Source organism: Protopterus annectens, chromosome 1.part1 (genome assembly GCF_019279795.1).
Source record: "Protopterus annectens isolate FY-2018-M chromosome 1.part1, PAN1.0, whole genome shotgun sequence".
Classification (NCBI taxonomy): Eukaryota; Metazoa; Chordata; order Ceratodontiformes; family Protopteridae; genus Protopterus; species Protopterus annectens.
In genome coordinates this window covers 394,915,237-395,059,415 of record NC_056726.1, presented here as the reverse complement: position 1 = coordinate 395,059,415, position 144,179 = coordinate 394,915,237, and positions in this window count along the sequence as shown.

Sequence of the window (144,179 nt, the reverse complement as noted above, 5' to 3'; positions counted from 1 at the left end):
ATGGCAAGACAGTTTGAAAAAAGCAATGGAGAAACAAACTGTTTTGCTATGCTAAATGGGTTTAACATAGTGAGACAGCTTTAAAAAAAGCAACGGAGAATCTCCGTTGCTTTTTTTAAAGCTGTCTCGGTATGTTAAACCCATTTAACATAGCGAGACAGTTTTGATAAAAAGCAACGGAGAAAGCAAGATCTCAGTTGCTTTTTACAAACTGTCTCTCTATGTTAAAGCTGTCTCGCTATGTTAAACTCATTTAACAAAGTGAAACAGTGTGAAAAAAGAGTTATAGTAATGGAAAAAGTCTGGGCGACCAGACCTTTTTCCATTACTATAACTCGGATTTACAACGTGCATGCTGACCAATCAGCGTGCACGTTTTTGAATATTAATGGGGGGCAGTTGTATAATGTATTTTAATTTCAGGACTGATACTCAGTGTCAGGTGGTATCACTTGGAGGATCTTTAGGGTGCTGAGGAAACATTTAATGTCAGTAACAGTCTGACCATGAGAAGATGTGGTACAAGTCAAACTGACCTGTGTCAAACAGGAAATGGTTAACAACAGTTTGTAGCAAATGCCCTGAATATTATTATTCAACCAGCAACGTCTGTGTTACTTCCACTGTTCCACAGAAGATAATAACCACATAGTAGTGGTTTCTAAAACTTTGCAGTTAGACTGCCGAATGGAGTGTTTGAGTAACTTGTTAGGTATTTATTAATATTCACTTCAGAACTATGTGTGACACCATCTTTCAGGATTATCACTTGGGGGAGAAACCACTAGATGGTGAAGTAGAAACTTAGAGGGGGGGGGTCTCTATCAGTAGTTGCTTTAATCATTTGCTTGAGTGGGTGTTCAGGTACACCATAATATGGAAGTCAAATAACACAAAACATTTTTATTAAACTGTGTCCAGTTTAGAAATGCAAAGGTGCACAGTAATTCATTAGTTTTAATCGTTAGGCATAAAAGCTGTGCTTTTATGCTACTGATCACTGAATACAGAACACAATACATGATTAAAAATAAAGACTGTTTATAACATATATGTATATGTATATATATAAATATATATATATATATATATATATATATATATATATATATATAGAGAGAGAGAGAATGAGAGAGGTACACACACACACACACACACACACACACACACACACACACACACACACACGCACACACACGCACACACACGCACACACACACACACACACACACACACACACACACACACACACACACACACACACACACACACACCCACATATATACACACACAGTGCCAGACAGAGACACACAGACACGCGTGTGTGCACTCCTGTGGAATAGTTTGGAGCCTCACCATTTCACCTATCAGCAAATGTTACCAGTCAGTATGATACTGATCTTTATTTAGTTTTGCTTACCTTTTCTTTGACTTCTTGTACAACTGCCATTTCAAATTTGCCATTTTCATTACAAATGTCATTTCTGAACAGATAAAGTGACTACAGAAAGAGATGTGTTCATGAACTTCATACCTCCTGGGTTATGACTGTTACACACTGGTGCTGCATACCAAAGCCCTTTACAGTTCACCAAGACAGCTACACAACAGGTGTACATGTATGGGGTCTTCCCTAATTTTGCAGCCGCTGTGGTCTATGCATGGAACATGTATGCAAATACTCTCCACAGCCTGATCCATGTTTCAGAGATACTACCGACCACTGTGGATGAATATGTGGTACATGAAAAAAGTGCAAGATGTTCTCTAAAGTACAAAACATCTCTAAATATGTTTTTAGTTAGAAGAGTTTGGTTTGACTGCTAATAGCTTAACAGATACACAAATGTAAGGCTGGTTCTATTTTGTATATGATGCAAAAGTCCTAATTAAAAAAAAATCAGTGCTTCAAATTGCAAGGGTAGCTGAAGAGATACTCACCCAGGTTAAAATTTCCTGCTTTTACATATTTGATATGTTCAATGTCCAGTGGCTACTCTTAGGCTATTATGTTAACTAAGACAGAATATAAGCTGCATGGATTAGTCTAGTGTCTGAGTACAATCAGGAGTGGCCTTAGGTCAACTGGTGCCCTATGCAAAAGGGCTCCAGGGCACCCCCCCACCACACCACCCAGTGCCCCCATCCTAGTCTACCTACACCAAACAAATACTGGAAAAGCGCCCTTGCTAGAGTGGCGCCCTACACGGCTGCCTAGTTGGCCTATGCCTAAGGCCGGCTATGAGTACAATCTAACAAGATACTTTAGGCACAATATCAAATAAATGAACCCCACTATACCTTGGTGTAAGCTTCATAACTGTTTACATATCTTTGTGAAATTGAGTTTTGTTGAACTTATAAAAGATAAAAAGCAATTAAAATATCTAATATGTAAAGAAGGAAGAGGCAATTACACTTCTGTGACTGGCCAGATAAGTGCCATGCACATCATTAGTACTATTTTCAGCACCTCTATAAATGAAATTATTTTACATTTGCTTCACTAATTCTATATTATCTATGTAATCACGATGTGTTTCTAATAATATAATACACTGATAACTAGATTATTTCCAAACTTTATTTTAACCTGAAAATGTTATTGGTTTTGAATATTCTGGACAGAAATCAGATAACTTTCCTTTTCGCTTGTCTTTCACTTCATGACTTTGAAATCTATGTAGCCAGACTCCATTCAGGTCATAGAATTAAAATAACTGCTCACTTCACTAATTATTTCCCAACACATATAGCACTGTTTAAAATAGCACAGACTATAAAGGAAAAGGTTAACGCTGAGATAGTTCACAAATGTTGCATCATATCCTTAAAATAGATTTCTAGTACCTTGCTAGCTGAGCACATCACAGTTGGATGTCTTTCAGACTGTTAAAGGTTTTGAGCCACATTGCAAGTCTGCTTTATGCAGTTCTGTTAATTAACTCATTGATTCACATACTAGTTGTAAGCAAATTAAAGGTCTAGTTATATGGCAAGGGTTACGAGTGCTGTGCAGAAAGAGGAAATAGTGCTGCTTAAAATGGTGTTACTTTATGTATACATCTGCACAAATATGGAAAGTAATGTATTTATATGAAAGTGCAAAGAAAGTAAGGTAGTACAGCGAGTAGAATCTCACATTAAATACCCTAATAAAGCATAACTACTGGCAAAGACAGCACAGAAGGCTACTTCCTTCAGGAAAAGCAATACAAGCAATGAATCAGAGCTCCCTATAGTTCTGTCACTCATGTTGCTAAATGACTGACTGCTTTTATTTGTGCTTTCTTCAGGTATATGGAATTCATCTAGCCCAAGTACAGATTTGCTGTATCCAGGACTCTTTGTAAGCTTCTGAACCCCCCATGTTTTTCTGTGTTGGAGGGAAGCCTTCTAGCTTATCAGTGGGAGTGGTAAGCATTAGGTAGCCTATCTACCTAAAGAGGAGTGGTTCCTGGCCCAGCAATTTTAGCTATTGGCCATTTGAGCAGTTTTTCTCCATCTCTTTCAACTTTCTGGTTTAAAAGCCGCACTTGCACTTGTTTCCCACCTTTCCTGTAACTAGCCTAGTCCAGATCCAGAGTTGCTCTATCCAGTACTGTTGGTAAGCTTCTGAGCCCCACAAGGCTTTCTGTGCTGGAAGAAAGCCTTTTAGCTTATCAGTGGGAGTGGTAAGCACTAGGTAGCCTGTCTACCATGAGAGGAGAGGTTCTTGGCCCAGAAATTGTAGTTTATTGACCATTTGGACAGTTTGTCCATCTCTTTCAACTTTCTGGTTTAAAAGACCACATCTGCACTTGTTTCCCATCTTTCCTGTAACTAATCTACTGGGTAGCACTAGAAAGCCTTAAACTGATACACACCTTCTAGCTTAGAAGAAAGATTTTGGAGTGATTAAGTATCAGTTTTCTGTACTTTCTTGCTGTACTTAACTGTTTTCTGCCTAAACACAGATTTTCCAGCATTTATTGTGATTTAAACGCTTGTTTTTTCACATATTGTACTTATTTGACTGCCTGCGCTTTTAAAAAGTCATTTTTTGTTTAAATAATTCATTTAACTGTTGTAGGCTACACACTAAAGTGTGATAGCCTTTTCTGATCATTTGTAGTCGTTTAAAGCTGTTTTAAGTGTATTTTTTACTGTTTTTGCCTTATCTTTTCAAAAAAAAAAAGTCCTTGTTTCCCACCTTTCTAAGCTAGTATAGTCCAGTTTTCAGGCTAGTGCTGAATTCAGGGCTTTGGTACTAGTTTCTGAGTTGCCCATACCTTACTTGAATAGAAGGAAGTTTCTCTATTCACCTGTGAGAGAGAAAAGCTTTGAGCAGCCTATCTGTCCCTGGAGGAGTGGTTCCAGCCCAGAAGTTAGTAGTTTATTGGTCATTTTGGGCTAATTTCTATCTCTTTCATTTCCCTACTATAAAAACCATGTTTGCATGGTTTTGCACATCAGGCAACACCGGTTAGGTTCATAGTTTGGTACTAGGCTATCGGCCCTAGGGCCTATACAAGCCTAGCCATAACAATTCCCTGGCTATTTCTTCTCACACCATTTACTTCCCTGGACCCCTGTCTAGCAGGGCGACTGACATGATCCCCAGGGTGAATTTCCTTTCACCCATCCAATCGTCAAGGTTTCTTTTGAAGAGGGCAAAGGAGGCGCTCTGCTTGATATGTATGGGCAGTCTATTCCAGAGTCTGGGGAGTCTCTGGGTCAGGAACCTATCCCTCCAGCATGTTTTGTTTATTGTGATGACAAGGTTTAGATCCCTGGAGTGTGTGGCTCTGAGGGATTGGGATTTCTTTAAGTGTAACATGTCCAACAGCTCTGGGTTTGACATGGCCTTGTATGTTAAGCAGAGATCACCTCTGAGTAGACAATATGTGACAGAGTATAGCTGGAGTTTTTTAAGGCGGTCAGCATAGGACATCTGCTTTAGGCCTGTGATTATTTTAGTGAGGTATTTCTGTGGCCTTTCCAATTGTTGCAGATGTCTTGAGAGGAACATACCAAATGGGGCGTTGTATTCTATAATGGGTCTAATGAGGGATGAGTACAGTGGGACAATGACTTCCTTTTTTCTGGATGAAAAGCCCTTAGTGATGAGGTGTGCCACATAGAAGGATTCCCTGACTGTTGTGGCGATGTGGTTATTGAAGGTGAGACCACTGTCCACCTGTGTCTCTAAGTCTCTTATCACAGTTTCTGTGTTTAGTGTACTGCCACCTATGTGGTAATTAACGGGTACATGTTTTTTCCCAAAGGGGATAACTATACATAGCTACGGTTAAATTATTCCCAGCTCCACTAAGTCTCCTCTTCAGTTTTTCCCTTGAAACTAGTCTAACTCTCAACCTAAGCAGTCAAAAAGCATCCTACAGCCCTGCACTTGCTCAGACCTAATAGCAAGCACTAATATACCCTGACACTTGATTGCCCAGCAGGGCAAGGCTCTTTATTCACCCCTCACAAACCAAGCGACTAAGCAGCTCACCCTACTATTCAGGCATGACCAAAGGGCAATTTCAGGTGTACTCTCCAGTCCATATCTGGGTATTCTGAGGCAATGTTACAACTGCCTCATGTATACAGACAACCCTCTCAAAACAAAACACTAACATATGCGAGAGATGCAATTATACAGCCAAACTGGAGGCTAAGCTTGTCTCCACCCAAGACTGGAACACACAGTCAAGAGGAGAAGGTTAACACTTGCACCACACCTCCAGCCACACATAGATCTACTAAAACAGCACTGACAAAAAATACACATAAATACACAAAATCATACTTGGAGGCTCTAAATAAAAACCTGCAAAAGCATCACAGACCTCCAAAGCAGACACCCAAACAACCTGCACCTCCCGTCACAAACCAGACAACACATAAAACACAAAATCAATGTGCCACACAATCACAGCCCTTAAGGCGAAATAACATACCTAACACACTAGTAATAGGTGACTCTATAGTCAGGCACACTGACATTCCACTCACTAGGCTGGACAAGTAGAAGGTTACTGTTTGCTGCCTGTCGGGAGGCAGAATCCGCCACATAACACAAGCACTCAGGTCACTCCAGAACAAGTACAAATATGACTGTCATTGTTCATGTTGGTGAGAATGACCTGAGGCATACCTCCCTGGACTACATGAAAAGAGACATGGAAGAGCTCTCTGATCATGTAGTCCAGGCTGGTATGATCCTAACCCTGAGTAGCATCCTGCCCTCACCAAGAATGATACCGCAGTATAAAGAAAAAAGGATCAATTTCAACAATTGGCTAAGCTTCTGGTGTTATTCAAAGGGGATCCAGTGTCTGTCAGCCTGGGACGACATGCTCGACAAGACGTGTTGCTTCGCAAGAGATGGCTTGCACCTGTCACCCCTAGGCTTTTGAATACTGGGCAAGGCTCTTGCTGCCCCCATAATGCCTTTTTAGGGAAGGCTCAAAAGTCAAACCCACCTCCGTAAACAGCACAATTAACAAAAAACTGAGGGTTATGCTACTCAACGTCAGGAGTTTAAATCTCAAAATGCACACACTCAAAGCACTCCTCAGTATGGAGAACGTTGACATCTGTGCAGTAACTGAAACCTGGTTCAAGGCTCCAGACAGCACCCCAGCACTACCAGGCTACTACTCAAACCACACGTTTTGGCCACAGAACACGGACCAAAACAGAAAAGGAGGGGGTGTATCCATATTCATCAAGAATACCTACACCTCCAGGTAAGTGGCACAGCATGATACCTCTGAGATCATCCATGTGCAACTAACATCGAGCAAATCTGCAATGAAAATTGTGGCCTGCTACAGATCACCCTCCACAACCCAGGACCACCACTCCACCTTTCTGGAGACACTGGAAAACATGAAGTTCCTACCGAACACCCTGATATTGGGCGATTTCAATTACCCTACCATTAACTGGGAGAACTACTCAAGTACAAACTCCCAGGCCCAGCCCTTCCTGGAATTCATCATCTCAAATGCCCTGGATCAGCTGGTAAACTCCCCTACCAGAGGTGAAAGCATATTGGACCTGGTCATCACCAACAGAGGCAACAGGTGTTCCACACCGGAGGTCATCCTGTCACTAGTTAGATTAGACCATAAACTAATCACTCTGGATATCCACACCCCACCACCACCCCCAGCTAAGGAAACCACAGTAGAAAAATTTTCTAAAGCAAACTTCACCTTACTTAAGACAGAGGTGGTAAGTTTCACAGCCCCCATGCTAAAGGATAATGCTTCCCAAGATGCAGAAACCTTTACAAATGCACTCTATGAGCACCTACAAGGATGCATGGATCATGCCATCCCTAGCAAAACCAAGACTCACTCCTTTAAAAGAAAGAAACCAGTTTGGTGGACCCCTGTCATAAACAGGCTATACTATTGAAGGAGGAAACTAGTTCAGAAAAAAAGCAAATCCCAAGAAGGAAAGATATCCCTGATCAGTATCTGTAAGAAACTAAGGTCCCTCATAAAATCATCCAAGGCTAACTTCGAAAGAAAAATACCCAAGGATTCAAAAGATAACCACAAAGCCTTCTTTAGCTATGTTAAGAATCTAAGTGGCAACCCGCAGATATCCACTGAACTACTGCAAAATAGCACAAAATATACTGAACCTACTGATATTGCCAACATCCTGGCAGATAGATTCAGTGCAAACTTCACCCCCCTCACCCCCAAAAGGGCCCACAACAATACCAGAAAAGTGTAGTGTCCTGGAAATCACATATACACAGGTGAAAACAGCCCTTTCAAAAGCCAAAAACACAGCGTCAATGGGGCCAGATGGTGTCCCAGGCTGGGTCTTGCATGAACTACAGAATGAACTAACCCCCCCACCTAAACATGCTGTTCAACCTCAGCCTCTCCACAGGCTACATGCCCATAGAATGGTGCACAGCAACGGTTATTTCTCTCCACAATGGAGGGGCTACAACTGACCCTGGGAACTATCGCCCCATAAGCCTGACTAGCCTGGTCTGCAAGGCTATGGAGCGCATCATCATGGAACTCATTAACAAAGACATTGGGAACCTCCAAACCCTTGACCCGACCCATTTTTGCTTTATTAAGAGCAGATCATGCCTACTAAACCTGATTGACTTCTTCAAGGCAGTCACCAAGTCCATAGACGAGGGAAAGGTGGTTCACACAGCCTACCTTGACCTCACCAAGGCTTTTGACATCATTCCACACTCAGGTATTACAGAAAAACTCACCAGCCTGAACATAAACCCCTATGTCATGAGATGGGTTGCCAACTGGCTTACAGACAGAACTCACAGTAAGAATAGCAGGCTCCAGGTCCGACTCTAAACCAGTCACAAGTGGTGTCCCTCAAGGCTTGGTCCTGGGACCCCTACTGTTCGGCATATACTTCTCAGAAGTACAGACAAACACAGGAGGACTATATCTAACCAAGTTCACCGATGACTGCAAACTGGGAGCCATAACTGACTCTTCGGCTGACATGGACATCCACCAAAAGGGCCTTACTGAGATGGACACTTGGTGTCAATGTCAAGGCCTCAAGCTAAATGCCAAAAAATGCATAGTCATCCCATTTGGGAAAAACAAAACACCCACGAATTACCACATAGGTGGAAGCCCCCTTAATACAGAAGAGGTAATAAGAGATCTGGAGACCCAGGTAGATAGTAATCTCTCCTTTGACAATCATATTGCCAAAGTAGTTAGGAAATCCTTCTATGTGGCCCATCTAATTACTAAAGGGTTCACATCTAGAAATAAAGAGGTTATAGTGCCCCTTTACTCGTCACTCATCAGACCCATCATAGAGTGCAATGCCCCATTTGGGATGTACCTCACAAGACACTTCCAACAGCTGAAAAGACCACAAAAAGACCTCACCAAGAAGATTACTGGCCTCAAACATATGTCTTATGCAGCCCAACTGAAAAAACTCTGGCTGTACTCAGTGGCATATCGCTTAATCAGAGGTGATCACTGCCTGACTTACAAAGCCATGTCCAACTCGGAATTGATGGACATGCTCCACCTAAAGAAATCCAAGTCACTGCGAGCCACGCGCTCTAGTGAGCTAAACCTCACCACAACAATAAATAGAACATGCTGGAGGGATAGATTCCTGTCACAGAGACTCCCCATGCTTTGGAACAAAATTCCAAACTACATTAGGCAGAGCCCCTCACTAACACTCTTCAAGAGAAACCTTAACGAGTGGATGGGTAACAGAAAATACACACCTGGGATCACTTCATTGGCTCTGCTTGACAGAGGATCAGTTAATCAATGGGATGGTGAAAGCTGACACACTCTGGCTAGGCTTATAAATGCCCTCAGGCTACCTATGAACCTACCTATGAACCTATGAACCTATACTTTGTTTATGGCTGGTATTCATAGTCTGGGGCTTCATAAATGAGTTATGGTTATCTGCAAATAGCAGCACTTCACAGATATGCAAATAAGGTTATGAAAAGGCATTTGTGATGAATAAAGAAAAGTGAAGTACAGTAGAGAGTTGATTATCTGAACTAATTGGGACCAAGGGTAGTTTGGATAATCAAACTGTTCGGATAATCAAATGTATAATTGAACTGGATAAAAAACTTCTAAAATATTGTTTTTTTCTGCATGCAGGAATACACTTTTCAACCACTCAGTGATTTCAGTGGACAATAAAGAATATTTTGCACACAAGAACTTGTTTCAAGCTCAAACAAACATGCTCAAGCGATTACGTATAATGTTTGCATATTCAGACTTTATGATTTTTCCTACCCAAAAGCTTTGGTAGGCTGGTTCAGATAATTGACGTTTTGGATAATCAACATTCAGATAATCAACTCTCTACTGTAATTTTTTAAAATAAAACTTGCCTTTTTGCTAAAGAGTAAGTTGTTAATCCACTTTTTGCAAAAGAGTTAGTTGCTTAAAGTTCGGCATTATCAACTTGTGAATTACTTCGCAAAATCTTGAGAGTTGGTGGTTTTTTGTTTCACATATTGTGAGTGAATGTAGCTGAGACAAATCATGTTTAAAACATTTTAGGAAAGCTGCAAACTGCATAGCACTTTAAATGGATTTTTTGAAAGAAAAGGAGTTTATGATTTTTTTATATAGGGGTATCCTTTTGTGGACACCCTGATGGCATCATTAAAGAATAGAAAGGGAGTGATAAGAAAGAGTTTAAAGAGAGAGAGAGAAAACAGAGGGGAACACACAAGGGAAACTTTAAGAGGGTTTGTGTTAGAAGAGATGGGAGAGAATGGGCACCGTGTTTTTGTCTGGGAATAGACCCCTACTCATTTTTTTCAAATTTTTTATGAGAGGGTAATGTGGGTGGGAAATAGGGAAGAACATGAAGGAGAAAGTATAAGAGAAGGACTGAGGAAGAGCCAGCTGGAATACCAATTCCCAGGTCCTCAGACACTTCCACTGCCAGATGGTGTTGCAGTGGGGGAACCAAATGTTGAGAAGGTAGGGGTCTGTGTTGGTCTGGTGGTCAGCACCGACTGAGGAAACGTGTCTTCTATACAGTGAAGAGAAGCTTTGACTGGCTGAATTTCCCTCTCCACTACCTCTACCAGTACATCCTCCACAAGCTCCAAAGCCCCTTTTCTGTGAGTCTTGCCAGGCTGCCATATGCTGGAGTACTTGCAGGACTGGCACTTCCACTCCAATCCTGCAAGGATGTCCCAGAATGGACACAGGGTGACCTGCCCCTAGTCTGGGAGGTATGTGCCCGGTCTGCTCCTGAGGGATTTGAAACTGTAATAAAAAAGGAAAATAAATCTGAGAGAAACAAAACAAAAAAGCAGAATGAAATGGGTAAGCAAAATAAAATAATTAGAGAAAAAAGGGTATGGGGAAAGACAAAACAGAAAAAGCACAATAAATCCACTCAGTATGGTTTTATGCCACTTCATACACTATAAATCTCTGTTGGAGTAAAGCTTGTGTACAGAAAGTGCTTATTCATATAATGGGGGCAGTGATTTGGGATGTGCTTTTTATTTGGGAAGAATGATATGAGTACTGCTTATGCATACTTTAGATGAATTCTAATGGCAAGGGCTTTTGAATTTTGAAGGGATGTGTGTATCTTTCAAGTTAAGTACTTGCAATATATCTGAAATACAGCACTAAAAATACTCTGTAATTAGAAAAGTAATCAGGTTAGAAATCAAGATGAAACATTGGTTTGAACTGTAATGTCTTTAGCTGCATCTTCGGCAAACCTATAACAATATTTCCTTAATACAGAAAATAGTTGTAAAAAGAGTGGTTCTTTCTCTTTTATTTTTACATTGCTATAGTGATTTAAATCCCTTATTGAATGCATTGTATACATACAACAAACTAGTAAGACAAAAATATTCTCTGGGACACTTGTTATACTTACCAGAAGATCCCACCTTTCTATTCTTCTCTCTTGCTGCTGGGGATTATAGCTAATTCCTTCCTCAGCTATGACTCAAAGAGAGAAGGCAATTCTTGTTTATCTGCATTTGCCTTTCTTATACATATAAATATGTCTTTATTCCTGTCTATTCAATAACTCAATTTTGTCTTCTTTATTTTCTCTTCCCTATGCATGGTTGTATAAATTAGTGCAATACTGTGCCAATATTCCCTATCATTCAAGAGGAAAATTTGGGCAGGACTGTCCTGAGATCAGCAGCCTGATCCCGAGTCCCGCCCTGCCGGTTTAAATCCTGAGCAGCCTCCGCTTTGTTTTTTTTTTTGATTGGCCCGTATACCGGCATATGGGCCAATCAAAACATCGCAAAACAGAGCTACTTCTGTGTAATGCGGAACTGCGATGTTTTGCATTAAACAGAAGTAGGTCTGTGTTTATTTATTTTTGATGTTCTGCATTAAAGACGTGGAAGACCTTTTTTTTTTTTTTTTAAGTCCCTACGTGGCCAGTCGGAAATCTGGCTACCCTGCGTACACAGATCTGTCTTTGTAAATACCTGTATTTATGCAAACTTAACCTTTTTTGAATATGACTCAGTTAAGAAACCAAAAACATTATTTTACTTACTATAGAACTCTGGCCTTCTCATTACAGTGTGGTCTACTCACTAAGCCAGTTGGTCAGCCCTACACTTTTATTTATTTTTACTTATTTTATTTTATTTTGCATTTGTTTACCGGGGTAGTCTGACTGGACACAGGTCCATTTTCAGTGGAGGCCAAGGGAGAAAAGCTCCAAAATACAATACAGTGTAATCAATTTTTTGTTGTGTCTTTCAGCTTTCCCTGGTTAGGGGTCGCCACAGCGGAACTCCGGTCCGCTAATGATTGGCAGTAGATTTTTACATGCCGAGTTGCCAGCTCTGACACACAACCTTCAATGAAGGTATGCCCATTCATGCATGTCTCCACACAGAAGACGCTCTAGCTGAGAATTGAACAGGACAGAGTCTTACTTTGAGGTGACCACGCTACCACAGCACCAAGCTCAAAAATACAATATAGTGTAATCCAATACAATACATGAGAACATATATGTAAGTATACATTAAAGTCAAGGTTAAGAAGATCTAAAAGTAGTAATTTATAAAATGATTAAGCAAACATTGAAAAATCACTTTTTAAAGAATCTAAATATGATGTTTTTTTGTTTTTTTTTTGCATGAAATGACAGTTAAGGCATCAGTCTAGTGATAATGCTCTTATTGCCAGTATTTAGCATAGTAAATACGGCAGGTAAAAGAAAAAGAAAAAAAGACTTTCCATGGGAAAAAACTGGTGACCTTTAGCAGAACCTTGGCAACAGTGTAATGATAGAGATTAACCTGGGGCATAACAGGAGCAAAGCCTGTTGTTTAAATAGTGGATTTTCAGGAGTTTTTTTTAAATTGAGTAGAGGAGTTAGCAGAGGTAATTTGGCTTGGTAGTGAATTCCAGATTCTGGCTATAGTGCAGGCAAAGAGAGATTCACCAGCATCACTTATATGTTTGATGACATTTATTAGGTTCTGGTTGTTAGATCATAAGAATCTATTGGTAATTGGTATAGAATTGAATTAGATGCTGGAGTGCTGGGATATTATCAGGAAGGTAATAGAGCTTGTGTACTATTGAGAGTTGATTTAGTAACAGTAGATGAATCTCGCTTTTGTTCTACATTTTGGTTCGGAGTGCCTCTCTCTGCCCGGCACCGACTTCTACAAAGCCTGCATGGAGAAGAAGCGAGGACATCTCTAACCCCCAATCCCCCTCTGCCTTTACCTCAGATCTAGTTTACGCTGCTGCATTACATCATGGCTGGCTCAGCTCTCAGCTTTTTAGATAAGATTTTAACTACTTTTTCCCAGTTTAAGAAAATGAAGAACTTGTTTATTTTTTGATAGTTAGTATATGGTGTGTGCATAGAGCAGAATTCTCGTGAGGCGATCTTTCAACAACTTCCACTGACTCACGAAATTTTTTAATATGAAACAATACAAATCACACTGTGGTTGGTTACAGACTTACCACAACCGATCAAGCGAGGAAGACCCATTTGTGCTACCCGGCACCGTCAGCGGGCCACCTTCCCTACTTCCTGATGGGGTGGGGGCATCTTGGGGGGAATGACAGAATGTGAAAATGGAAGGGACAGGGCTGCAAATGCAGTCTGCCTGTACCAGGTTGGTTCAGTGTTTTGGCGTTTTTTTACTTCCTCCCACTTTTTCCTCCTTCCTCCAGGCCCCATTCAGACAGATACAACATGTCCGTCCGTAGGCCAACCCAAGCAAGCAAAGGCGGCAGACCAGCACCAACTATGCAGAGAGGCCACAGCATGAATTTGGCAATGGGCAGGAGTCCGGTCGCTTAGCGCATCACAGAACGCAGGGCGGGTCATACATCAGCACGTGTCACAGAGCCGACACAGTGAGCAAGGAGCCTCACTATTGCCTCCTTCAAGTCCAGCTCAAACAGTCAGTTCTTGAAAAATGGGCGTCACAAAATAGGGCCAGCCTACCTGCGATCCTCCACGAAGCCCAAATGCAGGAGCTACCCCCCCTACTTCGCTCCAGGGAAGTGAGTAGGCTCCACGGTGGTTACTGATGGGCCCCCTGATTGCCCATCTCTAGAATCTCTCCATCTAGCAGCTTGGCTGCTCCGCTTCCTTTCTAGCCCAGTCGGGTTCCACCACATCAGCGGTTCAAGATCCTGTTAGAGCTCCGTTAAAAAGGTTTTTTAGAGTTCTTGACTGAACTATTTCATGAAGGAGCTTTCCCGGCTGTTAAAGAATACAAGTTAGCTGACATTTCTAACTATCATGTAGGTGTGGTATAACTTCTTTTTGAGGTAACTCAAGCCAGTTGAGCTGCTTTAGGGATAGACAGTGATGGGACCTATATGAGGCTTCAGTGGCAAGCTTGGCAATCTTGTTATAACAAGATTCCATTTTGTTTAGATCAGACTGGTGGAGATTAGTCAAGATAGGGGAGGCATATAGAAGCATGGATAGGAGATGAGTCCTAGTGATAGTGGCTTTGGTCTGTCTAGAGATAAACTGTTTGTTCCTATAGGGGAGTCCCAGTTTTTTGTTCACTTCTTTAATGGTTTGCGCAATGTGGATGTCAAATTTCAGGTTGTTGTATATTTTTACAACTAGCAATTTAGTGTGTGTGTGTGGTTGGAGTGATTTGAATATTGTCTTTGGAGTATATGGTAAAATTATTGTTTAGAGGAGGAGATCTACCAGGGTTGGAAAGTAGTTTGTTTTTTTAGGATTAAGAATTAGTTTGATGTTAGTGAACCATGTTTCGGCAAGAGTAAAACTATTTTGGGTTAGGGTCTGCAGTTCATTTAAGGTGGAGCTGGCACATATACGGGTGGCATAATCTGTGTATTGTACTACTGAGGCAGTGGGTGAGGAAGCTGTGATTTTGTTGGTAAACAGTGAGAACAGCAATGGGCCGGGGATGGACCCCTGAGGGACTCCTAACGATACTGATAACAGGGGGGACAATTGATCTTGCCATAGAACTGCCTGCTGGCAGCCTGATAGGTAGCTGCTGAACCATGATATAGAGGAGGAGCTTATGTTTAGGGTAGATAATATTTCAAGAAGCATAGTGTGGTTTACCATGTCAAAGGCTTTTGATAAGTCTAAGAATATGGAAGATATGAATAGACCCTTGTTTCTATAGTGGTTAACAATGTTGGTAAATGTTAGTAGTTAGTGCTGTGGTGGTACTTTGGGAAGGTCTAAAGCCGTGTTGGGAGTTGGAAAGTAAGTTATTTTTTAGGAGGTGCTGCATTAGTTGTGAGTGAACATCTTTTTCTAATATTTTGGATAAAGAGATAGAATTGTGATTGGGTGATAACTGGTGAGCTCTAAGGAGTTACCTCTTTTCTGCAGAGGAATAACATGGGCTGATTTCCATAAGGTAGGTACCTTGTATTCAGCTAAAGACCTGTTTATGAGAATAGAGACTGGATAGACTATAGCCTCAGCCAATATCTGAAGGAAATCTGCTGGTAGGTTATCAGCTGCTAGTGTGGTTGGTTTGAGTTTCTTATGGAATTTTGAAATAATCTTAGTGGATACAGGATGCAGGGAAAAACAGGGGGTATTGTTTTGAGTACTGGGGTGGGTTGGGGAAGCTATTGGTATGAGGTTGCTAGTACTAATTTGGGCATTAGCAAGGATTTGGACCGTTTCAGTAAAGAACCTGTTAAATGGAGAGGGGATGTTATCATGGTTGTTTGGTAGCACAGGGGTTGGATTAGTGGATTTACCAGGGTGCAGTAAACCATTTATTGTGGCCCAGAATGTTTGCAGGTTGTGAGAATATTTTCCTGCATGCTTTTATAGTAGTTAGTTTTGTCAAGTTTAATTTGTTTTTTAGCTTTGTTACAGAGTTCTAGATATTTTTGTCTCAAAGTAGTAGTTTTGTTTTTGTGAAATTGAATCTATGCCTTGTCCCTTTCTTTCATCATATTTTTTGGTATCTTTTGTTAGCCATGGGGCATAGTTAGTTTTTATTCTGATCGTTCGGGAGGGAGCATGATGATTTAAGATTTTTAGGAATGTTGAATTAAAGTACTGCATGGCTTCATCTAGGGTTAGTTTATTAGGGGAGTCCAGTTACAGGATTTTAGTTCATTGATGAAGTCAGTAGCTATAAAGGTCCTTTTATTATGTACTACTCAGAGGTTGGGCTGGTTGATGTATTGGGATATGTTCCTAATTAGGTAGGTTGGTTGATGGTCCCTTAGACTATCAGGAAGACAGACAGATTGCTGTGTGAGAGTGGGGTCAGTTATCAGAATCCAGTCTAAGATGGACTGGCATTTGGATGATTTGTCAGTTCTAGTGGGGGTAGTTATAATTTGGGTAAACCCATGGAGGTTAATGTGGGTAGAGGGGTTGTGGCTGGAGCAGTTTAGCCAGTCAACATTAAAGTCACCCAATAGTATGGTTTTTGTGGATGGGGGTTTGAGATTCAGTTTAGTAGGATTTCCATTATTGTAGTGTTATTGCCTGGTGGGATATAGCCACCTGCATTAATTATATGTTTGTTGGAGTTTAGTTTTAATTTGCCTAGGATTAGTTCAACATCTTTGACTTTTTGGGCATTACACTCAAGTTGTTCTATGGTGAGATGTTTTTTGAATAATATAGCTACACCATCTCCCTTTATTTCTAATTTACCTCTATGTAAGGTACTGTAGCCAGGGGGTGTAATCTCATTATTGTGATGTTCTGGTTTAAGCCATGTTTCAGTTAGCACAATGGTATATGGCTTTTATAGAGCTATTAGGGCATGGAGATCTTGAATTTTGTTGAGTATACTTCTTATATTTATGTTTAGAAAGACGATAGATGAGGTAGGTCTGTGGTATAGGGGGTTTAGCTGATTTGTGTTTGTGTTGGTTGATGTATTGGGTCCTGGACTAGGGTGAATGTCACCACAGCAGGTGATTTTTTGGAGTAGATGTAGATAGATTTTGTTAGTTTATGATTCATTTTCACTTGCTTTTGAGGAGGGTGAGGGTTGATTTTGACCATCAGCTTATAGTAAAAGTAAGAGAAGGATTGAAAGGAGGTAAGGTCACATGGTGATATTGGGAAGTTTTTTTAATTTTATGGAATTGGCTATGGTGTTTGCCATGGGGTGGTGTGCTGATTTGAAGTTAGGTGTGGTAAGAGGAGAGGATGGAAAGTAGTAGTAAAGTGAAGATGGTTAAAGGGTTGTTGTGGGCAATAATTCACATTCAGTTACAGAAAGAGTGGGATGAGTAAAAGGAAACTGTTTAAAACTGTTAAGGTTGGGTGTTTTAAAAGGGGTGTAGCATTCGGGGTGTGGTGAAAGGTGTTGCTATTGGTACTGATAGGTATGATATGATAGGCTAATTAGCAATCCGCGAATTGGTGGTGGGTGTGGTCTATAGCTATAAGTTTAATTGCCTCATTGGCCCTCTTCAAAAGGAACCTTGATGATTGGATGAGAGATAGGAAATTCACCCCGGGGATCATGTCAGTCACTCTGATAGACAGGGGCCCAGAGAAGTAAATATTGTTGGAAGAACTATCCAGGGAATTGTTATGGCTAGGCTTGAATAGACCTTAGGGCCAATAGCCTAGTACCAACCTATGAACCTATGAACCTATATGGGGTGGGTGGGAATAGGGGTAGGGTAAGGGAGTGGAGTGAGCATAGCGAATGGAGCGGGCAGAACCAGTAAGGCGAGGCACAGGAGTGCACAAGAGACTATCAGTAGGTAAGAGAACGAAGCCTACTTTTCCAATGTGGTAGCCTGTATAGTAATAAGTTGGGGAAAAACTGCTAGAAAAGTTGGGTAAACTGCTTATGTAGAGTAGTTACAGAATTTGGACAGTTTCAGCATATATCATATATTAAGGAGCAGCTGTATGGTTAGGTAGGGTGAGATGAGGTAAGTAGTAACCTCTAGAGAAGAAAGGGCAGCAGAATTAGTAAGTAAACAGATGTGGGGGGAGATGCTTGCAGCTTATAAGTAATGCAGAGTTTGACCACAGCTAAAGTCAATCTGCAGCAATTGAAAAAATATTGTCTCAAGCTTAGATACAAAAACAATGGATAAGCACATACCTGCACTAGTTTCAGTGCTTTAGCTTTTGTTTAGTTTTTCTTGCAGGGTCCGATGTTTTCCCAGGCAACTTCTTTTATCTACTTAATATTATGGTGGGGGTGTTTGTTAGAGAGTTTGGTCCCAAGTGGTCTGGAAGAGGGAAAGAAATAGTGAAGATCTGTGGCGTATGCATTCACGCTAGGACAAATAGACTTAATAGGAAGTAACAGCATATAATGGCGATAGTTATATAACAGACACAGTAAAAATGAGTTCATAAACAATTAGGTACATTAATACAGCAGCTACTTAGGAACTTAAATGGACCTAGCATATTCTATTAGTGAACGTTGATATCACTGTATTCTTAAGATAGCTGCAGAAAAAACTGTGGCACTAATTAGTTATGCAGGCCAAGCAGCTTCGTATTTTGTGTTATTTGAACATCAGTTAGTCATACAACTGCCCTACTCACATTTAGCGGTGTCCTTAATGAAATCAATTCAGTGCTAGAACGTGTATGCACATTCCAGACATTAGCTAGCTAGTGGTCTTTTTCATCAGATTAATACATTTTTGAATGATAAAAATCAATAATATTTAAAGTTAAGTCACCACAGCTCACCACGCTATTTAATAGTATAGCTGAGATTTCTGTCCACACACTGTATATTCTGCTTGATGCTAAGCAATGCAGAATCAACTACTACACTTCTGATGAACAATCAATATTCTTTTTTAAAAATTAAGCAACAACAACCCACAACGTTGTTTAAGAGTAGTGCTGTGATTACTGCTCACATCCTATGCATTCTAACTGGACCTAAGCAATTCAGAATCAAAAAGGCACCTCACTGTTAGATAGTTCTGTTTAACTTGTGAACCAGAGATCTACTTGTGGCATATGCTTATGTATGGGATAACCAGCGAGATGGTTTAGCAGTTAAAAAAGCACTTCTGCAAGTCTTCATACCTGTGATAGCATTAGTGGCCAGACTGGGTTATACCTGTCAGGGTTGATAGGTGGTTAGCCAACTCCTGCCAGATATCAGTTTTTTTTTCATGGTACTATTTTTTGTGCATCCCTTGATCTTCTCTGGGTACAAGTCATGCATAAAGTAAAGAATGATTATGGTCTCTTTATCAGACCAGCTTGTAGTGTGGCCTTGTCCCTTCACAGGTGTTGCTATCGTTTGTAGGGCCAGAACTAGAGTGATGAAAGTATGGTCAGGGCTATATTAAGTAGGATTAGAAGCACTCCCTGTTGGGTGTGACATCACCTTAACCATCCCTTTCCGCTATCATGGTCATTATGACAGCTGTTGATACTATTGGCAAGTTTGGTGTAACTAAATCTATTTTGTCAAAGGAAAACACTTACCTTTACCTTTCATGTGTCATAAAAATGTTAATATATGATTAATAAGTTGCACTGATGGTGTGTATTGGTAAAAGTTATTTGCTTTTTACCCTAACAGCAGTATGTGTCATGTAAAATAGCAGAATTTTTTTTTTATTTTTATGTATGTGATCTTTCAGTTTTATGAATTTATGATTTGTTTAAGTTGCTAGGGTGTGACACGCAATGTTGGATGGGCAAGGATTAAGTTTCATATTGCTGCAAACCTGACTTTCAGATGACTCAATTTTGTTTGTTTTTTTAACCATCTGATTTTGGCTACTTTAGAGCACTTCACGTGTTTCCACAGAAAGCTTGGGATAGTTGTGGAGTGCTGCAGATTTCAGAAATGTCTGCAGCATACCCATGTCATTTTGAAATAACTTCATGCAACTTTGGACATACATTCACATTTGTCAAAATGCCAGAATTTGCCAAAATACCTCAGCACAGGTTTGCATATTAATACAATCCATGGAGATGCATATAAATGAACCTAATTTGCATATACTTTATGTAAATGACCCTGAATTTTCACCAAGTTGAGCATCACCGTATTAATTCATTAATAGCCAAGATTATTATTTTATAGAAAAAAAATATTTCAATGAGCTTAGATGTATGTTATGCATGTTATGATAGCATTGGCTGACTAGTAAATTTATGTCATTTTGAAGTTACATTTCATAACAGCAGCAGTTATAGAAAATGATATTACAGAAGTGTAATTTACTGATTATGTAAACATGGGTATAAATGGAGTAATTTACTACAGAGGTTTTATTGTGCTAAGGACATGAACAAGCATGTACAATGAATCAGATGTTTTGGTAGTAAAAAGGAGAAAAAATGGTAGCATTAGCAGTACGTGACAACATCACAGGATAAGGCAAGGATGCTTTTTTGGTGAAAAAAACCCCCCGGCGGTCACATGGGTTTCCTCTGGGTTCTCCGGTTTCCTCCCACATTCCGAAGACATGTAGTAGGTGAATTGGTCACTCTAAATTGGTCATAGGTGTGTGTGTGTGTGTGTGTGTGTGTGTGTGTGTGTGTGTGTGTGTGTGTGTGTGTGTGTGTGTGTGTGTGTGTGTGTGTGTGTGCGCGAGTGCGCACAAGCGAATGGTACGAATGAACTACAGTGGCAGGGCTAGCCATCCGGTGGTGTAAACCTTGGCTTGAGATGATTGTCACTGCTGAAGTGACACCCCGACCCCATGTGCAAAATGGGAAAAGGGGTTGAGGATGGATGGATGGATGGAACTGTAGTTAATGTATATTACACTTTGGCATGGATATAAATTGGATATAAATTGAGATTTTTACTAGGTAGACATGTTGATTTCTGTTAAGTAACAATTACTGTAGGTAGCAGGAACAGCTGGCCTGTGTTTTGTACTTTAAGAGGTGATTATATCCAAATATTGCTGCCTCGTATCCTAACTGTGACCCCTCCCTTTTTTCTTTTCTTTTTTTTTTTTTTTACAAGTGGTAGTGATGGCGAATAAGAGATCAAAACACAGAAATAATAACTTCAGATGTGAGGAAAAGCTTGTCCTGTATAAAGGGGTGCCCAGGTAAGCTGAGAGGAACAAGGCCTGGAGGAAAGTAGTTGTTAAAATGAATGCAGTAGAGACAGAAACTTCACATTGGCACAGTGCAAGAAAAGGGCAAATAAGGTAGCACATGTTAAAAGCAAGACCAGGCAGAATTCAATTTCCTGTAGCACTACGGGGGCCTCCGAATCTTACTCAGTTAATGTCAGATGATGAAGAACTTCTGTCCATCCATAGGGATGACGATGACAGAGAAGATGCTGCAACAGGAATAATTAAAAGTTGTGTAGACATTGGTGCATCACTAATGTCTGCAGCAGTGGCAGCACTTAACTGTTTATGAAGGCTGGTTTAAAAATAGTATCACACAGTTATATATAGAGAATTGAATGCTGATGAGGAATGATGTAATTCAACACATTACAATTCATTATCATTAGGTGAGCCTTGTACATCAGCAATGATGGAAATGAAGGCAGTATGCATGGTTATTGTCCCACTCACCCCCCCCCCACAAATCAGATGTTTTGGTAGTAAAAAGGAGAAAAAATGGTAGCATCAGCAGTACATGACAACAGCACAGGATAAGGCAAGGATGCTTTTTTGGTGAAAAAAAAAACATACTTTACTGCATGCTGTTGCATTGCTAATATTATTAATGTTTTCTAGTAATTTTGTTACAGGGTCAGCATCAGAAACAAACAGTTCAACTATACCAATAAATTTGGATGATGTCAGCAGCAGAATTAGTGTTACTGCTGATGCTGAAAACATAATTATATTTATGAAAGAAGTGGCAGGCACTCCCCAAGTTTATTGGCAGGTTGTCTCACCACACAACGTGCTAGTAACTCTGCAGAAAGTGACAGTGCAAGGCAAAGTCAAGTTCAACTTAACATATCATTCACAGCTGTAGCAGAGGAGCACCCTGCACCTCTACCCTAGTATCTCCTAACCCAGAGTGATACCCCTGCACCTCTACATGAGTATCTCCTAACTCAGGGGAACACCCCTGCACCTCTGCACCAGTATCTCCTAACCCAGAGGATCACCCCTGCACCTCTACACCAGTATCTCCTAAACCAGAGGAACAATCATGTCATGCACCTCTACACCAGTATCTCCTAACCCAGAGGAACACTTTGAAGGTGATTGAAGACATTCAGAGGTAACAGTGCCCCCAGTGACACCTTTACAAAGGGCACCCAGTAGCAGAAAATTCTTACAGCTACCCCAGAAAACATGTAAAGCATTGGCTGCCCAGCAGGAAATGTGCTGTGACACTGTCCAAGCTCAGAACACTGCCACAGAGAATCAGCTGAAAATGATCAGAACTCCCCAGGGTATTCATGATTATTTCTAGCAGTTCTTCAAAATGGCAGACAGTTGGGATAATGCCATGGTCACACTAATGCACAGTATGCCAGAACACCAAGCATCGGATGCCACCTCATTCATATTTTACTTAGGAGATACCAGAGTCATGCTGGAGTCAGTCTTGCCAGAGGCAGTGGAAAGACTACTGTCAGGACACATGGGGGAGATCACATGATAACTATTGCTGCTTCTCAAGACAGTAATTTCAGTAGTCAAAGTGAACAATCTCAACACATTTCACACAGGCCATGTCAACTCTTATCTACACCTTGTAGAACCTCACATTCCAGATCACGATCATGATCACACAGTAGTGTCAGGTGAATGACAGGATCACCTGCATCAAATAGGTCACAACATCATGGTAACTCAACTTAAAGGTCTCATGGTAGCCTCTTCTCCTAATCAGTTGCGCCATCACCTAGTCTAGCAATAGGAAAGGTGTATGACTCATTACATATTAACCTACTGTGAGTTAGCGTAATTGACACAGCCTTCTGTTTACTTGAAATGGGAGGTTGTGTGGAGGATGTTGCATATATATATATATATATATATATATATATATATATATATATATATATATATATCAAATTAACTGGAACCCCCACCTAAAAATCCTTCCCCTTGACAACACAGCCAGCCACTTTAATGAAACCTTTCTGAATCTACTTAATAGCCTTGCCCTCTCAGAACCAAGAGGGTCAAATCCAACATCTGTCCTTGGCTATCAAAAGAAACCAAACAAACCATGCTTCTAAGAGACAAAAAGTGGAAATAATTCTATAAAAATAAACTGCCCAATACCCTATTATAATTTAAACAACTCTGCAATACCATAAAGAAATTAATAACTAGAGATCGCAAATCATACTACACCAAGCTCCCATCTGAGCACTCCACCAATCCAAGAACATTCTGGAATACCATCTCATCTCTACTCCAACCTGGTAACAAAGATAACCCTTGCCCTAACCCCAACTTCTCCAACCTAAAAATAGCCATGTCATTTAACACCTTCTTCGTGGACTGTATGTCCAAATTAACCGCCACCTTTCCACACCCCCCTCCAAACTCTCTCTCCCAGCCCCCTCTCTCCCTTCTGACAACACACAACAATCACCTATCTTCAACCTCAACCCCATCACCACAAGCTTAGAAAAAAACTCCTCCTCCAGCTAAAACCATGCTGTATTGCACCAGACAATTTACCCCCACTCTTCTTCAAACTATCTGCCAACAGGATAGCCCTGCCAATCTCCATTCTGATAAATAGATGTATCCCAGAATCCCATGTCCTTTCTTTTTAGAAACATGCATTCATCATTCCACTCCACAAAGGTGGTAAATACTATGACACCACCAATTTCAGGCCCATTGCTGTCCTCATCTCACTCTTAAAAATCCTAGAGAAATGTATTCATGCTCAATTGAAGTCATATCTAGCACACAATAACCTCCTTACCCCCACACAACATGGTTTCCATCCTGGCCACAACACTATCACTGCCCTTCTGTCCTTCCTTGAATGCATCAACCATGCTTGCAACTCTGGCAAACCAGTATCTACCCTCTTCCTTGACCTATCCATAGCTTTTGACACCGTCTCCCACCCCATACTCCTATCTCAACTCTCCTCTCTCAACCTATCTCCATCTCCATTATCCTGGTTCCCTAGCTACCTCTCCAAAAGACAGCAAGCTGTAAAATGGAAATTTTTTACCTCTGCCTTCTTACCCACCCTGACCGGTGTTCACCAAGGATCTGTTCTAGGCCCCCTTCTCTTTAACATATTCATCAACAACTATCACCACTCTATCCCAAATGTCTCTCTAATTCAGTATGCAGATGATTCTACAATCATCTGCACTGCTGACTCCCCCTCTGACCTACTACTAAAAACCCAGTCAGTGTTTACTAAAACAGAAACCTGGATGTGCAGCAACCAACTCACCGTAAACACAGCCAAAACTAAACTAATGATCTTTACTCCCTCCAGAAGCGCCTCCATTGACAATGCCTCCTTCACTATACTAAGCCAGAATAACACCCTCATTGAAATTGTATATCATAAAAGCTGCTTGGTGTCATCATTGATGAGCAGCTAAAATTTGACATCCATATTCAAACCGCCATAAAAAAAATCCATAAAAAATTAGGTCTCCTGTACTGACATAATTGCTACCTCACCCCCTTCACCAGAAAGACCCTAGCCTCATCCTACCTTTTCTCCTCTCTCTTATATGGTGCCCCCCTACTCACAAACCTCCAACTCAGATTACAATCCAGACTGGAATCCTGCTACAATAAAATAAGCAAATTCACCACAAACTCCAAAAGTTCTTACCATCACTGCCTCTCCCTCCAAGCACTACAATGGCTAGAGCTATCTAACTACCTAAACCTTCTAAAACTCACCACAGCCCACAAACTGATCTTCAGGCCATCCAGCTGTCCCACTCTCTCCAACACCTTTACTTCATATATTCCAAACTTCTCACTACGATCCGAAAACCAAAACCTCCTACAAGTCTACAAACCTTCCCAGCCACCAGGCCACTTTCTGCTTTCATACTCCCTAGCCAAACTATGGAACTCACCCTCCTCCCTTTGAAATACTCCAAAACTAACCAACTTCAAATCCCTCCTTACACTCCTACCTGTACTCTAAATGGATTTATCTTTGCTCTTTCCCTACCTGAACCCATTAGCCTCTCCCTATTGACACCATCTTTCAACTCCTCAGTTCTGCTTATAACCTCCATCCTACCATTCTCCTAACACACATACCTCTACAATTACTGCTCGACTGCGTTTCTACCCGCATTTGATTACCTGCTATTTTACATTTATGAAAATAGTGTTATTCTTGTCTGGAAATAATTCAGCTAGTGAATTCCCTGTGTGCTTGAATCATTTCCTTACAAAGTTATCTGCTCACTTTCTCTACAACCAATCTGCACCAGAATTATCCCTTCATATGTAATTAATTATACCTTCAGCATGGACTATATCCCATACCTGAAAGGTATCACTAATATTCATTCTGCAACCTTAGCATCTTATTAATGCACACATCCTACCTTTGTAAATGTTTTATCAAGTTCTACTCTGCTTACTGAATGTATATCTGCTTACAGAATGTATATCTGCTATCCCCACAGATACTCTTTATACAAATGTTGTTTATTTCTTCATATTTGTTAATTGTACTTTCAGCAGCTGTTATTTGTCTGCTTGATATGCATGTTTATTATTGTTTAAAATGTGTTATTGTTAATGGAGCTTTTCTCCCGGGTCTCCATTGAAAATGGACTCTACTTGGCCCAGTGGACTTTGTAGGTCATCAAACTGAAATAAATAAATAAAGTATACATACATACATATATATATATATATATATATATATATATATATATATATATATATATATATATATATATATATATATATATATATATATACATTTCATCCCTGTAAAACTAGTATGTGTACCATCAATAAATGTCTGGCAAAAACAATGCTACATGGATTAGCATTCCTACAGGTGGCAGGTACCTAGAGAATCAAAATAGTAATGAAAAAACATTTTCAGGTGAAATATATCCTATGCAAATGACACATCGAAATGAGCATCCTGCCATGTAAACTTACAGTGCTGCCACTGAACCCTTCCCACTGCACAAATGATGATAGTTTCTGAGATTAGAATTTATTGTGTATGACACCACAACATTAATCTGATGTGCAGTACAACAGAATAAAGTAAGAAGAAATGGCATATATAAATTGATTTTAATTAATTATTTATTTATTTCCATTTGTTAACTGGGAATGTCTGACTTGGTTGAAAAGGCCCATTTTCAGCTGTGGCCCAGGGAGGAAAGCTCCACAACTTAATTCACCAGAATTTACAAGATACAGTCTTGCCTTGTACAATATTATGCAGTAGTCAGAAAATGTAACTTACAGAAGAGAAGAAAAAACTAGTAATATGAATAGTAATTAATAATGTATACAGTGTACAGTATGTTAAAGAAACACCAAGAATGTGCAGTTGGAGTGGGAGGTAGAGAAGAGCTGCAAGGAGCAAGGAAGCTAGAAGAAATAGACACAGGTAGGTAGACAGAGGATAATGAAAGAGAAAAGGGGTATATAGGCGAGTTACTATGAAAGGAGCAAAATAGTTAGCCTGGTTTATGAGAGCACATCCATGTGTTATAAAGGTATTCCTTAAGTAGTAATTTGAATTTGGAAGTATTATTTGTGCTAAGCATTATATACATTTGCAATGCATTACCTCATGAAGTAGTTAACTGTTGTCAGTATTCCTTATTTTTGTATAGTTAAGTAATCATTAAAGCAGAAGTTATTCATTAAAGCAGACAAAAATTAATTATTTTCTATCTGATGGCTTTTGACATCACTAAATGGGAACCAATGAGCACTCAGGCATGTCAACAATATGGGTATTATTCAAAGAGATAATAAAAAAATATTTTAAGATGAGAGAGAATGTCAAATAAACAGTGACAGCAGACACTGCACCACACAGCATAGCCCACAGTTCTCACTGTATGCTTCAATTATATTCTATGTGGGTTTTTTTTGACAATAAAGGAAACACTAAACTGAACATCATGGTCCATGGTTCTGGAATAGATGCTGCCTCTTTACCATGCATTAGCCTGTTACATGGTGAGAGTGGTATGTCAGGTGAAGGAAGTCGGTATAGCTGGGGAGGTAGGTTGGGTAGGTCAACAGAAAAGACAAACAAGATGCATACAGGGGTGGTGTATGACACTTGTGGGGGGGTTACACAATTGACGGGGATGGATGTTTGGATATCCAGAGCCCATGAGACCACAGATGGCAACAGTGGAACTGATATCCCCACCCATGGGCAGTTGCCACTGTTCCTTCACTGCCCAGGACGGGGCTGTGCTGGGGGCTGTGTAGGCCGGGCAACAGGCATGCCCGTAAGTTGTGCCACCTGTGCCTCCAGCTGGCGTAGGGGCCCAAGAACAGAGTCCTGGATCTCCCTACGCACCACAGTCCGGACACTACGGTGGGTGATTGGTGGTTCTCCTCCGGCCACACTTGCAGAGGGGGGACGAGCCCCATCCCCTGCAGCGCTTCCACCCGCAGGTGGTACAGGGCCACCAGAGGAGGGTCCTGACTGGGCACTAGTGCCAGGTGCACTCGCCAGCTGAGGTGGGAGAGGTGGGTCCGCTGGAACCCGCCTTCCCTGTCGTCCTATGTTTTGAATTATGTCATGACAGTTTGGGTTAGTAACATATAATACCATTCACAATTAGTTGTAACAGCATGCATTAGTATTCCCATTAACCAAACACCCAGATATTCACACCATTGAACAGCGAGCATAACACATGCATAATTTGAACAGCAATACACAGTCCAACAACATGCAGGGTTGATTGATGGCAACAGGCCATCAGGTTTGGATGTATGAACAGGGCAGATGCATCAATGGACATGCAAATATTTATGACCCAACAGGACAAATGTCCAGGGTGTTAATTGTGATTGCACATACCATTTTCACGTGGAATGGGTTATATGTGGTTATAGGGTGGGGTGAAGAAAATAATATTAACACCTTCGAATACCAATACATATGCTGTACATTTCTAATAGCTGCACATATATACACATATATACACACTACTGTTCTAACTACAGTTTCCTATATGATAACTGCTTCAATTTGGTGATAGGACTGTTACTGCTACATCAATATACATTTTATTGTTCTTCATACACGTTCATATCTGGCTTTGTTCAGCTACATCATCCTGCTACATTTGCTTTATATAGCTATAGACAACTGTGGATGTTTGGTATGTCAGACAATCATACTATCTGCATATTGCATATTGCAGACTGAGAGCAACATATCCAGATGTTGGGATACACATTCCAGCTGCAGCAACACTTTGAACAGATTTTGCTGTTTGGTTTTGCTTCTCACATGCATTTCATTCTGTACTGACTGCAGTATACTTTATTCAGGGGTTATTACTACTTTATTGGTGGATTCATAACACTTTCTCACACTCTCTCACTTGTTTTCATTTTACTATTCAGGATGGTACTTACTTCTAGGCTTTATTGACATGTTTTACCTGTAGTTATTACAATCCTTTCCAGCAGTCTCACTTCTGTCATGTTTCAGTATTTCAACAGGGGTATATTTCACACATGTGATTTGCTCATCTTCTGCAGCTGTACTTTTCAGCCTGCTGCAGGTTGTGTACTATTATATTACAGGTGGGGCATCTTTATTTCAGACTTTATTTCAGACATTTTCATTTTTCTGTTTGGATTACAGACTGCAACACACTTTTGTAATCAAGCAATACTTGCAAATACTCTTACACTGTTACTTGCACATTCTATTACTTAGTGACTACACTGCACTCTTTTGCTAACTGTCATACTTTTATATTTCTTTACAGTTACTGGGAGAGGATTACTGACCTGCCTGGTGGCGCAACCGCACCAGCCTATCGCCATAGGCTCTGTGGTTCGCAGAACGGACACCTGCAGCTGTAATATAAATGAAGTAATATTGGAATACACATCTCCATAATATCAGCTAGTTTAATTTCTTACATACATAATTACATGTAACTTACTCAGTAGTGGGGCGTTGGGCATTTGCCGGGCCTCCTGGATCCAAAGGATCAATTGGTCCTGCTTGCGTCTCTTCAGGTCTGCATGGTGGTGACAAACCTGCTCACCAGTCCTTGGAATCCCTGTGGCACTGGTGAGATCATGAGCCAACCAGTCCCACGCCTCAGCCCTATATGCTCCCCACAGGACCTGGCCCTGCATGAGTTGGGCCTCATGATTGTGGACTAGGAGCCAGACCATGTATCTGGACTCCTCAACGCTCCACCTCTGTGCTCGAAAGCAACTACCCTCACCTACTCCTGTCATTCTGGCTGCAAGTCAGTTCTACAATCGTTTATGCTGTGTATTCCCACCTATGGGGCTTATATATGCCGTTTTTCCCACACATATCTGTGATTGGCCATTTTGGAATTGTATCAACTTCACAAAACCTGCTTTGTAATGCTCCACTTTGTATTCATTCCTATATATTTGCTATTACTGCATTTATAGGTACTGCTGTCATGGCTTAGTGGTTCAGTACCTTGACTGTGGTGCATAGTATCCTGGGTTCGAACCTGGCCACTGCTTTTTTATGACTGTCTAGACAGGCTGAGGGGTGTGGCTGTGTAAAGGCAGTTTTGATACGGCTTGCTCAACGTTGCCCATCGGTTAGCTTGTTGTCGCGGTGCGCAGCTCCACGCAAACGGGGTACGCTGGTTTATGCCTCATTTGGCTATCAGCACGCATATTATGCTCAGCTCAGCTAGGGGCACACAGTTTCAGTGTGTTAAACCACTGCTCACTTACGGGCACTCATTTTGCACCTGTTAAACCACTGCTCACCTACGGGCAGATGCACTCACCTTGTTAAACTGTAGCTCAGCTATAGGCACATCTGGCATCTTTTATTATTTTGTTATCTCACATTTCTTCAAAATAAATGGACTATTTCATTACATTTTACATAAACTATGATTTTATATGTCTACATGTTTGTCAGGGACTTGTTTCCTGCTTATTTTACTAGAAATAAAAATTGGTGTGGTGGGGGCTCGAACAATGAATGACTGCTCTTCAGCCGACGTCCCTACCACTACGCTGTTGCTTCTTGGCTTACTTTGCTTATTTAGTTCTTATATGCTTTTCCACTGACTGCTAACTGTGGCTAAGCTACAGGCACGCCCACGCAAACGAGCACACTCACGGGCAAACATCTTTATGATTTGAAAAAAATATATAACATGTTCATTTATATATTTTATGTTCATAGTCTGTGGGGGCATGTGTTGTGTTGTGTTTATTCACATTTCCATGGCCTCTGTCGTGGGTGTTTACTTTGGGCAATTTTACTCTTCTGGGGGCATGTCCGCTTGCAGGGCTCGGCCTACGGATACGCCCCCTACTGTCTTCCACGGACCGTGTTAGCCTTCGGTGTGATTCAGCATGCCCTCATGCATATGTCACACCGTTTAACTGCAGCCTCCGTGTAAGCCATGTATCTCTTACACGGAGGCTTCGTGAATCCTGCCCAATGTCTTATTAGAAAATGTATAAAAATGAAAGCATTTCCTGTTTCTAGTTAGACAAACTCTGTAATAGCATGTTTTGTCTCCTTGCTGCAAGATTAAAGTGCCTTAACCTGAACCTACCGTGTTTTGATCATTTTTAAAGTATATTTTTTCCTTTGACAATATACATTTCATCCCTGTAAAACTAGTATGTGTACCATCAATAAATGTCTGGCAAAAACAATGCTACATGGATTAGCATTCCTACAGGTGGCAGGTACCTAGAGAATCAAAATAGTAATGAAAAAACATTTTCAGGTGAAATATATCCTATGCAAATGACACATCGAAATGAGCATCCTGCCATGTAAACTTACAGTGCTGCCACTGAACCCTTCCCACTGCACAAATGATGATAGTTTCTGAGATTAGAATTTATTGTGTATGACACCACAACATTAATCTGATGTGCAGTACAACAGAATAAAGTAAGAAGAAATGGCATATATAAATTGATTTTAATTAATTATTTATTTATTTCCATTTGTTAACTGGGAATGTCTGACTTGGTTGAAAAGGCCCATTTTCAGCTGTGGCCCAGGGAGGAAAGCTCCACAACTTAATTCAACAGAATTTACAAGATACAGTCTTGCCTTGTACAATATTATACAGTAGTCAGAAAATGTAACTTACAGAAGAGAAGAAAAAACTAGTACTATGAATAGTAATTAATAACGTATACAGTGTACAGTATATTAAAGAAACACCAAGAATGTGCAGTTGGAGTGGGAGGTAGAGAAGAGCTGCAAGGAGCAAGGAAACTAGAAGAAATAGACACAGGTAGGTAGACAGAGGATAATGAAAGAGAAAAGGGGTATATAGGCAAGTTACTTGGAAAAGAGCAAAATAGTTAGCCTGGTTTACAAGAGCACATCCATGTGTTATAAAGGTATTCCTTAAGTAGTAATTTCAATTTGGAAGTATTATTTGTGCTAAGCATTATATACATTTGCAATGCATTACCTCATGAAGTAGTTAACTGTTGTCAGTATTCCTTATTTTTGTATAGTTAAGTAATCATTAAAGCAGAAGTTATTCATTAATTATTTTCTATCTGATGGCTTTTGACATCACTAAAGGGGAACCAATGAGCACTCAGGCATGTCAACAATATGAGTATTATTCAAAGAGATAATAAAAAAATATTTTAAGATGAGAGAGAATGTCAGATAAACAGTGACAGCAGACACTGCACCACACAGCATAGCCCACAGTTCTCACTGTATGCTTCAATTATATTCTATGTGGTTTTTTTTTACAATAAAGGAAACACTAAACTGAATATCATGGTCCATGGTTCTGGAATAGATGCTGCCTCTTTACCGTGCATTAGCCTGTTACATGGGGAACTTACTATTGCTGTTGGCTGATCACCATTAGTCATAGTGGGACTAGAACAAGAAGCTGTAGTGATAGCTTGTCTCACTTCAACACCAGGCATGATCATGTCATATAGAATGCAATATGCTGTAAACATCCTGCACACAGTAGCTGGGTCATACTGAATGGCACTCCCAGACTAATCCAGGCAACTGAAATGGTACGTAAGGAGGCCAAAGACCCTTTTAATGACAATATGGATCTGGGACAGGGATGTGTTAAATGTTTGCTCTGCAGCTTCACTTGGATTTCACTCTGGAGTCATGAGCCATCGCTCTATTGGATATCCAGCACCATTTAAAAAAAGAGAGAGAAAAAAGGGACAGACAAAACAGAAAACAAAAACATTAATACTCAGCAGCTGACTTTAACATGAATAACTACTTAAATATAATATAAAAAATATTTTTCCACTTACCAACAACATGACCACTGGGCATCCTACCATGCAGGAAGAGGTAATATAGAGAGGTAGTGTGTCAGATGTGGGAATCATGTGCACTGCCAGTACCCTGGGAAGAGATTTGATGATGCACCCTCATACATCACACACTACCTGGCAATTGATGGCATGGTAACCCTTCCTTTTGCAGTGCCACTCCCCCTGAAGACCAAGAGGGGGCCCTAATTACAACATGTATGCAATTTATCGCACTGAGTACCTCAAGAGGAAATATGCCAGACCATAAAAGGCACTGTAGGCTTCTGCAAGTAATAAATATTTTTAGTGACCATGAAACACTCACTAAGAGTGCCAATGGTCATATTTTGTAGAATTTCATGTTTGCTAATTTAATTCAGTTTTCTGTGAGTATACATGCACGGTTCTTGTAGTAACAGAAATTGCTTATGAATATTAACAGATATGCACCAAACCCAGTCCTCAGGAAGAATGTGAGAAAGGGCCTGTCAGCACCTGGACTAAAAATTAGAATTCTACATGCTGGTCAGCTAGTTTATTTTGATGAGCATTTATAACTTCTGTTAAAGAAGCAAGATCTGCTCTGAGAACACAAATCAGAGTAATTCAAACAAGAAAGTGAAAGCAAAAACAGGTTCTAGACACGCTGCAAAATGCCTGTGACTCACACTACTGCCATTCTGTTTATACAGAAGCAAAAAAAATCCTTAACTCTAGCAAGACAAATATAAATGTGACTTTAAGTGGATTCTGAGAAACAAACTTCACATGGTTTTACTGCGGCAGGTCCATTGAGATATATTTCACCACTTAATTTTTCTGTTCAGTCTCAGCCTTACTACAGGATATGTACCCAAAGAGTGGCGTACAGCAACAGTGATCCCTCTCCACAAAGGTGGTGCCTCAACGGATCCTGGAAACTATTGCCCCATAAGCCTGACTAGCTTGGTCTGCAAAGCTATGGAAAGGATCATCATGGACCTCATAAATAAAGATATTGGGGACCTACAGACACTGGATCCTACCCAGTTTGGCTTTGTTAAGGGCAGATCCTGCCTCTTAAACCTGGTTGATTTCTTTGAAACAGTCACTAAGGCCATTGAGGGAAGATGGTCCACACAGCCTACTTGGACCTCAAACCTTTGATACAATACCCCCACTCGGCATTATAGATAAGCTCACCAGCTTAAATATAAACCCCTATGTCACTAGATGGGTTGCAAACTGGCTCAAGGACAGAACCCACATGGTTAGAATTGCTGGAGCCATGTCAGACTCCAAACCAGTTACAAGTGACGTCCCACAAGGCTCAGTCCTGGGACCTCTCTTGTTCGGTATATATTTCTCGGAGGTACAGGCCAACAAGGAAGGACTGTGGCTGACCAAGTTTGCCGATGACTGCAAACTGGGCTCCATAATCGACACTCCAGCCGACACAAGCATCCTCCAAAAGGGCCTCATAGAAACAGACAACTGGTGCCAGAGCCATGGCCTCAAGCTAAACGCCAAAAGTGTATAGTCATCCCCTTTGGCAAAAACAAAGTGCCCACAAATTACCACATAGGTGGTAATCCATTAAGTACAGAAGAAGTAATTAGGGACCTGGGGACCCAAGTTGATAGCAATCTCTCATTTGACAAACACGTGGCCAAAGTGGTTAGAAAAACATTTTATATAGCCCACCTAATCATGAAGGGATTCACATCTAGATCAGGGAGGTCATCGTGCCTCTTTACTCATCCCTCATCAGGCCCATAATTGAGTACAATGCCCCTTTGGCATGTACCTTACCAGACACCTGCAGCAACTGGAAAGACCCCAAAAGTACCTCACCAAGACGATCAAAGGGCTCAAACAGATGCCATATGCTGCCGGTTAAAGAAACTCCAGCTCTACTCAGTGGCATACGCCTGCTCAGAGGCGATCTGTGCCTGACGTATAAAGCCATGTCCAACCCGGAATTAATGGACATGCTGCATCTCAGAAAATCCAAATCCCATCGAAGCCACGCCTCGAGACTTGAACCTCAGCACTGAAATAAATAGGACATGCTGGAGGGACAGATTCATAACCCAGAGGCTCCCTTCACTCTGGAATAAAATCCCAGTCCAGGTTAGGCAGAGTCCCTCACTGACTCTCTTCAAGAGGAATCTTGATGAGTGGATGGGAGATCGTAGGTTTACCCTGGGTATCACTTCTGTGTCACTGTTAGACAGAGGCACAGTATACTAACCTCGAAAAAGGGCATAGCAAAATTATTTTAAAATGGGTGGCGAAAGCCAAACACACTCTGGCTAGGCTTATAAATGCCCTACAGCAGATAGCCTAGTATGAACCTATGAACCTATGAACCTATGATGTATTAAAGCATTAAAATATTCAAGAGTACCAAGATAATAATGTAATAAGTGAGACACAGTGACCGCCGTAATTAATTTATTAATTCATACATACTTTTTTGTTGGCTGTCTTAGTCCGACTAGGCTAATGGCCTCTTTTCAGGGGAGATCTGAGGTGGTGTGTAACTAACTAGAGGAAATTTGGCAGAGACACTGGGGAACTTCTATTCTATTTGATAAGTGCCATGGGATCCTTGACATCCCCATGAGCTACTACCAACTCAGGCAGATGGGGCTTCAGTTTAACATGCTATCCAAAGTGCAGCAGAACCAGGAGTGCAGAACCCCACTTATATTACATTGCAGTGCAGTACTGCAAAAAAACAAATCAATCCAAGCCCCTGGTGCATGTATATAACCTAGAGTCTTCTGCACTAAAAGAGACTACCCACTGAGCTACTGAGACTGAACATCAACATGCTGGCTTTCATGCCCCCTCTCAGGAAACAGCACCAAAATACAAAAACTGTACCAAGCAAATGCAACAACATAAACTGCCTTGTACTTTTATTTCTGGTTTGCTAAAATAGCGCTCATAAAAGCAATTTATATCTGAATGTTATTTTTGTGTAGCACCATATCACAAGGACTTTGAACAAAGCCACAAATAATGGAGGGGCGGGGGATAAAATTGAGAACAATTTTTATATATCACTATAATTCACATAAAAAGTTAATAGAATAAGTTTTGCATCAATATGCATTTTTTTATCAATAAAAAATATAAAACTCTAATGAAGTACACACCTATGAACCTGTAGAAAATTCACCCCAGAGATCACTCCAGTGGCTTTTCTTGACAGAAGCACTGGGAACTAAGGTCAGGTGGCATGATGCCAGGGTAATCCTATAGGCTAGGCTTGTAAAGGCCCCTGGGCCATTAGCCTAGTATACACCTATGAACGTATGACTGAGTTTACTGACTGACTGCAATAGTTAGTGATTTACCAGAAAATCAAAAATATTATGAGGTACAGAAGAAACATTTTAAAATCAGAAACATTTTTCAAAAAACAGACCCTGGGATTCAATAAACTCCATACAAGAACAGCACTATTCTTGCATGAAGAGGTTCATATCCATATAGCACAGCACTGTGTCATGTATATTTATGAAGGTGTGCTACTGTAAGCCTACATGGACACGAGACATGAATGAGTGCAGGGGGAGGTGTACCCACAGTGTTCGCATAGTTAACAGTACCCCTGCACTCAGAAAGTGCCATTACAGCACTTTGAAAGCCAACAACAGTGTCTGCGGACACAAATGGAAAGAATAACAGTGTCTGCGGACACTGAAACATAGGAAACAGACAGGCACATACCTTCACAGTATCCATACCTTTCAACTGTACAGATTATTGCAGAATGTCCAGATTTTTGTCTCATATCTTTGGTGTGTTTCTCCTAAAATCTGTAGTTTACTTACAATTCAAAAACTAAAATCCATTTTATTTTTTTTCCATCCCAAGTAAAGTTTAAGCGTAGCTGAGTGGGAGTATGCATCACACAGCTGTGCTTAGCATAGCTTAAATATCCCAAGGAGCAAAATAGAAATAAACAGGTAAAGCTATCAAGGTAAGATAGCATAGTGGTTAGAAGTTCTGCTTTTCATGCAGGCCTTCACAGTTTGAGCCTCAATGAAATCTGTTCACTTTCACATGGGAAAGCCGCATTAAAATGATTTTGTTTTATTAAATGAGGTAGTAAAAGATATTTGTCAACCAGGGTAGTGTAGCAGGTCTAAAAGTGAGGTGTCAGTCTAGAAAAGATGTGAAACCCCCATATAAACACAAGTACCCCATACCATACCTCTCAACTGTACAAATTTTCGCAGAATGTCCAGATTTTTGCCTTATATTTTTGATCCACTGTTCATAAAATTGTGGCTTTCTGGCAAATTAGTGTCAAATCATTAAAGACTGAAGTTAGAAAATAATGACAGACATTTGAGTTTTAGACTTCATACTCTTCTGAAAATTCATGCTAATGCAAAACCTGTTATTCTATTATCTTTCTAAGTTTGTAAGAGCTATATTTCAAAATAGTCCTTATTTGTACCACCACTTTTTTATGGCTTTGTCCAGATTTCTTACTCTAAGAGGTTGAGAGGTATACCCCATACAGTATAGTCACATAAGAATATAATGTAATGAAAGCACATAGGGGATGTTATGGAAGATAAACATAAAATTATAATATGTCAGTAATGATGGATCAATCCCACAATCCTGATGTTTTGTTGTTTTTCTTTCAGCTTTTCCTGGTTAGGGGTCGCCACAGCAGAACTCCGGTCTGCTAATGATTGGCAGTAGATTTTCAATGATGGCAAAGTGTGGGAATGTGGCCCTGTTTAAACCTCGCAGGTGAGACTACAGCCATAACCAGCTGTAGCTCATCTTTGCAGGCACTATGGCTGGTGTAGGAGAGGGATCGCATTTTCAGGCACAGCGCTGGGGTATTCAGGAGTCTAGGGTCATGACTGGACTCCTAGTGAAAGACCATGAGGAGAGTCTGCTGCAGGGCCTGTTCCAGGGCTCACAATAGAAAGCGAATGCCTGAGAATGTCGCACACATGATCTCACCAGTGCTACTGGCATCCCTCAAACTGGGTCAGCAGGTCCAGCACCATTTTGCTGACCTCAAGCATAGGAAGAGGGAGCTCTTGGACCAATGGACCCAAGACACATGGGCACGGAATGTCCCAGAACTGTGTAAGTATCAATTAGCGTTTACCAAAGTCCAGCCTGTGTATGTTATTGCTAGGTATGCATAAATGTTTCTTTATCTCCTATACAGCTGCAGATGAAAGGGCTGTGAACATAGATGCCCATGACAGCAGGTTGCTACGGCTGCACTGGGAGACTGGTGAGTACACATCTAGCTTGCAGTATACAGGGCAAAAAAATAGGAAGGAGTAGAATGTCAACTGCCAGTGGGTTAAAATGTGTACTGTGTGTAATGAATAAATAACAGTGATGTACAGGATATCTATAAATAAAAGAGTCAGTACCCTTCAATACAACTACAATCCCCAGACTGTTGTGCTTATTTTGGTATGTAGTGGTATGAATCTAAATGTGTACAGGTTCTGTATAGCAACTATGGCTCTGACAACATGAATTAATTGAGGCTCAACTGATAAAGAGTGTGTAGCTGTAAAACAGATCAACTATATGAAGTGTTCCATGCACCAAGATCTGATCCCTGAATAGTAATGTGCAAAATATTATACTGTATCCCGTACAACACTGCTTTGTGTTAACCATTGCTTTCCAGATTGTAATATGTCAAAGTATTAATACACAGTACAAGAACTATCTGCCATGCATGAATGTCAGAATTACAAGGTCAAATTGTTCAACCAAGAGAGTATTAGGCAGAAAACAGTCAAACAAAATACAACAGTTCCTCAATACCTCATTGTGATGAAACACATCCTTGTTGTACTTTTTTGTACAAGCAGGCATGGTTCGAATCTCAGGAGTGGTAGTAATTTGTATGCATAATTTCACCCAAGAATATGTGAATATGTGTAGAAACAGTCAGGTAGTGTTAACAGAAATTTCCTCCCCAGGTCTGCCAGGTAAGGAAATGTTTCTATTATCTGTAAGAAGGCTGTACTAATACACTGTGTACAACACTTCCACTGTCCAACCCCAAGCCTGCAAATGACAGCAAGATAAGTACATAAACCAAGCATTTTATTCCAACAAATGTCCATGAAGTATCACGCTGTCACAGCTAGTGGTCACCGCTGCCAATACCGAGGGTAACAAATAGAAATCCAGGTGGAGTATGGCAGTAGCACACACACACACACACACACACACACACACACACACACACACACACACACACACACACACACACACACACACACACAGCATGAGTGCAGGGCACCCCTGTCACTGTCACATATGTAACCTTGGATATGTGAATATGTGTAGAAACAGTCAGGTAGTGTTAACAGATATTTCCTCCACAGGTTTGCCAGGTAAGGAAATTTATGTATTAGCTTTAAGAAGGCTTTAGTAATACACTTTGCACAAACATTCTACTGGCCAACCCCAGGCCACAGGTAGATGTAAAGTGAGGTCATACCTGGAGAGTAATGAGTAGAGTAATGACCAATACAGTTATGAACAATTGAAGCCTAAACAGTTTTTAATTAATAGCTGTCTCTCTCCCCTACCTATCTGCACCAATAATTCATACGCATAATCAATGGGTATGTTTTTCTCCAAACCTACTGTTGGGACATGTGTCCTCTTGTTCTACAAATATTGAATTGTTTGATTATTAATGTTCCCTGTTCAAATACTATTATTGGTGTCCTGTTGCTATCAATGTAACTTGCATGCCATTAAAGTGCCTACTGTGGTTCCATATATGCATGTGTTTTGTTTGCTATGCAACTGTTTCAAATCTGTTTTATGGGGTCAGTTGGAACACCTATGCATGCTGTTATAACTAATCTTGAAATGTGTTGTTCATGACTAACCAACATATTTTCTAAAACCCCAACACCATAGCATGTCCAGGAAGGCAGATCCCAGCGGATCTGCCTGTCCCACCTCATCTAGCTGTGGCACCAGACCCCAGCATGCCTGGGACACAACCTGGGACCTCCTTGTCCTCTGGTTCTACACCACCTTTGAATGGAACTGCCTCACAGATGGGGCCCATCCCTCCGGGAGCGGGCGTGGACAGGTAACCATCACCTGTAGCCAGATCCGAGGTTTTGTGCATAACACCATCCAAAAGGAGTTTGGTGGATAGCTGCACCAGATTGAGGGCCTCCTGATGCATTTTGAGGGTCAGCCTGCCCCTCCTGTCCACCCCTCTGTACAGCCGCATGCCTCAGCACAGCCACCTTTGGGGCAGTAAAGGTGCAGTGGTGACTGCCCATGGGTGCGAACCTCAGTCCCACTGTATCCATTTGGGGGCTCAATGGTGTCTGATTACCAACCACCCTCCCTGTCGAAGGTGCTTACCCCATGTGTCATATACCTCCCCTTTCTGCTGTCTTGTCTGTCTTCCTACCTAAATTAGCTCCTCAAATATACCTACTATCCTTCCTCAATGCCCCACTCTCACCTTAAAAAAAAGGGCATCTGTTCCCCAAAAACAAAATATGCTCCATACATAGCTGTCCATTTCACCCACATGTCCACTGGACACATGTAATCTGGTCTAATTGGCTTGATAACATTACTGTTGTCCTCACCCCTCTCTTAGGGGTTTGACTATCCAAATTCACCTCCAAATTCTGTAGAAATTCACAGCTGTTGCTGTAGAATAAATGGACAGCTATGGACCTTTCTTACACCCATCCTACACATCCCTAGCTACTTTTTATACTGTACTTACCTCTGTGTGCCCCTTTTTTCACTTCTTTCTTATCACCCCTTTTTCTTTTCTTTTAAAGAAATTAGCATGGTGGTAAGTGGGAATAAGCGGTGCTAAGTGAAGCTAAATCTGATTACCATAGCTTGGCATTGCTTAGCATCGCACAAACCCATGCAAACCCACTTACAACTGCTTAAAAGTGTCTTAATCACTCTGAATCCAGCAGACCTTGTTCTGCCCAAAAACAAAATAGTCAGCCCTGCCAAATCTCAAACCCAGGAAGCTGTGTTCTACAATTACAGCAACATACCACTACACCACCTGCACTTTGAGAATGTATCATACTTTAACAAACATATCATGCATTCTGGTCATTTAATATTAATGAAAAAAAAAACATCAGTCCCAAGTCTTAAACACATGACTCTTTACACTATATTCAGAGCAATGTACTACTACACCACCTGAGCTGTAGGAATTAATGTTGCTTTTTCAAACATATCATGCAAAAGAGGCATACAACATTAGGGAGAAAGCTCTGTGGAATCATCCATGTGCTGTATATAGACATATACACACATAAATAACTATATATAGATGTATTGAAGCATATATATGAAAAAGTAGATACATAATATAGATTTGCATATATAACTATATAAAGGGAGGAAAAAATATATACACACACATATAAATAAATAAATAAATATATATATATATATATATATATATATATATATATATATATACATTATATGTATGTATATAACATGCAGTACAGTCATACCTCAGAACCATCCCTCTCAACCCCTTAGGTGCAAGAAACTGGTACAAAGGCTGTAAAATGTGGGGGACACATATAGGGACATATTTCAAATATCGCTGTTAGAAACGAAGACATTTGCTACAGCAACAGGGTGCATTTCAGCCGAGAATTACTGAAGGATATGAGGATGGAAACTCAAATGTTATGTCATTATTTACTGACATAAATACTTGGATCATCACAGTGGTTTACCAGACAAATACAAATAAATGATGGAACACAACAAATGTATGGGACAAACATCTGCACATTCTGTGAAAGTCCTGGCAGTGGAGAGGTATGCTCAGAACCCCTTAGTGCAATGAATCTGGACTAAGCCTGACAAAGTGGGGAACAAAGGCATAAAAATAGGGACATATCCAAGATACACGTGTAGATAAGCTGAGAAAGTTGATGTAGTAACACTGTATGTCCTAACATATATTGCCTGAAATATCACAAGTCTGGGAATCAATTGCTTTTCATTAGTTAGTGACCTGAATCCCCACATCATACCATTGATGTGTCAGGAATACACAACAATTATGGGGACCAGACCTAAGACATCGTCCAGACAACTGGACATCCTACGAGTATGTTGACATAACACAACATTAGGGAAACTACACTGAGCTACCAAGCAACGTCCAAACTACAATAAGACTGACATAACACTACCCAAATCCAGCTCTGGGGCTGTACACATGCATTTGCAAATATAACAGGCACTACAGGGATGTAACACTATTGGAAAACAAACACCGGTGTGAAAGTGTAAACCCACAACCAGTTGCACCACAGTCACAGTGACATTCCAGTAAGCAAACTGAACACTACAGTATAATGACTGTGTGAGCAACAATATCCCTTTTGCTACTCACACATTACCCTTACATATACTATCCCAAGTCACAGTGTAGTGGGAATCTTGAGGTGTTGTGGGACATGTCATGGTCTGCCTGTACAAACATATGCAGGTGATAGGGAACCAGAAACTGGAGCAGCATGCACAGATAGAAGGGGCCCATGATACTGATATGGAACCCCCTCCCTACACAGCCCAAATAACATGTACACACTTCACTGCTACACAATCCTGACAGTCTGTTAATGGCCAGACATGCACAGACTTCTTAAATGTACAGTTTCCCACAGAATGTTTAGGCACAGGACTCATATCTATGGCCGCTTCCTTGTTACATGTCTGGGGGTCTACAACATCACTGGGATGGTAGCGGGAATGAAGTCAATAAATAATGATAATACATACCTCTGAACCTCTTAGTGCATGACATTTGGACAAAACCTGACATAATTGAGGCACAGAGGCCCAAACACAGAGGTATATTGGACATACTGCTGTTATAAATTTAGACAGTTTCTGGTGTTACCGGTTTGTTGTAACATATCTTTTCTGAGAGATATGAATTCAGTAACACCGATGGATGTTAGCATTTACTGACTGCATTCCCCAGAGTATTCTACTGATTAGCCAAGGACAACAACTGTCTGAGAAACAGACTAAACATATGAGCCACGCATCTGAACAGTGTCTAGGCCTCTGGACAGTGCAGAGGTATGACCGCAGTCATGTAACAGAATGAAAATCCCCTGACAGCTGCCAAACATGTCACTCAGCACCTTGTGAAGCACAGTAAGACCAACAGCACACTCCCCCACGTCAGCTCTGGGCAATTACGCATGTATATTCAAATATAGCATGCACTACAGGGATGGAATTGTAGTGAAAAGCAGATAGTGGTACAAAAATGTCCACCCAAAAACATATGCACCACAGTCATAGCAACATACCAGCACCCAAAATAAACTCTAGAGTAGAACAACTATCTGACCAAACTGATTGCCAGTCACAAACTTCACCCACATATACTGGTCAAAATCATAGTGTATTGGGAATCCTGAGGTGTTACAGGACATTTCACAGTCTGCCCCTACAAGCATACAGACCTGATAAGACTGCCAGCAGCCATAGCAGCATGCACAGTCAGATAGGTAAAGGATGTATGGCACTCACATCTGCTACTCTCCCTACCCAGCCCAACAAACATCTACATACAACACTGTTACACAATCTTGGCAGTCTGGTCACAATGGCCAGATATACATAACTGTCATATGTACATATTTCCACAGACGTTCCAGAGTCTGGAACCATAATCCTGTCCACTGCTGCATACCACAGCCAGGAGTCTGCTAGTTCACTGGGATGATAACTGGAGTGCAGTCTGTAATTAATGATATACCATACCTCTGCACCTCATAGTGCAGGACATCTGGACAATACATGACACATTTGGGGGCCAGGGGGCCAGAAAGAGGGACATATCACATATAATGGTGTTACATACTGAAATAGTAGCTGGTGTTTAATGTGTTCTTGTAACATAACATCCCTGAAGGATATGATGTCTGTAATACCAATGGATGTCAACAGTTAGTGACTACAATCTTCACATTATCCTATCAACCCCACAAAAACAGATGTTGTTGAAGTAACAGACCAAACATAACAGGCAAACCTCTGGCTAGTCTGTCGACAACATGCCAATTGAGAGATATGTCAGAAGCATATCACTGTCAGATGTCAAGTCATGGCTTTACTCAGTAAATGCATGTCCAAATGAACCCTATTAATCTAGCAACCCTCCATGTGTTTAACAGCTCTAATGCAAAAAAAAAAAAATCTATATACAGCTGTCTATGATATGCTGAATAATTCATGCATATTGTTCATTATTGATTGTTACTTGATATCTATAACTGTATATGTTCCACATTACTGTATGATTATGAGATGATTATAGCTGTTATTCAGATATTGAATATTTCTTGAATGCAAGCTTTTGGGAGCTTTTGATCATTCTGTATAATTATGACATGATTATAACCATTTAGTTATAGAATATTTCTTGAATGCAAGGATTTTTTTTGGAGCTTTTCTCCCCGGACCTCTGCTGAAAATGGATCTGTATCCAGTTGGACTTTCCTGGTCAACAAATATAAAGTAAAATAAAATAAAATAATGACATACAATCTGTACCTAATTCTGGAGCTTTGTCCCCAATGTTGTTGGGCTATCTACACATGTCCTGTCTTTTGAGGTATTTCAACCTACTGTCTGTGAAGCTGTAGCCCCCACACCTCCATAATGTCCCCTGCACAGTCAAGGAAAAAGGGCAAGGCCCACATGAAGGATGTCCCATTTGTTGGAACTAGTAGCAGTGTCCAAGCCCACACCACAATACTATGTGGGCACCTACATAGCTGTATGGCCTCAGCAGTATCTGACAGGACAACATCAACCCCACAAGGTAGACTTAATGCCTGTGGTGGACAGCAGCAATACACAACTACCATCATAGGTGGAAATAATTGCAGGATGAGCCAACAAGAAACAGGTTCCTCACTGGAAGCCATGTCACCTTGTTCTGCACAATAAAATAAGGTCACAGATGATGTACCCTAAGGCTGTCTTTGAGTGCAAACTGGATACATCCACCAAGACCAATCACCAGACCTTTCAGACAAATGTCTGCAATTCCAGAGGCAACACACATATCTGCTCTGTAGTGGTGGTCAATAACGCCACATACACATATGCCATAGATATAGGCAACCGGTTGCAGACACATGAAGTATAACATCACCCCCCTGTCCCTCATAGGTACACATGTGCATGTACAGCACCACCCCCTCCCCTCATGATCAGGAAGCAGGTCTGTAATGCCCTCTCAAAGCAATACATAGAGGTCTCCATAGGCATGATACCATTACTGGCTGCATCCTACATAAACACAGGCATGTGCTCTCAGACCCATTCTGCAGTGTAGTCAACCACAGCATGAGCTGTGTCATCCCATCTGTACAGAGGACAGACAGAAAGTTGATAGAAAACAAATTATGCATTATCTTGAATGTTCTGAAGGGTATAATTCTGAAACTGAAATGTATGCCATTATGTCATGACAGCAGTCCTCAAAGACACAGCCGAGAACCTCAATACTCTCCATTTAATATAATACTATAATATTAATATCCAATAACCAAAACCAAAACCAAGTCCATACTAGTTCTTAGTATTATCCATACCCAAAAAGAACAACCTAGCAAGGGTTAAAAGAACTATGTATGTTGCCAAACTCTAAGCTATAATAATAAATAAGACTCTAAAGTATTCCTGTGTATGTAAATGAATAATAATAGTAGTATTCTGCTAGTGAATGGTAGTTTATAATAGTATATAGTAGTTTTGAAATTGTTTTTTTTTTGTTTCTTTTTTTTCATCCTAAACTCTATTCTATTTTTTGTAATTTTTTGTCATTGTAACTCTGTTCTTTTTTTTTCTCCCTTTCCTGATTGAAAATTGAATCAATCTCCACTATCCTCTATCCAAATAAATAATAATAAATAAATAAAAAAATAGAAGATAACTAAAAATATACAGCTCAAATCCGCAAATCAAGATAGTATAGTGGTCAGAGTCCCAGCTTTGCATGTAGGCATACATAGTTCGAGTACTACAATGGGCAATCCAATTTTACATGGGAAAGCAGTGTTAAAAGTACTATTTTCATATTAAAATATGTGGTAAGTTATTTTTGTCACCCAGGGTAGTGTAGCTGGTGGAAAATGTAAGAGTGAGTGCATAAAACATGTGAAACTACCCATGTATACACATGTCCCATATAGTCTAGTTACACCCCTTGCTACTGTAATGAAAGCACATGGAGCCATATCATGTAATGGAAATCATATACACATACAAAATGAAGTTATTAGTGTGATATTTTATAAGAATGAACTGTGGGCAGTGGTAAGCAATGCTCAGCTATGCTTAGCAGGTTTAAGCATTGCTCAAATGCGAATGCTAAGCAGCAGGTAGCTCAGCTAAGTGGATTTGTGCACTGGTAAGGGTCAACAAGAGAAACCTACATGGTTTAAGCACCTAATAGTTTGACCATTTTGTTGGCATCACTTAGCATCACACAAACCCACTTGCAACTGCTTAAAACTGCCTTAATCACTCTGTCTGCATCAGCCTCTGTTCTGCCCAGTAACAAAATAAAGAGCCCTTGCAGGTCTTGAACCCAGGACCCTGTACACCATCATCACATCAATTTACCACTAAGCCATTTCAGCTACAGGACTTTCTGCTGTTTTTCAAACATATCAGTTGGGAAGAAAGATTGTGGAATCACTAATGATTGGTATTTACATACACACATACACACACACACACACACACACACACATATATATATATATATATATATATATATATATATGTAATAAAACATATACATATATAGATAGATAGATTATATATGTATGGAGATACATATGTATGTATAACAATATATAGATATATTAGCAATAAAGACTGATGATTGTGTGTATGTATGTATATATATATATATATATATATATATATATATATATATATGTGTGTGTGTGTGTATGAAAATATAAACAAACACACACACACACACACACACACACACACACACACACACACACACACACACACACACACACACACACACACACACACACACACATATATATATATATATATATATATATATATATATATATATATATATATACATGTATGGGGAGACAGATACATGCAACGTATGAAAAAGAACAAAACAAATATATATATATATATATATATATATATATATATATATATATATATATATATTCATTTTTCCATAACATGCAGCACTGTCATACCTCAGAACACCTTAGTACAAGGGGTCTGGATTAAGCCAAAGTGGGGGGACAAGGGTATAGAAATAGGAACAAATTAGAATTAATCAGGTAGATAAACTGAGGATGTTGCTGCAGTAACACTGTCTGTCCTAACATATGTTGAATGCAATATCAGATTTCTTTGTAGAGTGAAGTGTGTTCCACAGTTCCGCTAAGGTAAACAACATCACCAGGCCTTGTAAAATATGGCAGTGGGAGATGTACTGCGTGAGAATGGACTCAAAATACTCTAACCTACAGAAATATACACAATGACAAACACAGATACAGTCATACACACATTTGCCAGAAGTGAGGTTAGCAGTCCTGCCTATCTTGTCAGTCAGGCCATACTGTTGCATAGTTCCTACACATAGCACGTCCGTTATTAGGGCGAATAGTGTCATCAGATACCTCTACGGTTTATGGAGACAGTGGGCCTCGTACAGTGGACATCGGGACATGTACTGGGAGTACCATGGTCTAAAAATGTAAAATCTACCCCCACATTGGATATAGTACTCACTCAAACACAGGATACTGTTGTCACACATACAATCATATATTTCCCAGGGCTGTGATTAGAACCCTTATCTATCTAGTTATTGGTACTACACTGATATAAATTTATCACATGCACCATGGATCTTGTAGGGTGAAGACTGTTCTATGGCTCTTCTAAGATGAGCAACATCACCAGCCCTTGTAAAGTATGTCAATGTGCAGTGTACTGGGAGAGTGAGGCCTCAAAATGCTATCTCCTACAAATATACACAAGTATAAACATTTGCACAAACATAGACACACACACATACTCATATTTGCCAGGACTCGGATTGGAACCCCTACCTATGTAGTTACTGGTACTGTAGTGTTATGCAGTTACCATAAGCACCAGGGAGCCTATAGTGTGCAGAGTGTCACAAGGTACCTTTAAAGTGTATTACATCACCAGCCCTTGCAATGTACGGCAATGGGGGGTGTAGTGGGTGAGAAGGGCATCAAAGTACTTTCACCTACAACTTTACAAGCTCAGACTTTTATACACAGTCATGCATGCACACATATTTGCCAATACTGAGATTCATAGTTTCATGTGTCCATAGGTGTGTACCAGGCTAATGGACATGGAGCCATTATAAGCCTAGCTCATGGGAGTACCCTGGAATCATGCCACCTGCCATTTGTCCACAGTGTGTCTATCGACTATTGCCACTTGAATAATCCCCATGGTGACAGTTAAATTTCCCATCCACTCATCCATATTTCTCTTGCAGAGGGCCAGTGAGGTTCTCTGATTGACATGTATGTGACATATATTCTATAACATGGCCAGTCTCTGGGTTATGGACCTGTCCTCCTTCATGTTCTGTTGATTGTGGTAATGAGGTTGTAGTGTCCATGGCATGTGGTGCAGACAGATTGGGATTTCACTAAATGTGGCATTCCTAACAGGGTTGGGCCGACATGGCTTTGTCAGTCAAGCAGAGATCACATGTAAGTAGCCAATATGTGACCAAGAATAGTTGGAGGTATTGGACTCTGTCCATGTAGTACAGTTGTTTAAGGCCTAGGATCCCATTTGTGAATGACATTTGCAGCCTCACCAGTTTTTACAGGTGTCTAGTGAGGTAGATGGCAAATAGGCCAGTGTACTTGATGTTTGGCCTAATGCAGGGAGAGTAGAGGGGAACAATGACCTCTTACTTTCTGGATGCAACACCCTTAGTTATGAGATGTGCTACATAGAAGGACTTTCTGCCCACAGTGGCAATGTGGTGGTCATAAGAGGGGTCACTATCAACCTGTATTCCCAGACCTCTTATAACAACTTCTATGTCAAGTGGACTACAAATGATGTGGTAATTCATGGAAACCACATTGATCCCAGAGGGGATGGTGAAACATTTCTTGCCATTCAGCCTAAGGCCAGTGTTTGGACAACAATCGTAGGTCTCAGTGGGGACTGTATGAAGGATGTCAACATAATTTGGGGATGTAAACATAGTACCCAGCTTGCAGTTGTCTGCAAACCTTGTCAACCAGAATCCCTTTGTGTTGGGCTGGATGTCAGAGGCGTACATACCATACATGGGGGAAACAGGACCAGACCCTGTGACACTCCACTCATGACTGGTTAACAGTCTGACATGGAGTCCACTGCCTTCAAACTGTGGGTTCCATCCATGAGCCAGTTTGCAACCCACCTAGTGATATAGGGGCTGATGCCTAGCTGAGTGTGTTTGTCTATTATTCCTGAGTGGGGAATGGAATACAAGGATTAGAAACCCCACCTATCTTGTTTTTGATCCCATACTGTTACATAGTTATTTCACATAGCACACAGCTTATAGGGCTGCAGAGTGTCTACAGCCACTTCTACAGTTGTTGACTACAGTGGGTCCTATACAATGGACATTGGGACATGTACTGGGTGGACCACAGTAAAAAATTGCAAAATCCACCCCCCAATGGATATGGTTCACAACCAAACACACACACACACACACACACACACACACACACACACACACACACACACACACACACACACACACACAATACTGTTCTCACACACAGACATTTGCCAGGACTGACATTCAAACCCCAACTCCTACCTATCTAATTATTGCTATTACAGTGTTATGCATTTATCGCATGTGCCATGGAGCATATAGGGTGAAGGGCATCCAAAGTTACTTCTATGGTGAGGGACATCAGCATCCCTTGTAAAGTATGACAATTGGAGATGAACTGATTGTGGACGGCCACAAAATACTATAACGTACAGATATACACACACACATATACACTCACAAACACATTTGCCAGGACTGAGATTAGAAACCCTACCTAACTAGTTTGTTACACTATAGTAGTAAGCAGTTATCACAATCTCCACAGAGATTATAGGGCTGATGGCTGCCCAAAGGTAGCTATAAAGGTGACTGACATCAGCAGGACTACTAAAGTAGGGAAATGGGAAGTATACTGGGCTCGAAGGGTCTCAAATATGTTAACCTACAAACATACACACACTCAGACTTTTACATTTGTCATGAGTGAGATTAGTACCCCCTACCTAACTAGTTTGTTGCATTACAGTAGTACACAGATATAGCAAGCACCACAGAGCTTATAGGGCTGACGGCTGTCCAAAGGTATCTGTAAAGGTGACTGATATCAGCAGGACTGCTAAAGTAAGGTTATGGCAAGTGTACAGGGTGGTACACAACTCAAAATGGTACAACCCACACAGGATATGATTCTCACAAACACACACACTTACTTGCCAGTTTTGGGATTAGAACCCTTGCCTATTCAGTGATTTGTACTATAGTGTTATACAGTTATCACATGTGCTATGGATTGTACTGGGCTGACAACCGGCCGAAGGTGCTGATAAGGGGTATGACATCAGCAGGATTGATAAAGTAGGGCACTGGGTGGGAAACTTATCAAAATACTTCTTCTTGCAAACATACAAACATTTGCCAGATCTGAGATTAGAACCCCTGGCTAGCTGGCGATTTGTACTATAGTGTTATGCAATTACCGCACATGCTAAGGAGCTTACTGAGCAGGCAACTGGTCAAAGGTGCTGATAAGGGGAATGACATCAGCACGACTGATAAAGTAGGGCACTGGGTGGGAAACTTATAAAAGTATTTCTTACAAACATACACACACAATTACACACTCACACACATTTGCCAGTTCTGAGATTAGCACCCCTGGCTAGCTAGTGAGTGGTACTATAGTGTTACACAGTTATTGCACATGCTACAGAACTTACTGAACTGACAACTGGCCGATGGTGCTGAAAAGGGGAATGACGTCAGCAGGACTGATAAAGTGGGGCACTGGGAAGTGTTGTGGGTGGGAATGGCCTAAAACTGTTTCACGTACAAACACAAACTCCCTCACTCTCACAACTGTTTCACCCAAACACAGTTGCCAGTATTGAGATTAAAACTCCTATCAATCTAGTTATTTCCACTATAGGGTTACACAGTTATCACACATGCTACAGAGCTTATAGGGTGATAGGTATCCAATGGTACTGCTAAGGTGACTGACAGCAGCAGATCTTGTGAAGTAGGGCAATGTGAAGTGTACTGAGTGGAAATAGTCTCCTAATGCTTAGACCTCTAGGCATACGCCCCCCCCACACACACACACACACACACACACACACACACACACACACACACACACACACACACACACATATGCAGGTGATGTGATATTATAAACCCAACCTCAATACTGTTACACAATGGGGCTCACCTTTTATGCTGGCACATGCAACTGTTTACAACTGGTATGCCACTGTCCACAGCAGGACATCACTGTATGCCATTCAAGATATCTGTGTGTATGACTCACTCTGTGTGTGTCCCCCTGTCTCTCTCTCTCTCTCTCTCTCTCTCTCTCTCTATCACTTCTTCACATATATGTGTGTGTATGCCTGACATATATCTGTTGCCCATATATATGTGTGTGTGTGTGTGTGTGTGTGTGTGTGTGTGTGTGTGTGTGTGTGTGTGTGTGTGTGTGTGTGTGTGTGTGTGTGTGTGTGTATCTCATACAACAGATGCAGATATATCACATATGAGCCACTTACAGCTAGATGAGGGTAATCCTGTCTGATGTGTGTGTGTGTATGTGTGTGTGGGAATAGTTGAGGTGTACATAGCTGTCTGTATGCACAGACATCTACACAATACAGTCATATATTCCAATGTGGGTTCTAACATGTCCTGTGATTCTCTAAATGTAGGAGCATGCCCAGTGTGACCTTCTATAGTTAGAGTGGGACTTCATTCCAGAGATAGCTGTACTCCAGTCCAGGGTTTTGTGTGCTACAGCCATACATCTCAGGGATACACAGGACTTTCCTCAGGATACTGGGTTTGTTTAGCAAACATTTCCTGACATATCTGTAGTCTGGCACTGCAATGTATTGTGTCATTACCTAGTTCCAGACATCCTCAGATCATCACAGTGATTTACCATAGGAATACTAGTTGAACGATGCATAGACCAATATTATGAGGGCAGCTATTTACATTCTTGCCCAACAAGGCCACTTGTGAGGTGTGGCTACAGCCAGTTAAGTAATGACGCTCTGTAAAAACAGTCCAGCAACCTGGAGATATACTGGCTGGGGATATCCTGCTTGTGTGGTATCTTTATAACCTGAGATGTCATATCCTTTTGTGGGCATACCTCTCACCTGTACATTTTATGGCAGGTTGGCTAGAGGTTTCATCCTATCTACCTAAACTTGTGTTTTTATGGCACATTAGTTATATATAATTGAAGAGTAATGTTACAAAATAATGACAGACATTACTGTTTCAGATTACATAACCTTCAGACAATTCCTGCTACTGCAAACCTCTCACCCTACCAACTTTCTCAGTATGAAAGGCCAATATTTACAACACATGCCTATCATTGTGCCTTTGTTCCACTTATATTTCTGCCCTTGTCCAGACAACTTGCTGTCAGAGGTTGGGAGTTATGGGTGAGAATACAGTGTGCATTCTACTATTCAGGCATGTTCATTATATGTAAAAGCAAACATAAGAAAAAAAGATTATTGAGAATAACCACTGGCAACAGTACCAAAAGGCACTTATATTCACGAAAGCCTTGGCACCTCAGCTACACATCCTTCAAGATGTCCCTTATATGTGTAGTATATTCCACATAGCACTGTGACTTCCAGGTATGTCAGTGGCAGAGCAGTGGGTCTCAGTGACATGCATAACAGTTGGCACTGCAGTTATCTTCACATGGCCCTGTCAAAGACAGGACTGTACCTAGGGCACTACGAGATGACTGCCAGGAGAACGTGCTAGCCAGATCCTGGCAGTATTAACCAGAAAACCACATAGCTCATTGACCCCTGCATTTTGTGAACCAGCAACATGTTTTCATGTGTATTGGTACAGCCCTGCCAATGTGTGCTATGCTGCTATTTCCCTGCAGACATACATGTTACTGCATTTGTGTGGGGATATAGGGGGCACATCTGTCAACTGTACACATTTGAACAGACTGTGCTGATATTTGCTTTACATTTTGGTTCCATTTACCATACTACTGTGCCCTGTCTTGGGGACTAGAGGCATATCAGTAAAGAGCACAGGTCAGAATGTAATGGCATATATTTGAGTTTCAGACTTCTTACCCTTCATAGTCTTACTGCAACTGTGGTTCCTGCTGTGCTATCAACTGTGTGAGTCTGTAGGAGTAATTCAACATTGCCACCATTTGTGTGCCTTTACCAGACATTTCTCTGTGGTTTTCTACAGCTGACTTGCTGTGTGGGTATGAGGGTTGGGTATGGGACCCCCACACTGACATCCCTGCCTGTGACCTATGACCCCCTAGTTAGTTGTCCCCACACATATACTGCAGTGGGATTTGCCACCTTGGGTACTACTGCATAGTGTGTGGAGGCCAGTTTTGGCCAGACATTTCCTGATGTCCCACATAGCTGTCAGTTGTGTGCTGCTATCTCAGTAGGCCACCCCATTCCCTTGCATGCATGCAGCATTGCCATATATATGCTAGCAAAACATACTAATCCATTAATTTATTGTTAAGAAGACTGACTTACCTTGTGCTTGTGGCAGTTGATAGGATGGTGGCCACCTATGTTGGATGCATACAGTACACTGCCTATACATGGTAAGTTACAGGTAATGGGATGTGTGTGTCATCCATTTTACTGTGTGTACGATTCAGAGAGAAGTGTCAGTCCCTGGGGTCCCTACAGTGTCAGTGTGTGTGCTATGCGTTGCCTCTTTGCCAAGGCCTGTGCATATAACCAAATACATTTCTGCAACTAACACTCTTTTGCATGGATACCTGCCTGCTTGCTGAATTGCTAATTCACCTCATTTGCATGTTTGTCACCAGCAAATGAGGTAATTAGCATTCTGCACTGGTTTCCATGCAAGAACAGTGCAGGCAGGCTCGTGCACATCAAGACACTAGTTTACTGGATCACCCAGCGGCCATATTCCGAGCAAGAGTGGCTACACTGTTCCTGCACAAAAAAATTAATTTATTGAATCCCGGAGAGAGACATTTGATAGGTATGAGTAACACTCAAAAGAGAATATGTGGCCGCAATAACCCAACCAGAATTTTTTTTTGGTTGTGTGGGATTTTAAATGATGCAGTTATGATTCTCTGAATGTTATTATAACTGTCTGTAAACAAGTCTCAGATGAGGACTTTTAACAATTTGCAGTTTTAATGATGAAGATATGTAAAACTGCATATCCTTAAATTCGTCAACCGAGGCTTTTTAATTTTCAAACAATTTTATATAGTTTGACACTGACATAACTTCCACTGCACCAACAAGAAAAAATAATTAGATAAGTGGCAGCCACGGTCAGACTTCCACCTTGAACATATGGAATAGTATACTACCTCTCATAAGGTGGAACAAATAGTCAAAAATGTCGAATATTTACTGACTACTTGGGGTAGAGTTAAGATCAAGTTTTTCCACATAACAATTTATTTAAACATTAGAGACTCTCAGGAGAAACAACTTAAGTTGCAAAGTCTAAAACCCTAGATGGGCAAGCCGAGCACCCCCCATAAAAAACACAATCAAGCAGGTAAGGGCATGCTTGCAGTTTTATGAATATGATACCATACCGTACCATGCTTTACCATACCATACCATACTATACCATACCATACCATACCATACCATGTCATACCACACCATTCCAACCCATCCCACCCCATCCCATCCCATTCTGTCCCAAATAACACCATCCCATCACAAACCACACCATCTCATCCCATACCACACCTTCCCATCCCAAACCACACCATGTCATACCATTCCATACCTTACCATACCACCCCATGCCAAACCACACCATCTTATCCCATATCATCCCATCCCATCCCATAGCATACCATTCCATACCATACCACATCATCTCAGCCCATTCCATCCCACTCCATCCCACATCATTCCATCCCATCCCATCCCATACCATACCATACTATACTATACCATACCATACCATACCATACCATACCATACCATACTATACCATACCATACCATAACAACAAGCAGAATAATTAAAGAAACTATAGCCATAGTCCATCTTCCATCTTCAAAATGTGAAATATTACACTATCTTACAGAATGGAAAACAGATGGGTAAAATGTGACATATTTACTAATAACTCGGAAGGAAGCTCACACCATAGTTAAACTGTGGACTTAACACTTAAAAAATTATTTCGTACCTCAGTCTCTCTTTCCTTCCCAGAAGTCACTTGATTACAATGTAAAATGTTCCTTTTATGCTATTTATAAGACAACAAAGTTACATAGTAGCTGTAATAAATTGTTTTTGCCACACATCCATCATTTCAAACCTAAAACACTTGAGCATAAGCTAAAAATGTCCAGTACACCCCCAACAGATACCCCCACACACACACACACACACACACACACACACACACATACAACTAAGCAGTTTATTCTCATATTTTCACTTAGCATCTCTAGTTACAAATCCTCAGTGGCAAACAAATTTGGCCTTTCTCCCATCTTAGTTATTATTACTTCATTCAGTCTAATGCATTGCTAATATTTAGATCATTGACCCACACAGAAGCTTGCATGTGCATGCACACACACACACACACACACACACACACACACACACACACGCACACACGCGCGCACACACACGCACACAACTACAGCGATCTCTATTAATGTACATCTTGAATATTAGCTTGAGATCAAGTGAATGAATCAATTCATAAACAATGGCCCAGAAATGTATCTCAACTTTCTGATGTCAAAGCAACACAGTGCAACACCCCTCTGTCCTCTTAACTTCTTAGTTTAAGAACCAGAAAGAAGGAATAAAATCAGGAACACCTATTATATATTTCTGCTATAAACTTAGAAAGTTGATAGACTAATATGCTTTGCATTAGCAAACATTTTCTGAAGTATCATGCCTAACATTATTTAGTGACTGCAATCTGCAACAATTTGCCAAAAAGCCACACACTTTACATGGACCAAAGCAAAACAATTCTCAATATCGTTGCTCAAGAATTCTGGACAAATACAAACAGATTGGGGAGGGAGAGGGCAAAGACCCCAAAAGGACAATTTTTAAATGCTATTTTGTATTTGTTTGTTAACCAGGTAAACCCACTGGAGAAAGTGTCCCTTTTCATGGATAAACCAGGAGTACCGTATGATTGCAGGCAATGGAGTTGGGAAGCTCCTTATCCTGCACTTTCAACTACAAGAAACAGTCCATTAACAGTGCAGAGCCTTAAGAGCCAAACAACACTAATTAGTTCACTTAAGATGTTAAGAGAACAGCAACAGATATTCAGGCATTGCACAAGCATGCATTTTCTGAACAATGAGAACTATGAAATTCCCTTGTAATGTCTTTTGAATAAAAAATAATTAAAACAGCAAAATCCACCCTCACTTAACTCCATACTCTTGTAGTGAGGATTTCAAAACACATTGATACACATACATGGAAGCAATTAACTCCATACAATCATATGTACTTGGAAGAACATGTTCTTGGGTGAAACTGGAAAAGAGTAATGTATATACACTTTGAGAATAATGCTCATGATTCCAGTGACTGGAGCACTCAGACGGGCACAAAGTTTAAACAGAGGTATGGTCTCCTGTGTGCCCCCCCATGTCAGCACTACTCCACTGATTTTGCCATTTAAGTTGTCTAACATTTGGAATTTAAGCTCAGTGTCTTTTTGTGAAATAATTAGACAAAGGTTACATACAGGGATCTGATTGTTTTAAGGCAGAATAGAAGTTTAATTGTTATTATCTGTTGAGACCCGAGAGCATTCCTCATTTCTGCCAGTTCTTCAGCCATTCAACAACAGAGCTAAGTGGCTGAAAAAAAATGTCATGTCTTTGTTATCTGTTTTTACATTAATTTTTACAGTCTTTGTCTGATTTAGTTGTTTTCATTCTTGTTTTACATCTTGATTTCTGAGGTAGAAAATAGACTAGGTCAGAAACCTGTTTTGTTTATACAAAAAGGCAAATAATGTGAAAGCAAATTTGGTAAAAAAAACAAGAAAGCAAGTAAACATTTCTAAGAGAAAGGCAAGAACTTATAAATGTGGCTACTGCAATCAATGTAAATTTGAAACCAAAGCTGAAACCGCTGATATACAGGCAAGAGAGAGAGGGATATCAATAATAGCCACAAAATGGCAGTAAAGGGGTGATCTACCAGGCTAAATGCAAAACCTATACTGCCTTTTATATCAGGAAAACTGAAAGACGTTTCAAAAAAAGAATATACAAAAAGTTATATCATATAACCAACAAGAAAGAGACTAATTTTCTTTATAGAAGCACTTTAAAATGCAACACAGAAAGATATTTGTTTTGCATTTTGAAATATACCCCAGTTGACCCTTAGGGTGGACTTTTGGAACCAAGAACAAAGGTCAAAAAACTTGCCTGGCAGCTATATTTAGATGAATAAATGCCCCAGGACTAAATTACTGTATTTACATAGAAGCATCTAAAATTTGAGTGCGGCAAAGTTATACATGTATTTTAGCAACACAGACTGATATTTTAACTATGGCTTTATACCACTGAGATATTTCAAAAAATAGCTTTTATTACTATTATTTTTACTTTGACAGTTTACGTTCTACAACATCTTTTTTTACTACTTATTATGATTAATTATGAGGTCATTGTATTTCAGCTGTGATTTTTTTTTAAAGAATGCAATGTATGGTAATGATATATTTTACGTTGTGTTTTTTAGAAATATACGGGTTGTTTTAATATTTTTTTATACTTTAAAGTGACTTGATTCATTTTTTTTTTTAATTGCTTAAATTAAAATATTTGTATGGTGGAGAATATGTAAGTCTTTCCATTTGAGATACTATAAAAAAAGTTAAGTGAAGAAGCATATTTTAATGTCCGATGTAGTTCTGGATATTCGGCACATAATTCTCTTTCCACAACAAAGTCCAGTTTTATTAATGAGTTTTTTTTTTTTTTTGCTGTAGTGTATGCAGTTGGCTATTTTGATTATGTATTTCATTGTTTAGTATTTTAAATTATTCTTAACATGGTGCCTTTAAATTTCAATTATCATGAATTTTACATGACTGATTCAGTATATAAATATCTACATATTTGCAAGATGTAATCTGGTGGTGCTGCGGTAGCGTTGTCACCTCATAGTAAGACGTTGTCCCATTCAATTCTCAGCTAGAGCGTCTTCTGTGTGGACATATGCATGAATGGGTGTACCTTCATTGAAGGTTGTGCGTCAGAGCTGGCAACTCAGCACGTAAAAATCCACTGGCAATCATTAGCGGACCGGAGTTCCGCTGTGGTGACCCCTAACCAGGAAAAGCTGAAAGACACAACAAAAGTTAGTTCTGAAGAAGTCCTTGCCCTGGGCAAGTGCTACACTGTTGCATAAAACTGAAATTTGTTTCTAGTAGGCTCCCAATTATGGTCCCAATTCAACATTATCTCTTTGGTTCTTGGTTGCTACAGTTACACCTTCTGCTACTGCTTTGGTTTAGTTTGACTAATCTGTCTTTTTTTAAACACATCCCAGATGACTAAATGGGTTTTAACAAATGTATTCCAGGATTTATTTTTATGATTTTCCTGAAGAAAGGAGGTGCAGCCTGAAGGAGGATACTGGCAAGATGTTAAGGGTCATAATCCTCAATAACCTTAAAATGTCTATGATTCCATGGATTGAGGAGTGGCTGATGAAGCTCACCCATCCTGGGGTTGGGGGCTAGTTTGGATCACTACATTGGTGATACCCATGGGATTATAATAGAATCATGCATAACAAGAGCTTAGTGTGCCCATGCTGCACAACAGAGTGCTACAATGTTAAGAGTTTGTGCATGAGCTTCACCACCTCCCAAGAGCAGCTATACTGGAGTGTGCAAACTGCTGAGAGGGTAGGAAGAGGCAGTTCATAGGCTCAGCAAACTGACTTGCTCCCTAACACCTAACAATCTCTTCCACCAGGGAATAAATGGGCCAAATGGTTTCTCACCCTGATGAGGAAAGAGACCTTCAATTTGGTGCAAGAAAGGGAACCACTGCTGCAATCTGGTGACCTAGAAAATGCAAATGTATCCTATAAAATAAGTTGCAAATTCTGTTAGTATTTTGATCCCAGATAAATTTATGTAAAATGACCATAAGTAATATCTAATCTGTTTGACATTTGACTGTAATTGTGCAGAGGGCATTACATTATCACATTTATTTGCTCCTGCTTTCACCCCACTTAAACTCTACAGGGACTCCTAACTAAGCACTCCTACTCTGCTATACTCTCATACTTATTCTAATTTCACAAAATACCTACAACTAACAGACTTTAAGTGACTGTAAGCAAAAAAAAAAAAAAAAATCTGCCATCAAGTTCTCTGCAATTCTCAAATGTATTAACCCTACTTGTTTCTATAAACTATATTGCATGTATTTTTACTTTGTAACCTTTATTTGCATTCTGTAACCTACATTGTATTATACTGTTCTTGTAGCTTTTATTCTGTAACCTATATTGTATTATACTGTTCATGGAGCTTTTCTCCCCTGGCCTCCACTGAAAATGGGCACTTCTTGGCCCAGTGGACTTCCCCGGTAATCAAACTGAAATAAATAAATAAAATAAATAAATTTAACGTTTCCCTTTTTTACAGTAACTATAAAATTATGCTCAACTCCCTCTAATTTCTGCAGATGTACCCAGTTGTTTCCAGTCCACCTGCTCCTCTCTTCTTATTATCCTTTACTCTACTCACCACATTCTTTCCGTCTGTATAATCCGAGTGTCATTGCATTCCTTCTATACTTTTATGACACATTTACCCTATCAGCAAAAGGTTCACTAGCTTTCTGGCTGCTTCATTCATCCCTTTTTCTCCTCACATTTTAATCACATGAAAATGTAATACTTTTTCTTTGCCCAATTTACAGAGATGTCTCATTGACTGTCTTTGCTTATTCCATCCTCCCTAGGCTACTCAACTTGCCTTTCAATCTCTTGTTAGTTTGTCCCAAACATTTCTCCTTTCTACTCTTTCCTTTGAGCTAAGTTCTACTCTCAACGTCAGTCCTAGTCTGTTTCCTGTGCAACTGTGGAATTTAAACTCACTTAGAAGCCTTGCTCCCTATGTTGATTTCAATCCCGTAATGTATATACTATAAATATGAAAATTGGTATGATGCTGATGTCATTGTTGCATACCGTTGTGACCACTTTTGTGTATGTCAGTCATGTATTATTCTCTCTGTTATATTTACATAACTGATCACTGGTGTTTCATTTTAATTTTAACTATATTTTACTTTTTGCTCCATTTTACCACTGCCAAGTCCTTCTTATGTGATTACGTGTGATCAAGTTATTTTTTTTCCATATATTTTTTGTGAACTTTTCAAACTACAAAAACTTATAACAAAAATAATACTAGCAAACAATTTACAGATATCTAAAATTCATGGCATTTGAATCACATTTCTTACCTATTTCATATAATTGTTTGGTAATAGTAATTATTAATAGATTCATATTTCAATTATAATTTTTGACCAAAAGACTATAGTCCGCATAGTAAAGGGTATTGTCATTTGTAATGGTTTACAAAATTGTAGCATTTGTCAAAATTAATAATCATGAAACTATACATTTGTCAGACCATAAATTCTTACAAAAATAATATCTCTTTTTTCAGTATTTATTTAGTTTTTCAAAATCTGGAAAATATGCTGCCAGTCAGCCTTCAGAGTCTTATTCTCTTCTTGATTATTGTACTCAGAACTTTTCCCTGTGTTTCCTCTGAAAATGAGCCTATTTCTTATCTTCACAGTTAATAAATGCATGAATAATCACTCAATCGGTCAGTCAATCAATCAATCAATCAATCAATCTATACATACATAAGGATGAATGTGTACAATGCGCATCAAACTGCAAAAGAACTCTGACAGTGTATGGCATACAGGGCTAAAGCCCTGGCTATGGACTAAGAGACCTGTAAATACTTGGGCATCTGAGGTGTTAGCATGGGAGGATAGGCATGACCATTGTGGGGGGAGCCTGCACTCAGATGCCCCCGACAGCAGATCTCCAATGGAAGTTGGGGACTTACAGAGATCACTATCTTAAGGAGGCAGGTACAGCAATTGAGATGCCCCAGAGGCAGGATTATACCCTAGCATACCACATCACATATCATTCCCATTATGTTACAGCAGCATGCAAGGCATGCAGGAACCTGAAACATTAGAGATAAACACTCCCCAGCAGCAATGTGATGTCACAGCAGTATTCATGGCCTTTTACCAACGACCAGATATGGGACAAGATTACGATTTGGGAAGCTAAGGCTGGTTCAGTAGACCCAGTGAAAGAGGAGAAGACCTGGTAGTGAGCCAACAGTTGGTTGAGGGAAGCCAAAAGAAATTCCCCTAAAGATAAAAGATACATTATTGCGGCCTTTCTGCTTTGGGTGCACCTCCTGGTTACATCTTTAAACAAGGGAATCTAACTGCTGATTATGTCTACTCCAGATAAACAAATCACCGTATTGTAACAGTTATTTTTACTGTTACTTTAACAGTAGGCAAATTATTTTTGTTCCTTAGCTAAATCAAATTTGTAAAAATTAGCTAAGTTTGTCTACCAGTAAATATTGAGCTACAGTGGGAGTGTGGCTTGTATTTTGCAAACAGTCTAGTTTGAACTGGTTTATGACGGCACTACTTTTGACTCGGATACTCTTGGTTTATTATTTCTATATATCATTTTGTGTTTTAGCTAGTTTTGGCTACTGTGGCCTCTGTGCTTTGGGAGCACCTCCTTGTTACCCTTTAAACTAAGGAACCTAGCTGCTCAGTATCTATACACCAGATAAGTGAATCTCTTGCTGCATCTTCCTATGGATTCCTGAATCATCCCTTCCTTTTTCTGTTGTGGTTTTAAACAGCCAGTGCCCTATTTCTGCCCCTCATGGTAATCTTATTACCAAAGCCTCCACCCTCTTTTAGTGCTATTGTCAGTGGTATAAGCTATTTAAATACTCCTTTCGTCCCATTGGTTTCCATAAATCCAAATACTGAGTGCCCACCTATCCAACCAGTGTTGCTCTTGAGAAACCTTCTTTATTATAAATTCTGTCTAGTGCATTTTAAACTGATTGGCATTGTTGCCTTTGGTTGACCTTGCCTTAAATCCCCTTATTAGCAGTAACTAGCTATCTAGCTGTTTTATTTACTTGGATAGCATTGCACTTAGAACACAGTGTGTGTGTGTTTCCATTAGGAGGACTGAGATTAATCACCTAATGGCAGTAGGTGGTAGCCTGGTCTATCTGAGTTGGGAAACATGAGAAGAGCTGTGAACATAGTCATTTATTGCTGAGCTTATTCCCACAGAGCTCAGCAATGTTTGGCAATGTTGCATGTGAATCCATGGTATTTTTATGGTAACTATTTGAAATGTTGGGACCTGCTAGAGCATGTCTGGAAAAGTGGAGACTGAATGGACAAAATATTGGACTTATATATATTAAGTCCAAGTTGCCATTTCTTGGAATATTCCCTTTTCTCTGAGAGATGGTAATCTCAGAGTTGGTATATATAAATTTGGGGGTGTGCAGTGGGGCTTTCACCCTGGCAAAAAGAAGTTTTAAGGAGAAGAGTGATTTTTCAAGATTCACTGTTCTTAGGTTTTTGGTCTTTTTTTTTTTTTTTTTTTGGTTTTGGGAACCATTTTTCCTGCATCGACAGCCATACAGGTTGAGATAAGAAACTTTACTGTATTTTTGCAATTCCACTTACTAATTTAAAGGATTGCTACAGTTTTACAGCATTTTTGGAGTATTTAAATAACTGTTTACCTGAAAAATCATTTTTTTTGTCAGTTGGTTTACTGATCTGCCTTGATTTAAATCACCTTGCAGAAGGACAATCTCAGTCATCTCACCATGGACTTAGCTGTTTGTTGTTTGTTTAGAGAGTTGCTTTTGCTGTGCTTTTACATTAAAAATGTCCAGGGTCATCCATCTTGTGGCAGAAGGTGCGTGAATATTTTTTTCTGAGTTAGGAAGCATGCCAGGAAGCTCAAAGTGTAGTTGTTTATTAGGCAGAGGTTATAGGAGTTAGTTTTCAGCTTTTTTTCTGCAGCTATAAAGTAGGTGAGTCTGTGCAGATCTTTTCACTGTGAGGAAGAAGTTAGCAATGCCCTGTATAGCAGCAAATTCATAGACTGTAAAGTTTACCTAAATATAGTACTTAGGACTTTAACCTGTAACACAGTAGGGTTTGAGTGGAGCTAAACAGCTTGTTAGCAGCTGAAGAAGACTAATAGCAAATCATAACACTACCTAACAGCTGGCCTTAATCTCAGGCACCACAATGGTGACCCCCTGTAAAACAAAGTCCATAAACCATGACAGGCCTATTCTAACTCAGGTCCTGACAATATGGATATGTATTTTTCTAATATCTATGTGGTCAGCATGGTAGATATTGACATCCTGAGACAATGTATAAATTGTCTCATGTACTCTGACAACCTTTTAATCCTTGAAGAAACTAACAAAGTATGTGGGAGATGTACATGCATAACTTCCTTGGAAGCCAAAATCCTGCATACTAACAAGTTTGTGTAGAAGACCCACTCTGCATCCCACACACATGCCACTCACCACACATACAGACCTTTTTACGCTGAGGCACTTAAAATAACCTTCCCAAACCTCAAAGACCTCTTAAGCCATCTATCAGCAGCACCTATCCTCAGAAGTAACTAAAGCACATACAAAAAGCAACACCTAACACTACACATAAAACTACACCCAATGGTGCCCAAAGAACAAAACCCATAAGGCAGGGAAACACTTTGCCTAATACTCTTGTCATAGGGGATTCTATTGTACAACAAATAGTGCCCCTCTCACCTGGCTTGACAAGGAGAAGATAATTGTCAGTTGCCTATCTGGAGATAGGATCCGTGAAATCATGCACACACACACTCAAATCACTGCACCACATGTACCAATATACTCTAGCATAGCTCATGTGGGTGTAAATGACCTAAGACATTAGGTTATTACAAAGACATGCATCTGGAGCCTTTCTCCCCGGGCCTCCACTGAAAATTGGCTTTGTTCCAAGTCGGACCGTCCCGGTTAACAAATGTTAAATAAAAATAAATTAAATAAAATAAAAAAATAAAAGATGTACTTATTGAGCTATATGAAAAGAGACATTATGGATCAGTCTGGCCAATTATGATGTCAGGATAGCCTCTCAGGCTAAGGAGAATCACAAAGCCTTCTTCAGCTATGTCAGGACCTTTAAAGATAGCACACAGCAGTGTGCAGAATTGGAGGCAATGGCAAAACCTTCACTCATCAGGGTGACATAGTAAATCTTTGAGCTGATAAATTTAGCTCTAATTTAACCCCTACTACCCCCCATTACCACCTGCAAAATCCCTTCTAGCATACCACCTCAACTATCAACAGGGAGCAGGTCTTAACACCATACACTAAGGACAACAAAACTGCTTCTATGGTCCCCAACACTATCCCTGGTTGCCTCCTGAATATCCTCAAACATTACCTAGCAGGAGGACTTGAGACATTTTTCAACTACAGCCTCAAAACAGGTTATATACCAAGTGAATGCAGGGCCGCAACAGTCATCCCTCTCCACAAGGATGGACCATCAACTAGGCCCTGAAACTAGAGACCCATCAGTCTGACAAGTCTCATATGCAAATCCATGGAATGAATTATCATGGAAATGATCAGCAAGGACATTGTCAACCTAGACTCTGGACTCATTCCAGTTTGGCTTTGTTAAGGGAAGTTATTGTTTTATCAACCTGGTAGACTTCTTCACGGGGGTCCTGAAGGCTATAGATGAGGGAGAAATGGTACACAATGCCTACCACTACATGAGCAAGGCATTTGATACAATACACCACATAAGTGTTGTTGACAAACTGTCAGAGAACTAGGCATAAATCCCAACATAACTTATTTAATTTATTTATTTTATTTAACATTTGTTGACCGAGTCGAAAGTCCAGGTTTCCACAGGAGCCTGTTTTTCAGCGAGGCCCGGGAGAGAGATGATCCAGATTTTGATGTGGAATGTGGGAGGAAAACCCAGAGACCCAGAGAAAACAGCACACACAGGAACTCAGGAGAACATGCACAGGAACAAACAGTCCCCGAGAGAATCGAGAAGAGGAGAAGGCGTAACCTGAGGGCTGTAATCCGCTAGATTGCTGTCTGATTCACAGATAGGACCATAGAAATCAGGATCAATGAGACAACTTCCGCCAGGAGACCAGTCACCAGTTGAGAACTCCAGGGCTCTATGTTGGGCCCACTCCAGTTTGGCATCCATTTCTCAGAAATCAAGGCTAACATTGAAGGCCTCTGGCTCACTAAGTTCACAGATGACTGTAAATTTGGAGCTATCATAGATTCCCTCCATGACACAAACATCCTACAATAGGGTTTGACACAAACAAATGATCGGTGTCAGAACTATGGATTAAAACTCAACACGAAATGTATTATTGTGCCCTTTGCGAAGGAATCTACCCAAGCTAATTACTCCATTGATAAAACACCCTTAAGAGTTAAGCAGTAGTTATGAATTTGGGAACATATGTTGATAGTGATTTGGGTTTCGCCCAACATGTAGGCAAGATAGTAAGAAAATCTTTCTTTATTGCCCAACTCATAAGAGTATAGAACCTAGGTCAAAGGAAGTTATAGTACCACTGTACCCAGTCCTTTGACCTATCATGGAATACAATGCCTTCTTTGGTATTTACCTAACCAGGCTCCTGCAACAGTTAGAACACCTTCAAAGGTTTCTCACCAGGAGAATCCAGGGTATGAATATTCTGTCCTATACAGATTGCCTTAAGGCCCTGCCTCTTTACTCAGTCTCATACAGATTACTGACAGGTAATATTTGCCTGCATATAAGGCATCCTCAGACCCAGCTATGGTGGACCTGTTGTACATCCAGAAAATAAACAGCACCAGAGACACTAGATTCAAGGACCAAAATTTTGTCTGCAACATAAATAAAACATGCTTGAGGGAGCGATATGTGTCTCAGAGGATCCCCACACTAAGGAACAGGCTTCCCATTCACATGAATCTGACTTCATCCCTGACACTTTTCAAGCGAAACCTTGATTACTGGATGGGAAATTGTAAATTTAGCCCCCACCACCACCACCACCACCGCCAGTCAGACCTCCATGTTTCTGATGGATAAAATATAGCAGTAAGTTAAATAATCTATAGAATGAAATAAAAGAAATTAATCTGCAAATCTTTGGAGGAAAAAAAATCATGTAAATCAAATTTCTAAAGTTTTAAGAAATCAAATGAACAATGAGATCCAAATATTTATCTTGGTTAGAGTAATATTTAAAAGTTTCAAAGCATATGCAGTTGGCATAATTATGCAATGGGGAGATTTTAAACAAAATCTGAAAACTTTATGACATTCTGAAGTAGCATTGAAATGTACTTTTCTCCTTTTATGTGAGACTATTCTTCGAACAATCTTCCCCTGCTTGTGTAACTAATTCCAGTAAGGAACATACACAGTAGATTGCCATGCCTTGGCTACCATGTCTTAGTAGGACTCACTAACCTAATTTGTAAATTGTTTTTTAGACCAAGTATGGCATGGGTCATTTTAAACCAAAACACATAACTACAAATAAAATATGTAACTTTTATCAAGCATTCTTTTCCATACAATTTCTGTCTTTACCCTAGGACAGGGCCATTTGTTTTTATCTCTAGCTTGATGTGGTCTGATTTTATCACTATTCCTACTGCTCACTTTCAAGTCAGTCTCTCCAGCATTTCAGATTCATTAGCAAGCAGTAGTTGTCTTCTTCCCCAAAGTTCCTGCTAAATGGGGCTGTCCATCCACTTTTATTACCAACACATTTTCTGTAAAGAGCTTCTTGTATCCCTTATCAAAATCTGTTTGTAATTGATATTCTTTGCAGCTTCTGGTGTGTAGACTTGCAGACATGAGACTGTGTTCATAAGTAATTCATTTAAAAAACAGAATATTAGTTTAATTTTCTCACTATCTCACTGGATTAGTATACCTGTCTGCATTCCCTACTGCTCATTTCAATCTATTGTAAGCTATTTTTGTAAGAATAAATACTGCATACATACAGTTTTGTTAGAATAGACTGCATAAATATAGTTTGGTTAGAACAGATTCTACACAAATACAGTATTTTTTTTTGCAAAGGTTTGGAAATTCAGCTATTTTAAAAGACCAATATCTTCATTTTATATTTTGCATGCAGCTTTTGTAAATGCAGTTTCAGTATAAATAAACAAATGAGCTGTATTTCAGCAAATAACCTTCAGGTCAAATTACTGATAAGAACAAGACATGCAGAACTCCCAGATTCTCAAGAGAGCTGTATATCAGAATGACCTTACAGAGATAGAGACAGACAGTTAGGAGGCTTTAACAGTTTAGGTACATGAAACAATAAATCTTTTCAGATGATACACGGCTTAGAATCAAGGGTGAAGAGGTATGTGAAACTGACAGGAATTTGTATAACTGAGGTACTTTCAAGACTGCAGTTTAGTTTCAGTCTTGAGACTTCATTTTCAGTCTTTCTTCAGTTCTTGTTAGATCCTGTTTGAGTTCAGTTCAGACAGTTTCAGTTATATGACTTTAACTATGCTGCATTAATGCAGTATTGTAATGGGAAAACCTTGCTTACCATTCTGACATAGCTGCTCATTGCATTTGTTACATTAGTAAAATACTGCTATTCAAACTACTGAAGGCTTCAATGTGACTTTTATGCTGAAATGCCCTGAAGAGAGAATGACTGAGATTTGTCACGTTTTGGACCAGCTCCAGAGAGGTTTAGCAGTTTGCTCATAGGTTCATAGGTAGGTACTAGGCTATCGGCCCTGGGGCCTATACAAGCCCAGCCAAAAAGGTACCCTGGCTTTTGCCACCCAAGAAAATTATTTTTCTGTGCCACTGTCAAGCAGAGCCACAGAGGTGATCCCCGGGGTGAATTTCCTATTTCCCATCCAATCATCAAGATTTTTCTTGAAGAGTGCTAGTGAGGAGCTTTGCTTGATATAGATAGGTCGTTTATTCCAGAGTATGAGAAGTCTCTGGGACAGGAATCTATCTCTCCGGCATGTTCTGTTTATTGTGGTGACGAGGTTTAGGTCCCTAGAGCGTGTAGCTTGGAGGGATTGGGATTTCTTTAAGTGGAGCATGTCCAGCAGCTCTGGGTTTGACATAGCTTTGTATGTTAGGCAGAGATCATCGCTGAGTAGGTGATATGCGACGGAGTAAAGCTGGAGTTTTTTGAGACAGTCTGCATAGGGCATCTGTTTGAGGCCGGTAATCCTCTTTGTGAGGCATTTCTGCAGCCTTTCCAGTTGTTGTTGATGTCTTGTGAGGTACATACCAAAAGGGGCATTGTACTGTATAATGGGTCTAATGAGTGATGAGTAGAGGGGAACAATGACCTCTTTTTTTCTGGATGAGAAACCTTTTGTGATGAGGTGTGTCACATAGAAGGATTTTCTGACTACTGTGGCAATGTGATTATCAAAGGAGAGACTACTGTCCACCTGTGTCCCAGGGTCTCTTATCACACTTTCTGTGTTAAGTATATTACCGCCTATGTTGTAGTTCATGGGTACAGAGTTTTTACCAAAAGGGATGACAATGCACTTTTTGGCATTGAGCTTGAGGCCATGGCTTTGACACCAGGCATCGGTCTCAGTGAGGCCCTTTTGTAGGATGTCCACATCATTAGGAGTTTCGATTATGGCTCCTAGATTGCAGTCATCTGCGAACTTCATTAGCCAAAGACCTTCTGTGTTAGCCTGTACTTCAGAGGAGTAGATACCAAACAAGAGAGGACCCAGGACTAAACCCTGTCTCCACTTGTCACTGGTCTGAAGTCGGATTTGGAGTCTGCTACTTTCACAGTGTGGGTTCTGTCAGTGAGCCAGTTGGCAACCCATCTTGTGACATAGGGATTTATACCTAGTTTAGTGAGTTTATCTATAATTCCAGAGTGGGGGATGGTGTCAAAAGCCTTGGCAAGATCTAGATAGGCTGTGTGAATCACCTTACCCTTGTCTACGGCTTTGGTGACTGCTTCAAAGAAGTCTATCAGGTTTAGGAGACATGATCTGCCTTTTACAAACCCGAACTGGGTGGGATCCAGAGTTTGGAGATTACCAATGTCTTTGTTTATAAGTTCCATGATGATACGTTCCATGGCCTTGCAGACCAGGCTCATCAGGCTAATGGGGCGGTAGTTCCCAGGGTCCGTGGTGGCTCCCCCCTTGTGAAGTGGGATAACCGTTGCTGTGCACCATTCAGCAGGCACAAAGCCTGAGGTGAGGCTATGATTGAACATGGTACTTAGGTGGGGTGCCAGTTCGTTCTATAGTTCATGTAGAATGCAGCCTGGGATGTTGTCTGGTCCCATGGATGCTGTGTTCTTGGCTTTGGAGAGTGTGGTTTTTACCTGTGCAGCCATGATTACAGGAACTTTGCATTCTTCTGGTATAGAGATGGGCTCTTTAGGGGGTGAAAGGGGGGTAAAGTTAGCACTGAACCTATCTGCCAGGATGTTGGCAATATCAGTTGGGTCTGTATATTTAGTGCCATTGTGCTGTAACTCAGAGCAGATCTGAGTGTTGCCATTGAGATTCTTGACATAGCTATAGAATGCTCTGTGGTTGTCTTTAGAATCAGTGGCAATTTTGTTTTTGTAACTAGCTTTGGAGGATTTTATCAGGGATCGCAGCTTCTTACTGAGGCTGACCAGGGAGCTCCTCCACTCGTGGGATTTTACTCTCTTTTGCAAGAGTTTCTTCCTTCCATTGTACAGTTTGTTTATGGCAGGGGACCACCAGATTGGCTTCCTTTTTTTGGAGGATAGCGTCTTGGTTCTGTTTGGGATAGCACGATCCATGCACTCATGTAAGTGCTTATAAAGTGCAATTGTGTAGGATTCAGTAGTTGTAACTGTATTGTCCATCTGCATGGGTGTCATGAAGTTCACCACCTGTCTTAAGAAGCATGAAGTTGGCTTTGGAAAAATATTTTACCATAGTTTCCTTAATGGAGGGTGGAGGCAGGATGTGGATATCTAGGGTAATTAGCTTATGGTCGGATCAGACTAATGAGTCGTTGACTTCAGGTGTGGAACACCAGTCACTCATATTGATAATGACTAGATCTAGGATATTGCTGCCCCTGGTGAGGGTGTGGATAAGTTGATCCAGGGCATTGGAGTTTATGAATTCCAGAAAGCGTTGAGCGAAGGTGTTGGTACATGAGTAGTTTACCCAGTTAATGGTGGGGTAGTTGAAATCACCCATCATTAGGGTGTTTGGTTGAACCCTAATATTTTCCAGTACATCAAGAAAAGAGGAGTGGGAATCCTGGGGCATGGTGGGTGATCTGTAGCAAGCTACAATTTGGATTGCAGTTTTGCCCAGAGTTAGTTGCACTTGGATAACCTCGGCTGCATTATGCTGAGCAGCTAACCTGGAGGTGTGGATATCCTTAATGAATATGGACACACCTCCGCCTTTGGTGTTCCAGTCCAGGTTGCATGGCCAAAAAGCGTGGTATGAGTTATAGCCTAGTAGTGCAGGGGTGCTCTCTTGAGCCTTGAACCAGGTCTCAGTCACTGCACAGATATCGATGTTCTCCATTTTAAGGAGTGCCTCGAGTGAGTGCATTTTGAAATTTAGACTTATAGCATTGAGTAGCATCACCCTCAGTGTTTGCTTGCCTGTTCCTGTTACGGTGGTGAATTTGTCATCTCAACCTTGCCTAAAAAAGACACTATAGAGGCAGCAAGAACCTTAGCCAGTATCTGGAATCCCAGGGGGTGACAGGTGTAGGCCATCTCTGGCAAAGCATTGTGGTATGTCGACTATGTCATCCCAGGCAGACAGATACTGGATCCCTTTAGAATGGCACCAGAAGCTTAGCCAATTGTTGAAGTCAATCATTTTGTCCTTGTACTGTGGCACCATTCTGGGTGATGGCAGAATGCTACTCAGGGCTAGGGTCATACCTGCTTGGGCTACAAGATCCGAGAGCTCTTCCATGTCCCTTTTCATGTAGTCCAGGGAGGTACATCTCAGGTCGTTCACACCAACATGGACAATGACAGAGTCATATTTGTACTTGTTGTGGAGTGACCTGAGTGCGTGGGTTATGTGGCGGATCCTGGCACCCGACAGGCAGCTGACAGTAACCTTCTCCTTGTTTAGACTGGTGAGTGGGACATCAGTGTGCCTGACTGTAGAGTCACCTATGACTAGTGTATTGGGTACGTTGTTTTGCCTTATTGGCTGTGGTTGAGTGGCACACCGAGTCTGCGGGCTATGTGTCATTTGGGTTGTGTTGGGGGGTGGAGGTTGCTTGCATTTTTGCTTTGGAGGTCTCTGTTGCTTGAGCAGATTATTATTGTTCAGACATGTATTCTGTGTCTAATGGATAGTCCCAAATATGATCAGATAGGTTAACTCTCCATTACCTATGTTCACATTTTATAATGGTTACTGCAATTGTCAAATCCACGTCCCTGCTATTCATTCTTCTATGTTTATTACTAGTCTTCATGTATGCAACATATTGCATTAAACAGGAAAGATCATAAAAAATATGTGAATATATGGATATACCCATCCCACAAGGAATGAGGATAGTCCAGCTTTTTAACAATAATGATTCTGTGAGTACCCTCCACTTATCAATACTTGATTAAATCCTAATTAAAGCTTTAAGATTAGGAACTATATGGAGGTTCCTGATCACATTCAGGATTAATGGAAAGCTTGGTTTCACAGCACTGATTTTCCAGATTAAAGTGTTAAACTTAGTAACAGGTAAGTGTGAGCTAATACTGACGTGCGGTTCCCACATATTACTATCAATGGTGGGCCCTCATACGTAGCTCACTTTAAGCCCTAGATATGTAAGAGAATTCATCTCTTTAATATTCTCCAACCCTCATCCTTTACCATTTACTATCATTAGTAATACTTAATACTGTTTTAGTTTGACTGCAAACTAATTCTAACTTCTAGCCAAAAACATTGTATTTATCACTAGGCCTAGGATTAATCAATCATGTCGCCTAAAAGAGTGCAATTGTCTGCAAATACTTGAACAATAACTTACTTGCTCCCATATCACATTCTTCTAGTTAATTGTCCATCATTAAAACAAATGAAACTTGGGAAAGGGAAGACCCTTGTCTAATACCTCAATATATTTCACTCACATATGAAGTTTTCCACTAATATGCATCAGAAAAGTGGTATTATCACAAAGGACACTAATCCAGTCAATAAAATCTGGACTAACACTAATTTCCTCAATGCATGAAAGAGAAAAACTCCATTTGAAAGAATCAAATGCATTCTGATGTTAAACAATCTATATCCACTGAACCACTCATTTCATACTGATGGAAAAAGGTGGCTAAGGTCTCCAAGTTAACTCGTATTCAACATCCATTTTAAAAAAATCACATTAGCCTACCTGAACTAATTTGAGAACTACTGTATCTTACATTTTTGCTAAAATTTCAGATAAAATTGTTGGGTCTAAACTGAGGAGAGATATATATACCTGAAATTTTCCATATCTAAGGGTCTTGCCTTTCATCACTTTCACTATCTGAGCTTCAGACACTGTTGGAAGAAGTTAAACAGGTTCTCCAATTACACAGGTAATATTTTTTCTCCTACCCATTTATAAAATTTCTTAGGGAAACCCATCTAGGCCCACTGCTTTTCTTTATTTTAATTCCACAGTGGCTCTTTTTACTGCTATTAATTCAGGATTGGTTTCCAATAACTTGGGGTCATCAATGTCTAATTAATCAGTTGTACTTCCATGCCCTCCTATTTTTTTCTAATCTTTTAACGGTTCTACTAAAGTATAATTCAGAACAATAAAGTGTAAGTTGAGTCTTGTCAGCTGTTTGAGTACTCTTTCAGTGTGTGTTGATACCACAAAGTAAATTTACTGAAGGCCCCTTTAAGCACGAAATAGAGTTTGCCTATTACCCCACTGTGGAGTGAACACTAAGTAGATACACATAATTATGTGGAATATATGCAGTATCATCCCATAAGAGGTCAGATCAAGTAGCTTTGCCATCTACAAACAAAACCTACTTTAGTGTTCACTGAACATGGCTTTCATTGCATCATTCATGTTCCTTCAGCATGCATTGAAACTTCTTTTTGCTGATCAATGCAATTCATATCAAAACCTCTCTCTTACATGCTCATTTTATGGCTATAATATTATTTTCAAAGCCTTTTTCTATGATATATAACTGTTCACTCACATTGTTTTAAGACTCCAAGCAATTAACTTGGGGTTAGTTTCACCATTAAACCACCATATAATACCTTTGCTCATAGATTCATAAGTAAATAGGCTATCAGCCCTTGCAGGGCATTTTAAACCGAGCAAATTTCCCTTTTAGTGCTTGTATTAACCTATCTCATTTGGTTTTAGATTGGCCTTATCCATCCCACGGTTGATAATTATTTGCCCCTAGTCAGTATAATTGGGATCAAAATGCAGATAATTTCAGGGGTGCCATGCATAAGGCATTTAGAAGCTGCCTCTGTTCATTGGTAGCACTGGGGTCAGTTCTGGGTAAATTATCTATTTCCCATCCATAGATCCAAGCTGTGCTTGAAAATGGACAGGGATGGGCTTTGTTTTAGAAGGATGGGGAGTCTGTTCCAGAGCAGTGGTATTCCCTGTGCGATCATAATTGTCCCTCCAAATTGTTCTGTTGATGTAGCAAAGGAGGTTTAGATTTCTAGGCTGAGTATTTCTGATGGCATTTGACTTGCTGATGTGCAGTAAATCCAGCAGTACTGAATTGGAAGATAACTTGTATGCAGGATACAGGTAACCTCTTAGTAGGCTGCAGGTTACAGACTATAGTGACAGGGCTTTGAATCAGTCTATGTAAGGTATATTGTTTAGGCCTTGTATCCTTTTTTAAGGTTTTTCTGTGGGCATTCTGATAGTTGCATGTGTCTGGACAGATACATGCCAAAGAGGGCATTATACTCAGTGATGGGCTGGTAGAAGGAGGACAATGACATCCCTAGATGAGACACATTCATTTTGTTTATAAGCTGTGCAATATAGAAAGACTTTCTTATGACAATGTACACATCTTAGTCGAAACTTAGGTCACTGTCCACATAAATTCCCAAAGCCTGAACTCTTATGCACATATGGTCAGTGTGGTGGTCCCCTGGGATAGACAATTTTGTCTGCCTCCATCTGATAGACAGATATTTAAGAATACAAACTCCATCATGAACCTTTGCTCCTCTAGTTCCACTTGAATTCTGACATCAGGATTACTGTCCTTAGTCTTCAATCACTGCACATTCCTCCTTCTTCTGACAAATAACATTGTGTTCCCTTCTCTTACTTATCTCCTATTATATCATCATTTTAACTCCATCTCACCACTTCAGGGCTATGTATTCTTTTCTTTTTGGTTTTGTGTCAATGTGTGGTTAAAAAGATATTGTAATCTAACTCTAGTCACAGCATTTTCCTAAATATATTTTATAGTGCACCTATTTCTATCCTATATTTGAGCACTTATACTCTGTTTTTTCTATAACTCATACTGTCCTCCACTCAAAACACAAATTGCAACTTTATTCCCTCAGGATCCATGAGAGACTTCTACAATACAGCACACCCACCCCCGTCAGTTGACCTTAGGTGAAAACTCTGTATATAAGCTTGCACTCCCCATTTGGAATTCACTACTATAAGAGATAATACAGGCTGAAACCCTATCTCATTTTGTAGACTTTTAAAATCTGAAATTTTACAATAATGAATATGTAACTGCTTTATTGATAAGGGTTAAAATACTCTATTACTTACACAATATACATTTCTGTTCTTTGTTGCAACCCCATAAGGAAGGGTATGGCACCTAGGTCCAAGGAAGTTATAGTACCACTGTACCCATTCCTTATTAGACCTATCATGGAATACAATGCCTTGTTTAGTATTTACTTAACCAGGCTCCTGCAACAGTTGGAACACCTTCAAAGTTTCTCATCAGAAGAATCCAGGGTATGAATATCCTGTCCTACACAAATTGCCTGTTTCTTATATTTTGGAATCATAAGAGAAGATAACAGGACAACCTAACTCTCTCCCTTCATAGAAAATACTTCCTTCCCTCCTACCTTCTACCAGCTTTCAGACTCCACCACCAATAAATTCCATACAGTCCTGCAACATGTTGCTTACTTCTTTATTCCTACTACCCCACAACCTGCCATGAATAAAATACAGATCCTTTTACTTAATCAAGTTACACTATTTTTCTCCTCCAACTGAGTCATCTCTCATCCTAGCATGACTCAGTAATCACTCTCAACATCTGTCCAACTCTATCCCAATCACCTATCCATACTTCATCCCTAAACTCTCTACAAATCACACCAAACTCTTTTTTTTAATGAGGCCCCTCACTTTTAGCCCAAATATTGACAGATTAACTTTATTTCTACTCACATCAAAATAAACTTGTGGAAAAAATATTCTCCAAAAAAACAAGGGCCAGTAGTACCTCAATGTTATAAAATCTGCCTAAGTGGATACATTCACCCTAATCCTGGCCTCACCTGTCACAAGCAAAATTGAGACAATTCCATTTCTCACTCTACTCTATCCCCACAATGGTCTACCCCACACACTGATAACCTAACTTTTGCAGCCATAAATATTAGAAGCATAAGAAACAAATCAACTGACCTACATGTCTGAATTACCTAACGCAACCCTGATATTCTTGGTATAATTGAAACTTGCCTTAAACCATGGATAAATTACTCCAAAATTACACCTCCTGGCTATAATATCATCTATAATGATCACAAAAATAGGAAAGGTGGTAGTAGTGCTCTAATATTTCCCAAAAACTACCACATTTCTGCCTACAACAAACCAGATACCAAAATTCAATTCAGCAGAGTTTTGAATTACTTTCAAAAAATAACCGAATGTATACAAATATCTATTACTGTCCTTTGCATCCCTTCTGATGACTATACAACTACACTGGAAGATATTCTACCCATGATATCCATAACAATTCCAGATGAAAAAATACTACTAGGTGATCTCAATATCAATTGGTTGGACATAAACTCTAACTTCCCTACATTTAGCATGAACTTATACAATTTTATGCAACTAATTAATAGCCCCCACTTGATAGTAAGACATCAAATTCCTTATCAGACTGGATCCTGGTATCATACTCTAGCAAATTTACCACCACAGGTACAATGTCAGACTCTCTCAGCGACCATCTTCAAATCTATAAAACCAAACATCTTACAACATCCACACAAAGAGCATGTTTATAAAACAACACACAACCTGTCCAAGAGTAATCCAGAGATATTCATTACTATCCTATCATCTATTAAACCGCACATCCTTAAAATCGTCCCCTTAGATGATGCTATAAATGAATTCAATACAACTCTTCTAAATATGCTAAATAGCCTTGCACCCTAGAGAAGGCAGAGACTAAAAATAAATAATTCAATTTGGTTATGCAAAAAGACAAGAATGCAAATTCAGGATAGAGAAAAAGTGTGGAAGGAATGGCAAAAATATAAAACACCGCAATATCTCCAAAACTTTGAATACACCACAGACATACAAAAAAGCAAATAAGTGAAAACAAACAAACAAAAAACTATACTATAACAACTTTCAGAACAATTGTAAACACAATCCTAAAAAATTCTTTCCAAGCCAGAAAAAAATAACCCTAGCCCTCTCCCAATAACTCATCACTTGAAAGTGCAATAGAATTCAATTCTTATTTCATACATATTATAGAGTTACTAACCATGAATTCCTCAGCATCTAATCCCAATCCTACCATGTCACCATATCCACTTTCACCTTCAAACCTGTGCTCACATCAAATAAAACTACTCCTAAACTCAAACCATGCGTTACTATAGCTGATAGCCTTCCAATCCAGTACCTTAAAATAGCAGCCAATAGCATTGTCTATCCCGTTTCAGTCTTTATAAATAGGTCAGTCCACAATCCTATTCCCTCTCTCTGCCAAAAGACACACATTATCCTTCTACACAAAAGAACACAATTCAGCAGATATAACTATCTTTAGATCTATAGCAATCTTACTTCTCCCCCCATCAAAATACCTGAAAAATATATTCAAAAACAACTGCCTAAATATCTCCTGCATATCCCCCCACACAACATGGCTTTCATCTCTCCCATTGTGCTAACAGTGCACTTCTAATCTTTATTGATACTATCAATAAAGCTATTGATAATGGCAAACTAGTCTCCTCCTTATTTGTAGACTTGTCTAATGCCTTTGACACAGTTTGTCACAGCAAACTTCTATGGGTCCCTATTATATCATCAAAAGAGCAGATCATCAAACAGCATTTTAAAAGGCATTTTGTTGAACATGCCATTCACCAGACTGTTCCTACCAAGATCACATTATGGTAGGTTTCATGAAAATTGCCCTTTCCCCACTGTAATGTGATCTCGGAGTTGGTATATATAATTAGTGGAGGGCTGTGGGGTCATAGCTCCCCACATGAAGGGAGTTCAATGAACGGCATTTCCAATGAAATGCTTTTCTTTGAAGTGATGAATCGATGATATGATATAGACCCACGTCTACTTCAAATGTCCTCATAAGGTCTGTCTTGGCTTACCCTTATTTGGTTCCACAGCTACTTGTCCAACAGATATCAGTCAGTAAAATTGCACTCCATCCTCTCGCCATACTTACCAGTTACCACCAGTGTACCACTAGGCTCTATCCTTGGTTGCCTCCTCTTTAGGATTTTCACCAGCACTCTACACAAACACATCACAGGTCTCCATAATACAGAGTGCAGATGATTCCACGCTCATGTGCACATCAGACAACCTGACATATCTAAAAAAAATTACTCAGGATGCTTTAACAGCCACTGAAATGTGGCTTTGTAACTCACAGATCATGATCCACCCCCTCCCCCCAAAAAACAAACTACTACTTTTTCCTCACAAATCACACTCTCATGAAAAAAAATTAAAATCTCTCTTAATAATTCAACCATTGAAGGTACTTCTTATAGCACATTTTTAGAGATGATAGTGGATGATAATTTTAAAATTGACCCGCATATATAAAACTGCATTAAAAAAAATCGCAAAAAAGGATGGTTTACAGAGTCAAAAAAAATTCTGACCAACTTAACTAAAACTGCACTTGCCACTATTTACCTCCTCCCCTGACTACTTTAGGTTGCTCCCATCCTTAATAGCCTCTCCATGCATCACAAAAATCAAAACTTGAACAATGCTATAAGTGGCTAAATTTGCAGCAAATGCCCCTTTCAGAACCCACCATTGTATAGCATTAAAAAGCCTAAATCGATTAGAACTACCCTATCAACTAACATAAACACAGCTTCTTACCACCTACAATATTATCCAGCATTCATCTGCTTGTCCAGCACTAAAAAACATTCTACACAATTATGCTTCCACTTGGTCATCGTGATCCAAGGACTAAAACCTCTTCTCTGTCCACAAACCTATCAAATGTGCTGGGCATGGTCTGTACTATACTATGTTGTTAATGCCTGAAACTCCTTACCTGCATCCATCATGCCAATAGCCTCCCCCCAGAAGTTGAAAAACATTCTGAAAGACTTCCTTGCCAAAATCTGGCTCTAGTCTTGCTCAGCCCCAAGATAAACTATCCCTAAATGTGAACAAGTACCTATTCATAACTTACACCTCCTTACTACACCTTCTTCACTCACTTCCTTACTTCAATCAATTTTTCTACCTTTACTCTCTATCCAAATAGGCTATAACCCTGTTTTTTCTCCCACTTTATACTGCAAATCATGTTTGCATTATACTAGCTTAACTTTAATTTCTCTAAACTAGCTAAAATTTCTCTAAATATTAAATCATTGTCATAAGCATTGTATCTGTTCTTAAATGTTTTCACATTATGTCTAATTTGGTTTAATTGTTTAATTTGTAATTTTATTTTTACTGTATTTTAAAGTTTATAAAAATTATTGTTCTTAAAATATTTTTGTGATGCTTTGGAGCTTTTCCCTCTGGGGTTCCACTAAAAATAGGTATCTACCCAGACAGACTTTCCCAGTAATCAAATGTCAATAAATGAATGAACAAATGAATAAATAAATAAATAATGTGGTCTGTCTATATTACCCATCCACACAGCCAACTAGTCTCCACTTTAATCACTGTCAGCCTTAAATTCTTCTTAAACTCAATCACCACTCATCTTTTGTTTCACAATACTATCTAATCTGTAATTGCATTAGGACACGTTAGAACAAAGTTTGTCTAGAGAATTTACATTTAATTTACTTTTCTATAATCCTAGTATGCTCCTGTCCTCCTACGTGAGTCCCTATAGCATTCTTTTCCTCATAATGTGGTGAGAAAGTCCTCCAATATTCCATGGCATAACTCTTCTATTGGGTGCTGAATCATCTTGCAAGCGAAGCATCAATAAGGACAAATAAAAAGAGACACTGCCAATAACCCTGGAAACAAAATTACCCAGGTATGATGTCCCTAGGCTGGAGCAAAATATCATCTGGAAAAAAGTTGGAGAATCTAATTATTTGTCTAGTGACTGAGGCCCATGAAAAACAAAGAATAAAAACTTGTATCCCTCCCAAACTGACTTCATTTATTTATTTTCATGCAGTCTAAGAGAAGTTCTGCAAACTCACTAAATAGAATAATCAAATGTCATGTGCATCAGTCTAATCACTTTTAAAAAAAATATCTGTGGGCATAGATTATCAAAACAAATGTAATCACATTTTTCTGTGTCTCGACCTAAAAGCAAGAAACAATATGGGTTGCTTACCAAACATATATCGCAGTCAAAAATAAAGGCTATAAAAGCATCCAAAACTCTACAATAGTCAAAGATACATTCTGAAATCAGTTTACAGAGAGGCACATTCTAAAATCTGCAAATTGAGAGCACAGACTAATCATCCAATAAATGTCAACAAAGATTTTAATAATTTAATTATCTATATATGACTGTTTCAAACTTAATATTAGAAAGGACAGAGAAATAACATTTCTGATAAGTCTACAGACTCTAGCAAGAAGCAATACTTTGATCAGTTAAACCACTTATCATTGTCCAGTAAATATATATATATATATATATATATATATATATATATATATATATATATATATATATCAAAATAGATATAGATATATAGATGTAGATATATAGATATATATATAGCTTAATTTTATATCCTATGAAACCATAATCAACTTCATATTCAAAGAACATTATATGATAAGATTAAATGCATTTAATAATATAGGTTTTGTTATCTCATACCAGTTATCAAAGTGACACATGCTGTCATTGAACATTTCCATCAGGAAGCCAAGGTACATAATTCGTAAGTGATTACCTCAGGCAGTTTATATGCAATATCTCAGAGAGTGTACTTGCAACTTGTAACTGCCAAATTACATATATGCAATAAAATGCATTTGTAACACTTGTTATAAACATAAGGCAAAAAGTCAGGTTCAATATAAAATATATGACAAGTCAAACACAAAAAAATTAAATCACATTAATATGTATGCAAAAATGGAGCATTCTGGACAGTTTGTAGCATTACATTTGCAGTCTTGCACCAATACAATTATTCTTTGAAAAGTAAAAATGTTATAAATTTGCATTTCCATTAAGAAACTATGTCTATTCCCCAGATTCTTGAAACTCTGTGCAAGAATAAGACTATTCTTGCACGGAGTGGTTCATGTCCGTTTAAAATGTTTGCATATTTATAAAAGCACACTGCTGTTTAATCTACAGAGACATGAATGATGAATGAGTGTAGGGGGTGTGTCCAAGTAGTGCACGGTCACTAAACATGCCCCCTGCACTCAGAAAGTGCCGTATGGCACTTTCTAAGCCAAACTGGCATAATATTAAAGCTTTGCTCTAATATTATGCCAGTATTTCTGTGTCTGCACACACTGAAATGAAAAAAAATTATCAATTCAGTGTCCGCAGACACTGAAATAAAAATGGCAACAAAAAAGCAATGCAGGGGGTATGTGACAGGTTCTGTGACATACCCCCTGCATTGCTAAAGTGCCATATGACACTTTTGCAACCTGCTAAAGCAGGAAATGTGTGCACATGCATACTTAACAGGGGATAAATCCACCAGAAGTGAAAAACCACAAGTACAGCCACATAAACATAGGAAGTTGATTGGGAACAGGTCATGCATCAGCATGGATTGCGTAAGGGTAGAAGTCTGAAAGTAAATGTATGCCAATATTCCCTTATAGCAGTGCATGTCAACAAAGGCACAAATGATGGGAGGAATAAATACTACATTAGGGACACGCCTGAAAAATTGCCATCACACACTTAGAAAGTTATTTATTTTATTTATTTATTGCATTTGTTTACTGGGAAAGTCCACTGGGTCTAAAAGAGCCCACTTTCAGTGGCGGCCCGGGGAGAAAAGCTCCGACAAGAACATAGATGCAGAAAAAAAATAAACATTAATTGTTACAGAAGTAGAAACAGTGTTACACATAGTGGTTACAGTAATATATACATAAGTCAGGAATTTAGTTGATTTGATTACAGTAACATATACAGGATATATACATAAAAGCAGGAATTTAGTTGGTTGCCAGATGAATTCAGAGTGGTAAAAATGAAGATAAATTAATCAGCATTATTGTACCAGTATCAACAAGTGATGAAAGAAAAAAAATAATAAATATGGAGAAAGTATCATCAGTCACTAGTAGTAAAAAGCACTGGAATTTAGTTATAATATAAAGAGAAGGACGTGGTTAGGTTATAGAGCAGGTACATAGCCAGGAAGAGTTGAGATGATTTTTCAGCATTTGTTTGAAGGTGGTGGTGCTGCCTGTGTTTCTTATAGAAGGAGGAAGTGAGTTCCATAGTTTGGCGACGGTGAAGGAGTACAGCAGTTGGCCAGCCGGTAAGGTGGGCTTTTCAGGTTCCTATCACATAGTCGAACTTTTACAAGTTCAAACCTCATATGGTCAAGACCATAAGTTCAAATTTGTAAAAGTTTGCGCGTTTCAATGGAAATCTCCATAAGCGGAGGTTTCCATTTTGTTCAATGGGGTGCGATCTCGGCTTTGGTATATTTAAGTAGCTGGGAGTGTGGGGGTGCAGGGGGGCTTTCCCCCCTGCTTAAAACAGTTTATTTTGTTTTCAGTTGTTTTGTTTTTTTTATGCGTAGTCAAAGTACTTCAAACATAATGGTTCAAACATTATGTGTCCGAAGTTATAAGACTTTGACTATGTGATATAGACCCGGGCTTTTCTAGTTTTAGAAGTAGATGATTTTCAGATCTTAGTTGCCTGATGGGTTGATATTTGGCAAGTAGAGTTGAGAGAACAGAACAGTCTGTGGGTCTGTAGATTATTTTGTGTGCTGCAGTTAGCTGGGTGAATGAGAGATGGTGGGGGAGTCCCAACCAGCCTAATTGTTTCAGTGAGTTACAGTGTTAGGATGAGAATTTGGCCTTGGTGGCAAATTTGGCTATTCTGTTGCAACACATATCAAGTTTGGATTTTGTAGAATTTTGGATATTAGTGAGGAGAGCAGAACCATAAAGGAGAAAGGGTAATGAAAATGTAGTTGCAAGGGTTTGTCTAGTAGAGAGGCTAAGAAAGTCTTGGTGCCTGTACAGCATACCGAGCTTTTGGTGTGTTTTTTTGATGTTACTATTTATGTGTAGGTCAAAGTTTAGGTTTTCATCTATAATAATGCCTAGTAATTTAGTGTATGGGACAACATCTATAGTAGTATTGTCTTGGGCTTGTATACTGAGGAGTTTTTTTATCTAGGGGAGTGGTTTTCTTAGGGGTAAAAATTACTAGTTTTGTTTTGTTTGGATTTAGGGCAAGATGATTGTTAAGCATCCAAGATTCAGTATAGATGAGGGCATTCTGGGTGATCTGCTGGTGTTCAGAGCTGGAATTTGCAGTGCATATTATTGTAGAGTCATCAGCATACTGGATTACTGAGCATTGTGGGAGAGTGGTGTAAAAGCTGTTAATAAAGATGCTAAATAAGAAAGGACTCAGTATGGAGCCTTGGGATACCCCTGTGGAAGTATTGAGGAAGGGAGAGTAAGACTGCTGCCATTTGGTGGATTGCTGCCTTTTGGAAAGATAGCTATTGAACCACTGTAGGGTAGGTGAGGAAATGTGGAGGGTAGATAGTTTAAAGAAGAGGATAGTGTGGGAAATGGTATCAAAAGCTTTGGAGAGGTCGAGGAAAAGAGAAGCGGTTATTATACCAGAAGCCCATGCCCGGTTAACTGTATTAAGGAAGGAGAGGAATGCTGTAGTGGTGCTGTGTGCTGGTCTGAAACCATTCTGAGTGGGTGACAGAATATGATTTTTAGGCAGGTGGTTGAGGAGTTGGGCTTGTTTGCATTTTTCCAGTATTTTAGAGAGGGGTGAGAGAATAGCTATAGGTTGAAAGTTTGTGGTGTCTGTGTTGTTGCCACCTTTGTGTAAGGGAGAATGAATGCTATTTTTCAGATGTCTGGGACAAGGGACTCTTTAATTGATCTGTTAATGAGTATGCTGATGGGATAAGCTATAGAGCTTGCAGCTAGCTGCAGGAAATGTGGGGGTAGATTGTCAGGGGCTAGAGTACAGGGTTTAAGCTTATGTAAAAGTTTTTTTTATTGTGGCAATGGGAATGGGGGAGAATTTAGGTTAGTGTTATGTGTAGGATTGTTTTATGGGATGGTTTGGTTATTGGCTGACTTGGTGGTGGTGGTGTTAACCATAAGAAAGGTGGTGGTTAGGTTAGCTATGGTGTCAATGAAGTAGGAATTGAAGAGGGTGGCAAGTTCGGTAGAGGTTTTGTGAGGGTCGGGACAGGTTGCTTTGAGAACCTGAATGTACTAGATGGTTGATTGAGGACCAGAATATTTTGGGATTGTTTTTATGTTGGGCTTTGTAGGTGGAGGCAGTGGGCTTTTTTATCATTGGTTATTAGATGCTTTGCCTGGTTACAGAGTTGTTTGTTTTGTATTAGAGTTGTAGGGTCTTTGTTTTTCTGCCATGATTTCCAGATTTTATCCCTTGTGGACTTGACTTCTTTGGTGGATTTTGAGAGCCAGCTTGAATGGTTATGTTTTATTCCTTTTTGGCGGGTGGGTGCTTGACTATTTAGGATGTCTAGGGATGTTGAGTTAAAGAACTCAACAGCCTTGTTAAGTGGCAGGGATTTGAGGGATTCCCAATTTACTTTAGCTAATGTTTCCTTAAATATGGATGGTTGGAACTTAGTCAAATTTCTGGTTGATTTGTATTACTGTTGCCCTGGGGTTGGGGTAATTTTGCATAGGTTATATGCTGGGTGGTGGTCGCTAATGTTATTAGGTAGTATGTCTGCAGTGATGATGTTGTTAGGGTGGGACACTAATATCCAGTCTATTGCAGAGCCCCAAATGTTATTTTTGTGTGGTCTGGTGATGTCTTCAATTAGTTGGGAGAAGTTGTAAAGGTTTATGTTTTTTAAGGGATGGTTGTGGGCAATGTCTAGCCAATCAATGTTTACATCACCTAAGATAATGGTTTTATTATCTATGTTTTGTGAAGTCCAGGCAAGTGTGTTTTCTAATATTGGTATGTTGTTTCCTGGAGGAATATACAGAGCAATTATGCAAATGTGTTTATGGTTGTTAAGTTTTAATATAGAGATTAGTACTTTGGCTGGGGAGAAGTTGGGTGTTGGTTTTGAGTAGGGAATTAATATATATTTGCTAGGGAAGAGGATTGCTACTCCTCCTCCTCTCTTGTTCGGCCGATCGGCTCTCAAGCATGAGTAGCCTGGAGGAAGAAACTCAGTGTCTTTTACATATGATTTCAACCAGGTTTCAGTAGCTGCTATAATATCAGGGTTGTTTTGTGAAATCCATGCCCGGAGTTCAGATATCTTGTTTCTAAGGCTTTGGAGATTTATGATTGACAGCAAGAGAGATTTGCTAAGTTTGGTAGGATGGGGAGGGTTGGACCTGGGTTGGGATGTACTTCACCACACTGGGATATAATGCTTTGCCAAATTATGTGAGCTATACTTAGTTTTTTTTTTTTTTTGAAAATGGTATAGTTGCTGCTGGTGGTGTGATAATGGGGGTGTCTGTTTAGAGGTAGAATCTTTACTTTAGATAGTACAGAGGTATTAACTGTGAATAAGCTAGGGTGGATGTTTGAGTAACTTAGTAAATGTGGGTTATGTGTGGTGGTTGTACAGGTGTATGTAGGAGGTATGTTGGGTATCTGGAAGGTTGTGATTATTAAGACAGAGAGCATAAGTGAGAGAAGTGAGAGCATAGACAAAGTAGTGAGGGACATAATGGTGAATGAATGTAGCATGACAACACTAAATGGCCCTATTTAGAATGGGTGGGGAGGCAGATTAGTTAAGAGATAAGGTATGACTGTTGGGCAGGGAGGGGAGCGGAGTGAGCGTAGCGAATGGAGCAGGTCCAGCCCCCACAGGGAGAAGGGCTGAAAAACTATCAGTGTAAGGTGAGAAATAAGTTTAAAAATATCAGTATCTAATAAAAGAGTGATATGAGTAGCTGTGGAATACTTTAAATAATTATCACTGCACTGTGGTTAGTATAGAAACTATAATGAAAGTAAAAGCAACATTTTACCAAATTAGACAGCAAATGCTTGGGACTGGAACACGGTGTGAGTGTAAGGCTGATTCAAGGTATTATGGTCCAATCTAGTGGCAATTGGCTGGATCCCTTCACTGTTGTTGTGCATACATCTTTAAGCCTTAACACTTTACAAAAACTAAATTGTAATTCACCTATTACAATAGAAAATCTGGAGGGAGTCAGGTTCTTGCTTCCCAGAGGTTTTACTTAGTTAAGATAGCCAGCTTAAGTGAAGAAGGTAGATATTGCTTTATGCAGTTAATCCCAGGTGTGTGTGTGTGTGTGGGGGGTCACTCAGCAAAGAAACCCGTGAAACTGAAAAATATAGGTAAATAAGGCAGAATTGGTACAAAGGTTATAAGAATGTGAAGTGGAGAGCATGCAAGGAATAGAGATGGAGAGTAAAATTAATTATATTGCATACATTATAATTAAAATTGATTATATTGCATACAGTATCAACTCTGTAAAACCACAGACTAACAGCAGTAACATGCAACCTCTAATTCAAGTGATAACAGCTGTATAATTCAGCAGTGAATACACACAGGATATAATGCACAAAGCAAAGTATGGCTGTTCTAGGACAATAATTCTAGAGTTATATTATTCAGTATGAACTAACAGTAACATGAACTGCGTTCACTTAGCCTTCTACAAAAGCAGTTTTAAAGTCCAGTCTGTAAGTCTTCTAAGTACAGTAGCATGCCACAGGAATGCTTACAAATGTAATCAGTACATCAATAACCTTTGCAAAACAGTTAGCAGGATGCCTGGCAGATATTCAACAATTAAAGATCTACCTTCATAAAACAAGATAAAAAAACAAGCAGTTTGTAATTTAGAACATTAGCTAGCTCTCAAAACATATAGGAGTTCTGAACAGTAGTTACAGCTTAGCACCATCAAATACCTCAGTAGTTAACAGTAATAACCAAATAAATCAGCAGCTAACAGTAATAAGAGGACACTAATGCAAAGTAGCTGTAGTATACATGTGATACTGCTCAACTTACTTGCTGTGCATGCACAACAAACAGAGGAGTAGGGAAGGTACAACAGCTACAGGATGAAATGAATGTGAGTTAGGTAGTAGGAGTTGGATTAAAGATGGCACCCTAGGAGGGGTCTGACTAATGAAGATAATGAGGGGTGGGAGTCGGAGTAGGAGATAGGGAGAATGGGGTAGAGAGCAGCCAGAACAGGGTTAACCAGGAACTTATGGATCCCTCCCCCACAGGGAGAAGGGCTGAAAAAACTATCAATGTAAGGTGAGGAATAAGTTTAAAAATATCAGTATCTAACAAAAGACTGATCTGAGTAGTTGTGGAATACTTTAAATACTTATCACTGCAAGCACACATACAGGGTTGTTTGGCTGTTATAGAGAGAGTTGTGATTAGTATAGACACTATAATGAAAGTAAAGGTAGAATAACAGATAAAAGTTCTAAAAGTAGAAAAGTAGATAACAGGATATGTATTAGCAGGAGTCCGAAGGATAGAAGCCTGAAGCCACATCAATGCCAGTATTTCATGATTGCAGTCCCAAGTAGTTGTCAGAACACCACAATACACACCCATAAAACCTAATAATATAATAATAATAATATATAACTTTTTTCACTAGTCTAAGGAATGTTTAAGTGTAGCTAAATGTGCGTGCATGTCATGGTTGTCTGTTTAGCATAGCTTAAACATCCCATAGTAGCTAAATGCAAATAGGTGAAACTTCCAAGCGAAGTTAGTGTAATGGTCAGAGTCATGGTTTTGCATGCAGGCATTCATGGTACAAATCCCAAGACTAGCAACTTACTTTCCTATGTGAAAGTAGTGTTACAATTATTTTAGTAAACTTAAATTATGTAGCAACTTGTTTTTTGTCAATCAGGGTAGTGTAGCAGTTCCAAAAGTGAGATGTCAGTGTAGAAAAATGTGAAACCCCCATATAAACACAAATGCCCCATACAGTATAGTCACACTGGAATATAATTTAATGAAAGCACATAGGGGGATGTCATGGAAAGTAATCATAAAAGTATAATGTGCATATAAATATTATGTTATAATATAAAATTATAAGTATAGTATGCTTAAATGTGATTTAATTACTCTGTATCCATCAGACCTTGTTCTGACCAGCAACAAAATAATCAGCCCTGTCAAGTCTCGGACCCAGGATGCTGTCCTCTACAATCACAGCAAAATGTCACTATACCATCTGAGCTGAGAGAATGTTTAATGCTTTAACAAACATATAATGCATTCTGGTCATTTAACATTAATGAAAAAAAAAACAGCACTCCCAAGTGTCAAACCCATAACCCTGGGCACTATAGTCAGAAGAACATACCACTACACCATTTGAACTGCAAGAATTAATTTTGCTTTTTTAAACATATCATGCAATAGAGTCATACAACATTAGGGAGAAAGCTTTGAACCATTCATGTGTTGTTTGCAGACACACACACACACACACACACACACACACACACACACACACACACACACACACACACACACACACACACACGTGTGTGTGTGTGTGTCTGTGTGTGTGTGTGTGTGTATATATATGTGTGTGTCTATAAAACTTATGTATATATGAAAAAATAGAGTCATTTTATATATATATATATATATATATATATATATATATATATACATAAAACATGCTGTGGAGATATACCTCAAAACCATCCCTCTCAACCTGTTAGTGCAAGAAACCTGTACAAAGACTGTAAAAGGGGGTGGGGTGAGCCATATTTCAAATATTTCTGTTACAAATGAGGACATTTGCTACAGCAACAGGGTGTGTTTCAGCAGACAATTACTGAAGGATATGAGGATGCAAACTGAAATGTTATGTCATTATTTACTGACATAAATCCTTGGATCATCAGCATAATTTACCAGACAAATACAAATAAATTGTGAAACTGAACAAAAGTATGGGCCAAAGATCTGGACATTCTGTGAAAATGCTAGCAGTGGATAGGTATGCTCAGAACCCCTTAGTGCAATGAATCCCGACCAAGCCTGACAAAGTGGGGGGACAAAGGCATGAAAATAGGAACATATCCGAAATACATCAGTAGATAAGCTGGGAAAGTTGATGTAGTAACATTGTATGTCCTAACATATATCGACAGAAATATCACAATTCCAGGACTCAATTGCTTATCATTAGTCAGTGACCTCAATCCCCACATCATCCCACTGATGTTTCAGGAATACACAACAATTATGGGGACCCGACCAAAGATATTGACCAGACAACTGGACATCCTAGAAATATGTGGACAAAAAACAACAGTATGGAAGCTGCACTGAACTACCGAGCAATGTCCAAACTACAATCAGACTGACATAACACTACCCAAGTCCAGCTCTGGGGCTGTATACATGCATTAGCAAATATAACAAGCACTACAGGGATTACACTAGTGGAAAACAGACGTTGGTGTGAAAGTGCATACCCCCAAAAAAACGCCCCACAGTCACAGCGACATACCAGTAAGCAAACTGAACACTACAGTATAATGACTGTGTGAGCAACAAAATCCCATTTGCCACCCACACATTTTACCCCTATATATACTGCCCCAAGTCACAGTGCAGTGGGAATTGTGAGGTGTTATGGGACATGTCACAGTCTGCATGTACAAACATATACAAGTGATAGGGAACCAGAAACTGAAGCAGCATGTACAGTCAGATAGAAAGGGCCCATGACACTCACATGTACCCCCTCCCTACACAGCCCAAATAACATGTACATGCTACACTGCTACACAATCCTGACAGTCTTTTAACAATGGGCAGACATACACGGACATCTCAAATGTACACTTTCCCACAGAATGTATAGGCATGGGACTCATATCTATGGCCGCTTCATTGTTAGATGTCTGGGGGTCTATGACATAACTGGGATTATAGCAGGAATTAATGCAATAAATAATGATGCTACATACCTCTGAACCTCTTAGTGCATGACATCTGGACAAAGCCTGACATAATTGGGGGACAGAGACCTAAACCCAGATATATTGGACATATTGTTGTTATAAATGTAGACAGTTGCTGGTGTTACTGGCTTTTTGTAACATATATTTTCTGAGGGATATGAAGTCAGTAACACCAATGGTGATGTTAGCATTTGCTGACTGTATTCCCCAGTGTATCCTACCTATTAGCCAAGGACAACTGTTTGGGGAACAGACCAAACATATAAGCCACTCATCTGGACAGTGTCTAGGCCTCTGGACAGTGTAGCGGTATGACCGCAGTGATGTAACAGAATGGAAATCCCCTGACAGCTGCCAAATATGTCACCCAGTACCTTATGAAGCACAGTAAGACCAACATGACACTACCCCACATTACCTCTGGGCAATTACCCATGTATATTCAAATATAGCATGCACTACAGGGATGGAACTGTAGTGAAAAGCAGAGAGTGGTGCAAAAAATGTCCAGCCAAAAACATTTGCACCACAGTCACAGCAACATACCAGTACCCAAAATGAAGTCTAGAATAGAACGACTGTCTGAACAAACATATCCTGATTGCCAGTCACACACCACACCAACATATACTGGCCAAATTCACAGGACTTTGCACAGTCAGCCCCTATAAGCATACAGGCCTGATAGACCGCCAACAGCTGTAGCAGCATGCAGAGTCAAATATGTAAAGGATGTATGGCACTCACATCTGCTACTCTCCCTACCCAGCCCAGCAAACATCTACACACAACACTGCTACACAATCTTGGCAGTCTGTTCACAATGACCAGACAGACATAACTGTCATATGTTACAGATTTCCACAGAATTACCAGGGTAGGGAACCATAATCCTGGCCACCACTGCATACCATGGTCTGGAGTCTGCCAGGTCAATGACATGACAACTGGACTGCAGTTGGTAATTAATGATATACCATACCTCTGCACCTCATAGTACAGGACATCTGGACAACACATGATGTACTTGTGGGACAGGGGGCTGAAAGTGGCACATATCACAAATAATGGTGCTACAAGCTGAAACAGTAGCTGGTGTTACATGTGTTGTTGCAACATAACATCCCTGAAGAATATTATGCCTGGAACACCAATGTATGTCAACAGTTATTGACTACAATCCTCACATTATCCTACCAACCCAACAAAAACAGATGTTGTTCGAGGAACAGACCAAGCATAACTGGCAAACATCTGGCCAGTCTGTGGACAACATGCTAGTTGAGAGGTATGTCAGAGGCATATCACTATCAGATGTCAAGCACCCAGTAAATGCATGTCCAGACTAACCCTGTCAATCTAGCAGCCCTCCATGTGTATAACAGCATTAATGACATACAATCTGTACCCAATTCTGGAGCTTTCACCCCCATATTGTTGGGCTGTCTCCAAATGCCTGCCTGTGAGCTATTTCCACTTGCTGTCTGTGAAGCTGGAGCCCCCACACCTCCGTGATGTCCACCACATAGGCAGGGAAAATGGGCAAGGCCCATATGAAGGGCATTCCATATGTTGGAACTAGCAGCAGTATCCAGGCCCACACCACAATATTATGTGGGCACCTACATAGCTTTATGGCCTCAGTGATGCCCGACAGGATAACATCAACCCCCTCAAGGTAGGTTGAACGCCTGTGGTGGACAGTAGCAATACACAGCTACCATCATAGGTGGAAATAATCGCAGGATGGGCCAAGAAAGAACAGGTGCCTCATTGGAAGCCATGTTACCGAGTTCTGTACAAGCAAATAAGGTCACAGGTGATGTACCCTAAGGCTGTCTTTGAGTGCAAACTGGATACATCCACCAAGGCCAAACACTAGGCCTTCCAGACATGTGTCTGCAATTCCAGAGGCAACACAAATATTTGCTCTGTAGTGGTGATCAGTAACACTGCATACACATATGTCATGAATCTAGGCAACTAGCTGCAGACAGCTGAAGTATAAACATCACCCCCATCCCCCCATAGGTACACATGTGCATGTACAGCACCTGCCCCTCTCCACTCATGATCAGGAAGCAGGTGTGTAATGCCCTCTCAAAGGCAACACATAGAGGTCTCTATAGACTTGATACAATTCCTGGCTACATCCAACATGAACACAGGCATGGGTTCGCAGACCCATTCTGCAGTGTAGTCAACCACAGCCTGAGTACCGGTGTCACCCCATCTGCACAGAGGACAGACAGAAAGTTGATAGAAAAAGGTTATGCATTAGCATTAATGTTCTGAAGGATACAAGTCTGGCACTGAAATGTATGCCATTATGTCATGACAGCAGTCCTCAATGACATGGCCGAAAACCTCAAAAATTTCCATTTAATACAGTAATATAATATTAATATCCAATAGGCAAGAAATAAAAATGTACTGCTCAAGTCCACAAACCAATATAGTGCAGTTCTCAGAGTCCTAGATTTCTATGCAGGCATACACAGTTCAAGTAATATAACAGACAATCCAAATTTACATGGGAAAGCAGTCTTAAAAGTGCTATGTTCATATTAAAATATGTGGTAAGTTATTTTTGTCTCCCAGACTAATGTAGCTGGTGTACAAAGGCTGTGTGAGTGGAAATAACATGTAAAAACACCCATGTATACACATGTCCCTTACAATATAGTTACACACCTTGCTACTGTAATGAAAGCGCATACAGCCATGTCACGTAATGGAAAGATATGCACTTACTAAATGAAATCATTAGTGTGGTATATTATGAGAATGAGCTGTGAGCAATGGTTAGCAATGCTCAGCTATGCTTAGCAGGTTTAGCAACACATTTCTGTTGTCCTCACCCCTCTCTCTGGGGTTTGAGTGTCCAAATTCACCTCCAGATTCTATACAAATGTACAGCTGTTGCTGTATAAGAAATGGACAGCTATTGTTCTTCCCTCTGTGCATCCCTTTTCCACTGCTTTCCCATCACCCCTTTCTGTTTTCTTTTAAAGAATTAGTGCAGGTGTTAGAACAACAAAATTATCAGCTGTCTAGTGTACACTATAGTCTAAGCAACATACCACTACACCATTTCAGCTGTAGGGATTGCTGATGCTTTTTCCAGCATATGCTCATTCAACAGTAGGGAAAAGATTCTGTAGAATCAGTCAGGTATTGTATTTATACATATACATATGTATACATGTATGGAGATGCATATATATGGACAAATATATACATAATATAGTGATATATATATATATATATATATATATATATATATATATATATATATATATATATATATATATATATAGAGAGAGAGAGAGAGAGAGAGAGATAAAGAAACTATACATATATAGAAAAACAAATATATATATATATATATATATATATATATATATATATATATATATACTCATAACATGTAGTGGAGTCATACCTCAGAACTATACCTACCAACACCTTACAGCAAGAAATCTGGCCCAAGGCTGTCCAAATGGGGGGACAATGGTACAAAACTAGGGACATTTTTCAAATATTGCTCTTATAAATGTAGAATGTTGCCTGAGTGACAGGGTTTGTTTCAGCATACATGTTGAGAAGGATGTGAATTTTGAAACTGAAATGTATGTCATCATTTACTGTCAGAAATCCTCAGATCATCACAGTGCTTTACCAGGGATATGAAAATAATGCATCTGTGGAACAGATGAGAAATATTAACAATAAACCTGAACATACTGCAACAATCCAAACAGTCCCAAGGTAGGCTCAAAACCCCTTCATGTAATGAACCAGGGCCAGGCCTGACAAAGTGGGGGGAGAAAGCCATAGAAATAGGGACATATCTGAAATACTAGAGTAGATAAGCTGACACAGTTGCTGTAGTAGCACCCCCATGTCTGTTCTAACATATATTGACTGAAACAGCACAAGTCCAACACTCAATTACTTCCCACTAGTTAGTGACTGAAATATTCACATCAGCCCACTGATGTGTCAGAACTACACAACACTTATGGGGGCCAGGCAACACTATGTCCTACAAATATCGGGACATAACATCACATTAGAGAAACTACACTCCGCTGCTAAGCATGACACCAAGCACTGTCCAAACTACCTTCAGACTAACACAACACTAACCCAAATCTGCTAGGGGGAATTACACATGTATTGGCAAATATATCAGGCACTACAGGGATGCCACAGCACTGAAAAACAGACACCAGTGTGAAAGTGCATCCCCAGAACCAATTCAACCACAGTCACAGTGACATACCAGTAAGTCAAAGGAACAGTACAGTATAAGGATTGTGTGAACAAAAACATCTCAACATGTTCGCCACTCACACACTACCCTCACATATACTGGCTCAATTCACAGTGTAGTATGATGCCTGACTGTGGTATGGGACATGTCTCAGTCTGCCCTTACAAACATATGCAGCTGACAGACCACCAGAAATGGGAGCAGCATGCACAGGCATTTAGAAAAAAGAGCCAAAACACATACATCCATGCCCCTCCCTACACGGGCCAAATAACATTGACACAATACACTGCTACACAATCCTGACAGCCTGTCAACTATTGCCAAAATACATAGACTCCCAAACTGTACAGAGTCCAATAGAATGTCCAGGCTTTCCACTCATATATAAGGCCTCTTCCACATAACATGTCTGGCAGTCTGATAAATCACTGGGATAATGTCAGAAATGTAGGCACTAAATAATCATATACCATACCTCTTACTGCATGACATCTGGACAAAGCCTGACATTATTGTAGGACAGAGGCCCAAAAACAGGGGCATACTTGAAATACTGCTGTTATAAACTGAGAATGTTGCTGTTGTAACAGAGTTAGTTGTAACATATCTTTTCTGAGGGATATGAGGTCAGAAACACAAATGGATGCTAGCAGTTACTGACTGCAATCTCCAGAGTATGCTACTGAGTTTACAAAAACAAAAAATGTCTGAGGAACACACCAAACATAGGAGTCTAAATTCTGTCCAATCTGTGGATAGCCCTATAGGTGAGAGTTATGTCAAACACATAACACTGTTAGTTAAAATCACCCAGGAACTCCATGTCCACACAAATCCTGTTAGACTAGCATCAACCCAAATGTATAACAGCAATACTTACATTCTGTCCCTATGTCTGGAACATTCTCCCCCATTCTGTTGGCCTGGCTCCACAGTTTTGGCTGTAAGAGACATTTCAAAATACCATCTGTGATGCTGTTGTTCACACACCTCCATGAAGTTCTCCTTACTGGCAAGGAAAAGGGCCAATGCTCACATGATGTACTCAATGATAGGAGTGTGTTGGCATGCCATTGGCTATATGAATAATAACACAGCTGTCCTGCATGCAATTATCATGTACATATATATATAATCCCACTAATTATATTATGTATATATTTGTCCATATATATGCATCTCCATACATGTATACATATGTATATGTATAAATACAATACCTAACTGATTCTACAGAATCTTTTCCCTACTGTTGAATGAGCATATGCTGGAAAAAGCATCAGCAATCCCTACAGCTCAAATGGTGTAGTGGTATGTTGCTTAGACTATAGTGTACAGGGCTCATGAGCATTACCTACAAAAGGCAAGCTGCTGCCTATGCAAAACAGTCGTGCACCCTACATCTTTGAGAGAGGGAGAGAAAAAAACAGTGAAAAGAAAAATAAAAACCAAGCAGGACATAGCCACCTACACTTGAATAAAACAAACAGGTATGTCAACCAAGTAAGCATGTAATGGACTGCAGTAGGGGGTATGTGAGAATGGGAAATAGGAACTGTAACATATATGTCTCAACAAGACTTGCTGTACTGATATATTGCTGATCTGAACCTATGGCCATAGCATCTAGGTCTGTCTGCAGTGACATAGATCATAGGTCAGGCCCCTGAGTCACCCCAGGAAAGGATGGCTCACATATGACTACTACTGCAGTGTGTGTTGAACAATACTGACTGTGACAATGCTGTGCCAGCTACTTTGATATCGTACAGATTCATATCTTACTTGTGAATACAACTATGATATACTTGGTTGTCTTAGAAATGTGAGAGGCCTGTACATGGTATTTGTATAGTAAAGTACTGTTGCACACATGTGTGTTGAACTGCATGTAATATACTGAGCTCATACCATTAAACTGTCCAGTGTTATGCACACTGACCATATGTGTGTCTCATATTTGTAGTCATTTACTCATACAGTTGTGTTATGTCTGGCAAATCATTGGCAAATCTGTGAAGACTGACATTACAACATGTCCTATTTTTCTGGCTTTTCCCATTAGGATCGCTGCAGTGAATCATCTGCTGCCATTTCTGCCTGTCCTCTGCATCCTGCTCTGTCTTACGAACCACCTGCATGTCCTCTCTCACCAGAACCAGGAATCTGAGGCCTTCCTCTTTTCTTCCTCTCTGCAGCACATGTCCAAACTGATGTAATCTTGCCTCTCTGGCTTTGTCTCAAAACCATCCAACATGGGATAGCCATGTCATATTCACATTGCTAATCCTGTCCACCCTCATCACAACCAATGCAAATCCTAACATCTGTAACTCTGCCACATCCAACTCTGACTCCTGCCTTTTTGTCAATGACTCTGTCTCCAACCCATATAACATAGCAAGTCTCATTACCCTTTTGTAGACCTTCCCTTTCACTTTTACTGTTACTCGTCTGTCACAAATCAGTTGTCACTCTTCTCCACCCTCTCCAACTTGCCTATACTCTCTTCTTCACTTGTCCTCCACAGTCGTCATTACTCTGAAATGTTGATCCCAATCATTTATACTCATCCACCTTTGCATCCACACTGCATCCTCAACATTCCACTACCCACCCTCTCATTCACACACAGATATTCTGTCTTAGTCCTGCTGATCTTTGTTCCTCTTCTCTCTAGAGCATATCTCCACCTCTACAGGGTCTCTTAAATCTGTACCCTACTCTCAGTACAGATCACAATCTCATCTGCAAACATCATAGTCAACAGGGACTCCTGTATGATCTTGTCTGTCAACCTGTCCATCACCATTGCAAATAAGAAAGGGCTCACAGCTAATCCCTGATGTCATCCCACCTCCAGCTTAAATGCATCTGTCACTCCTGCTGCAGAACTCACCACTGTCACACCACCCTTGTACATATCCTGTACCAGTCTTACATATATCTCTGGCACTCATGACTTCCTCATACAATACCACAACTCCCCTCTAGGCACCCTGTCATATGCTTTCTCTACATCCAGAAAAACACAAAGCAACTCCTGACCTTCTCTGTACTACTCTATCAACACTCTCAGAGCAAACATTGCATCTGTAGTCCTCTTACCTGGCATGACAACGTACTGCTGACCACTACTCATCACCACCCTGCTTAACCTAGCTTCCACTACTCTTTCCCATGACTTCATTCTGTGACTGATTAATGTTATCCCTCTGTAGTTACTACAGCTCTGCACATCAACCTTATTCTTAAAATTGTACACAAAAACTTTCTCTCCACTCCACATGCAACCTCTCACTTTCCAAGATATCATTTAACTATCTGGTGGAAGACATCACTGCCATTTCCCCCTAAACACCTCCATGCAACCACAGGTATGTCATGTGTACCAACAGACTTTACAGTATTCATCCTCTACATAGCTGCCTTTACTTCCTCCTTGATAAACCGTTACACTTCCTGATTCACCATACCCACATCTCTCATTCTCTTCATTCATCAGTCTCTCAAAGTACTCTGCCCATCTGCTCAACACACTCTCCTCACCTGAGAGTATGTTTCCCTCATTATCTTTTATTATCTGCTGCACATCTTTCCTAGCTCAGTCCCTCTTTTTAGCGAACCAGTACAAGTCCTTTCATCCCTCCTTAGTGTCCAACCTGTCATACAAGTTGTCATATGCTTCATCCTTAGCCTTTGCCACCTCTATCTTTGCCATGCACCTCATCTCCTTATACTCCTGTCTACTTTCCCCATCTCACCGACAGTCTTACTCCTTCATCCCCAACCTCTTTCTCTGTATACTGTCCTGTACTTCCTCAGTCCACCCCCAGGTGTCCTTATACTCCTTCCTCCATCCACATATCAGACCAAGCACCTTTCTAGCTGTCTCCCTTACTAGCTCTGCTGTACTTGCCCAGATATTTGGTAAATCGTCAATGCTACCCAGTGCCTGTTTTAACTCTTCCCTGAACTCCAACTCACAACCACCCTTTTCTAGTTACCACCATTTGATCCTTGGTGCTGCCCTCACACTCCTCTTAGTCTCTGCTGCCTAACTACACGGTCCCCTGTCACCCCTTTACAGTCTCCAATATCCTTCAAACTGGCCCTCCATATTCTACCTCTGTGCATCCCCCTCCACTCTTCTATGTCACCCTAGGCATCCTCTTGCTATAGTATGTATTCACCACAGTCATGTCCATCCTTTTTGCAAAATCTACCACCATCTCACCATCTGCATTCCTTTACTTAACACCATACATACCCATCCCTTCCTCATCCCCTCTTTTCCCTTCACCAACATGGCCATTGAAATCTGCTGTAATCACCATTTTCTCACCCTTGGGAACAGTCATCACCATGTCATCCAACTGACGTCACATTTCTCTTTCTCATCCATCGTACAAGTAACTTGCATAGCATATGCACTAACAACATTCATCATTACACTATCCATTTCCAGATCCATAAATATCACTCTATCAGACACTCATGTCATCCTCCAAAAACACCCTTGGCATACTGTTCCTTCAGGATAACCCCTTCCCCCTTTCTCCTCACATCCACACCATGATAGCACAATTGTGACCTGCCTTCCATACACCTAGCCATACTCCCCTTTCATCTGGTCTCTTGCACACACAATACATCAACCTACCCCAACCATCATACAGCTATCTATGTCCCTATATCAGTCATACTGCCAAGATTAAAAGTTCTTACCCTCGCTACCACACTCCTAGCCTTTCTCCACTCTTCCTGCCATATGAGTGTTGGACATCCTCCATTGTATGTCTGTCAATGCAAAGGCTACTGTGCTATTAAATGACTCAAGTGTGTTACAGCAATTATAAGACAGTGTCACTAATTTTGTCCCATTGCCCCCCATGTATGTGTGGCGTCCTACAAATGTCCTGGTCTAATGGGTTGAGAGGAATGACTGGGCAGCAAGAGTGTGAATACGGTGTACCATACTGACATAGAACAGAAATGTATATCAGGTATTACCTGTGCAAATGTCAGTATGAGTGGGTGTATCTGGCCGCCTCATAACAACAGAAATGGGATGAAAATGTCAGTTAAATAAGCTTTACATGTTGTATACATGTGTAATCTTAGTTACTGTGCATCTAACAGAGTGATATTTCTACAGCTACTGGTTGTTGCTTTGCCATGGGTGCTACAATAAACATGATTATCTGTTTGAAATTGGCGACGTGTCCAACTGTGTTCTGACTGTGTGTCCATGCCTACTACAAACAGCTATATGAACACCAACATAGCTGTATGGACTCAGGAATACCTTACTTGTAAAACCTGCCTACACCAAAGTAGAGTAATCCCCTTTTCTGGACAGCAGCAATACACAAACCACAAACTTGGTCCCTATATTGGCTGTACAGGGCAAATTAGGAGCTGGCACTAACTTGGCATCAAGTCAGCCTTTGTCTGATCAAGCATATAAGGTCACAGGTGGAGTACTGTAAGGCTAACTATGAGTACAAATTGGACACATACACCAAGTCCAATCACAAGGCCATCTTCACATATGTCTGCAATCTCAGAGGCAACAAACCAACCCACCTGTAATGGTGGTCAATTAGACCACATACACACACAACATAGCTATAGCCAACCTGCTGCAGATAGGTTTAAGGCAAACATCCCCCCGGCTCAGCACCATTATAAGTGGATATGCACAGCAACCACACCCTTCCCTCATCACCAGTGAGCATGTACATATTGCCTACTGAAAGGCAACAAATGTAAGAATCCATGGGACCTGATAACATCCCTGTCCGCATCCTACATGAACTCAGGCATGTGCTCCCAGCCCCATTGCACACTGCAGTCACACCAAGCCTTGGCACCATCCACACCCCATCCACATGGAAGACGGTCAATGTCATCCCCCTACACAGACATGAATGAGTAGAAAATTATGAAATTAACTAACCCTCATTGGGGGAATATGACACATCAGGACCAGAAGTCCAATGCAAGCAGATACAGTGCTGATAGATTACAGGGGTATGTTGTGTTTGTGAGTTGTGGCTACTGGCATTAAATGTAGCTGTACAGGTTCTGTACACACTGTTGCCAAATGTATGAGGTCCTGTGATGTGTTTCCCTTTTTATGTCTTCCAGGTGCAGTGTCGCATCTGCAAAGGTCTACTTTCTCAGTGGCTGAGACAAATATAATTATAGAAGCCATACTACAGAACCATGCCTTAATGTTTGACCAGAGTCAGCATAATCTGCAGGAGAGGACTGGCCTGTGGGTCACCTTGTCCACAAGGTAAATGATGTTGGCCTGCATGCATGTACATATCAGCAGGTCCGGCATCTTGCAAATGACCTCATACTCCATGCCTGGCAAAGGGCTGCTGCAGTGGCCAGGGACCGCACTGCCCCAGGTGTGGGCCCAGCCATGCAGCCCCCACTGACACCCACAGAGGACCTCCTCGGTAACCTTAAAGCACCCATCCCAGCACAACATCAGGGTACAGACCCCCCACATGCTGGAAGTGGGTGGCACCCAGACAATGGACGAGGAGTGTGCAGATAATGCCCCAGAGGTAATTACTAGACTAGTCTAGCAGACATACTTGTATTTGTAGAGTATCTACATGCATGTGTCAGGTCAGTATGCAGTTGTGGATGGGGTTTTTTAATGCAAAGAAGTGCACATCTATGGTGAAGGACAGGAAATTGTGTAGTATTGGGGGTTGTACTGTAAATCTGCAGATATGATGCATCCATCCTGTACCAATGCCACATGTGAGTCTGCTGACAATGCTTCTCTCTCCCACAACTACCTAGGTCCATGTGGGACAGCAGCCTGAAGCTGGTGAGTATGGAGTATGAAGGCCGTGCAATGTACCATGCAAAAACTGTCACTCATAGCCATATTGCTTTATGTGCATGTTCACTTGTGGTGGGGTTAACTGCATTGCATCACAGTGGTCACCACAAGGGCCTATCTGAAGAGAATGTAACAACCCTGTAGCATACCTCACAACCTGTCAGTGCAGGACTTCTGGACAGAGACCAACAAATTGGGCGGACAAATGACCTATGGTATGGACATGTGTGAAACATTACTCTCATACAGTGGATATAAACAGTGTACACACTCCTGTTAAGATGCCAGGTGTTCATGATATATATATATATATATATATATATATATATATATATATATATATATATATGGATCTATCTGAGTTCATCGACATTTTAAAATACCGAAAACGAATTAACCGACACCAAAACAACGAAACTCATTTAACCGACGCCAGAAGATCGACAGTTCACAAACACGACATCGCATACACCCGACACAACATACCAACAAACAAAACACATCCCCTATCCAACACTCACACACACAACACAAGCACACCAAAATCCTTACAAACAAACACTAACCCATACATACACAACTAACCACAACCCTGACCCAAACCCTTACCCTAAGGTCCGTCACTATCGACACTCACCCAACCCGCCCTAACCCTAACTCACTTATCCCACCCCTACCCCTACAAAACACCAACATTGCACACTTACCTTACTCGCACTCACCTAACCGCCCTAACCCTAACTCACTTATCCCACCCCTACCCCTACAAAACACCAACATTGCACACTTACCTTACTCGACACTCACCTAACCCGCGCCTAACCCTAACTCACTTATCCCACCCCTACCCCTACTAAACACCAGCATCGCACACTTACCTTACTCGCACCCTTACCCCATCACAGCTTCTCAGCGTCGGTGTCTTCCTCCGTCGGTCTTCTGCCTCGTCGATCTTCTGGCGTCGGTGACGTGACTTTCGACATTCTCGTGTCGGTTAATCCATTGTCGGTATTTTAAAGTGTCGATGAACTCAGATAGACCCATATATATATATATATATATATATATATATATATATATATATATATACACACAAATTTAAACCACAATATGTCAGTCCACACCTTTTCCAACCTGTAATATGGCCTCTGACATGAACAATTCAGTTATAAAACCAATCAATCTGTTGGGCACCAAATATGGAGTACACAAACCTTAAAATAAGCTGGATGCATATGTGTGCACACCCTTCAAATAATATTTTATTGCAGCAGCTTGTGATTTACTGACAGCATTCCATCTGCTTGGGTACACACCTGCCATCAAGTAAAGGCACTCTGTGTAACACCAAATAACAGTCTGCTGTCCAAGTAGGATATTTATGACATTTGCTCAGTTGCCTGCAACAGCAACAGCCATGGCTTGTGGACAGCTTACAAAGCAGCAAAGGGATCTCATATTTGAAAGGTATCAGTCAAAAATAGGATGCAACAACATTACCGCAGCATTGCATACACCAAGGAACACATTGGAGACAGTTGTCAAAAGGTGGATTGAATATAGGACAACAGTGCTGTTGAAAATAACCTGACATCCTTCCAAAAATGATGACAAGACATGTCAAAACCTGGTCAGGGAGGCTCCCAGGAGACATACAGCAACACTGAGGGAGTTGCAGGAATCTTTTGCAAGTACTGGTGTTGTGTACTACATGTGAGAGCATTCTCCTGTATTCTGCAAACGTCTGGCCTATGGGGTATGGTCAGAAGATGGAAGCATTTCCCTACACCAAAAAACAGCCAGGGGTGGATACAATTTGCAGTACAGTACATCAAGTCTCCCAAAGGCATTTGTGAAAATCAACCTCACAGCCACAATACCAAAAGGTATGTGTGGTGCAAAAGCAACACCCCTCTTAACCTGAACACCAACATCCCCATGGTGAATCATGCTGGTGGCAGTGGCCTGTTGTGGGGATGCTGTTCCAAAGTCAGAACTGGGTCTGTAGTCACGGTGGTGGGAATTCTGAACAGTTCCAAATAACACCCATATCTGGCCCAAATCCATCAGGCATCTGCAAGAATGCTGAGGATGGGGAGGGGCGTCAGCCTTCAGTATGACGAAGACCCAAAGCATACATCCAATGCTACCTAAGAAAGGCTCCACCTAAACACACTCATGGTTATGGATTGGCCCAGCCAGAGCCTAGACCTACACCAGATAGACAAACCCCAGTGTGACCTGATGAGGGCTGTGCACATGAGCTGCCCTTGCAATCTGACAGAGTTGGGTGACCTTTGCATGGAACAGTGGCCAAATAATGCCAAGTCAAGGTGTGCCATGCTGATAGACACCTTCACCAGAAGACTGAATGCTGTAAGTCACTTACAAGGTGCTTCAACAAAGTATCATTTTAAGGGTGTGCACACTTATGCAACAACCACATTGTAGATATTGCAGTCATTATATTTTACATGTGTTTATCGATTGGATTGTACAGGTCATATATCACATGAATAGTGGGTAACATATTTGAATGCATTATTGTGGTGTCATCTCATATATTACAAGAACATGTCATGTTAACAGGGTTGTGTACACTTATCATATCCACTGTAAGCTTAGACGGCTGGTGGTGTAACAGGAATTGTGTGACCATGGATTTATTGCTGGTTTGGAGGTCTGGCACTCAAATATATGTCATTAGTCAGTGATGTCACTCCTCAGATCATCCCAGTTATGTATCATAGAAACAAAGGGGTTATGAGAAACAGAGCAAACATATGAGCCAAACAGCTACACATCCTGTGAGGATCTGTAAAGCTGTGAGGTATGATCTGTAGTACTTGCCACTGTGCTATACAGGTGAACAGCAATGATCTGTACATGAGTGCAGTCTGTCCTGGGGAAGGGCCATCACCTACTAACACTAATCATGTATCCCAGAGATCTATATTGGTAGTTACATGTAGTAAAACTGGCTGCAATGCATGATGTTGAGGGATGTGTGTCATGCATGTCACAATGTGGGTAATGTATGGTCTGTGTAACATATTTGTGCCACCTCACCTGTAAGTGAGTGTGTGTGTGTGTGTGTGTGTGTGTGTGTGTGTGTGTGTGTGTGTGTGTGTGTGTGTGTGTATGCACCAGCCAACCTCAAAGTGCAAATACTAATGTACATATTTTGTTTTCCCCTCACAGGTGGTGATGGGGTTTGGATCCCTCCCATTTGGAAACTGATGGCATTATCGAACTGATGTTATTATCTCTGCAGACTCTGACAATGATGATAGGAATAGTGAGATACAGGTGGGGTTAGGGGCTCTATCTGTGCCATTGGTTGGCATCCCACTCTTGTCCACATCATCCCTGCACACAAAAACAATGCCCGCACATACCTCATCACCAAGTGGCCACAGATGATGGACAGTTGGCAGGTGGTGGCATTGAACAGGCTAGTGTGGTGACTATGGCAGGTGTGAGTGTAGACACTGGCCATAGCCAGAGTGCAGATGAGGTCCCACACAGGTGGATGGATAGGGATGCTCATAGGAGGACCGCTGCTCATCAATCCATTTTCACAAGTGCCACACCAGGAGTTATCAGATGCATGTTTCAGGCTGTCATGGATGCACAGGCATGTAGTGAGTGCCACACCAGACAAATACTCAGGGTGGTGGATGCAACTCTTTCTGATTTACGTGGCGACATACATGACCTTGTTGAGGCCACACATCAAAATACTGAGGTCAAGAATAGATGGTGGGGTGAGACCTTGACAATCCTCAACCATGGCATGTCTATGCTACAGTGTGTGGTGGGAGATGGGCATTGGCCACATGAACCTAGGTCAGCACAAACAACAGCTGAGAGTCTATGGGGCTGTGCACCTTCACACTCCCATAATGACAGTGAAACCGCACTACCAAAGGAGGGTTGCTGTCCACATCACACTGGAGCAGACCATGGGCACATGGTCCTGTCCAGTCCTATTAGGGGCACGGATCCAGCAGACAGCAGTCACCATCAGGAAGCAGTACTGCATCTGGCCTTGGGCCTGGTGGTGCCAGTGATACCCCTGGCAGGACCAGTTCCCATGCCTGTAGCTGGAGACAGTGAACTAGACTCCCTGCCATGTACAGGACACACCTATCCAACTTACCCCTGTGTAGGGCAGTCACATGGCGTGACTGTGTGCATACATACACATACACATCTGTATCACAAGCAGGTCTCCTCCAGACACACACAGCACCTCTGCACAGCCCATTTATTGCATACCACTCCAAACACATACATTTGATGTCAACTGTATGGCCCAGCCTAAGCCTCTGGCAAACCCACACCACACCCTGTACATATGATAATACCTGTGCCACATCCCTGTCATCCATACCATCAATGCAGGGACATGCTAATATGGGTCTGATGCACAGAGTGAATATAGTACAGTGTAGCTATGTAATACTATGTAAGGAGCTATCTGCTTGCATTTTCTATGGGTACACATACAGGTGTATGTACCTTATTAACCAGGATGCATTATTGCTGTTAATATCACTGACTGAATGTAGTCTGACATGCTGTATTCTATTTGTGTTCCATGTGTCTGTGTGTCTGCAGGCTGTGGCTCTGCAGACATTCCCAAGAGGGAGTATGGCAGAGTGGGAATACACTGACTGTGTCATAGGCAAGGTAAAGCTTTATATGTACATGTAGCAAGTGTGTATGCATGCAACAGTGTGTGAGGGACACTGTTGTCAGACAGTGTGACCATGCATACATACCCCTTGTCACAGAAAGGTAACCTTCAGACATGTCAGCTCAGTGTTGTGCAGTACCACAGGCTCATACATATAGAACAGGTTACTGCAGTACTGTCAGCAGGTCCCTCACAAGTGTAGCCATTACATTAACTGCAATGGATTCACATGTCAACACCTGTTGGCCCTGCCATTTCTTTCTCATACATTCAACCTTGATGCATTTGATGAGGGCATGCATGATACTGTGTATGACAGGTTTGTGGTATGTATTCCTGAGTTCACCATGTGGAACAGGGAGACATAATGGTATATCCTCTGCATACACACAGTAAGAACTGACAGATTAGTAAACCTACATTTCCACCTTGATGTACTGTACTACTACATAAACATGACATGTCCCACATAGATTATACACATGGGACATAACACACTACCTCTTACAACACATAATGCTCTGAATGCTTTCATGGATGGTGAGATAACCCACCAGAAATAGGATGTGGAGTCATGCATTGCTCCTACAAGCCTGGATGAGTGATAGTGTAGCAGATGTTATATCAGCATGATGTTTCAGTCAGGTATGATGCCTGATGCTGGCATGTATGTTAATACACTCACTGTGGCCGATTAGGTAACAATATCACATACATGGGCATTGTTAGGGACACAGACCACTTTTATGTTGCACACATCTGGATATTCCATAGACATCTGTACAGAGGACTGGTATGGCGTGCATAGTGATTTAACATGCTGCATGTGAGGCAGATACCATTATCACGCTATATAAAGTAATGCCATCAGGAGGTGGTAAACAGACATGGATGGTACACAAATCAAAATGGTATCAGCTAAACAGGATATGATCTTCACCCAAAGACACACACAGTTGCCAGTATTGAGATTAGAACCCCAGTCTATCTAGTTATTTCTACTACAGTGCTACACAGTTATCAGACGTGCCACAGAGGTTACATGAGTTCACCTAGTCCCAAGGTACTTCTAAGGTGAATGACATCAGCAGGCCTAATAAAGTAGGGTGATGGAGAAGTTTACAGGGTTTTACACAACTCAAAATGATATAACCCACACAGTATATGATTTTCACACAAACACCTGACAGTAGTGAGATTAGAACCCCTATCTATCTAGTTATTTCTACTATAGTGTTACGTAGTTATCAGACATGTCACAGACCTTACATGAGCTCACCTACTCCCAAGGTACTTCTAAGGTGAATGACATCAGCAGGCCTAGTAAAGTAGGGTGATGGGAAATTTACAGGGTGGTACACAACTCAAAATGGTATAACCCACATGATATATGATTCTCACACAAACACACACACAGTTGCCAGTAGTGAGATTAGAACCCCTACCTATCAAGTTATTTTGACTATAGCGTTACACAGTTAGTGGATTCTCTGCAGAGCTTACATGATTACATCTAGTCCCAAGGTACTTCTAAGGTGAATGACAACAGCAAGTCTAGTAAAGTAGGGTGATGTGAAGTTTACAGGGTGGTACACAATTCAAAATGGTATAACCCACACAGTATATGATTCACAAACACAAACTTAGAGATTAGAACTCCTGCCTATCTAATTATTTGTACTATAGCGTTATGCATTTATTGCATGCACTACAGAGCTTACTGGGGTGACAACTGGCCAAAGGTGCTGATAACTGCACAGTTGAGGTAAACTGTTACAGGTGCCAGAAAGTCTGCCTTTAGTTTTTCCCTTAGATCTTGGTAGTTCCTTCTCTCCTGCACTTCATATAGCCTAATAGCTTTGCACTGCAACAGTTATTTATCAGTTATTCTAGCACACCTGAGAGCCATCAGCAGTAGTCATTCCGTATGGAATTAGTTCTAGTACTTAATAGTTATGACCACTCTCCTGGCATGATTAAGGTGCAGTTCTCTGTGCTTTTGTCCATTAACCTGGTGCACTCGAGCATTCTGAGGCACTGTTGCAACTGCATCATATACACAGACAACCCTCTCCTCTAAACTCCCAACACTCAGACTTGTGAGAGATACCCCTATATCACCAAATTGGAAGATATGAATTCTCCAAGGCTGGACTAGCTTGTCAAGAGGAGAAGGGTCAACACCTGCAAAACACCACATGGAACACATACCCCTCCAGAACACCCACTATCACAGCTCTGACATACAAACAATAACCACAAACTCACCTTCACAGAGGCACTCAACAGACATTTACCGAAACAGCAGAGACCACCAAGACAGACACCCACTCGACCACCACAACACAGCACAAACCACAGGACACATAATTCACCTACACAGTGTGCCCTTCAACCTAAGCCCCAAAGGCTAACCACCTTGCCTGATACAGTAATCATAGGTGACTAAATAGTGAGGCACACAGATGTCCCACTCACTAGGTTGAACACAGAGGAGGTAAGAGTTAGCTGTTTATTAGGTGCCAGAATCCAACACATAACACACCCAGTGAGGTCATTCCACAACAACTACAAGTATCACTCTGTCATTGTTCATGTGTGTGAATGACCTGAGATGCACCTCCATGGACTATATGAAAAGATACATGGTGGAGCTCTCAGATTATGTGGGCTAGGCAGGTATGACAGTAGCCCTGAGCAGTATACTACTGTCACACAGAATGATACCACAGTACAAACAACAAATGATTGACTTCAACAATTGGCTTAAGTGTCTGGTGTCACTCTCATGGTATCCAGTATCTGTCTGCTTGGGATGACATGACTGACAGACTTGCCATGGCTTGCTAGAGATGGCCTGCATCTGTCACCCCTGGGTTTTCAGGTACTGGCTAAGTATCTTGCCACCCCTATAGTGGCTTTTTAGATGGTGTTCCAAATCAAATTACCACCGTAACACCTATACACATATGCAATCTGAAGGTCATGCTGCTCAACACTAGACATCTACATCTTGAGATGCAGCCACTCAAAGCACTCCTCAAAATGGAGAACATTCACATTTGTGCTGTAACAGAGACCTGGTTTACAGCAGCAGACAGCATCCTTGCACTACCAGCACATAACTCATTCCACACCTGTCAGCCCCAAAACATAGACCACAGCTCCAAAGATGGTGGTGTCTCCATATTAATAACAGATATGCACACATCCAGAGTAGTATCCCAGCATAATGTATCTGAAATTCTTCAGGTACAAATGACATTGGGTAATAGGGCAGTCCAGGTCATAGCCTGCTTTAGGTCCACATCCATGTCCCTAGACTCTCAATCCACATTCCTCAACATCCTGGAATCTATCAAGGTCCAACCCAACACTCTCATACTAGGAGAGTTCAATTACCCCTCCATCAACTGGGTAAGATACTCAAGCACCAATACACTGGTCCAACGCTTCCTGGAATTCATCAGTTCCAATGCCCTGGACCAGCTCATTCTGACAGCCAATAGAGGAAGCAATATCCTTGACCTGTGTGGATTACTAATATATGGGACCGTTGCTTGACAACAGTAGTCAATCTCTACCTGGTCAGATCCAACATAGAGTAATCACCATAGAAATCCACATCTCACCCCACACACACACACACACAAACACACACACCAGCAAAGGCAACCACCTTGAAGACCTTCTCCAAAACTGACTTTGGACTCATAAGAACAGAGGTGGCTAACTTTACAGCACCCATACCAATGGAAAATACCTGCATGACTGCCGAATCATACACAAATGCACTAGACAAACGTACATCAATGCATGGAACTTGCCATACCCAACAGAACCATGACACTCTTGTCCAAACACTGGAGGCCAATCTGGTGGTCCCCTGCCATTAATAACCTGTACAACAGAAGGAAGAAACTGTTGCAGAAAAAGGTGGAGTACCAAGAGAGGTAAAACTCCCTCATTAGCCTCAACAAGAACTTGAGATCCCTCATGAAATCATCTAAAGCTGCCTATGATGCCAGAATTACAGCAGATACTGACAACAATCACAAATTCCTTGATAGTTTTATGAAGAACCTCCATGCCAATACTCAGAAATGCTCTGAGTTACTGTACAACGCTGCCTCCTATATGAGCCAATAGATATTGCCAATATTCTTGCCAAAACATTCAGTGCCAGCTTTACCTCTCTCTCCCCCCTAGGGGAACAATCAAAATGCTACAAGAATGCCAGGCACCTAGGATTACTGCTGCCCAGTTTACACCTGTATTGTCCACGGGCAGGAATACAGTTTCCATGGGACACCAAATTATCCCTGGCTGTGTTCTACATGAACTACAAAGATATGTGGCACCACATCTGTGTGCCCTGTTTAGTCACAGCCTCACCTCAGGCTTTGTCCCTCCCAAATGGCACACTGCTACAGTCATCCCTCTCCATAAAGGTGTGGCAACTACAGACCCTGGGAATTATCAGTCCAGTAGCCTGATGAGTCTGATATGTACAGCTATGGAGCCCATCATCACGGACCTGATCGACAAACATGCAGGTAATCTCCTAACTATGAACCCCACATAGTTTGGCTTTGTGAAAGGGAGATCATGCCTGCTCAACCTGGTTCACTTCTTTGAGTCAGTCACCAGAGCTGTGTATGACAGTAAGGCACTGCATACAGCCTACATCAATCTGGCCAAGGCTCTTGATACCATTCCTCAGTCAGGAATTATGGATGAACCCACCAAACTAGGCATCAACCCCTATATCACTAGGGGGGGTTGCAAATTGGCTCACAGATAGAACACACAGTGTGAAAGTAGCGAGCTCCAAGTCAGACTGCCAGCCAGTGATGAGTGAAGTCCCACAGGGATCAGTCCTGGGTGCTCTCCTATTCAACATCTACTTCTCAGGAGTCCAGGCCAACACAAAGAGCTTGGGCTGACCAAGTTCATAGACAATTGCAAGCTGGGAGTCATCATTTACTCCACAAGTGATGCAGCCATCCTACAGAAAGGCCTCACTGAGACTACTGACTGGTGTGGAAACCATGGCCCGAAGCTTAACACCACAAAATGCATCATCAGTCCCTTTGGAAAAATCTCAGTTCCCACTAAGTACCACATTGATGGGAGCCCACTGAACACTGTAGGCATTATAAGAGATCTGAGGACACAGGTTGACAGCAACCTTTCCTTTAACCACCGCATTGCCATTGTGGTCAGGAAATCATTCTGTGTGGCACATCTCATTACCAAGGGTTTTGCATCCAGGAAGAAAGAGGTCATTGTCTCTGTGTACCCTTCCCTCATTAGACCACTCATCAAGTATACTGGCTCATTTGGCATGTACCTCACTAGACACCTGCAACAGCTGGAGAGGCCACAGAAGTACCTCACAATGAGGATCCTAGGTATTAAACACATGTCCTTCGCAGACAGACTCAAAATACTCCAGCTATTCTCTGCTCATATCACCTACTTAGAGGTGATCTCTGCTTGATTTGCAAAGCCATGTCTGACCCAGTTCTTTCACAAATGCTACATTTAAAGACACCCCAATCTCTCTGCACCACACACTGCCGGGACCTCGACCTCATTACCACAATCAACACAACATGCTGGAGGGACAGGTTCCTCACCCAGAGACTGCACATGCCCTGGACTAGACTTCCCATACATGTCAAGCAAAGCACCTAGATGACTTTGTTCCAGAAAAATCTTGATGAGTGGATGGGTAATAGAAAGTTCACCCCAGGGATCACTCTAGTGGCTCTACTTGATGGGAGCACTGGGAACTAACATCAGGTGGCACAATGGCAAGGCACTTCTATGGACTAGGCTTGAAATGGCTCCAGGGTCATTAGCCTAGTAGACACCTATGAACCTATAAGGGGACTGACATCGGCATGACTGATAAAGTAGGCTAGTGGGTAGGTAACTTATCAAAATACTTTTTCCTACAAACATACACACACATATACATTTGCAGATCTGAAAGTAGAATCCCTGACCATCGAGTTATTTGTACTATAGTGTTACACAGTTATTGTGTGCACTACAGAGCTTACTGGACTGACAACTGGCCAAAGGTGCTGATAAGGGGAATAATATCAGCATGACTGATAAAATATGCCAGTGCCAATATTCCTACAAACATACACACTTTCACACACAATTATACACCCACATTTGCCAGATCTGAGAGTAGAACCCCCCCTCTCTAGTTATTTGTACTATAGTGTTACACAGTTATCCCATGTGCTATAGATCTTACTGGACTAACAACTGGCCAAAGGTGCTGATAAGGAGAGTGACATCAGCAGGAGTGCTAAAGTAGGGCTGTGGGTGGGAGATTTATCAAAATACGTCTTCTTACAAACATACACACACACGCACACACACACACACACACACACACACACACACACACACACACACACACACACACACACACACACACACACACACACACACACTCATTTGCCAAATCTGAGATTAGAACCTCTATCTCATTAGTGATTTGTACTATAGTGTTATGCACATATCACACATGCTATATAGCTTACTGGGCTGACAAAGCTGTTTCTAAGGGGAATTACATCAGCAGGAGTGAGAAAGTAGGACAGTAGGTGGGAAAGTTATCAAAACAATTGTTCTTACAAACATAGACTCATTTGCCAAATCTGAGATTAGAACCCCTGTCTAGCTAGAGATTTGTGCTATTGTATTACAGAGTTATCATACACGCCACAGAGTTTACTAGCTTGGCAACTGGCCAAAGGTGCTAATAAGGGGAATGACATCAGAAGGACTGATAAAGTGGGGCACTGGGAAATGTTGTGGGTGGGAATGGCCTAAAACTGTTTCACCTGCAAACAAACAAATACACACACACCATCACTCTCACATACACAACTGTCACACCCACAGACACACACACACACACACACACACACACACACACACACACACACACACACACACACACACACAGTTGCCAGTATTGCAATTAGAACTCCTACCTATCTAGTTATTTCTACTATAGTGTTATGCAGTTATTGCACATGCTACAGAAGTTAAAGGGGTGATCATGTCTAATGGTACCGCTAAGGTGAATAAAAGCAGCAGATCTTGTGAAGAAGGGCAATGTGAAGTGTACTGAGTAGGAAGAGTCTCCTAATATTTGGACCTATGGAGACAGGTGATGTGATATTATAAACTCAACCTCAGTACTGTTACACAATGGGGCACACATTTTATGCTAGCACGTGCAACAGTTTACAACTGGTATGCAACTGTCCACAGCAGGACATCGCTGTATGCTATTCAGTGTATTCATGTGTGTGACTCACTCTGTCTGTGTCCCCCTGTGTCTCTCTCTCTGTATCACTGTCTGCCTCTCATTTCCCCACATCTATGTGTGTGTGTATGCTTGACATATGTTATCTGTTGCCCATATATATGTGTGTGTATCTCATGCAACAGATGCAGATATATCACATATGGGCCACCTACAGCTAGCTGAGGATAATCCTGTCTGATATGTGTGTGTGGAGACAGTTGAGGTGTACATAGCTGTCTGTATGCATGGACATATATACACAATACAGTCATATATTCCGATGTGGTTCCAACATGTACTGTGATTCTCTAAGTATAGGGGCATGCCCAGTGTGGCCTTCTATAGTTAGGTGGAGTCCATTCCAGAGATAGGTGTACTGCAGTCCAGGGTTTTCTGTGCTATAACCATACCTCTCAAGAGTACACAGGACTTTCCTCAGGGTACTTGTTTGGTCCGAAACTACAATGTATTGTGTCATTACCTAGTGTCATACATCCTCAGATCATCACAGTGTTTTACCAGAGGAATACTAGTTGTATGATGCATAGACCAATATTATGAGGGCAGCTATGTAAACTCTTGCCCAACAAGGCAATTTGTGAGGTGCGGCTGCAGCCAGTGTAGTAATGACACACAGCAGTGTAAACAGTCCAGCAACCTGGTGATATACTGGCTGAGAATCTCCTGCTTGTGTGGTATCTTTCTAACCAGAGATGTCATATCCTTGGGTGTGCATACCTCTGACCTGTACATTTTTGGCAGGTTGTCCAGGAGTTTGGCTAGAGATTTCATCCTTTCTATGGAAACTTGAATTTTTATGGCAAGTTAGTTACATATAATTGTGTGTTGTTACAAAATAATACAGACATTACTGTTTCAGAATACATAACCTTCAGACAATTCCTGCTACTGAAAACCCCTCACCCTACCAACTTTCTCAGTTTGTAAGAGTGATATTTACAACACATACCTATCATTGTGCCTCTGTTCCACTTTTATTTCTACCCTTGTCCAGATATCTTGCTGTCAGAGTTGGGGAGGTATAGATGTGGGTACAGAGTGCATTCAACTGTGCAGGCATTTTTTTTATTTGTAAAAGCAAATCTAAGAAAAAGGATTATTGAGAATGACCACTGGCAACAGTACCACAAAGCACTTATATTCACAAAAGACTTGGCACCTCTGCTACACATCCTTCAAGATGTCACTAATATGGGTTCCTATTAAAATGATGAAAATGCATTTTGTCATATGCATTTTTATCGAACCCTAAACAGAGAACAGGCAAAACAGCAAAGCTGCTTTTCAGCAAATTCTTTCCCCGGGAAAGAAGTCGCTTGGCCACTTCGTTACTTTGCCGTATTCTGCACTGTAGTGTGGTCTTAGAGATTCCCTTATCTGGTATAGATCCTGAACATAAATGTGCAACAGTTACTGACCTTAGGGTTAGGGTGCGGGTTAAGGTAAGTGCATATATGTTTTAAACTGTTTACTTTTTTTTGTGTTAGATGTATGGTTGAGTTAAGTGCATATGTGTTTTCAGCTGTTTAGCATTCGATGTTGTAATATAGACCCCACTAATATGTGTAGCATATTCCACATAGCAGTGACTTCCAGGTATGTCAGTGGTAGAGCAGTGGGTCTCATTGACATGCATAACAGTTAGCACTGCAGTTATCTCTACATGGCCCTGTCAAAGGCAGCACTGTACCTAGGGCAGTACAAGACGACTACCAGGAGAACATGCTGGCCAGATCCAGACAGTATTAACCACACATACACATAGATCATTGACCCCTGCATATTGTGAACAGGCAACATGTATTCATTTGTATTTGTACAGCCCTGCCAATGTGTGCTATGTTGCTATTTCCATACAAACATATATGTTACTGCTTTTGTGTGGGTATATGGGGGGGCACACCTGCCAACTATACACATTTGCACATACTGTGCTGATATTTGCTTTACATTTTGGTTCCATTTACCATACTATTGTGCCCTGTCTTGGGGACAGGAGGCATATCAGTAAAGAGTCCAGGTCAGATTGTACTGGCATACATTTGAGATTCAGACTTCTGACATAGTCTTACTGCAACTGCAGGTCCTGCTGTGCTATCACTGTGTGAGTCTGTAGGGGGTTAATTCAACATTGTTGTCATTTGTATTTTTTTACCCGGAATTTCTCTGTGGTTTTCTACAGCTGACTTGCTGTGTGGGTGTGAGGGGTGGTTATGGGACCCCCACACTGACATCCATGCCTGTGACCTATGACCTGCCCCAGTTAGTTGTCCCCACACATATACTGCAGTGGGATTTGCCACCTTGGGTACTACTCCATAGTGTGTGGAGGCCAGTTTTGGCCAGACATTTTCTGGTGTCCCACATAGTTGTCAGTTGTGTGCTGCTATCCCAGTAGGCCACCCCATTCCCTTGCATGCATGCAGCATTACCATAGATATGGTAGCAAAACATACTATTCCATTCATTTATTGTTAAGAAGACTGACTTACCTTGTGCTTGCGGCAGTTGTGAGGATGGTGCTTGAGGGCCACCTATGTTGGACACACTCAGTACACTGCCTATACATGGTAAGTTACAGGTAATGTGATGAGTGTGTCATTCATTTTGTTGTGTCTGTGAGGCAGAGAGAGGTGTCAGTCCCTGGGATCCCTATAGTGTCAGTGTGTGTGCTATGCATTGCCTCTTTGCCAATGCGTAAGCATACTGGGCATGCCTCCGTCTGCCTACAAGAGCCTGTGGGGAACTTGGCAATGGTGGTGGGCAGTGTGGCCTTTCCCCATGCTGTTCCTGCTGCAGCTGTTTCCGCAGGATCATATTGTGTAGCATGGCACATACTATGAACATATGTGCACATGTGGCTGGAGAGTACTGCAAGACTCCACCAGATATGTCAAGGCAGTGGAACCGTGACTTGAGCATCCCAAATACACACTCTATAATGATCCTGGTTTGTGCGTGTGCCTCATTATGGCATTTGTGTGTGGGTGTGTGTGCATTTCTGATGGGTGTCATCATCTACTGCTCCAGTGCATAGCCAGTATCCCCCACCAGATGGCCTTATGGGATGGCCCCACTGACAAATGCCTGGTACAGCTGTGATGAATGCCAGATGTGGGAGTCGTGATAGCTTCCAGGGCTGCCAGCACACACATTCATGATAATGCTCTGGGCATTGTACATGACCTAGCAGTTGATGGAGGGGAATCCCTTGCAGTTTATGTAGACCCTACCCTGTTCACCTGGTGGTGCTTTGATGTGGATGTGCATGCAGTCTATGGCATCCAGTACCGCTGGGTATTCTGCTACACAGTGGAAGAGTCACATATTGTTGGTCCTCTCCTCCTGGGTGTTGGGGAAGTAAATGTGCTCACCAGCATGTGGTAGCATGGCATCCAGGAACTAGTGGAGTACCCTGGATGCAGATGCCTATGAGACTCCCATCATGTCCCTAGTACATCTTTGTAAAGTACCTGTAGCTAGAATTCTTAAGGCTACACATACCTTGATATCCACTGGGATGGGTTCCCCTCTGTTGGTACTAGCTCTGAGTTGAGGCTGGCACAGCTCGGTGATTTGCTGAAATATCTGTCTGTCCACCTAGTAGGGCTCTACTATCTCCAGATCATGTAGCCCCTGGTAGGTTACCCTGGGTCTGAACACTCTTCTCCTCTGCCTTGGCCTGTAGTGGTTGTCAGCATTATCCTCCTCTCCACCATCAGCCGCTAGCACATACTGATGGATCAAAGCAATGCCAGCCCCTAACATTTTTCCAGTTAAAATTCCCCCTCATGTATACACCAATGGTGCAGAGTTTGTGGGAAAAAACAGACTGTAAGGTGTTTCTATACTTTATGCTGTTGTGCTGCAGATGCTGCCTGTATGATTGGCTGACTATGATACATTCCAGCTGCCACCTGTATTACTCATGGCTTTGCTTTGGCCAGTGTGAGTTTTTGAAGCATTACTATTCTGCTGTTGCCCTTTTTTAATTATTTTTTACTTACATCTTCTCCAATTTTCAGGTATGCAGCCACCTGTCAGCTGTATTATTGTGCACTTTGCATGGCCCATTGTGAATTGCAAGAGTCCCATATTAGTGATTTCTACTTCATTTCTCCTTTGTTGTGCTGTTGCCTTTTCTTTTTACATCTCTTCCCATTTTCAGCTATGCAGCCACCTGCCAGCTGTATTATTGAGAGCTTTCAATGGCCCATTGTGAGTTGCAGAATCCCATATTGCTGATTTGTATTGCATTTCCCTTGTTCTGCTATTTCCTTTTTTTTCCCCTATATCCTTCCTGTTTAAGCACCGGTGTGCCGCACATACCTGTTTAGCTAGTGTAAACATCAAGAAATGGCCCTCCCCTAGGCGCGAACATGCTCCTCAGTTCATGGAATAAGACTATACAGCCTGAGACACACACCCTCACTTAACTGTGCTTAGCTAAGCACAAACCTGGACAACAGAACTCCAGTGTGCTTACAGCAAGCATGACACACCCCCTGCTCCTCAGTTCATGGAATAAGACTATACAGCCTGAGACACACACCCTCACTTAACTGTGCTTAGCTAAGCACAAACCTGGACAACAGAACTCCAGTGTGCTTACAGCAAGCATGACACACCCCGTTTTCATGTTAGTTGCTCCTCCTGCCTACACAATGGCGTTACAGCACCTACACGGTTAGGTGCAGTGTGACACTTAGAAGAATTTTGTGATTCAGTATAAGTCCCCTCATTAACATACCCCACTGCCTTGCCTTAATCCATAGTTACTGCACTACACAAAAGCCTTCTCCCTTAGCAACCACTGTTCCCTGCCATTGTTTTGATTCTGCTTGTCATTGAGTATAATGGCAAAATGAAGGTTTCCCTTAAAATTGACTTTTCACATTACTTTTTTATTTTCCCCACAATCCCATTTGTGAGGCGCTGCCCTATGCTTAAAAGGCCAAGATCGACCAAAAAAAAAACTTTTATTTTTATAAAAATTAAACACTTTTCCATGGCCATTGGCATGCCTACAGATTAGGGTACATGCTTTTATTGGAGCTGTCATGGCTCAGTTTTCATTTTTTCAGAAATGTATTCAGCTAGTAGCCGAATACATTTCTGCACCTTATATTGTTTCTGCACAGTTACCTGCCTGCTTCATGGATCGCTATTTTTACATCATTTGCATGGTTTTCACCAGGTAATTAGCATCCTGCATGGGTTTTCGTGCAGGAACAGTGTTGGCTCGCTCATGCATGTCAATACGGCACGTTCCTGGATCGCTCAGCAGCCATAATGCATGGATATTTTTAATTCATGAATCCATCCATATATCAATGTTTGGTACTAATGCACATAAAGGATTAACAGGGAATTAACTGTGTTTTTTTTATTTATTTTTTGTATTACTTTTGTGAAATGTTCCCTTAAATCTTTAAGTTGTATACTTTTAAACCTTCCTTAACTTGCAATTTGTTATTTTTTTTTAGAAAAGTTGTATAAAAAGAAGTGCTTTTAATTAGTCTATAATAATCTTCTAGGAAGATGCATTATGGCTATGTCTACAGTTAGCTCAGAGGATTAAGGTTATGAGCTGTTAACAACCTGCTTCCTGTGGTCCAGAATTTGGTTCCCTCAGCCTTCGTTTCTTTCTCTGTATCCATGCACAAGCTACTTCATCTGTCAGTACTTTATAGCTACCTGTGAAGGTACACAGGTCCAAATCTATCACTGTGAAAAATATCGTCAAACAGCACAACAGCAAACAGTATCTAAATTGCACTCCTGAGCCTGTTCTGTAATCAATGTATTGCAGAGCAGAGTATCATTTTGATCTTGCATCTTTTACTGGCACTAACTTGCTAACTCTCTTTACTTCCTTTACTTGTTATTTAAAAGAGTATATCAACCTGAAATACAAGATGTTTGCATTGGTGATGAGATATGCTCATGTTTTTATATTTACTACCCTATGTAAGCATGATGGGGAAATGCATTTTGAACAGTTTGACCTTGCAGTCTCCATTGTTTTATCTCTGGAACGTTAGCACAAGTTTATATAACAGTCTTATTAATCCTCTTATCTTTTTTAGGAGAAGGGTTATTTTAATCTGACAGCATGCAAAGCATCAGTGCCACTATTGCACTACAAAGTTAGCTTTTGCATGGGCATGCTGGCTTGTATCAGCTCAAGGACTCCTGTAATCAGGCAGTATTTCAAAACAATTTGCCTAGTTTATTTTTTGTTTAAATTAAACACATTTTTATGACTTTGCATGCATGAGTCCTAGTAATATTCTACATTATACAATAACCAATTTACAGAACCTGCATGTTGAGGTGTTAAATAGTTTTATTTTATTATTTTGTTAACCAGGTAAGCTCACTATACACCAGCGGCCATTTTCAGGAATGAAATGGGAACACTATCTGTGTAAGTGACTTCCTTAGAGTCACACAGTAGGCAAATGTAGAGATGGGGAATCAAATCATGTACTCCAGACTACAGGAATCAGGTTATTAACAGCACATAGCTTTAAGCCTCTGTGGTTACTGTCAAATAGTTAAGTATCTGTAATTGTCAATGTTCGTGTCTAGAAATATAATTTAAATAGTTTAAATTACAGAACACTTTCAGGAGTGCAACTGAGGTAATACAATATTGTTCTCAGTTTTGCTGCTTGAGGTTAAAATTGACATTTTTCTCAGTGATAGATTAGGACTGTGACTCAGAACTACAACTGGGCCTTTAAATTCTTGGGTATGTAAATAAGAAGAAACACTGCCAAAATCTAAGAAACTTTCAAACTTGATTATAAACTGTTGTAAACTGTTCTTCTTTAACAGAACAACTATTTAATTTAAGACATTGACACTGAATACTCTAGACAGAATCGCTCCTTGAACACTACAATTTATTCAAAGTATGTGATAAGCTTAGGGAATGGTAACACATCTTATTTTATGGCCTACTAACTATCCCCATCTTCTAAAAATACAGGGCAGGGTATAGTAACAGCTTGAAAAAAATCACTATACTAATGAGTTTGATTTATGCCAGTTAAAATATGGTGAAAAAAAATGGCCATAACCATTACAGAAATATGTAGAAACAAACAACTTGAATAAACAAGGTCCCCACTGTTTTCACCAAGATGAAAAGACAAACAAAAAGCAAATTGTTTCAGACTGGCTACAGGATGGAAGCTCAACTAATGTATATATGAAGGGAAACAACTTAATTCTGAATGTTTAAGATCATTTGTAATTTGGAGATGTAAATGTTCTTGTACATTGTAAGGGACCCTTTCAGATGTTATGAATATGCAGCCATATGTGTAGTTGTCTATTAGAGCAGGTAATAATAGCCCCACTTTGTACTTCTATTAGTGATTTAGAAGCATGATTAAAGATACTAAATCACATTGTGAAATGAATATGAAAAGATAATTTCAGATCTTGAAGATTGCCAAAAGAAGATGGTGCCCAAGGTAAACCATTTAGACAGTTTTGCCAATTCTTTAAAACAACTTCCTCACCACTTTTATTAAGAGAAAGGACCAACATAATTATCAAGATTTTTAGTGGGAGACTACATTGAGGAAAAATTGGACTTGGTGATGCAAAATATTTTTAACTAAGTGTCTGGCCCTGCCAAAATTCTTCCATCATATGTAATAGGCAAGGTACACAGAGTTTTGTGCCCTCTTCATCCACAAGGCAACCCATTATGAATGTCATAAGTCAAACTCATTAGTACAGCATCATGTTCTCCTAGCAATTAAAAACAATATGTGGCAGTTATAGTATTTAAAAATATACACAGACCCCCCTAAAAGAAGTGAAACTTAAAAAAATCAATACGGCATCCAAGATGCAGCATCTAATTCAACATGGCCTTAAATTCACAATAACTTACCCAAACACTGTCATTGCTCACTTGGAATAGTTTGTTTATAAAGTATCAACATGGATCATCTCTGCAATTGTACAAAAAGGTTATTTACTTAACTGCAAAATATGATGTATGTTTGCTATACTTTTTATCTAAAAAGGTTTGAGAACTAAACACACACACACACATATCTATCTATTGATGTATACATATATATATATATATATATATATATATATATATATATATATATGTGTGTGTGTGTGTGTGTGTATGACATTTATTATTTAATAGATACCTGGTGGGGATAGGCAGACATGTTTAGTCCCCTTATAATAGGATGAACATAAAAAGTTATAAATATGCAAAAAGTAGATGACAATTTGTGGTGACAAAGCCATAATGGTATAGCAAGGATTTTTTCTCTCGATTCTTGATCTATGTTAGTCATGTTACTGTTTCTTTTCATTCAGGCCATCTATGTTATTTTGCTGATGGATATCACAATTCTCTTTTCTCTAAATTAAAATAATATAAATGGCAACAGTATTAAAGTAAAAGCATGAAACCAAAAGAAGATACAATAAAACATGGAAAAATTGTGCAGTTGTGAGCTAAGTTTTTGAGAACTCTGGTTTCCCTTGCAGTGTTTGTGTCATTTTATTGATTCACCTAAGCCTTACTATTGGGGTCACAATTCCTATGTTAGCATGTACGTTTCTCATATTGTCAACTCTGTTTCATTATTATTCCTGTATTCATACTGTTGGTTAAGAGGGAACTTACAGGAGCCACTCTGAGAGGCTGAGTGGAAGATTTTTTTTTTTTTATTTTTTATTTTTTTGCTGTTGACCAGAATCTACTAACTTGATTTGTATGCTGTTAACTACATTGTTTTTTGACACCAGGAGGATCATTTATCTATTAAACTGCTTTTTGCTGATGTTTATGCTTATTATGAAAACATGCCAGTTTTACCTTAAAGATATCATTGCTTCTTTCAACCTTGTGGTATACGTGAATGAGAGATCAAGTCTTACTTAGGAGCATATTTATTCTATATTATTACTGATATGGTGATGCAGAATTCATTCTATCTTCTTTCATCTATGTTATACCCATTCTAAGACGGGCTGTTACTAAATTGTATCTTGGAATGCCCTAATCAGGTTTACATAACAGATTATAGATTATATTTAAATGCTTTTGTCCTCAGTAGTTAATTACATTTGCAGACATATAACTTATTTTGGCATCCTGACCCTCAGACTTCTAATCAGATTGCATATTTTAAGGTATTGTTGCAATATTATCTTTTCTTGATTTTAAAAATGATTAGTTAACTTTTTCTTCAGACTTTTTTTCTGATGTGTGTTACTATTCTAAGCAGTTAGAACTAATATAATACGCATATGAGGAAAAGGGCTAAGTTCCAGGAAAAAGTCATAACAGACTCCCATTCCATGTCAAACACAGCACTTCAACGGCCCTCTTCAAATGCAATCTGGATGATTGAATGAGTAACTATAAATCCATCCCCGGGGTTGCACCTGTATCCCTGTTGGACAGGGGCAATAGGTGCTGATTGCAGTAACAACAGTAAATTTGGCTAGGCTTGTAAGGACTCTCTGGCCATTAGCAACTTCCTATGATCCTATGAAAAAGTATTGTGTACATAAAGCAATATTTTCAACTTTTGGAAAAAGTGTCATGAATTACTAATTCATATTAGTTAACACCCTTTGTAGGATAGATGGGTTATTTAAAAATGTCTATAACAGCTATGCTACTGGAATCGCTTCAGAGCAAGCAATGTTATGCATTGCACAATAACAAGATTAAATATTTAAATGTAGTTTTTGAGACTTTATTTTTGAAGAAAAATATCACGGTCTGAATTTCAATATGTGGTACAAGGTATTTAATTATATATGTGCCAAATTAGTATAGCTAAATGTATTCCTTTGCTTGACCCTTACTACAGATTCATAAAAACCTTGCATGTTTGAGAATTGTAGAAGTTTACATAGGTTCATAGGTTCATAGGTTCATACTAGGCTATCTGCCCTAGGGCATTTATAAGCCTAGCCAGAATGTGTTTGGCTTTTGCCACCCATTTTAAATTTATTTTGCTATGCCCTTTTTCGAGGTTAGTATACTGTGCCTCTGTCTAACAGTGACACAGAAGTGATACCTGGGGTAAACCTACGATCTCCCATCCACTCATCAACATTCCTCTTGAAGAGAGTCAATGAGGGACTCTGCCTAACCTGGACTGGGATTTTATTCCAGAGTGAAGGGAGCCTCTGGGTTATGAATCTGTCCCTCCAGCATGTCCTATTTATTTCAGTGCTGAGGTTCAAGTCTCTCGAGTGCGTAGCTCGATGGGATTTGGATTTTCTGAGGTGCAGCATGTCCATTAATTCCGGGTTGGACATAGCTTTATACGTCAGGCACAGATCGCCTCTGAACAGGTGGTATGCCACTGAGTAGAGCTGGAGTTTCTTTAACCGGGCAGCATATGGCAACTGTTTGAGCCCTTTGATCATCTTGGTGAGGTACTTTTGGGGTCTTTCCAGTTGCTGCAGGTGTCTGGTAAGGTACATCCCAAAAGGGGCATTGTACTCAATTATGGGCCTGATGAGGGATGAGTAAAGAGGCACGATGACCTCCCCTGATCTAGATGTGAATCCCTTCATGATTAGGTGGGCTATATAAAATATTTTCCTAACCACTTTGGCCACGTGGTTGTCAAATGAGAGATTGCTATCAACTTGGGTCCCCAGGTCCCTAATTACTTCTTCTGTACTTAATGGATTACCACCTATGTGGTAATTTGTGGGCACTTTGTTTTGCCAAAGGGATGACTATACACTGTTTGGCATTTAGCTTGAAGCCATGGCTCTGGCACCAGTTGTCTGTTTCTATGAGGCCCTTTTGGAGGATGCTTGTGTCAGCTGGAGAGTCGATTATGGCACCCAGTTTGCAGTCATCTGCAAACTTGGTCAGCCACAGTCCTTCCGTGTTGGCCTGTACCTCCGAGAAATATATACCGAACAAGAGAGATCCCAGGACTGAGCCTTGTGGGACACCACTTGTAACTGGTTTGGAGTCTGACATGGCTCCAGCAATTCTAACCATGTGGGTTCTGTCCTTGAGCCAGTTTGCAATCCATCTAGTGACATAGGGGTTTATATTTAAGCTGGTGAGCTTATCCATAATGCCCGAGTGGGGTATTGTATCGAAGGCTTTTGCGAGGTCCAGGTAGGCTGTGTGGACCACCTTCCCTCGTCAATGGCCTTGGTGACTGTTTCAAAGAAATCAACCAGGTTTAAGAGGCAGGATCTGCCCTTAACAAAGCCGAACTGGGTAGGATCCAGTGTCTGTAGGTCCCCAGTATCTTTATTTATGAGGTCCATGATGATCCTTTCCATAGCTTTGCAGACCAAGCTAGTCAGGCTTATGGGGCGATAGTTTCCAGGATCCGTTGAGGCACCACCTTTATGGAGAGGGACCACTGTTGCTGTACGCCACTCTTTGGGCACATATCCTGTAGTAAGGCTGAGATTGAACAGTAGTTTTATGTTTGGGTTTAGCTCTTCTTGGAGTTCATGTAGGACGCAGCCCGGGGACACCGTCTGGTCCCATTGATGCTGTGTTTTTGCTTTGGAGAGGGCGGCTCTTACCTGACCATCTGAGATGTCAGGGGGGCAGCACTCTGCTGGGATACATATTTGCCCTTTTGGTGGGGAGGGAGAGAAGTTTGCACTGAACCTGTCAGCTAGGATGTTGGCAATGTCTGTGGGTTCGTGTATTTTTGTCATTTTGGACTAATTCTGAGCATATCTGGGAATTACCACCCAGGTTCCTAACATAACTAAAGAAAGCCTTGTGATTATCCTTAGTGTCCTGTGCAATTTTTCTCTCGAAGCTGGCCTTAGACAATTTTATGAGTGCCCGTAGTTTTTGCTAATACTGATCAGTGATGCCTTCCCTTTTTGGGATTTTGCTCTATCATTTAGTAGCTTCCTCCTTCTATTGTAACGTTTGTTTATGGCTGGGGTCCACCAGACAGGACGTCTGCCTTTGGAGGATTGGGTCTTGGTTTTATTTGGGATCGCATGATCCATGCATTCCTGAAGGTGTTCATAGAATGCGTTTATAAAAGATTCTGCGGTCTTGGCCGTATTTTCCACAGGCCCGGGGGCTTTGAAGGATTCCACCTCGGTTTTGAGGAGTGTGAAATTTGCTTTAGAGAAGTTTTTCACTGTGGTTTTCTGGGCAGAGGTTGGGGTCAGGATGTGAATATCCAGTGAGATTAGTTTATGGTCTGATCTTACCAGTGAGGGATACACTTCTGGTCTGGAGCATAGAGTCCCCATGTTGGTGATGATCAGGTCCAGTATGTTTTCCCCTCTTGTGGGAGTGGTAACCAGTTGTTCCATAGCATTTGAGTTTATAAATTCTAGGAACCTTTGGGCTAGGGTGTTGGAGCTAGAGTAATGCTCCCAGTCTATGTTTGGGTAGTTGAAGTCACCCAATATAATGGTGTTTGGAGAGACCTTCATATTTTCCAGTGTTCTCAGGAAGGCCGAGTGGGGTTCCTGGGTTTGGGAGGGTAGTCTGTAGCAGGCTATAAACTGGAAGGCAGTTTTACCCACTGTTAGTTGCACATGGATAGTCTCTGATGCTTTGTGCTTTGCCACCAACCTGGAGGTGTGGGTATCTTTGATGAATATCGATACTCCCCCTCCTTTTGTGGTTCGGTCCAAGTTTTGGGGCTGAAAAGCATGGTTTGAGGTATAACCTGGTAGTGCTGGGGTGCTCTTGGGAGCCCTGAACCAGGTTTCTGTTACTGCACAGATATATTTACTTTCTTAAGATTTAACTTAACCACTACAACAGGAATATTTTTATTTTAAAGTAAAATTAGATTATGTGAATAAGAAGTCTTATTAATATGGGAAGTTTACTAAGTCATATCTGTAAGTGGACTTAAAATATACTTGGATATGTTCGTTACTCCTTTTGAGGTTATGGCTTAACCACCTTGCTGATTACTAACTAACCCACAATGTACTTATTCACAGGCAATGTCAATCTCTGATGTGCTTTAATTTACATAATTACAAAACCTGACAACATTCTATAAAGTTCCAATCCTTAATGCTTTATTTTTACCTAGTTAAAATGTCTTACAAATCCTCAATATATTATAGACAATTAACCTATAAATCAATTATACTGTTTAGTTTTTTATTCAGCAAATGCAGCAATGACCATACCATATACCGAATGTGTGCAAAATTGGTTTTGCTTTTCAGTGTATATCTAACAAAAACATTGCAAAAATAATAATGTCTATTTTTTGTCTGCACTGGGGCACTTGATGTACACAAAAAGGCATTTGCACTTTATTGCATTTGTTGCATTTTTGTTACAATCCTTAACAAGTCATACAAGTGTGAACAGTGTAGCCCAACCCACTCATCCTACCTCCTCCCACCCTCTAATCCAATTACATCCCACTCCCAACAACACATTCCCAGACAATACACCTCTACCCTCACACACAACCAACCAGGAATCCTAGTTGTACTACTCACTCAAAGTAGTATCATGTTACCCACACTCACATCCCAATCACTAGCTCTACTATCGCTAACCTTCCTAACTTCCTTACAAACAGACCTACCACTGCACAACTACTCCTATCACACTACCCACACTGGCCCACCCTCTCAAACCCACTCACACTTCTACATCTGCCCCACAATCATAAATCTTACAACTACATATTACTCACTAACAAAAATTACACCATCTCACCACACTAAGAAAAACTCACATAGACCAAGCTCACAAACACTTAATATTAAAAAACACATACTGACACTCCTACAAACTCTGCTGACCTCTGGAGACATTCACCCAAATCCAGGTCCCCTCTCAGCCAGACAAACATCTGACCTGCTGATCCTAAATCTCAACCATAAGAAGTATAACCAACAAGCTAACAGACCACATGCATTTATAACCCACTACAACCCTGATGTACTCCCCATTACAGAGACCTGGCTTAAACCCAGTATCCAAGATGAAGACTTTCTCCCCCCAGGGTATAATATGCGTAGATCTGATAGAACAAACAGGAAATGAGGAGGAGTAGCCATTCTCTTTAAAAACACCCTTAATCTCCAGCTCCTGCACACCACACCACCCACTTTTCAAAATGATGAAGTCCTATTTTCTGTCCTATCCATAAGAAACACCAAGAAGATCAATATAATATGCTGATACATACCTCCAGGCAACAACTCACTCATAATAGAAGACATCCTACACTGGACAAAGGACAATCTACCTCAGGAAACAATCCTACTATGAGACCTTAACACTGACTGGGCAGCCTGTAACTCCAGCAGCCCCTCTACACATATCAATCTATATGAGTTCTCTCAACTAATTGAAGAACCAACTAAAATAGATGAGAAAACAAAGAAAGAATCCACACTGGACTGGGCACTAACCAACTATCCCAAACAAAACTATACATTAGGCTGTCTCCCAGATGACCTAAGTGATCATCTTCCCAACTTCCTACTCCACAAACAATCCAGTCACCCCAAACCAGTAGTCTACAAATTCGTATGAGATGACCGTAACCTTACACCACAATACCTAAATACTGTCCTAAGCCACTGCAACTAGGAACCACTATGGATACTTGGGTTAGACCAGGCAGTAGACTACTTCAATACTACCTTCTCTAACATCCTTAACAGTCTAGCTCCCAGCAGAAAGATCAGAGTTAAAGCCAACTACGCACCCTGGCTAAAAAGGGACACCAGAGCCTTACTAAAAGCTAGAGATAAAGCCTGGAAAATCTGGAAAACTGACAAAACCCCTAGCTCCAGGCAATACTATCAACAGCTTAGAAATAAGGCCAAGGCTGAATCCAAAATAAACAAACAAAACTATTTTCTTAGCGCCCAAAGGAAATATTCAAATAATCCACAAAAATCCTGGCATGCCATTAACTCCCTACTAAAGCCAGCCAAAACCACTACTCCAGCACCCATCTCTACTAACAATACCCTAGACATAGCTTTTCAATTTAATAACCATTTTACTAAAGCCATCTTAGCCCTGTCCAGTCAAACAACCAAAAACAGTCTACCTCAATCACAACCTAACCTATCCCACACCACTCCCTCTTTCAGCCTAACACCAGTGCCCAAATCAACTATCAAAAAACTCCTCCTAAATCTAAAGCCAACCACATCGGCAACTGATGACATACCTGCTGCATACCTAAAAATTACTATTGACTCACTATCATATCCTGTCTCCATCCTAATCAACTGCTCCATACTAGAATTCTACATACCCAAACTCTGGAAAGTATCTCACATAATTCCTCTCCATAAAGGAGGTAATTCCTACGAATTATCCAACTACCGACCTATTGCCATCCTTTCCCCCTTATCCAAAATTCTTGAGAAATGCATCCACTTTCAAGTGGTGACATTTCTTAACACACACAATCTACTATCTACCACACAACACGGTTTCGGTCCACATCACAGCACTACCACAGCCCTTCTATCCTTCACTAATCATATAAACCTTTACAGGAATGATAAATATGTATCAGCCATTTTCCTAGACCTCTCAAAAGCATTTGATATGGTCTCCCACTCCATTCTACTAGACTCACTAACATCATTATCCTTCACCTCCTCTAATATAACCTGGTTCAGAAGCTACCTATCTGACAGGACACAATCAGTCCAGTGGAAAGGAACTCTGTCTCCACAACTTCCAACCACCATAGGAGTCCCACAGGGCTCTATACTGGGCCCACTATTGTTCTCTATTTTCACAAATAACCTCAATTGCTCCACACAACATGCCACACGCATACAATATGCGAATGATTCAACAATGATCTGCTCCGTCTCATCTCCCACCACCCTACATACACTCACTCAATATACCTTTAACTCAGTAGAAAAATGGATATCAGATATCCAACTAATTCTGAATCCCCAAAAGACAAAACTGCTGCTATTTACCCCTAATAGATAAAAATAACCCTCTCCTTTACCATAACATCTAAGGACGACATCACCATCTCCCCTTCTAACCACACCAAACTTCTGAGCATTGAAATAGACAATAATCTCCACTTTGATGTTCACATCTCACATACCATAAAACTAGTACACAAAAAACTAGGCTCCCTATACAGGCATATGTCCTTTCTCTCACAAAAAGCAAGAGTCACTCTTGCACAAAGCCACCTCCTCTCAACTCTATTATACGCAGCACCAATCTTTACTCAAATCAGACAATGTGACCTAGACAAACTAGAATCATGCTACAGTAAAATAGCCAAGTTTGCTACTAACTCAACCTATAAAACCCATCACTGTGCTGCACTAAAAGAACTAAAATGGCATGTTTTGTTCATTGTGATGATAAGGTTTAGATCCCTGTAGCATGTGGCTCTGAGGGATTGGGATTTCTTTAAGTGTAGCATACCACAGCTACTTAACTATCACCAGCTGGGCACAGCCTACAATATTCTCAAATATCCTGAAAAAAAACCCTCATTATCCAACCTACTTATTGTCTATACTGCAAAATCTAAGATCCAGTGAAAAATCTCTCCTCTCCATCACCAAGGCTAACAATAATGCAGGGAAAGTGCTCTACTCCCACAACGTTGCTAGAAATTGGAACTCTCTTCCGCTATCCGTGTCCACTGCCCCCTCCAAATCCATATTCAAAAACTCCCTCAAATCGCACCTTCTTAGTACTTGGTTATGCCCTTGTATCACATAACCCTACTCATACTAATATTAACTCCCCAAACTCCTCTCTGATCACATGCTGGATCTCTGATCCCCTGTAGGCTTCGTCATTGAAAGGGTACTTTTAACTATAGAATCTTACTTGATATATTTTCTTCTCTTATCAATGTATAACTGACATTGGCTTTTTACCTATGTTCTATATTTTCTTTTACCTGGAGTGTTTTATTAATTTCTTGTTATATTACTATGCTCAGCATACATGATGTTACCTGTTTTGTTTAGTATGCTGGATGTACTGTAACTGTCTTTTACCTATGTTCTATAGCTTCTTTTACTTGGAGTGTTTTATTAATTTCTTGTTATATTACTATGCTCAGCATACATGATGTAACCTGTTTTGTGTATTATGCTGGATGTACTGTATTTGTATAACTTGATGCCCGAGCTTTTCTCCCTGGGCCTCTGCTGAAAATGGACCTGGTCCAGTCAGAATTTCCCGGTTAACAAATGTAAAATAAATAAAGGTACAAAAATGTGCTGCCAGTATTCCTCATAGAACCCACTACTGAACAGACCCCTTAAGCCTGCAGTGATTAGAATTACCCCACTGTCTTAAGATTTTCCCAAGTACTCATCTTCCACATTCTTATATGCAAAATAAACAGCTGTCCATCTCTTGCAAATCATATAGAGTTATATAATCCTTACAGGCCTCTTCCTTATCTGATAAGTTATTAGTTCACACATCTGCTGGCAACTCCATTTATTCTCAACTTGTATCCAAAACTTGGAACTTTAACTCCTATCACTAAAGCGAAATCACTCCCTAAAGTCATTCAAAACACAGCTAAAGTCCCACTTACTTAATTACTAGCTCTGTTAATACTCCTCAACTGGATAGTAAGCATTTTCCCTCTAATTACCCTACAGTCTCCTTTGACTCCTTACATTTTAATTGTCTGCAGCTTTTCATAACCTCTATAAACTGCAACTGTGATTACTAATACAGATAATATTACTAGATAGTACAGATAGTTAATAATTCTTCCTTCTCTCTGTATTCTGTAGGAAAAATGAACAACGTTTAGATAGTAGTATCCACATTGATTAATAATATAGCCACATTTCCTCTGTATCCTTAAATTTCCCTCAACCCCTTTATGATCTATATCACCATCTCTACTCTCAATGGTACGCCCCACTACTGAAATTTACAGCTGTAGGGCACAAACCTCAACAGTTATCTGCTGTAAATATAATTTTCTGTCAGTTTGATTGACTCACCACTATTATATTTTTTATTTCGCATATTTACTATTGTATAACAGTCATTTCAGTATTACTGGCACATTGTGAATACTTGCTATATCCAGTGTTTTTTTAACTCTTATTTTATTGTATTATTAATTGATTATAACAGAAATTTTCTCCTCGGGCATCCTCTGGAAATGGGAATTGTACCCAACTGGACTTTCCTTGTAAATGAAAACAAAAAAATACATTTTATTTCCGGTTGCTACTAACCATTATTACAGTCATACAGTGCCATTCTATTGGATTAGCTACCCATATAGTACCAGTTTTATGTGCACACTCAAGTCTTTTCGTTTTCAATCTAACAAGGTCTATTCTTGTCATTTTCTTCCAAATCTGCTCTGAACATTTTCTTTAACAGCCCTGAGGTAGTCCTATTTATAATATCTGTGATGTCTGTCAATCAAACAATAACATATTTAAATTATATCTCATCCCCCTCTTACCTAATTTCAAAAGCCATATAAAGTCAAAAGAGCTTGCTTAGATCATTAGTGTAATCACACGGATGAAATAGTCTCATCAGCAAAATCATCATTAGCGTGGCCTTGTACATTATTTCTTTACCTATTTGTTGACTGAATAAGCCTACTGAAGACACCTTCAGTGTTTACCCAGGAGCAATGTTTGGTTAAGTGAATTACTCGGATTCAAAAGTAGCAAATTAAGGTGGAAGGAGTCAAGGCCTGTACTTTGGGCACAGGAAGCAGCTCAAGGTTCAAGTTGCCAATGTTGCCAATGTATAACTTAAAGTGAAATGTTGACGTGGTAAGCAGCAAAATATAGCAGACATGTTGAGAAAAGCATATTTTACCAGAGTAGAATGAAGAGTTGCGGGACTAATACCTGCAGACTTTTCAAGTGATACCGCAGTTGTCAATGACAGAGGAAAAAGTAAAACAATCTCAGAGATGTACTGATATTGATTTAGAAATCAGGTTATTAAAATAAGATACAGTAAGAATCCAACCAAAGCAAAAATCATTAATCAGAAAGGAAATTTAGTCTTATTTTTTCTTAATGAAGAAAGGAAGACAACATTTTTCTGCCCAAAGCTTAATGTTCAGACATGACAAAAGTACTGTACCCAAGCAGGCAAAAAAAAAACAAACAAACAAACAAACAAAAAAAAAACTAGTGAAGAGTAAAAAAAACTAAAGAAAAGAAGGAGACATCATGTGTTTGCTTGATAATTTTAGCACAGCTAGAAAAAAGTAGACCAAATCTGTGTTTCATATAATAATTACCATAACACTGATTTAGAAAAGGAGGGGCTAAATGATTAACTTTGTGGTTGTCCTTAGAGATGAGGGGACACAGCTTTAAGATGAAGGAAGCCATGCACTTAGTTTATGTGAATTATTATTTCAACAACTGTTAAGTAATTAAATCAGCAGATGGTACCAGCAACAATCTATTTTTTAGACAAGACATACCTGATATCCTCTTAACAAACAATGATCCATAACCAAGCATATTTATTTCGATGTTTGAACATGAGTGGGACTGTCAAATGTCCGACGGTACCCATGATCTCAGTGACAGGCAAAGAATAAATATGTAAATAAATAAAATAAAATAACTATGCAGAGAGTAAACATCTGTTGAAAAAGTGGAATACTGGCAGTAACTATGGAAAATGTTTTCGTGCAATTTTAAGAAATCATAGTATCTCACTAGCTCTGTTATTAGTAGACAGAAGACCACAAAAAGAAACAGTATTGATTCTATAACTTTGCTAATGCAATTGAATCAAGGCAAGATAAAAGAAATACTAGCAAGAAATCATTTGAGGCAGAAATGGCGTAATGTCAAATGCTCCAGAAGACTCTCAGAATTACAGGGAAGCAGCAGGGTGACAACACAGCAGCCTTTGCAGGATCAGTAGCCTGAAACTTTAGTAAATGGCCAAGTAGCTGAACAAAGACTTTATGAGGGTCAAGGTTCATAGGTTCATAGGTTGGTACTAGGTTATCGGCCCTAGGGCCTATACAAGCCTAGCCATAACAATTCCATGGCTATTTCTTCCCACAGTATTTACTTCCCTGGACCCCTGTCTAGCATGGCGACTGACATGATCCTCCGGGGCAAATTTCCTATCTCCCATCCAATCATCAAGGTTCCTTTTGAAGAGGCCAAAGAGGCGCTTTGCTTGACATGCATGGGCAGTCTGTTCCAGACTCTGGGGAATCCCTGGGTCAGGAACCTATCCCTCCAGCATGTTTTGTTCATTGTGATGACAAGGTTTAGATCCCTGGAGCATGTGGCTCTGAGGGATTGGGATTTCTTTAAGTGTAGCATGTCCAGCAGCTCTGGGTTTGACATGGCCTTGTATGTTAAGCAGAGATCACCTCTTAGCAGATGATATGTGACAGAGTATAGATGGAGTTTTTTTAGATGTCAGCATCTGCTTTAGACCTGTGATTCTTTTAGTGAGGTATTTCTGCAGCCTTTCCAGTTGTTGCAGATGTCTTGAGAGGTACATACCAAATGAGGCACTGTATTCTATAATGGGTCTAATGAGGGATGAATACAGTGGGATGATGACCTCCTTTTTTCTGGATGAAAAGCCCTTAGTGATGAGGTGTGTGACATAGAAGGATTTCCTGACTGTTGTGGTGATGTGGTTATCGAAGGTGAGACCACTGTCCACCTGTGTCCCTAAGTCTCTTATCATACTTTCAGTGTTTAGTGTACTGCCACCTATGTGGTAATTCACGGGTACATGTTTTTTCCCAAAGGGGATAACTATACATTTTTTTGCATTGAGCTTGAGCCCATGGCTCTGGCACCAAGCATCTGTTTCTGTAAGGCTCTTTTGTAGAATATCTACATCATTTGGGGATTCAATAATGGCTCCCCCCCAGTTTGCAGTCATCTGTGAACTTTGCTAGCCAGAGTCCCTTAGTGTTGGCCTGTACTTCAGAGAAGTAGATGCCAAACAAAGCGGTCCCAGGACTGAACCCTGAAGTACTCCATGTGTCACTTGTCTGGAGCTGGATTTGGAGTGGGCTGCTTTTACATTGTGGGTTCTATCAGTAAGCCAGTTGGCAACCCATCGAGTGATGTACGGCTTAATGCCCAGCTTAGTAAGTTTATCTATGATTCCAGAGTGGGGGATGGTGTTGAAGCCCTTGGCAAGGTCCAGATAGGTTGTGTGGACCACCTTACCCTTGTCCATGGCTCTGGAGACTGATTTGTAGAAGTCAATCAGTTTCATGAGACAAGATTGTCCCTTCATGAACCCAAACTGCATGGGGTCCAGTGTTTGAAGGTTGCCAATGTCTTTGTTTATATGTTCCATGATAATACATTCCATGGCCTTGCAGATCAGGCTCGTCAGACTGATGGGATGATAGTTCCCAGGATCCAAGGTGGATCCCCCTCTTGTGGAGTGGGACAACTGTAGCTGTGCACCATTCAGTGGACATGAAGCCTGAGGTGAAACTATGATTAAACATGACACTTAGGTGAGGTGCCAGTTCATTTTGTAGTTCATGTAGTACACAGCCCGGGATGTCATTTGGTCCCATGGATGCTGTATTCTTAGCTTTGGAGAGTGTGTTTTTTACCTGTGTGGCCATTATTACCAGAATTTGACAATCTTCCGGTATTGAGATGGGCCCTGTAGGGGGTGAGAGGGGGATGAAGTTTGCACTGAATTGATCTGCCAGGATATTGGCAATATCCTTGGGATCAGTATATTTAATGCCATTCTGTTGTAACTCAGAGCAGATCTGAGCATCGCCATTTAGATTCTTGACATAACTATAGAATGCCTTGTGGTTGTCTTTGGAATCTTTGGGAATTTTATTTTCATAACTAGCTGTGAAATGATGGTCAGCTGTATATCTCTTTGAAGCAAGAGTGTCTAGTCCACAGTGTCTGATAGGAAATGGAAAATGACATAAAAGTTGTAATAGTGACATGTATGAGCATCATCTCATGTAAAGAAGGTATGCCCACAATGTCTTCATCAGCACATGGGAAACCAGAGTTGCCCCTAAGTGGAGATCAGAAGTCAATCAAAAACAGTCTTATAAAATGTTCTAATTTCAGAAAACAATTGAAGACACTAGACAGTTAATAATCCGAAAAATGACCATAAGTGTCTACTGACTGTCCATAAAGTTTTTATGTAAAAAGCTCATTACATTCTTGTTGTAATATTAAAGAAAATGTAAAAATTATCAGTGTACAACAATTTATGGGGTCTATATCACTTCATCGAACCATCACTTCAATGGACGGCATTTCATCAAAAATATTGTTAATTGAATTCCCCCCTCCCCACTAATTATATATACTGACTCTGAGATCACACTACAGTGGGGAAAGGGCAAATTTCCTGTCCTCACTGTACTGTGATCTTAGTATGAACAGTTTGACGGACAACATTTTCAATGTAATTGCACTGAAAATGCCATTCGATTAACTGATAGGGACCCCATATTGTGATGCTTAATACTCTATTTATAAAATATATATTTTATAACTGGAAAAAGAGGATGCAGCATATTAGGGCATATATCTTTAAAATTAGGAAATACACATCATATGATACATCTAGAAGTCAGTCACAGTAGTCAAACATCCATGTTATCTGTGCCTTTACTGAACATGCTGATACATGTATATTTTTCAACTACTTTTACTATCTTTTTATCAGATAAACAAATATGCCTGCATTCATTTTATTTTATATTAGTAACAGTTCATGTCATGTCAAGAAAAAAAAACTTCAAATGAGTTTATAAATGTATGCTTTGAAAATACAAAATCAATATAGAACTTTTGAACTGTAATGGTATTGTTAATAAACTTTATTTTTGCATTAAATTTGCTGATGTCTGAATAAGTGTCAACATAAGCATGTTCCTGTATCTCAGCAACACACTTGTCAGTAGGTTGAACTGTCCTAATGCCTCCATGGGTTCAACTAACTATATTAATTGGTTTCTGTTTTTATGCGGGACAGTACATCCATCTATTTATACCTACATTGCCACTTAGGAAACCATCATTACCTCCAGTTATTTACCAGTGTGATAGTTTGCCAAATAACATCATGAGTGTACTGATAAAGGTAATGATAATAAATAAATGATCACATTTGAGAAAGCTTATCTATGTTAGTGCTTTATGGGTGCCCAACCATTTTTGCTTTGAAACCACATATCAGACTTGGCAAGTTTTATTGGGCCAGATTACCATTGGTTAGCATTTATCGGCTTTGGATGGGTATCCATTATGAGGACTAATATTGCAGCATGTGGAACATCAAGCTCAAAATATGACTTCCAATCTAAAATGTCTGATCACCTATGCAAGGTTTAAACTTAATAGATTCTTATGAACTATACATATTTAAACACTCTGTGTTCTCTTCTATTTGGCACAGAATTTTGTGCATATAAAACATTGCACTACATTTTGCTGGTCAGTGTTTCACTGCAGAAACATCTTTAAAGCCATAAAGTAAAGAGGTACATTTTTATTTCTATGACTTACTTTTAGAAATATATTTTCACAGCAACAAGTTATGCTATCTTCCTTTTTTTTCACCAACTTAACCTTCCTGATATACACTGAAATGCTTTTATCAACACATGTATAGATACATACACATTACTTAAAGATTATAGATGCTGATTTTTGCTAAGATCATCACATAGACACCTGAAAGTCTAAAATATGGCTTATTTGGTGATTTTCAGTCCTACAAATTATTTCCTCTTAGTGAGTAACACCATGTCCAGGTATACTGCCTCCTGTGAGTTACGGGCCAACACAGGGATGTAATCTTTCATTATATCTGTTTTATCTAAGGGCCCCATAAAAATAATCTTGGGTCATTATAGCTAGCTGTTGTTGGCTGATATGCCTTTATGATGTAGAAAATGATCTGAGGGCTCCATTAAATAATAATCTGTCATTATATCTTTCAGTTGATGGCTAAGATGCCTTTATAATGTAGAAAGCATTCAACTGAATTTCAGTTTCAGAACTAATTTTATGGACAATTGCCTAGCAGTAAAAAGCTAGCATGCTGTTTTCCTATTCATTCTCTACAGTGGGTGGTCATTTGAGACAAGAAGGGATATTGGCACACACCTCTTCCTGCTGGGTGAATGGAAAAGACTAAAAGATTTCAAACTGAGCTAAGAAAGTTATGGTTAATTTCTTGTTTGACTCAATATAGGGTTACACTGCCCCTAATTCTTATGTTAAATAAAGGAGTTACCAGAAAAATAAACAGGAAAGTACTATATTAATTTGTGAGGTATGGTCTAAACTTCAGCACCATTTGCTTAAAATAAGGACAGCCTGTTTACTGGCAACCTGAGTTTCTGACAACAACAATAAATCATCCAGATGTAGCTGAATGTGTAGGTGCTTCAACAAAGTATTAGTTTAAGGGTGTACACGCAACAAAGTATTAGTTTAAGGGTGTGCACTCTTATGCAACCAGCGTATTGTACATTTTTTATTTTTAATATTTTTCCCCTAACGGATTTGTTTGTTTTTCAATTGAATTGTACAGGTTATAGGTCATCTTAAAGGTGAGAAAAGTTTCTAAATGATTTATTGTGGTCTCATTTTTTATATCACAAAAACCTTGCATTTTAAGAGTGGTGTGTACACTTTTTATATCCACTGTATATATATATATATATATATATATATATATATATATATATATATATATATATAGACAAAGAGGGGGAGATATAGATATAGATAGATATAGATATAGATGTGTGTGTGTGTGTGTGTGTGTGTGTGTGTGTGTGTGTGTGTGTGTGTGTGTGTGTGTGTGTGTGTGTGTGTGAGAGCGTGTGTGTATATGTGTGTGTGTGTGTGTGTGTGTGTGTGTGTGTGTGTGTGTGTGTGTGTGTGTGTGTGTGCATGTGTAGCTGCATGTTCACGTTACAGAAAAGGCACTGTGGATGACCATTACCATTGGGAGGGTGTACAAGAGGAGTTCTCACTCTGCACAGTGGTGGCGAACTGATGATAATGGTCTGGTGCATATGGCCCAGAAAGTATTACATCACTGCTCCAACACAGGTGAGACAAGCTGCTCTATAGAGCATGCAATCAAAGACAGACTGTTTCTATGTTCAGTAGGTGCTGCCATGACCTCATCATACCTGCTTGTCTTACTTTAGTGAAACACCCAAATGTGGTGTGACACATAATCAGTTGCCTGAGCAAATGTTCTCAGATCTGTGCTATATTGGTACTGTGACATATCATGTCCCTGTAACATCAGGTATACACCTTCTAATATGGGTTTGTTGTGTCTTTAGCACCTGGGCCACATTCTGTTCAATATTCATGTACAGTTTGCTGTGGAGTCATATCACTACCAATGTCCAACTTACATGGAGAGAATTGCTCAAGATCATCTTCATAACCAGTAGCTCATGTCTCACTACCAAAAGGCTGACAGACATCACTCTCATCTGTGTTACAAGAAATACCTTGGGCCAAAGGTCTGTCCCCAGCGGGGCTGGACAAAGTAATCCTAAATGCAGTGTCCTGTGTGTCATTGGCTGTTCTGCCTTTCTCTCTCTCTAATACATCGTATTCTGTATCAGGGTCCATGGAATATCCCTTGGAGGATGCAGGAAATGGATGAACTGCAATGACACAGAGAAAAATACAAAAACACATTACATGTGTCTAAATAAGAAGTATGTAAAACAAACAAATATAGTCATGTACAGGTCTATACTGCATAGTAATGCAATGTTATACAGTCCTGGTCTTCTTCGTCTCAATGGCCTGACAGCATGTGAAGAACTTGTAGTGCAGGACATGTGAGCAGCAAGGTAGCACAGGAAATATATGCACCATGATATGACATACAGCAGGACATACCTGGTCTGTCATCATCTGATGGTGCTTCAGATGTTTTAGTGGTTTGTGCAGCTGTGGAAAACATGAAGTGGCATCTGTGGTAACCTGTAATATAATATGCAGTAATCTTTGTTAAGTAAGGTTCATAGGTTCATAGGTTGGTACTAAGCTATCAGCCCTAGGGCCTACACAAGCCTAGCTGTAACAATTCCCTGGATAGTTCTCCCCACAATAGAAAGTTAAAACAAGCCATACCCTGTCATATAAAAATGCCATCCTCAATGCCACCTACTAGGATCTGGCATTTTCTACAGTGATGGCAGTATATTGACAGAAACTGCTGGGTCTCAGATTGTAGTAGTACAGATGTCTCAGATTCAGTGGCATCCCACTGATATCAATACTTCTGATCTCATGGTGCTGCATGAAGAATCATGCATGTGCAGTGATGACGACAGCCCCCTGCTGTTCTTTTATGTCTGCCAATTACAGTGATCCCTCAGGATCCATTCTTAGAGATATGATTCCTTCATTTTATGTATTCAAATCTGCCAGGTGGTTGCTGCCTTGCTCCCAAAAGGCATCAATTATTATTTCAATCTCTGTAGCTGTGGAATGTTTACTTTATGCATGTGCTCCACTCATCTGCAAAAAATACAGTTGCATGTGAAAGGAGAGTCACCTCTACCTGTGTTGCACATCAATACATCATCATCATCTTTCGGCTGTTCCAGTTAGGGGTTGGATAATCTTTTTCCATTTCTTCCTGTCCTCTGCATCTTGCTCTGTCACACCAACCACCTGCATGTCCTCTCTCACCACATCCATAAACCTTATCTTGGGCCTTCCTCTTTTCCTGTTACCTGGCAGCTTCATCCTTAGCATCTTTTTCCCAATATACTCAGCATCCCTCCTCAGCACATGTCCAAACCAATACATAATCATAAGAAACATCAACATGAACATGCACAAACTATGCAGACATGCATAACTGAATGCCAGCATTCCTTGTGGAGTGTATACATCAAAATGTCAGAAATGTTAGTTATCAAATCTGATATCTGTTATGGCATTAGAAAGATAAAAGGGTATGATTACTAACATGTACCCACAAGTGAATATATGAAGTACATGCCCATTCACCAGTTATACAATTTGAAGCAGTGGGACTCAAACCCCAAAATGAAAAACATTGCTTACTAGTAGCCCTTCACTTACACATCATCAACAAACTACAGTGGCAGATTATTTATGTTTTTTTATGAATGTAGATAGACCGTCCATGACACAAATTATAACCATATTACATAGTATTGTAAAAGTGAAGGCACTGTACAATAAATCTATGCATAATGCAGGGAAATAAAGACTTACTCAAACGTGGAAGGATTACTCAAATGTACACAACTAAAGTGACTTGCCCACTCCATTGCTTGCATAAGCTGTCGGCATTTGACATATAGGTTCATAGATTAGTACTAAGCTAACTGCCCTTGCGAGCGATTTTAAGACTAGCCAATTATCCCTTGTAAGACTCAAACGCTGCACTTAATGTTTGTAAAGCAAATACCTTAACCATTAGGCCACCCTCCCAATATGACAGCACACTTGTTAAAACTTGCAGATGAGGTGCAGGTGTCCAAAATGAGTCATTCTAAGGGCCCCATACTGAAGTATTAGGAAAAGCAGCACTATTTTATCACAGTGAAATGCAGAGTATTTATAAACTGTAGTTTTATTTACACAGAAGTATGTCAGGACCTATGCACACTGCATAACTTTTATTAAGGAAAATGTATGCATATGCAATGCTTGATTGTAGGACTGATAAGCTAATCACAGCAATGACACAGTTCAGTTTTTCAGTGATATCATGGGATGCATTGTAATGCTGTGAAGAATACATTTATTTTTTTCAGTATATATTCAGTACAACCTCATTATTTGATGATGCCCAGCACAGAACATCACATTTCTGCATATGTATTTTGTATAGTGATGGTGCAAGTTCAGTTATTCAACAATATACACTATATACTGTAACTGTAAAGTGCTGCAAAGGCAGTGATTAAAAATTTTCAAGTTAAGTTATTCAACATGATTCACAAGGTAATGCTGTATTTCTTCAAATATTTCATAACAGTATTAAAAATCTGCAGCTGTAGATATGGGCACTTCCATAGGTTAGTCACAAGTGCATTCACACATACATGCACATATACATATAAGTATATACAGGAACACACACAGACACACATTTATCTATCTATCTATCTATCTATCTATCTATCTATCTATCTATCTATCTATCTATCTATCTATCTATCTATCTATCTATCAATCTATCTATCCATCCATCTATCTATGTGTATATAAAAAAATTAAGTCCCAAGTCAGTTGTAAGAAATAAAGAACTAACCTCATTGTGTTGAATGTGATAAAAAGTTTATTGACACAATAACTTGTACACATATGTGTCTGTGTGTATGTATGTAGACAGAGAAAATAATATAGCACTGGAAATGTCATGATGTAGACAAGAAAGTTTACAGTGCCTCCTGCTAGCATTGTGATCGACCAGGTTGTACTGTTACCATTCGACATGTTATGTTATTAGGCTACTGGTTCAACACCCATTGTAGTTATCATTGCTTTTGTCCCACTTTGTGAAACTGTAGTGAAACTGATGTTCCTTGTGCACGTCTACATGTTCACAACGGACACTCTGTACTGTTTATTTATTTTTAGCAGCTATATTCATGTTGATGATATATTTTAGACCTATATCTGTCTAGCGATCTGTGTATATATATATATATATATATATATATATATATATGTGTGTGTGTGTGTGTGTGTTTAGATACAGATTTTATAGATACACACACACACACACACACACACACACACACACACACACACACACACACACACACACACACATATATTACTGTACATGTGTTGCTGTGATATGGACACAGTACAGGTGCTTAACAAGGAATGTATGTGGCTCACCATGTAAAGCTCATACTTTGAAGATAGCATCTTAAAATTATCATGTGTTCTGCTCTCTGTTTACTATTTGGAATTACTTTTGATGACTGCTACTGCTATACAACAGATTGTGCTTTTGAGACAAACTTGCAATATGTACTTACAGAAGCATGCACACATTTTAATACATTGTTAATATTGAAAAGAAATGAGAATGATGGTGGTGAACGTGAGTGAAAAATGCATTTAGCCATGTTAAAGTGTTATGTACATATACAGTAGTTACTTGTAGATATACTTAATTCCACTTTCAACACTGTACATTGTTATTATTGTTCATATGGTTTGATGGAACCATGCACGTTATAGATCACAGAGATGTGCCTTACATAAACAACTGTTGGCAACCGTTGCATGGTTTGATAACATTTTTCTGCTTGCCTGTGCTGTTACAGACATGCACACACATATATTTGTATACAATGCCTTTCTAAGCTAGTATAGTCCAGTTTTCAGGTTAGTGCTGAATTCAAGGGTGTGTTACAAATCTCTGTGTTTGCCCATACCTTACTTGGATAGAAGGAAGTTTCTCTGTTCACCTGTGAGATAGGGGAGCTTTGAGCAGCCTATCTGTCCTTGGAGGAGTGGTGGTTTCAGCCCAGAAATTAGTAGTTTATTGGCCATTTTGGGCTAATTTCTATCTCATTTCCCTGCTATAAATACCACATTTGCCTGGTTTTGCGTGCTGGGCAGTGCCGGTTAGCGAGGGTATAACTATTCCTGCCTCCACAAAGTCTCCTCTTCAATTTTTCCCTTGGAAATAGACAAACTTTCAGCTTAAGCACTCAAGCCATTCATTTCTCAGCCCGGCACTTACTCAAAACTCATAGAAAGCACTTATAAACCCTAGCACTTGACCCTCCTATACTGTACAGAAGGACAAGTTTCTCTATTCGACCTTACCAGCCATCCAGTAAAACAGTTCACTGTACCTATCCAGGTATGTCCAAAGGGCAGTTTCAGGTGTACTCTCCAGTCCAACTGGTGAATCTGGGCATTTTGAGGCAATGTTACAACTGCCTCATGTACACAGACAATCCTCTCCTCCTACCACCAAACACTAATACATGCGAGAGATGCAATTATAAAGCCAAACTGCAGGCTAAGCTCTCTCAACCCAAGACTGGATCAGACAGTCAAGAGGAGAAGGGAAATTATTCCATCACACCACCAGTCTCACATAGACCCATTAAACCAGCACTGGCAAAAAACACACATAAATACATGAAAACATACTCGGAGGCGCTGAATAAAAATCTGCAAAAGTAACAGAGACCTCAAAAGCAAACATCCAAGCAACCTCCACCCCCACACCACAAACCATGAAAAACATACTTCTCAAAACCAGAGTGCCATGCGATCACAGCCCTTAAGGCAAAATAACATACCCAACATACTAGTAATAGGTAACTCTATAGTCAGGCACACTGACGTCCCACTCACTAGGCTGAATAAGGAGAAAATTACTGTTAGCTGCCTGTCAGGTGCCAGGATCTGCCACATAACACAAGCACTCAGGTCACTCCAGAACAAGTACAGATATGACTCTGTCATTGTCCATGTTGGTGTGAATGACCTGAGCCATACCTCCCTGGACTACATGAAAATAAACATGGAAGAGTTCTCTGATCACATAGCCCAGGCTGGTATGACCCTGAGTAGCATCCTGCCCTCACCAAGAATAATACCACGGTATAAAGAAAAAATTCTCAATTTCAACATTTGGCTAAGTTTCTGGTGACATTCAAAGGGGATCCAGTGTCTGTCCACGTGGGATGACATGCTCAACAAGCCATGCTGCTTCACTAGAGATGGCTTGCACCTGTCACCCTTAGGCTTTCAAATATTGGCCAAGGCTCTTGCCACCCCCATAGTGCCTTTTTAGACAAGGCTCAAAAGGCAAACCCACTGCTGTAAATTGCACAAGTAACAAAAAACTGAGGGTAATGTTACTCAGTGCCAGAAGTCTAAACCTCAAAATGCACGCACTAAAGGCACTCCTCAGTATGGAGAAAATCGATATATGTGCAGTAACAGAAACCTGGTTTAAGGCTCCAGAAAGCACACCAACACTACTAGGCTACAAAGCATACCATACATTTTGGCCACAGAACCCGAACCAAAATCCAAAAGGCGGGGGTGTATCAGTATTCATCAAGGATACCCACATCTTGAGGTTAGTGGCACAGCACAAATGCTTCAGAGATCATCCATGTGCAACTAACAATGGGCAA